The sequence below is a fragment of the Thalassophryne amazonica genome, chromosome 6, assembly GCF_902500255.1.
Source record: "Thalassophryne amazonica chromosome 6, fThaAma1.1, whole genome shotgun sequence".
Classification (NCBI taxonomy): domain Eukaryota; kingdom Metazoa; phylum Chordata; class Actinopteri; order Batrachoidiformes; family Batrachoididae; genus Thalassophryne; species Thalassophryne amazonica.
In genome coordinates this window covers 102,095,532-102,209,133 of record NC_047108.1, presented here as the reverse complement: position 1 = coordinate 102,209,133, position 113,602 = coordinate 102,095,532, and the positions used below count along the sequence as shown (strand labels likewise).

General features: G+C 41.4%; 3 protein-coding genes across 5 annotated transcripts; all 3 read right to left on the bottom strand.

The window, feature by feature from the left end:
* Positions 1 to 16,479: 16,479 nt before the first annotated feature.
* On the bottom strand, positions 16,480 to 22,220 carry fam110a (family with sequence similarity 110 member A). 2 transcript variants are annotated; one of them, XM_034172995.1, is made up of 2 exons: positions 22,148 to 22,220; positions 16,480 to 18,196 (listed from the first exon to the last, which is right to left on the bottom strand). In XM_034172995.1, the coding sequence occupies exon 2, from the start codon at positions 18,039 to 18,041 to the stop codon at positions 16,794 to 16,796; it is 1,248 nt and encodes a 415-aa protein (XP_034028886.1). In that variant the 5' UTR covers positions 18,042 to 18,196; positions 22,148 to 22,220; the 3' UTR covers positions 16,480 to 16,793. The 2 variants fall into 2 exon arrangements, with proteins under 2 accessions (XP_034028886.1, XP_034028887.1); XM_034172996.1 differs by lacking the exon at positions 22,148 to 22,220 and adding an exon at positions 18,298 to 18,434.
* Positions 22,221 to 34,241: 12,021 nt separating this feature from the next.
* prickle3 (prickle homolog 3) lies at positions 34,242 to 87,504 on the bottom strand. Of its 2 annotated transcripts, none has more exons than XM_034172993.1 (11): positions 87,305 to 87,504; positions 66,443 to 66,525; positions 45,734 to 45,917; positions 45,428 to 45,541; positions 43,538 to 43,675; positions 43,062 to 43,265; positions 42,430 to 42,616; positions 37,385 to 37,723; positions 36,939 to 37,250; positions 34,881 to 35,267; positions 34,242 to 34,768 (listed from the first exon to the last, which is right to left on the bottom strand). In XM_034172993.1, exons 1-11 carry the CDS (start codon positions 87,344 to 87,346, stop codon positions 34,311 to 34,313), a joined length of 2,448 nt encoding a protein of 815 aa, XP_034028884.1. In that variant the 5' UTR covers positions 87,347 to 87,504; the 3' UTR covers positions 34,242 to 34,310. The 2 variants fall into 2 exon arrangements, with proteins under 2 accessions (XP_034028884.1, XP_034028885.1); XM_034172994.1 differs by having other exon boundaries at positions 34,881 to 35,249.
* Positions 87,505 to 91,104: 3,600 nt separating this feature from the next.
* On the bottom strand, positions 91,105 to 110,271 carry plp2 (proteolipid protein 2). Its single transcript, XM_034172992.1, has 5 exons — positions 110,089 to 110,271; positions 94,011 to 94,166; positions 93,790 to 93,888; positions 92,767 to 92,863; positions 91,105 to 91,466 (listed from the first exon to the last, which is right to left on the bottom strand). The coding sequence occupies exons 1-5, from the start codon at positions 110,182 to 110,184 to the stop codon at positions 91,453 to 91,455; spliced, it is 462 nt and encodes a 153-aa protein (XP_034028883.1). The 5' UTR covers positions 110,185 to 110,271; the 3' UTR covers positions 91,105 to 91,452.
* Positions 110,272 to 113,602: the final 3,331 nt, after the last annotated feature.

Below are 113,602 nucleotides of genomic sequence, written 5' to 3'. Positions count from 1 at the left end.
AAAAAGAGAAAGAAACAGTGCATCATGGGAACCCCCCAGCAGTCTACGTCTATAGCAGCATAACTAAGGGATGGTTCAGGGTCACCGGATCCAGCCCTAACTATAAGCTTTAGCAAAAAGGAAAGTTTTAAGCCTAATCTTAAAAGTAGAGAGGGTGTCTGTCTCCCTGATCTGAATTGGGAGCTGGTTCCACAGGAGAGGAGCCTGAAAGCTGAAGGCTCTGCCTCCCATTCTACTCTTACAAACCCTAGGAACTACAAGTAAGCCTGCAGTCTGAGAGCGAAGCGCTCTATTGGGGTGATATGGTACTACAAGGTCCCTAAGATAAGATTGGACCTGATTATTCAAAACCTTATAAGTAAGAAGAAGAATTTTAAATTCCCATGTGAATTTCTTGGCCCACCCTTAGCCCAGCTTCTAAGAGTGGGCGTTGGTGTTTAACCGTTTGGGGCAGTCTCTCTGCTGATGCTCGTTTGAGCCGCAGATAAAGCACTCTCCATGGACCAGTCTCCTTTGTTTGTTAGTGGCTCTGACTTTAGCCCTGCTCGTGTCCATAGCATCGTCAGCAGGGGGAGCTGTCACCAAACGGAGCGCTGAGGCAGTGGAGCATGGGGAGGGCGGTACCTTTTCGGATCCGGAAGGGAGAGGGACGGCGCGTACCCGACCGCGTCCTTCGTCTCGCTTCCGACGGTGTTCCTCTAACCGATTGTCCAATCATATGACCAGATCAATAAGCCCATCTAAATCCCGTGGCTCATCCTTAGCCACCAGATGCTCCTTCAGGACTGACGACAGTCCGTTTACGAAGGCGGCGCAGAGTGCAGCAGTATTCCAGCCGGACCTCGCAGCCGCGATGCGGAAGTCGACCGCATACTCAGCTGCACTCCGATGCCCCTGTCTCATTGACAGCAGCGCTGTTGAAGCAGTCTCGCCTCTGTTTGGGTGATCAAATACTGTTCTGAACTCCCTCACAAACCCAGTATAAGAGGTAAGGAGCCGTGAATTCTGCTCCCAGAGCGCCGTAGCCCAGGCGCGTGCCTCACCTCGAAGCAAATTAATCACACAAGCCACCCTACTGGCATCGGATGCGTACATCACGGGACACTGTGAAAAGACGAGCGAACACTGCATTAAAAAGTCCGCGCACGTCTCCACACAACCCCCGTACAGCTCTGGGGGACTTATGTATGCTTCATGGGATGGTGGAGGGGGGGGTCGTTGAATGAGCAGTGGAATGTCTATATTCGGCACCGGGTCAGCAGGAGGAGGAGCTGCAGCAGCGCCCTGAGCGCGTGCTTCCACCTGCGCGGTGAGAGCCTCCATCCAGCGATTGAGGATGATGTTCTGCTCGGTCATTAGATCCAACCGAGCAGTAAAGGCGGTGAGGATTTGCTGCAACTCACCTAACACGCCTCCTGCAGACGCCTGTGCACCCTGCTCTTCCATTGGCTGTCCAACAGATGGTTGACGCCCCTCGGGATCTATGACGATGGCCGAGATATCCTGTTGGGAAAGTGTAGTGACACGGACAGGGGGACGTAAATGAGCAGACAATAGATGAGCCAAAAATACAACACTTTACTGTTGTGAAATGTGCACAATGAGAATACAGACAAACGCAGAATTTGGATCACAATCAAAATATACAAGGTGATGTGTGGGTAGGCTCGAGGATAGGAGACATCCTTCTCGAGTAGAACCGGATCCCACACAAATTCCACTGCCACCGAACCCGAAGGATAGTGGAGCCGCCAAGTCCCGAGTCCCCAGGTGGTCACCATCTCCGTCTGTCGGATCTGGTACTGCTGGCAGGAAGCAGAAGAAGAGATGTGATGAGTGTGTGACAATACACTCAGTAAACAGTCAGCAAGTCGTCTTTCCAACTGGGAAACAACACCTCCACCTTTAACACAGAACACAGTAGTGCAGAGCCTAAGAGCTACTTATCATTTTGGCGTGAGGGTGAAGAGCGTCACTCCAACATGGACCACAAAACGCAGCACCCAGCTGACAGCAGCTACAGCAACTCCTGCAAACACTCAGAAAAGAGATCACGTGCGTAACGGCACAGTCAAACGGCTGAGAGTTTACCTTAGAGGTAGACGATATCTCAGCGACGAGGTGGAGATGTCGTCCGGCTTTTGTGTGTGTGGTTGATGACCTGGTGATTGGTGACAGCTGTCATAGTTGATGAGCGACAGCTGTCACCCTGGCTGTTCTTGTGAGGTGGCAGCGCCCTCTCGTGCCTGAAGCCAGCACTTCAGGCAGGGCGCCCTTTGGTAGTGGGCCAGCAGTACCTCCTCTTCAGCGGCCCACACAACAGATAACACAGAAAAATTGTGAGCCTTACACCCCACTGCGACTTATATATGAGTTTATTGTTTTCAGAAAATTATTATTATTTCTTTTCGACAGGTGCGAGTTAAACTCGGTGCGACCTCTACTTCGGAAAGTACTGTATGCGTTTATTCACAGTTAGTTTTGCACTTAACATTTAATAGTGTTTTTTGCAGGTGTCTTGTCTAAATTGACCACAATGCCTTAGAATATAACAATAAATGTGGTTTTGTTGCAGTTACTAGAAGCATATATTAATTTAATAACTGCTGCGTTTCTCAGGGTCGCCACAGTTGACCCAATACAGAACCGCAATGGGATTTGGTACAGGTTTTACACCAAATGCCTGTCTTCATCCAGGTACATAATAAGATCAAATTTATTTATCCCACAACGGGAAAAATCACATGTTGCAGCAGCATGAAGTCCTACAGTTGTAAAGAAAAAAGAAAAATATTTACATTAAAGAAAGGTGACTAAAGTATATAACGTGCATAAAGTATATTGCCATGGTGGCTGGTAAATGCAAAAATGCCAGTGTGAAACAAGATTACGTAAAAAATACAGTATATGTGAGTATATATGGATAAAGTAAGATAAAATAAAGTTATTGCACAGATATAAAAATTAATGTTAAGCATTTTAGAAAGGCTTTATAAAGGCCTTATTACCTGTTAACTAACATGTAATACAAGAACATCATAAATTCAATTCAAAGCCAGTAGGTGTGAGTATCACTTGAAGCCACAGCTTAACGACTCTTTTCTCCACTTACCTCCTGATGTTGATCCTCATGTGGCAGGTTTCCATCATCAGTCTGCTTGAAAATCAGATTCTTTATTGTCTGTGTGCAGCTTGTAAAAATTTTACAAATACTCATTGTTTTAACTCTGATGAATTAACGGCTCTTTTGGGTTGTTTTTGCTGTTTCGGTTGACCCCTGTGCTTGAAAACAAGGTATCCACCTGTGCACAGCCAGTACCGCTTCTCAGGCAGTGGAATCTGGTCAAACAACTCTTGTCATTAAACATGGGTGCTGTATTTCACCCCACCTCCTCATATTTCGAAATAAATAAGCAACAACGCTATTTACTGCATGTACAATTTCCTAACAATTAAAACTGAGTAGCGTGTTGCCAGTGGGGATCCACGGGCTCTAGATTGGGTAGTGTTTATAAAATACAGTGGTTTGCAAAAGTATTAAGCCCCTTGGTATTTCACACATTTGAATTTGTTTATGGCATTTCAAATACAAAAAGTAAATCAGGCTTCTCAATACAAAAATTTCTGAAATGTTCATGTATCCATCCCCTGACTTGTCTACAGAAAACTAGCAATAAAACTGATTATTTACAGGTATTATACCAAAGGGACCTATTGCTTATGCAACCCATCATTTTGGCTTTTATATTTTTAATTCATTTATATCACATTATAGAGATTTGCTTTGAGTTTGAGGAAGATAATTTTAGAATTTTTTTCATTTTCATTTTTTTTTTACTGTTACTGTTCCTACAATTCTAATACTGCTGCTACTTTTTCAGTGTAACTGCTGTGAATTTTAATTCATTTATTTGCGTCTGTGTGAGCCTTATGAGTGGTTAGCTTATCCATTATTGGTTAGCTCGTGTTTGCTTGGCTATACTCTTGAATTTTTTAGTGTACAAAGTACACTACCTACTTTACACCCTCCGTAAATCCTGCGTGATGTTGGAAGATAGGGTGGCTCTCTTAGAGAGCCGTGTACGTAAGTTAGAGCAGCTTCTTAGCTCAGTGGAGTTAGATATTACGGGCACTCCAGATGAGGTTAGTGTTGGGCCGGCTAGCGAGCCCATTAGCATCAGCTGAGAAATGCCAGCTGTGGAGGATGGCTTTCGGACTGTGGCTAGGCGGAGGAAGCCCCGTAGGGCTTGGTGCCTGGTTGTGGTACCCCGAGCACACTCGCCACTGCAAAATGTGAATCGGTTCTCCTCCTTGTAATTGCCTGATGTGAATTCTCTGAGCCCACGAGTGACTTCCACTCCTGTCTCCAGGCTGAAACACCGGACTTTAGTGATAGGGGATTCTGTCACCCGCAAAGTCAGGTTACAGACGCCGGCTGACATGAAATGTATTCCTGCTGGTTCAGAGCTCCGGACATTGCATCCCATCTTAGGGTGCTGACCCTGCAGAACGGAAGACAGACTAAGGAACATGACATGAGATATAGTCACATAGTTATTCACTATGTTCACCAATTGGTGAACATATTAGCACCAATGATATCAGAATGAAGCACTCAGAGGTCACAGAAATGGACATAGAGGGGACTTGTGACATTGCCAGAAAGATGTGTTAGCATCAGTTAATAGTCTCTGGTCCCCTCCCCTCCCTGGGTACTGATGAGGCATTCAACAGGCTGACATCATTAAATAGATGGCTGGTGCAATTTTGTAGACAGCAAGGCTTTAGCTTTATTGATAACTGGCCTTCGTTCTGGTGCCGCCGTGGCTTGCTGATGCCGGACAGCCTCCACACTACTGGGGAAGGTGCCGCCATCTTGTCTGCAAACATAGATAGAGCTCTACAGAGCTCTATTAGGAATTTACAGCAGGCCATGGAGCAGGTGATTAGAGACCCTGCAAGGCTTATGACAAATGTGAGTGTGGAATCCATTAGCTTAGCGTAGAAATTAGTGCAGAAAATCCACTATGGTGATAGTGCAGTTTATCTGCCAGGGAGGGAAATTCAACAAGTTGAGACTATGGCCTGCTTCTGTAGATGTGTCCATAAAAAAAATCACAGAGGGATATGCTTTGCAAACTTAATCCCCATTACTACATTGGATGATGTTGAAATTGAGGATGGCCCAATGGTTGTTCCAGCAAAAGCAAAGATTTCATGTCTACTGGCTACAGCACGCCTGGAATGTAACGTAAACCTACTTCTAGGCATCTTATACGTATATACTACACTGGAACCACCCCGAAACCCAGACAGATTAACTGTCAACCCCACTGAGGTCCTTAGTCTGGGTTTCATTAACATAAGATCACTATCCTCAAAATCATTGTTGATTAATGATCTAATTATTGATCATCACTTAAATATGATTGGGTTATGTGAAACCTAGCTTAAACCTACAGCTGTCATCCCCTTAAATGAGGCCTGCCCACCAGCATATATATTTAGTCACGTGCCTTGTAATGCGAAGCAAGGCGGGGGTGTTGCTCTTATTTATGGGTGATTCTTAGACTACGGGCACTTATGTCCTTTGATCATGTTGGGAGGGTGTCGTCGCACGGACCCACAACAGGGGGCGCAAATGAACGGACAATGAATAAGCCAAAAAGGTAACAATTTAATGTTGCGATAATACACAACGAAACGTACTGTAATCTACACAGTCAATTTAACACCAGGTGACGTGTGGGCAGGCTCGAAGATAGAAGACCCCCGACGAGAGAGAAGCTGCGTCCCACACGGCTTCCACCACCAACGGTCTGAAGAACACCGGAGCCGCCAAGTCCCGAGTCCCCAGGTGGCCTCTGTCTTCAGCTGTCGACCCTGGTACTGCTGGCAGAAAGCAGAAATATGATGAGTGAGTGTGAGTCCGCACACTCAGTAAATCCACAGTTAACGAGGGAGGAAGCGCCTCCACCTCCAAGCACACACTCGTGCAGCTCCTGTTTGAGCACTTATCTGGGTGGGAGGTGTTGCGAAGCCGTCGCTGAACACCTCAAACGCCACCTCCACAGACGAGTCTCACCGACAGGAAAACGGCTGCAAAGAAGAGTTTAGACAGATACACAGTCTTAAGTTCACAGAGAAATTACCTTGGTAATGGTAGTCGATTTCTCGGCGGGGAGGTGGAGTTGCAGTCCGGCTTTTATGGTGGTGATGATGAACGAGTGACAGCTGGTGCAGAGGATGAGTGACAGCTGTCACTTCTTCTGGGTCTGGCGCCCTCTAGTGCTTGGAGCCCGCACTCCAAGCAGGGCGCCCTCTGGTGGTGGTGGGCCAGCAGTACCTCCTCTTCAGCGGCCCACACAACAGATCATATTGTATGAAAAACAGAAAAAAGGGGAAATTTCACACTTTTATAGTTATCTTTACAATGAAAGTGTGTTAAGAAATTTGTTCTAGTAGTCTATGATGACTTTCACCTTTTTTCAGCATCATTATATGCAAATATTGCCGTTTTGTGCTTGTCCCACACCCAAACTTTTGATCTTCAATGATAAAAATGAATGGTAAAGAAATGTTTTTTCTAATGTTTTAAAATATCTCTGAATAAAATATCAGTAAAATAATCAAAACATAATTGGGGTATTCAATGTCATACAGCTGTTGTGATTTTTTTAAACAAAATGTAGTTGTCCCACACTATTGCCGTAATTTCCACCAATATATAAAATACGATAGGGTTATCGCAACCCACTGTTATCGCAACACAACACTGTAATGTCCCTTTAAACAGTTTGTATGAAAGATTGTTTGGGTAGTTTCTATGGAGATAAACAGTGACATCAGATTGCATGTATATAGTGCCAAATCACAACAAACAGTTGCCCCAAGGCGCTTTATATTGTAAGGCAATGGTGTGGTGGAAATTACATTTACAAGGCCAATAGTGCCCATAGTTAAAGAATCACCCTTATAAATCTAGGTTTAGCTTATTAGCAGTTGGGGATCACAAATATAACTTGTTTGAGCATCTGACTCGCCGCTCTGCTCAGGATATTACGCATTGCCAAGGTCAGAAGAATAAAAATCAGCCGTATTACTTTGTCACTGTATATAGGCCTCCTGGCCCATATTCTGAATTCTTAGATGAATTTGGTGCAATCATCTCTAACTTGTCAACTAGTGCAGATAACATTCTGATTATTGGTGACTTTGACGTTCATATAAATAAGCCTTCTGATCCCTCTGCAAATCATTTATGGAAATTGTGGATGCATTAGGAGAGGGGTGGCCAAGTTCGGTCCTCGAGAGCCACCTTCCTGACACTCTTAGTTGTCTCCCTGCTCCAACACACCTGAATCCAATGAAAGACTTGTTAGCAGACTTTTAATGAGCCTTTCATTGGATTCAGGTGTGTTGGAGCAGGCAACTAAGACTGTCAGGAAGTTGGCTCTTGAGGACCGAACTTGGCCACCCCTGCATTAGGATTTCGGCAATGCATTCGGGACTCGACGCACATTAGTGGAAATACCCTGGATTTGGTTCTCGCACGTGGTATTGCTGTCATGAATATTGACATCATGCCTCTTACATCAGTGGTCTCTGATCACTCACATTACGTTTACAATTTCGCTGCCATGTTTAGTGGAACAATAAAACCTTATATATCACTATGGCGATGCATCAACTCCTCAACTAAGACTGAATTTGAAGCTAAACTGCCTGATGTCGTAGCCTCACATTTGGCAAATACCCAATCAGTAGACAGTCTTGTGGATAATTTAAACTCAGTGCTCAAAACTACACTCGACATGATTGTGCCACCTGTGTTAAAACCGTGCTACCCCAAAACACACTCACCTTGGTTCAACGATTACCTGCGTGACCTCAAGCATAAGGCAAGAGGTCTAGAACGGAAATGGCGTCGTTCAAAATTAGAAGTTTTCCACTGTTATTTCTACCTGGTTCTTTTTATGTAAAATTCTGTCCCTTACCAAAAACCAAACCATTGTATTCCTCATTTTGAGTTTATTCAAGGTCACGTTAGAAACCAGGCCCGGGACCCCCACAGACAGTGTCCATCTTGTGACAGGCCCCTAAAATGAGTCATACAACACTTTTTATACCTTGTGGGTGTTAACATGGGTGTGGTTTAGTCTCATATTTCTAATGTTACTGGCTCTCACCAACAGGGGAGCTCTCCCTGTATCTGAAACTTGGACAGATGACAGAGTAAAACTGGTAGGCTCGTGTGTCATACATCACACTGACAAAGTGAGGAACCTTGGGGTAATTTTTGATCCTACATTGTCCTTTGACCTGCACATTAGAAATATTACGAAGACTGCTTTTTTCCACCTGCAAAATATAGCGAAGATTCGTCCCATCCTGTCTATGGCTGATGCTGAGACCCTGATCCATGCGTTTATCTCTTCTAGATTGGACTACTGCAATGTTCTATTTTCTGTTTTACCGCAGTCTAGCATTAGGGGTCTCCATTTGGTAGCAAATGCTGCAGCCAGACTTTTGACATGAAGCAGAAAGTTCGACCACATTACACCCATTTTGGCATCCCTTCAATGGCTTCCTGTCCCAGTGAGATCAGATTTTAAGGTTCTGCTACTAGTCTATAAAATTGTTCACGGACTGCCACCTTCCTACCTAGCTGACCTAATTAAACCTTACGTACCGGCCCGGGCTTTGCCTTCTCAGGGTGCAGGACTACTTTGTGTCCCTAGGGTGAATAAGAAGTCTGCGGGTCACAGAGCTTTCTCTTATCACGCCCCTGTTCTGTGGAATGATCTCCCTGCTTCAATAAAACAGTCAGATTCTGTGGAGACTTTCAAGTCCAGACTTAAGGCGCACTTATTTTCCCTTTCGCATGGCTAGCATACTGGCATAGTATAGTTCTACGCTGTTTACTCTTTTAATTAATTTTATTAGGAAACTGAGTGGGCCGCAGCCTCAACTTCACCTAAATACTGTGTCTTTTAGTGAAGCTTAGGACTAGTGGCCGGCGATCAGCTTGGTATTTCTTGTTTTTTTCTTGTTGTTTAATGCTGACAAATTATACAGTATTTCTTGTCTTTCTGATGCCCGATTCTGTTTTTTCTCTCTGTTTAAGGTGCAGCTCCATCCAGAGATGGGAGTTGTATTTGTGCTGGAAACTCTCCTGTCCACCAACAGCATTTTCTGTATATTTGTTTTTATTTTATTTTATTTTTTAGCACTGTTGTTGTGCGTTACCTGTGCTGCTCCACAGCCTGTCTAGTGGATTTTTATTTTATTTTAGCACTGTTGTCGTGCGTTACCTGTGCTGCTCCACAGCCTGTCTAGTGTCGGATTCCCTGTTTGGGAATCCGCTAGCTTAGCGTAGCTACTAGCTCTTAGCCGTTTTAGCATGGCGGCTTCTCCTGTCTCTCCCGTACTTTTCTGCTCTGGGTGTGAAATGTTTAGTTATTCCTCGGCCTCTTTTAGCAGTAACGGTACATGTAATAAGTGCAGCTTATTCGTAGCTTTGGAGGCCAGGCTGGGCGAATTGGAGGCTCGGCTCCGCACCGTGGAAAATTCTACAGCTAGCCAGGCCCCTGTAGTCGGTGCGGACCAAGGTAGCTTAGCCGCCGTTAGTTCCCCCCTGGCAGACCCCGTGCAGTCGGGAAGGCAGGCTGACTGGGTGACTGTGAGGAGGAAGCGTGGCCCTAAACAGAAGCCCCGTGTACACCGTCAGCCCGTTCACATCTCTAACCGTTTTTCCCCACTCGACGATACACTCGCCGAGGATCAAACTCTGGTTATTGGCGACTCTGTTTTGAGAAATGTGAAGTTAGCGACACCAGCAACCATTGTCAGTTGTCTTCCGGGGGCCAGAGCAGGCGACATCGAAGGACATTTGAAATTGCTGGCTAAGGCTAAGCGTAAATTTGGTAAGATTGTAATTCACGTCGGCAGTAATGACACTCGGTTACGCCAATCGGAGGTCACTAAAATTAACATTGAATCGGTGTGTAACTTTGCAAAAACAATGTCGGACTCTGTTGTTTTCTCTGGGCCCCTCCCCAATCAGACCGGGAGTGACATGTTTAGCCGCATGTTCTCCTTGAATTGCTGGCTGTCTGAGTGGTGTCCAAAAAATGAGGTGGGCTTCATTGATAATTGGCAAAGCTTCTGGGGAAAACCTGGTCTTGTTAGGAGAGACGGCATCCATCCCACTTTAGAGGGAGCAGCTCTCATTTCTAGAAATCTGGCCAATTTTTGGGATCCTCCAAACTGTGACTGTCTAGCGTTGGGACCAGGAGGCAGAGCTGTGGTCTTATACACCTCTCTGCAGCTTCTCTCCCCCTGCCATCCCCCTATTACCCCATCCCCGTAGAGACGGTGCCTGCTCCCAGACCACCAATAACTAGCAAAAATCTATTTAAGCATAAAAATTCAAAAAGAAAAATAATATAGCACCTTCAATTGCACCACAGACTAAAACAGTTAAATGTGGTCTATTAAACATTAGGTCTCTTTCTTCTAAGTCCCTGTTGGTAAATGATATAATAATTGATCAACGTATTGATTTATTCTGCCTAACAGAAACTTGGTTACAGCAGGATGAATATGTTAGTTTAAATGAGTCAACACCCCCGAGTCACACTAACTGTCAGAATGCTCGTAGCACGGGCCGGGGCGGAGGATTAGCAGCAATCTTCCATTCCAGCTTATTAATTAATCAAAAACCTAGACAGAGCTTTAATTCATTTGAAAGCTTGTCTCTTAGTCTTGTCCATCCAAATTGGAAGTCCCAAAAACCAGTTTTATTTGTTATTATCTATCGTCCACCTGGTCGTTACTGTGAGTTTCTCTGTGAATTTTCAGACCTTTTGTCTGACTTAGTGCTTAGCTCAGATAAGATAATTATAGTGGGCGATTTTAACATCCACACAGATGCTGAAAATGACAGCCTCAACACTGCATTTAATCTATTATTAGACTCTATTGGCTTTGCTCAAAAAGTAAATGAGTCCACCCACCACTTTAATCATATTTTAGATCTTGTTCTGACTTATGGTATGGAAATAGAAGACTTAACAGTATTCCCTGAAAACTCCCTTTTGTCTGATCATTTTTTAATAACATTTACATTTACCCTGATGGACTACCCTGCAGTGGGGAATAAGTTTCATTACACTAGAAGTCTTTCAGAAAGCGCTGTAACTAGGTTTAAGGATATGATTCCTTCTTTATGTTCTCTAATGTCATATACCAACACAGAGCAGAGTAGCTACCTAAACTCTGTAAGGGAGTTAGAGTATCTTGTCAATAGTTTTACATCCTCATTGAAGACAACTTTGGATGCTGTAGCTCCTCTGAAAAAGAGAGCTTTAAATCAGAAGTGTCTGACTCCGTGGTATAACTCACAAACTCGTAGCTTAAAGCAGATAACCCGTAAGTTGGAGAGGAAATGGCGTCTCACTAATTTAGAAGATCTTCACTTAGCCTGGAAAAAGAGTTTGTTGCTCTATAAGAAAGCCCTTCGTGAAGCTAGGACATCTTTCTACTCATCACTAATTGAAGAAAATAAGAACAACCCCAGGTTTCTTTTCAGCACTGTAGCCAGGCTGACAAAGAGTCAGAGCTCTATTGAGCTGAGTATTCCATTAACTTTAACTAGTAATGACTTCATGACTTTCTTTGCTAACAAAATTTTGACTATTAGAGAAAAATTACTCATAACCATCCCAAAGATGTATCGTTATCTTTGGCTGCTTTCAGTGATGCCGGTATTTGGTTAGACTCTTTCTCTCCGATTGTTCTGTCTGAGTTATTTTCATTAGTTACTTCATCCAAACCATCAACATGCTTATTAGACCCCATTCCTGCCAGGCTGCTCAAGGAAGTCCTACCATTATTTAATGCTTCAATCTTAAATATGATCAATCTATCTTTGTTAGTTGGTTATGTACCACAGGCCTTTAAGGTGGCAGTAATTAAACCATTACTTAAAAAGCCATCACTTGACCCAGCTATCTTAGCTAATTATAGGCCAATCTCCAACCTTCCTTTTCTCTCAAAGATTCTTGAGAGGGTAGTTGTAAAACAGCTAACTGATCACCTGCAGAGGAATGGTCTATTTGAAGAGTTTCAGTCAGGTTTTAGAATTCATCATAGTACAGAAACAGCATTAGTGAAGGTTACAAATGATCTTCTTATGGCTTTGGACAGTGGACTTATCTCTGTGCTTGTTCTGTTGGACCTCAGTGCTGCTTTTGATACTGTTGACCATAAATTTTATTACAGAGATTAGAGCATGTCATAGGTATTAAAGGCATTGCGCTGCGGTGGTTTGAATCATATTTGTCTAATAGATTACAGTTTGTTCATGTAAATGGGGAATCTTCTTCACAGACTAAAGTTAATTATGGAGTTCCACAAGGTTCTGTGCTAGGACCAATTTTATTCACTTTATACATGCTTCCCTTGGGCAGTATTATTAGACGGTATTGCTTAAATTTTCATTGTTACGCAGATGATACCCAGCTTTATCTATCCATGAAGCCAGAGGATACGCACCAATTAGCTAAACTGCAGGATTGTCTTACAGACATAAAGACATGGATGACCTCTAATTTCCTGCTTTTAAACTCAGATAAAACTGAAGTTATTGTACTTGGCCCCACAAATCTTAGAAGCATGGTGTCTAACCAGATCGTTACTCTGGATGGCATTTCCCTGATCTCTAGTAATACTGTGAGAAATCTTGGAGTTATTTTTGATCAGGATATGTCATTCAAAGCGCATATTAAACAAATATGTAGGACTGCCTTTTTGCATTTACGCAATATCTCTAAAATCAGAAAGGTCTTGTCTCAGAGTGATGCTGAAAAACTAATTCATGCATTTGTTTCCTCTAGGCTGGACTATTGTAATTCATTATTATCAGGTTGTCCTAAAAGTTCCCTAAAAAGCCTTCAGTTGGTTCAGAATGCTGCAGCTAGAGTACTGACGGGGACTAGCAGGAGAGAGCATATCTCACCCGTGTTGGCCTCCCTTCATTGGCTTCCTGTTAATGCTAGAATAGAATTTAAAATTCTTCTTCTTACTTATAAGGTTTTGAATAATCAGGTCCCATCTTATCTTAGGGACCTCATAGTACCATATTACCCCATTAGAGCGCTTCGCTCTCAGACTGCGGGCTTACTTGTAGTTCCTAGGGTTTGTAAGAGTAGAATGGGAGGCAGAGCCTTCAGCTTTCAGGCTCCTCTCCTGTGGAACCAGCTCCCAATTCAGATCAGGGAGACAGATACCCTCTCTACTTTTAAGATTAGGCTTAAAACTTTCCTTTTCGCTAAGGCTTATAGTTAGGGCTGGATCGGGTGACCCTGGACCATCCCTTGGTTATGTTGCTTTAGACGTAGACTGTGTTTCATAATTATTGTATGGCCTTGCCTTGCAATGTGGAGCGCCTTGGGGCAACTGTTTGTTGTGATTTGGCGCTATACAAGAAAAAAGTTGATTGATTGAATTGTTCTGTAATTTATGTCTGTAGCATGGCCCAAGCAGAGGGTCACCCCTTTGAGTCTGGTCTGCTTGAGGTTTCTTCCTCAGAGGGAGTTTTTCCTTACCACTGTTGCTCTGGGGGTTAGTAAGATTAGACCTTACTTGTGTGAAGCGCCTTGAGACAACTCCGTTATATAAATGAAAATAAATTGAAATTAAATTGAAAATCAATTGAAATTGTATTAATCACACTGACACTGAGTTTATCCGTTGCAGGTCTGTTTTGCAGAACATATGATTAGCAAAGTCCAGTGAAAGATCAGACTATAGATTGAGCAGCATTTGTCTTTTTGTTCCCATTTGGTGAAACTCTGAGTTTGTTAAACCTGAAATGAGTGAAACTGAGTTTTCCGTTTCAGAAAGGGAGATTAATCAAACCAGAGTAACAGGTGTAACTTGAGCCCATTTCAGAATGGGAGATAAAATAAGCTCAGTTACTATAGTAACAACAGGTTTTATTCAATAATCCCAGAGGTTCTCTCAGTCCCCACCCTCTCACACCACTCTTTCCCTTCCTCATTTATTCATGCACATCAGCCTGTGAAGATGAGTGTGTTTTTGTATACTTTAACCCCCCAAACACACAGTCACTTTGTCGCTCATTTACAATTTCCTTTGAGGCCACTGTGAGAGAAAAAAACATTTTTTAAAAATACATTTAATATAATGTGAGGCAAGTCAGCACAGTGGCTTAGTGGTTAGCACTGTTGCCTCGCAGCAAGAAGGTCATGGGTTGATTCCCACCTGTGGCCTTTCTGTGTGGAGTTTCCGTGTTTTCCCCTCATTTTTGTGGGTTCTCTGACTTCCTCCCACATCCCAAAATGTGCAGGTTAGGTGGGTTGGAAACTTTAAACTGACTGTAGGTGTACATGTGAATGTTTGTCTATATGTGGCCCTGCAACAGACTGGCGTCCTGTCCAGGGTGTACTCCGCCTTGCACCCTTTGACTACTGGGATAAGCTCCAGCCCCTGTGACCCTTCATTGGAGTAAGCGTTTGAAGATGATTGAATGACTGAGTGGATGTGAGGCAACAGGAGTAAACAGAAGAAGTAGGTGCAGATGCTTCTGCAAGCTCTGGTTTGTCTAAACTGGCTACATTCACATTACCGGTTGAAATGACCAAAAGGTAATGTTTTGCCAGATTTTATTTTGTTCACATTCATTTATATTATATATTACCAACTAAACAGACCTGAATCAGATTTGTTTTCATGAATTTGAAATATCTGAGCTTTTCAATTTATTTTCATTTGTATAGCGCCAAGTCACAACAGAGTTGCCTCAAACTGCTTCACACAGGTAAGGTCTAACCTTACCAACCCCCAGAGCAACAGTGGTAAGGAAAAACTCCCTCTGAGGAAGAAAACTCAAGCAGACCAGACTCAAAGGGGTGACCCTCTGCTTGGGCCATGCTACAAAAAATAAATTACAGAACATTTCACGGACGAATATACAAGAAATGCAATTAGCGCACAGGACAGGAGGATCGCAAACACGAACACAACTCCCATCTCTGGATGGAGCTGCACCTTAAACAGAGAGAAAAAAACAGAATCAGGCATCAGAAAAGCAAGAAATACTGTATAATTTGCCAGCATTAAACAAGAAAAACAGAGAAATACTAAGGTGATCACCGGCCACTAGCCCTAAACTTTACTAAAAGACCCAGAATTTAGGTAAAGTTGAGGCCGCCGCTCGCTCCAATTCCTAATATAATGAATTAAAAGAGTAAAAAGCGTAAAACAAAACTGTACCAGTATGCTACCCTTATGAAAGGGAAAATAAGTGTGTCTTAAGTCTGGCCTTGAAAGTCTCCACAGAATCTGTTTTATTGATGCAGGGAGATCATTCCACAGAACAGGGGCACGATAAGAGAAAGCTCTGTGACCCGCAGACTTCTTATTCACCTTAGGGACACAAAGTAGTCCTGCACCCTGAGAACGTAAAGCCCGGGCCGGTACGTAAGGTTTAATTAGGTCAGCTTGGTAGGAGGGTGCCAGTCCATGAATAATTTTATAGGTTAGTAGCAGAACCTTAAAATCTGATCTCACTGGGACAGGAAGCCAGTGAAGGGATGCCAAAATGGGTGTAATGTGGTCGAACTTTCTGCTTCGTGTCAAAAGTCTGGCTGCAACATTTTGAACCAATTGGAGAGCCCTAATGCTAGACTGCGGTAAACCAGAAAATAGAACATTGCAGTAGTCCAATCTAGAATAGATAAATGGAGCAGGGTCTCAGCATCAGCCAAAGACAGGATGGGATGAATCTTCGCTATATTTTGCAGGTGGAAGAAAGCAGTCCTTGTAATATTTCTAATGTGGAGGCCAAAGGACAACGAAGGATCAAAAATTACTCCAAGGTTCCTCACTTTGTCAGTGTGATGTATGACACACGTGCCGAGGCTGAGTGTTAACTGGTCAAATTGATGCCGATGTCTCACTGGATCAAGAACCATCATTTCAGTCTTATCAGAGTTTAAAAGTAGGAAGTTTCTAGACATCCAACTTCTCACTGCTGCAAGGCAATCTTATAAGGATTTTATGTGAACAAGATTACCAGCAGTTATTGATTGGCATGTATAACTTTTTAGCTTTTCACAGTTGTGTGAACACATCACAGAATGCTGGTTTCCCACCTGCTTTCTGGGAAACTATACCTGGAATTTCGTGTACCTTTTTTTTCTTCCATCTCTCAAAGTATTTTTCACTCTACCATAAAGCTGCAACTTGTGACGCAACAGACCAAAGATGCTCCATCCACGGGTTCTCCAAGTACAGCCACTGACGTTCACCAGCATTGTGACGGGTGTGTTGGTGGCTTCCCTCAAGTCTCCTTGGATGATCACCCTGTTTTTGAGGGTGGTTTATGATGGGGTATTTCAACCTTGACGAAACAGTTTGTGATGTAGAGTACTGTAACACATACACACAAAAACAGCATGCTTGCATCACAGAGCCTTTAATACATGCTCAAACTAATCATACTCTGCAGGGCCAGACAGCAACAAGTCAAAGCACAGCCTCATTATGAGACAATGAGAATCTTTTAAAACTCAAAATAACACAAAAAGATTAGATGTACTAATGTCACTTTAAATTACATCCTAACTTCCACTTAAAAATGGAACTAGCAAACAGCAAGTGAAAAAATTCTGTTCATTATCACTGGAGTATATGTCCCAGGTAAACCGATTTCAGCACCGGATCCCATCAGCAGCAGTTTCAAAGTTCAACTATTTCAGGTTGTCCTATAGGTTCGTGGTTTTTCCGGGACTGTCCTTGGCCTGACGAATTCCATAGAGCCATTTGATCACTCTGGCATTCCTCTCAATGACAGAAACACCGTAGGGAACACGCTCTGTGACATTCCCGTTATCCTCATCATCTTCTTCATCTCCTCTATCTGAGGCTGCACACTCTGACCCCGGAGCGCTCACGCTGCGGAACCGGGCGAGCGACACAATGTCAGAACCAGGTCCTTTCAACTCCTGAAGGTCGGCAGGGTCCAAACCGCACAAGTTAAAGAAACGCTCAAGCTCTGTTCCGGCTCGGGAGTATCGGTCACTCATATCGGACTTGGACCGAGTCAGAGAGGGGCGTTTCCTGGCGCTTGAGGAAGACAGGCGGGTAATTGCTGGGGAAGGTGGGGGGAAATCAAGGAGGAGAGGAGGAGGGGAAGGAGAAACTGTGGCCTCAAGTGGAGCATCACATTTAGGTGGAGCAATAACAGGTCTCAGAGGAGAAGGTCCTGGTGTATTTCTGGGGTAAAATAATCGTAGGTGCGACGCTGTCTGGCGGAGTGGTAATTGGGACTGTAATGTTATGGGCTGCAGCGGCTGGCGGAGGTATTGTGGCAGTCTGCCCGGCATCCTCACCGGACGGGCCTGCGGCTTGACATCCACCCTGCGTACAGTCACTGCCGTCGGAGAAGAGGCGGTACTCTCCACTTTAGCCTGCACAGACGCTTTCAGCCTCACCTTAGCTGGACTGGACCAGTCAGGACGAGGCGGTGGACACGGCCTCTCCTTCTTCTGCTGGGCGGCAGGAGGTGCCGTGCAAGGAGACTGTTGTGCAGCAGCTGCAGCACCGTCAGGCTTATTGCTTCTCTCTGTGTTTACAGTAGCAACATCGCTGACACCGCTAATCAGGCTGCTGAGGTGCGCCAAATCCAACAGAACACCTTCCTGCTTTGGTTTTGTTGGGGTTGGTGCCTTTCTGGTGGGTTGCACTGCAGCATCAGGCTTTAGCAGAGGCTTCCGCAGTCCAGGAGGCCTGACCGGCTGCTGCTTGGACAGAGCGACCTGACTCTTTACATATTTGGCCTTGTCTGCTTCCAGCCTTTCCACCGCGCTCTGCTTTGGTCTTCCTGCTGATGTTGGGCAATGCCGGTAGAACTCTGGCCCCACTGGCCCCTTCTGCTTCAGGCGTGGTGGTGTAGCAGCTACAGCAGTTCTCAGTGGTTGTTTCACTGGCGGCTGAAGCGTCTCCATGGGCATTATGCTGTTCTTATTTTTGTGCACTTTTCTTTTCACCACTGGGAGTAAATAGTCTGAGGAACTGTCAGGTTGTTCGAGCTCAGTCCCAATCAGCTCAGTTCATATTTAAAGAGATGTAGCTTCCATGTCAGCCGAACCCTTGACATTCAGATTTCCTGTGAAAGAGAGACATCATTACTCCAAATATAAAGAAACAATGCAAAGAAAGACGCTAGATAAACAGGGGCATCGCAACAATTTTGAAAAGTACTGGCACCTGCCATTGCTGTCCCTCAGCCTCCATGAAAGTCAAATTCCTGGGCGGCAGAATTCCTGTGGTGTTACCTGACTGAGGTCTTGATCTGATACACTTTTCTGTAAATTTGGTGGCCTCCCCATTGTAGAGCAATGGCTCTAACAAGAAATTAAAAAAAAAAAATTAGCTTGTGACCTTGACCTCAGGGTCACCCATTTTTTAACTTGACCGAGGTCTTCAACTGATACACCTATCCTGGAAGTTTGGTGACCCTTAGGCCTTTCCATTCCAGAGCAATCATGCTAACAGTCTAATTGCTGATGCCATCCAACACCCGAAGGGGTGACAACAGTACCTCTTCAGCCTATTAAAGGTTGAGGTCTAAGAACAAACGCAAATGCCTAGAGCCCCAAGGTCAAAGGAGGCCCAAGAGAACAGATATTTCATAGTCAAAACATAACACTTACCAACTCATAGCACCCGCTTGGTGAACTTGTAGCACATGGTTCAATTTTCAAATTAATTTCATTTATATGGCACCAAATCACAAGGGAGTTGCCTCAAGGCGCGTCACACAAGTAAGGTCTAACCTACCAAACCCCAGAGTAACAGTGGTAAGGAAAAACTCCCTCTGAGGAAGAAACCTCAAGCAGACCAGACTCAAAGGGGTGACCCTCTGCTTGGGCCATGCTACAAACAAATTACAGAACAATTCACAAAACGAATGTACAGGAAATGCTGTTGATGCAGAGGACAGGAGGGTCTCCAGCACAAATACCACACCCATCTCTGGATGGAGCTGCACCTTAGAGAGAAAAAACAATCAGACATCAGAAAGACAAGAAATACTGTATAATTTGCCAGCATTAAACAACAAGAAAAACAGGAAATACTAAGGTGATCGCCGGCCCTAAGCTTCACTAAAAGACGCAGAATTTAGGTAAAGTTGAGGCCGCGGCATGTTCCGTTTACTAAAAAAAATTATTAAAAGAGTAAAAAGCATAAAACAAAACTATACCAATATGCTAGCCATACGAAAGGGAAGTAAGTGCGTCTTAAGTCTGGACTTGAAAGTCTCCACAGAATCTGACTGTTTAATTGACACAGGAGATCATTCCACAGAACAGGGGCACGATAAAAGATGGTGCCAGGAGTTAGCTGGCAGTTCTGGTAAATGTGAATAAACTGCTGTACCTGTCTGACCCTGGTGTGGGCATTCCATTTTTGCACAAACGTGGAATACATAGTGCTGTGTGGAAAAGGAGTTTGTGATTTGTGTGATCAACTGCCTGTTAATCAGCAAGCGTAAACAAAATGCCACGCTAAACAAGCATTAGCCTGCTATTATGCTAACTGACTTTAAAATAAATGACACAAACCAACACCAATCAAACAAAACCAAGAAGCTGTAAAACACTGAGTCTGCTTGCTGATTTGAAAAGTGCTATGACTTGACCAAGTTTTGCTACGAGCTAGTAGATGATATAAGTTGACCCGATACCTTCACAACTTCTTTCTTAAATTCTATGACCGGCCATGTCATGTCCAGAACTTTTCTTTTCTTATAAGCTTATAACCTTTTCTTATTTGTGTTATCAGTTATGCTTTATGTCAGGTTTTGCTGTTTTCATGTAGTTTGTTTTGCTTATGGCTTGTTTACCACCTTGTTTTCCTAGTTTAGTTTTGCTTAAGTATTTATGTTCCATTTTCAGTTCTCATGTTCATGTCCAGTTCTTGGTTATGTTTTTCTGCCCTCAGTTTTTATTTTAGCTTTGTTCATAGTTCTCAGTTTCCCCTCACGCCCTTCGAGTTAGTGCCCACTCCACAGCACTGCACCTGCTTTTATGTTTGTCTCACACTTTGATTCTGACAGCTCTGTTTTCTTTCACTCACACATCTTTGTATCCTACATCACTTCACTTTGTGCACTCGCTTCCTTCCTATCTTGCACTGTGTTTAATCTTTGTTCACTAGCCACGCCCCTTTGCAACAATTGAACACCTGCTTCACATGACCCTAATTTGTTTGTTCCTTACTTAAGCCATCACAGTCTCACAGCCAATTTGTTGTCGCTTTTTGCAGACATTCCAGCCTTTTGTTCTCAAGCCGTGTACCGATTATTGCTCTGTTCTCTTTGACCACACCTTTTGCCTCATCTTTGATTACTGTGTTTGCTCGTGCCTTGAATCCTGCTTGATCATGACTGCGTTTATGTCCGACCCCAATTGTACTTCTGCTCCACTGCTTGACCACCTTTATATAGTGACAAATCACAACAGCGTTGCCTCAAGGCACTTCACACAGGCAAGGTCTAACCTTACCAACCCCCAGAGCAACAGTGGTAAGGAAAAACTCCCTCTGAGGAAGAAACCTCAAGCAGACCAGACTCAAAGGGGTGACCCTCTTCTTGGGCCATGATACAAACATAAATTACAGAAACAATTCACAGAACAATTCACGGACAAATATACAAGAATTGCTGTTGGTGCACAGGACAGGAGGGTCGTCAACACAAATACCACCTGTGCACTGAACCTAAACCTGGAATAAAGACCATGTTTTTTCCTACTCCTACGCCAGGTCTGGGAGTCTGCTTTGTGGGTCCAGACGCTATGGTAGCTGGAGAGCTGTCTGCCCTGACAATGAGGCCCCACACAACTAGAGCTGTGAAACGCTTCGTCATTTCTGAGCAGCAACCTACAAAGCACCATTAGGCTACATTTTACACTCAGTTTATCCTTTAAAAATAAAACTTAAAAACAATTTATTTGAAGACTGAATTCTGTGCATTAACTGCACCAAGGGTGAATGATGGTGCAGTCTTGGGAGGATTATCAGCGCCCCCCCCTCCCCCAGGTCCCCTTTTGCCCGGGGCCCCCAGAGTCTCTTGAAACACCCCTGGACACAAGCCGACATCTGCTTGTCAGACACTTTAAGTACTCCAACAATACCAACTCAACTCAGATCTTCCATCCACAATCACTTCTCTTCAGACAGCAACCAATCACTGGCTTTAAACACTTTCCATCTTGCTACTTCATTGGCTGCCGTCCCAGACAGATTTCAACAATTACTTGCAGCCATCCATCTCCCAGCAGACAAACACACAATACAAGTGACACTTCATTTTCAGGCTCTATGAAAAGAGCGGCAGAGGTTTGCATGTCGTGGAGGTGCACGAGGACAGCTGTTGGCAAACTACTGCCTGGAAGCACACCAACAGCTGCTACGGCAACATTAAATAAAATAAAAAAAATAATGTAACAGTTGTTGCCAGGTTTGTGGTGGAAATCCTCCTTAAGTGAAACTTAAGAAAATGCAAGACATGCATCTCGATGTACACTACACAATAAAGTTCTGAAAGAATGACTGAAATTGCAAATTTCTCAAATGTATCTTTAAAACAGTCTGGACCAGGCGGTCACATTCTCTACATAGCAGCCATTCCAGCCTGAGCCGAGCCACACTCCTGCTGACAGATTCCAGTCAGCTTTTCTGCCCCATGACCGCTGATTCTCACCTGCCACAAAGTCTCCGGAATTCACAAAATGGTAACGCGCAACAACCGGCAACATACATCCTGAACAGACATGTATAATCCAAACCAAAGAGGAATATCAGGAGGTGGGTCAGACAAAAATACAGCCTCTAATTTGGAGTCACGGCGGCGTGAGATGATTTGGATTCATAGAGAAAAAACCCCACACACACAAAACAGGATGACCTCGCATGTACACATACACGACGAGGCCTACACACAGTGTGACCCTGACGAGCTGATATCTCCTGGTAGGAAGGTGTTAATTAAGCTTAATTAGCTCAAACAAAGTCACAAAGACAACATAGTGTAGAAATGGAAGCGAAAACTCACAAACAGGCCTGTTGTGCTGCAAAGGAGCTCCAATGTGAAACCACTCACCAGTTCCCAAGACAAACCTGTTTGACAACTCATGTGCTTCTCCTGATCCCACCCCCTGCTCCAAACGCTCCAATTACAGCCGTGCAAGGAAGCAGGCTGACTTATTGAACCACGTGACTCAAAGCTTTATCTGATAAGGACTTTGTGCTTCTTTGCAATAATAATTCATGCACCGCCTGTCCAAAGGTCTGCAGCAGAATGAGCAAATAAAAAGGAAAAACAGTCCAGACACATTTAATGTGAAAGAAAATGATCCCTTTCTTTATCCCCCACACCAAACTGTGGGGTGGGGGAATCAAACATAAATGACCATGAAGCCAAACAGGATTTTGATGAGAAACATGAAAAATGTAGACAGAATTTTGCAGCAATGGAGATTATACCAACAAGATTTAGGCTTCACTTTGTTACGTGGTGTAGAAACTGCAAAGCTCAGTTGTCTGCATTTCTGTCAGTCCATGTATTCATCCATCTGGACTGGTCAACAAGTATACAATATCTTGACAAAGAAAAGTGTATCAAGGTATAACTTGGTCATCTCTCTCAGATCTCAGACAAGTTTGACATTGGGCATGGCCGGTTTCTAAAACTTCATATATGTAATATCTTGACAAAGACCTTGTGTATCAAGATGAAACTTGGTACACAATGTCACCTCACTAAGGTCTTGGATACGTTCCATGATGGGTAGTGCTTATAGACTGTGTACATACTGGACAAACTCTCTATGATGTCACTCGCAGGGTTTCTTTAGATCTGGTTTGAAGCTCAAGTTGGTTGGTTTTAAATGTCACTGTCTTGACAGGGCCTGAATGTCAATTAATTTTAGAGTAAATTAATTTTTTCCCCTCAAAATTCTACTCACAACACCCCATAATGACAACATGAAAAAAGTTTTTTTTTTTTTGCAAATTTATTAAAAATAAAAAACTAAGAAATCATATGTACATAAGTATTTACACCCTTTGATCAATACTTTGTTGATGCACATTTGGCAGCAATTATAAGCTTGGTGCACCAATCTTCGGGCAGTTCTGTCCATTCCTCTTTGCAGCACCTCTCAAGCTCCATCAGGTTGGATGGGGAGTGTTGGTTCACTGCTATTTTCAGATCTCTCCAGAGATGTTCTACTGGATTCAGGTCTGGGCTCTGGCTGGACCACTCAAGGACGGAGTCCAGAGGTGTCCTGAAGCCACTCCTTTGATATCTTGGTTGTGTGCTTAGGGTCATTGTCCTGCTGAAAGATGAACAGACACCCCAGTCTGAGGCCCAGAGCACTCTGGAGCAGGCTTTCATCCAGGATGTGTCTGTGCATTGCCGCGTTCATTTTTCCCCTCAATCCTGACTCGTCCCCCAGTTCCTGCTGCTGAATGTAATTTGGTCACTTTTCAGAGGTCATACTCGTCAGTAAAGTCAAATTACAGTACATTTCAGGTCACCAGTCCAGCCAATAATACCTGTCAGCTGGCTGACAGAAGCAAGTTAGAGACAAAACCAAACCAGCTGATTTCAGTAGAACAGCATACAGCCTGAGCGTGTTTTCACCAAGCGGCCAGTCGCAGAAGTATGAATTCTTGCCTTCAGGTTGGCCACTTCACCAGAAGTACGCAGGGGCAATCTCGAGAATAAGAGCTAATAGTGCTAACCCGCTGTGGCGACCGCAAACAAACAGGAGAAGCTGAAATGACAACACACACACACAGTGCTAACATACACATTAAATACTAAAATTTCACTCCGTATAATTACTGGTGCACAGACCTCTTAGCTTGTCCGCTGGTAACTGCACAGCACGCCATATTATCTCCGAAATTTGTAATAAAATACTCAGAAAAGACAAACACCGCTAGCCGCCTCTGCAAGCAGGTGGCTGGACACAGTACAGCTCTTATTCAAAGTAACCACGTCCTTAATTATTCATAAATGTAACTAAAATTACATTATAGAAAATTCACCCCATTCATTTGTCAGGTGTTTGGCTGTAAACATGTTTATTTGTACTGGAAAGTAGTAAACTACCACAGTTTATCCCAATTAGTCTTTTCCGTGGCATAGTTTTGGCCATTTATTGTTCATCAATCAATAATCAATACAGCCAATTAAAATTGCACATTAGAACACACTAAAAAGGAGAGAGTGCAATTAAAAATAAGATACGTGTTGTCAGTCCTTTTACTAGCTAAAGTCTCTTTCCCAGATGGACGCGGTCTTGTTTATGGAAAATCTACCAAACAGCAGCTGAAACTTGACTTTCTGTGAGGAGACCTTCTGAGTCAAGTCCACCCATGTTTTCAGACAAAATGCTTGAAGTCATATAAGCTGCAGACAAACAATATGAGACTGAGATTTAGTGATCTCTGGACAAAAAATTGCATCTGAACCCGTCATACATTGAGCTGAATGAACACATGTCTGCACCGGGATTAAATACCCACTAGGACACTGACCTGTGGGGTTACCACGGGGTTCTAGATGCGGTCATTTGTACTGTAGACGAAGGACAGCTGAGTTTTGGGGAAAATCTGTTAACAGTTATACTACGTGTGTGCTTCTCCAGGTAACAGTTGCGTCAGGAAGGGCATCCGGCGTAAAAGCTGTGCCAAAATATCAATGCAGATCTGGTTGTATCCGCTGGGGCGACCCCAGACACAAAACGGGAGCAGCCAAATGGACAACCAAATCAAATCAATATCATTTATATAGCGCCAAATCACAACAAACAACAGCCCCAAGGCGCTTCATATTGTAAGGCAAAGCCATACAATAATCACAGAAAAACCCCAACTGTCAAAATGACCCCCTGTGAGCAAGCACTTGGCGACAGTGGGAAGGAAAAACTCCCTTTTAACAGGAAGAAACCTCCAGCAGAACCAGGCTCAGGGAGGGGCAGTCTTCTGCTGGGACTGGTTGGGGCTGAGGGAGAGAACCAGGAAAAAGACATGCTGTGGAGGGGAGCAGAGATCAATCACTAATGATTAAATGCAGAGTGGTGCATACAGAGCAAAAAGAGAAACAAACACTCAGTGCATCATGGGAACCCCCCAGCAGTCTAAGTCTATAGCAGCATAACTAAGGGATGGTTCAGGGTCACCTGATCCAGCCCTAACTATAAGCTTTAGCAAAAAGGAAAGTTTTAAGCCTAATCTTAAAAGTAGAGAGGGTGTCTGTCTCCCTGATCCGAATTGGGAGCTGGTTCCACAGGAGAGGAGCCTGAAAGCTGAAGGCTCTGCCTCCCATTCTACTCTTACAAACCCTAGGAACTACAAGTAAGCCTGCAGTCAGAGCGAAGCGCTCTATTGGGGTGATATGGTACTATGAGGTCCCTAAGATAAGATGGGACCTGATTATTCAAAACCTTATAAGTAAGAAGAAGAATTTTAAATTCTATTCTAGAATTAACAGGAAGCCAATGAAGAGAGGCCAATATGAGTGAGATATGCTCTCTCCTTCTAGTCCCTGTCAGTACTGTAGCTGCAGCATTTTGAATTAACTGAAGGCTTTTCAGGGAACTTTTAGGACAACCTGATAATAATGAATTACAATAGTCCAGCCTAGAGGAAATAAATGCATGAATTAGTTTTTCAGCATCACTCTGAGACAAGACCTTTCTAATTTTAGAGATATTGCGCAAATGCAAAAAAGCAGTCCTACATATTTGTTTAATATGCGCATTGAATGACATATCCTGATCAAAAATGACTCCAAGATTTATCACAGTATTACTAGATGTCAGGGTAATGCCATCCAGAGTAAGGATCTGGTTTAAAAGCAGGAAATTAGAGGTCATCCATGTCTTTATGTCTGTAAGACAATCCTGCAGTTTAGCTAATTGGTGTGTGTCCTCTGGCTTCATGGATAGATAAAGCTGAGTATCATCTGCGTAACAATGAAAATTTAAGCAATGCTGTCTAATAATACTGCCTAAGGGAAGCATGTATAAAGTGAATAAAATTGGTCCTAGCACAGAACCTTGTGGAACTCCATAATTATCCTTAGTCTGTGAAGAAGATTCCCCATTTACATGAACAAATTGTAATCTATTAGACAAATATGATTCAAACCACCGCAGCGCAGTGCCTTTAATACCTATGGCATGCTCTAATCTCTGTAATAAAATTTTATGGTCAACAGTATCAAAAGCAGCACTGAGGTCTAACAGAACAAGCACAGAGATGAGTCCACTGTCTGAGGCCATAAGAAGATCATTTGTAACCTTCACTAATGCTGTTTCTGTACTATGATGAATTCTAAACCCTGACTGAAACTCTTCAAATAGACCATTCCTCTGCAGATGATCAGTTAGCTGTTTTACAACTACCCTTTCAAGAATTTTTGAGAGAAAAGGAAGGTTGGAGATTGGCCTATAATTAGCTAAGATAGCTGGGTCAAGTGATGGCTTTTTAAGTAATGGTTTAATTACTGCCACCTTAAAAGCCTGTGGTACATAGACTAACTAATAAAGACAGATTTATCATATTTAAGATTGAAGCATTAATTAATGGTAGGGCTTCCTTAAGCAGCCTGGTAGGAATGGGGTCTAATAGACATGTTGATGGTTTGGATGAAGTAATTAATGAAAATAACTCAGACAGAACAATCTGAGAGAAAGAGTCTAACCAAATACCGGCATCACTGAAAGCAGCCAAAGAGAACGATATGTCTTTGGGATGGTTATGAGTAATTTTTTTCTCTAATAGTCAAAATTTTATTAGCAAAGAAAGTCATGAAGTCATTACTAGTTAAAGTTAAAGGAATACTCGGCTCAATAGAGCTCTGACTCTGTCAGCCTGGCTACAGTGCTGAAAAGAAACCTGGGGTTGTTCTTATTTTCTTCAATTAGTGATGAGTAGTAAGATGTCCTAGCTTTACGGAGGGCTTTTTTATAGAGCAACAGACTTTTTCCAGGCAAAGTGAAGATCTTCTAAATTAGTGAGACGCCATTTCCTCTCCAACTTACGGGTTATCTGCTTTAAGCTGCGAGTTTGTGAGTTATACCACGGAGTCAGGCACTTCTGATTTAAGGCTCTCTTTTTCAGAGGAGCTACAGCATCCAAAGTTGTCCTCAATGAGGATATAAAACTAGTGACGAGATAATCTATCTCACTCACAGAGTTTAGGTAGCTACTCTGCCCTGTGTTGGTATATGGCATTGGAGAACATAAAGAAGGAATCATATCCTTAAACCTAGTTACAGTGCTTTCTGAAAGACTTCTACTGTAATGAAACTTATTCCCCACTACTGGGTAGTCCTAGTAACCATTGACATAGAAAAATGCTTTTATGAAAGTCTTTATTAACGGTTTAATCTGTTTTTAGTTGTGTTCAAGTTTCTAAAATTAATCTTTGTCATCCATAAGCTCTTCTGAAGCTTCTTAACCAGTACATTATTCCATGTAAAGAAATTACAAATAACTGAAGTTGTACATTTGCACTGTAACCGTGTTCACATAAAATTTTTTTTATTTATTGGCCTGTGTGAGACACTATCGAGACACAATTCTGCTGTTTTGTCCGGAGTCTGAACATGTTAATTCTGGATTTAGGGTCACATGCAAACAAAAATGTCCAGATTTGAATCTGCTGTCTGGGATGTTAGAGGATGGACACACTGATGAATTCTGTCAGGTCTGCAGCAACCTCATGGGCTTTATTTTGAAATACAGACTCTTAGTGTGGAAGTGTGACATAAGGGTTGATTGCTGAAAATTACTGATTTCTCAAAACATATTGGTACAATCGCCTTGCTGTTTTCACGACTTGAATCCTCATTTAAAAAAAATGCATCATAAGTATACAAAAGGACAAAAATCAGTTCTTTCTGGATTTCAATTGATGCTCCGGATGTTTCTGTGTAGGCTCTCAGTTGTCCAGGTGGTTTCCATAGTAGAGAAGCTTGAATCTTCAACTGGACTGGGTTGCTTGACGCGAGGACGTTTCGCTTCAAATCGCAGAAGCTTCCTCAGCTAAATTTCTTGCTCTGGAAGTCTGACTTCTGTCTGACTCTTGTAGAAAAGAATAAAACAGAAGCCAACAAAAGCTGGAGTTTTAAACCTAACCAGACCCCTCCTACTGAGAGGCAGACTGCTATAAGCTAGTGACTAAACAATAGCTCTAATTAGCAACTATTGTGCTGTAGTTAGCACACCTAATGGCAGGACAGCTGTCCCTCTAATGATGGGATGGATGCCTTTCTGATGGCTCCCTTGATGACGTGAATGAGTCATTACCATGAACAAAAGACTGAAACTCCTTTGACCTGTAGTAGAGAAGCTTGAATCTTCGACTGGACTGGGTTGCTTGATGTGAGGACGTTACCTTTGACCTGAGTACCCCATTGTAAACAGGGGATAAAGTGTGTCTCAGACCCCCTCCCTGGTTAAGGCTGGGTTTCAAACGTTTCACAAAGAATGCCTCCTTGACCCCTCTCTCAAACTATTTCTTCTCTCTGGCTAATATTTTAACTTCCTTGTCCTCAAACGTGTAGTTAGTGTCTTTAAGGTGGAGGTGAACCGCAGACTGAGGTCCACTGGCGCCCTCTCTGCGGTGCTGGTATAGCCTTTTGTGTAAAGGTTGCTTCGTTTCACCTATGTAGTGTTCGTTACAGTTTTCCTGACATCTGATAGAATACACTACATTGCTCTGTTTGTAACTAGGGATCATGTCCTTAGGGTGAACTAATTTCTGTCTCAAGGTGTTAACCGGTTTAAAGTAAACTGGGATTTTGTGCTGTCTGAAGATCCTCTGTAGTTTTTCCCATACTCCTGCTAAATAAGGGAGAGACACTCTTCTTCTTGTCTCAGTCTCCTGTCTATCTGGTAATTCTGCACTTTGTCCAGGGACCATCGTGGGTACCCACATACTGTGAGGGCTTTCCGGACACGTTGTTGTTCTTTAGCCCTTCCCTCTGTTGTTGTGGGCACCTGTAGGGCTCTGTGTTGAAGCGTCCTGATCACCCCGAGCTTGTGTTCAAGGGGGTGGTTTGAGCCAAAGAGCAGATATTGGTCAGTGTGAGTTGGTTTTCTGTAAACCCGTCTGGAAATGCCTGTTCTCTCCAATCGTAACATCACAGTCCAGGAAGGCTGTGATGTTACGATTGGAGAGAAACAGGCATTTTAAACAAAATGTAGTTGTCCCACACTATTGCCGTAATTTCCACCACAACACTGTAATGTCCCTTTAAAGTTTGTATGAAAGATTGTTTGGGTAGTTTCTATGGAGATAAACAGTGACATCAGAGCACATGTATATAGCGCCAAATCACAACAAACAGTTGCCCCAAGGCGCTTTATATTGTAAGGCAATGGTGTGGTGGAAATTACATTTACAAGGCCAATAGTGCCCGTAGTTAAAGAATCACCCATATGGCATTATGAAATTCTTAAGCAACAGTGGCTTCTGTGGCCACTAGAGCCAACATTGAAAGAAACTGGCAAGCTCTTTTCAAGCTTGGTGTGGCTTGCTTGCTTGCCTCTACTGGTGGTTGGCTCTCGCTGCGGTATTGTATCACTTCCTGTTCCGGAGCACAGCGGTGTTTTGCTGCATCTGTTAGCTGTTTAATCTGCGCAGTTAGATTGCTCTAGTTACCTAGATAACGATTTGCTTCACAGTGTAATCTTCACATGCCTTAACTAAAGCACTCCCTCTGCTGAATCACCTCTAAATTATTTACACATTATTCACTTTGTGTGTTTTTAGGAATCCGCTAGCTTAGCACAGCTACTAGCTCTTAGCCAGTTTAGCATGGCGGCTTCTCCTGTCTCTCCCGCACTTTTCTGCTCTGGGTGTGAAATGTTTAGTTATTCCTCGGCCTCCTTTAGCAGTAATGGTACTTGTAATAAGTGTAGCTTATTCGTAGCTTTGGAGGCCAGGCTGGGCGAATTGGAGACTCGGCTCCGCACCGTGGAAATTCTACAGCTAGCCAGGCCCCTGTAGTCGGTGCGGACCAAGGTAGCTTAGCCGCCGTTAGTTTCCCTCTGGCAGATCCCGAGCAGCCGGGAAAGCAGGCCGACTGGGTGACTGTGAGGAGGAAGCGTAGCCCTAAACAGAAGCCCCGTGTACACCGCCAACCCGTTCACATTTCTAACCGTTTTTCCCCACTCGGCGACACACCCGAGGATCAAACTCTGGTTATTGGCGACTCTGTTTTGAGAAATGTGAAGTTAGCGACACCAGCAACCATAGTCAGTTGTCTTCCAGGGGCCAGAGCAGGCGACATTGAAGGAAATTTGAAACTGCTGGCTAAGGCTAAGCGTAAATTTGGTAAGATTGTAATTCACGTCGGCAGTAATGACACCCGGTTACGCCAATCGGAGGTCACTAAAATTAACATTGAATCGGTGTGTAACTTTGCAAAAACAATGTCGGACTCTGTAGTTTTCTCTGGGCCCCTCCCCAATCGGACCGGGAGTGACATGTTTAGCTGCATGTTCTCCTTGAATTGCTGGCTGTCTGAGTGGTGTCCAAAAAATGAGGTGGGCTTCATAGATAATTGGCAAAGCTTCTGGGGAAAACCTGGTCTTGTTAGGAGAGACGGCATCCATCCCACTTTGGATGGAGCAGCTCTCATTTCTAGAAATCTGGCCAATTTTCTTAAATCCTCCAAACCGTGACTATCCAGGGTTGGGACCAGGAAGCAGAGTTGTAGTCTTACACACCTCTCTGCAGCTTCTCTCATTACCCCATCCCCGTAGAGACGGTGCCTGCTCCCAGACTACCAATAACCAGCAAAAATCTATTTAAGCATAAAAATTCAAAAAGAAAAAATAATATAGCACCTTCAACTGCACCACAGACTAAAACAGTTAAATGTGGTCTATCAAACATTAGGTCTCTCTCTTCTAAGTCCCTGTTAGTAAATGATATAATAATTGATCAACATATTGATTTATTCTGCCTTACAGAAACCTGGTTACAGCAGGATGAATGTTAGTTTAAATGAGTCAACACCCCCGAGTCACACTAACTGCCAGAATGCTCGTAGCACGGGCCGAGGCAGAGGATTTGCAGCAATCTTCCATTCCAGCGTATTAATTAATCAAAAACCCAGACAGAGCTTTAATTCATTTGAAAGCTTGACTCTTAGTCTTGTCCATCCAAATTGGAAGTCCCAAAAAACAGTTTTATTTGTTGTTATCTATCGTCCTCCTGGTCGTTACTGTGAGTTTCTCTGAATTTTCAGACCTTTTGTCTGACTTAGTGCTTAGCTCAGATAAGATAATTATAGTGGGCGATTTTAACATCCACACAGATGCTGAGAATGACAGCCTCAACACTGCATTTAATCTATTATTAGACTCAATTGGCTTTGCTCAAAATGTAAATGTGTCCACCCACCACTTTAATCATATCTTAGATCTTGTTCTGATTTATGGTATGGAAATTGAAGACTTAACAGTATTCCCTGAAAACTCCCTTCTGTCTGATCATTTCTTAATAACATTTACATTTACTCTGATGGACTACCCAGCAGTGGGGAATAAGTTTCATTACACTAGAAGTCTTTCAGAAAGCGCTGTAACTAGGTTTAAGGATATGATTCCTTCTTTATGTTCTCTAATGCCATATACCAACACAGTGCAGAGTAGCTACCTAAACTCTGTAAGTGAGATAGAGTAACCGTTACTGACTGCCACAATTTTTTTTCCTGATTTCTTATAGTTTCTTAAAGCCAGAAAGTTGCCATTTGAAATGACTTTAGTTTTGTGTCATGTCTGTGATCTGCTTTTTTGTACAAAATTTAACAACTGAATGAACATCCTCCGAGGCCGGTGATTCCATAATTTTTGCCAGGGGTTGTATGTGCCGTTTTTCAGGTTTGAAATGACATTATATGTACCTGTATCTAAGAAGAAAAAAATCCACCTGCCCTCATCACTTTTTTCTGATGTCAAGGATGATAAACTAATGGGTTTTTTATGGGGCCTAACTTTCCATCTGAAGCAATTGGACTACAAACTCCCTGTAGCTCGGCAAACAACTTGTACTGATGCTTGTTTACACCTGTAACTGTAAAACGTCCTTGTTTTTAACTTTCTGACGCACATGCGCAAATGCACAGGATGTGGTACAAGATGGCCACCTAGCTGCAGGGACTATGTAGTCCAATTGCTTCAGACAGAAAGTTGCGTTTTTTGTCTAAACACAGCAACACAAAGCAACAAGGTGAATGGAACTTTTCTGTAAATATGTAATGAAGATTTGGCTGTGTGTGCACAGGATTAGAATTCAAATAAAGGCATGGCATTGTTCGAAGGAAACTGTAATGTCCTCGACAACACCAAGCAGGGCTACGAGAGCCAATGTTCAGTTATTACTTTGGTTGCTATTTCAAACACAACACTAGATGGCGTCAAAAAGTCTGTCATGCCACTTTAATGTCAATTCTCAATGAAAAGGCATTTAAGTAGCAGCTTTTGTGCTTCCAATTGTTATGAGGCTGTGCCATAATATTGGGTCATGATTTGGGCTCCATAGGTGAATTTAATTTAATACTACATCAATCAATCAATCAACTTTTTTCTTATATAGCGCCAAATCACAACAAACAGTTGCCCCAAGGCGCTCCACATTGCAAGGCAAGGCCATACAATAATTATGAAAAACCCCAACGGTCAAAACGACCCCCTATGAGCAAGCACTTGGCCACAGTGGGAAGGAAAAACTCCCTTTTAACAGGAAGAAACCTCCAGCAGAACCAGGCTCAGGGAGGGGCAGTCTTCTGCTGAGACTGGTTGGGGCTGAGGGAAAGAACCAGGAAAAAGAGATCGATCACTAATGATTAAATGCAGAGTGATGCATACGGAGCAAAAAGAGAAAGAAACAGTGCATCATGGGAACCCCCCCACAGTCTACGTCTAAAGCAACATAACCAAGGGATGGTCCAGGGTCACCCGATCCAGCCCTAACTATAAGCCTTAGCGAAAAGGAAAGTTTTAAGCCTAATCTTAAAAGTAGAGAGGGTATCTGTCTCCCTGATCTGAATTGGGAGCTGGTTCCACAGGAGAGGAGCCTGAAAGCTGAAGGCTCTGCCTCCCATTCTACTCTTACAAACCCTAGGAACTACAAGTAAGCCCGCAGTCTGAGAGCGAAGCGCTCTAATGGGGTAATATGGTACTACGAGGTCCCTAAGATAAGATGGGACCTGATTATTCAAAACCTTATAAGTAAGAAGAAGAATTTTAAATTCTATTCTAGCATTAACAGGAAGCCAATGAAGGGAGGCCAACACGGGTGAGATATGCTCTCTCCTGCTAGTCCCCGTCAGTACTCTAGCTGCAGCATTCTGAACCAACTGAAGGCTTTTTAGGGAACTTTTAGGACAACCTGATAATAATGAATTACAATAGTCCAGCCTAGAGGAAATAAATGCATGAATTAATTTTTCAGCATCACTCTGAGACAAGACCTTTCTGATTTTAGAGATATTGCGTAAATGCAAAAAGGCAGTCCTACATATTTGTTTAATATGCGCTTTGAATGACATATCCTGATCAAAAATAACTCCAAGATTTCTCACAGTATTACTAGAGATCAGGGAAATGCCATCCAGAGTAACGATCTGGTTAGACACCATGCTTCTAAGATTTGTGGGGCCAAGTACAATAACTTCAGTTTTATCTGAGTTTAAAAGCAGGAAATTAGAGGTCATCCATGTCTTTATGTCTGTAAGACAATCCTGCAGTTTAGCTAATTGGTGTGTATCCTCTGGCTTCATGGATAGATAAAGCTGGGTATCATCTGCGTAACAATGAAAATTTAAGCAATACCGTCTAATAATACTGCCCAAGGGAAGCATGTATAAAGTGAATAAAATTGGTCCTAGCACAGAACCTTGTGGAACTCCATAATTAACTTTAGTCTGTGAAGAAGATTCCCCATTTACATGAACAAACTGTAATCTATTAGACAAATATGATTCAAACCACCGCAGCGCAATGCCTTTAATACCTATGATCATCATAAACAGGAGGTCCAGCTACAATAAAGAGGAAAGTTCAATGAATGTTCTGGAGAGGTGAAACAGCTGCAGCTCCTCTGTTTGCACCACTTTCTGTGTAAAACCACATACAAATGAATATAGTGTGTTTTAGTGTTTTAGTGCCATTGGCTGTTAGTGTTAAGATATAGCACAGTTTTTATCTTTATCCTTTGCATCAAGACTGCTGGCCCGTCTCCGTCGAAAGCTGCCTCTCAAACCAGAGTTTCTTTGTGCTTCCTTCTCTCCTTCTTCCTCTCTGTCTTTCCTGGCATCAGACTGGTGCCTTTGGAGCTGTGGGGGAAGCGGAATGGGCTTGCCCAGGAAAAAGCCCTCCTCCTCCGAGTCCGAGGATGAAGAACACGTGGAACAGGAGTCTTCATGCTTGCCCTGTTGAAGGGTCAGCTTGAAGGCAGTGGCAGCACCTAGACTGTCCCTCTCTTTGTCCCCTCGCCAGTCCAGAGCGTCTAAACAAGGCCGGTCGCGTTGCGAGCGTCGGGATCGCCTCTCTGCACCAGGCTGGGGAGGAGAGCCAGAGGGGACACGACAACCTCGAGTCCAACTTCGCCGGAGATTACGTTGGTGGTAACAGGATCCATCTGATTTCACAAGAGGAAAATTGAGCAGACATGTGAAATGTAATTAAATAAAATCTACATGATTCCCAAATTTGAAATGGTTTAGAAGTTAACACTAAAGACATTTTATTACCCAGTAGATCGATCTGTGGAGGAACGCCTTTCTGTTGGTGTAACCTGCCTCTTAAACCTTGTTCCATCTCATCTCCATCGCACTGCTTTTCATCACCCACTTGAGGCTCCTCCTCATTCTCATCTTCTTCTTCTTCAACAGAATAGCTGCTGCTGATTGGTTCCCTGAAGCTGACTCTGGCTGCCCCACTGCGAGACAATGGAGGTGGCGAGTCACAGGGTCTGTTGTCTGGATCGGGAAGTACTGGAGACGGTGAATTCCGAGTTATGAAGTCACGTGACTTGGTGGGTGGAGGCGGTGGGAGATTGGATGGGTTGCTGGGCAGGAGGTGAGGTGATTCAGGTGGAATGAGGTGACTGACATGTGGAGCTGAATTTTTCTGAGACACTGTAGGGAATAATAAAAAAAATAAATAAATAAAAAAATCACAGACCATAGTTTAATTCAGCTAAGCCAATACTGATAGAAGTTACCACTGTTCTTTATATAACGGCTGAGTGGATCCTTGTCATTTGATTGGTGCTTTGTATATCACATGACATGGATTATTCATCCCATTGTTGCATTTAGAGTGCAATTTGGTTCCATTTAGAGTGCAATTTGGTTCCATACGTTTGGTACCATTGCACGCTTCTGCTGTGGCGATCCCGAACGGGAACAGCTGAAAGAAGAGCATGCTTCCACCACCACCAGCGCCGTCCTGCTAGTGTGAGCGTGCGCGCAGTGCACATACATGAGCTCACACTAGTGGGATGGTGCTTAGCTTTAAAACAAACATGGAGGGGTCTGTGTTGCTGATGGACGATGATTTGAAAGAGCTAAATGCCAGAGCTAGTTCTTCTAACACACACAAAATTCCACTCCGCTGTAAGCAGTCTGGAGGCATGAAGAGCTGTTCAGATGAAAAGCTGATGTAATTTTTCACTGGACTGAGGAACAACATGAAGTCCTCTTTTGTTGTTTGTTTGTTTGTTTTGGAAGTACAAAGTCAGTACACAGCATCACCAACTGCACGTCACAATTTGGACTCCTATTTAAAGTTCATGTTGAACTTTAGCAGCAGTGGAACGCCAAAATACAAGTCCCTTTTCTGTTGTTTATAAATTAAAATAATATTAAATGCCAAGGATCTATTTTAGCTGTTATATAAAACAAATAATAAATGTTAGGGGTGCCAGAAAAATCGAATCACGTCCGAATCGCGATTCTTATTTATTACAATTCTGAATCAATCCAAAATGTCCAAACATCTATTTTTAAAAAGCATTTTTTTTTTAACATTTTCTTGCTTACTCGCTGCGTGTACTGTTTGTCAGGCAACGGCTTCCGTACTACAGCGTCCCTGCTAGGGGAGGGTCCAGCGTGCTTCAAACATTCATGAGCTGCAGCTTAGCATGGTGGGCGAAGAGCTAATTCAGCCAGCACCGTCTTTGCTGAAGGCAAATGTTTGGGTGCATGTTGGATTTTATTATTTGCTGCGTAAGAAGGAGCTTGACATGACTTATGCAGTGTGCAAAATCTGCAAAATGAAAGTCAAGTACTTCGGAAACACTTCAAATCCACAAGCCCACGTGCTACACCATCACCCGGAGCTAAAAGGAGCGGAGCAGCGGTCTCTGCCGACTACTGACCAGCGCTTCACTAAACTGCAGGCCAACTCTGAACGAGCAAAGCAGATAAGTAAATTTACATCTAGAATCACTTGATTAACCTTGCAAAGCTGCATTTTCTTAAACATAAACATTTTTAAGTAATATAACTTTCTCAGAGCTCTTTGATTCGAAAAACGATTCTGAATCGAATCATCACCCCAAGAATCTGAATCGAATTGAATCATGAGTTGTTGTACGATTCACATCCCTAATAAATGTTTTTACATTTGTTCAATGGTAAAAATATTTCATGAGGTGAAAGCTGGAACATACCATTCAATGAGGCAAAGTAGAGTTGAATGGTATGTTCCAGCTTTCACCTCATGAAATAGTCATACCATTGAACTCAAACATTCATTATTTGTATAATGAAGCATGGTTTTAAATAAAAAGAAATTGTCTCTACCTTGCATCGCTTGATTTGTTGTTTTCACCCAGTTCCTGCAGTCTTTAGCAGTAGAGGTTCCTCTTGAAGTGAAGCTAGTTACAGAGTCTCCAATGTTTCCATTGAGGTGTCCCTGGAATCCGGGACCACTAACTGGAGGTGTGACACCACTGTCTGCTGGCATTAAACTATAATGTGGAATGTCACTGGGCCAGGAAGATCCAAAACCATTTGCTCGATGAATGTGCGGAAGTGGTGAGTAGGAACCTCTTGGATGGGGATGACCACTAGGTGTTACAACTCCATTTTGTTTTGGAATAGTGCAGTGGTCACCTGAGAGAAACAGTGAAAAAATGTTTTAGAATAAAGTTAAATAAAAGCATACAGTGTACAATTACAGAGTTATTTCTTCTCAGAGCACAAACATGAAATATATATATTCAAAATTGATATGGTACTATAATCACCTCTGTTTTCCACAGAACTATGAATGCAGTTTTTTGAAGGATTTATAAAAGGAGTGTTGCCCTCTAGTGGTCGCAGTGGAGAACCACACAGTGCCTGTTGCTGTTTCTCTCTGGTCCAACAATGTCTCTGTTGGGGTGGTCTACTCTGTAGCGCAGAGTCACAGGAGTCGGAGTTATCGGGGTCGTCACCCAGAGAACAGGATCTGGAGCAGAAGATAAGTCCCCCTCGAGGGAGGAAGGGACGTCCCAGCAACGGCAGCCGACACTGGGCGCAGCAGAAGCAAGACTCCACAGCATGCCAGTGCTGACCCTCGTATGTCATCTGGCCCTGGTCGATAGCTGGAAATTAACAAATATCTTGATTACACAAGTTATTCCTGTCAGCTGTAGAACAGAATGCAATCGGTGTGTGCATCAATTTGTCAATTTGTGACTTTGTTGCTATGGCAGGTCAGGTCTAAGAGTATGAGCTGGTGCTATCGATTGCTGTATCTGTATTCCACCTCCTGACAGTAGCTATTTAGCCTCTGTAGCCAGGTGACATAGGTGTTCTCTTGGCCTTTTCTAGTTGCTGGGGTCCTCAACAGACAGGCATTTGTGTGGAGGCTCATGAGACACACCACATAGTCATAATGTTTTAGCTCATGTTCCTTCAAAATACAAGTGGATATCCCTCATCTGAGTCTCCCTAAGTATTCGTAACTGTTTATTAACCGACTTAGTAGCAAAGACATCCAGCTGGTGTCTTCAGTCAGTGATTAATAAAGGTACCTCAACCATACAGTAAAACTGGAAGCAACAGGATCCTAAAGACTTAAGCCTTTCTTCTTTTACGAAGATATCAGTATGGCCAAATACCTCTGTCAAGGGACCTGTAAAGTCTTCCCAGTCATCTCTCAACCTCAAAGGCCAATGTTCAAAGACATGAATGGCACTGCCGAGATAAGTGAACTTCAACAAGTTTAACACTTTCACCACTGATTGCAGAGTTCAGGAATTCAATGAAAATCTCGCTATTTCCGTTGATTCGCAAGGAAAATTGCAGACTTTCCTTGCCAACAAAGGCACCAGATTGCTAGTTCCACAAACCTACAAAACACCCAGTCCACGAGAGCACATAACAGATTAGGACCCGGAACACATCCCTGATGGACGCCTAAACTCACTAGGAAGAGGTCAGAGACTCTGGTCCACACTGCACAGTACTGTAAAGATTAAAAAAAAGGGTTCTCAGCAGGGCCTTGGACCACTAAAAAGGAAAGAAAATGTTCATCACAACAATGAGTCAGCACTTCTGTCTCAGATCAGCCTTCTCCCAGCAAGAGAGACCTGGTGACCAGAGAGAAAGGAAAAGGGAGTGGGGGAAAAAGCAAATTTATTTTTAATAGCATACAGGCCTGTTGGTGTATTACTGGAGTCATGCACAGGAAGACAGTTTTGACCTATGGTTAAAATTTTAAACAAACTAATTCCAGACAAGTTATTGAGTTAGTTTTAAAGTAATGCACTAATTTTGAAGGTTTTAGCATTCAGACACACATGCCACAATGCATTATGCATTATGGTCCCACTGTGAAGAGGGTTTGCCGGGAGAGATCTCGCTATGAGGACATTTCAATGAAAACAAACCCCAGCTAAAAACTCCACAAAGCAAATATGAAAAAGTCTAAAAATGATCAATGGTACTAGCCGGATGTCTCCCAGGATAAAAAGGTCCCCAAATCACGCCTTGGCACCAGGGTGTGTGAGGAGAGCAATGGTGCAACTTCTCCCAGTGCTGCGGGGAATGATCTCTCCTGCGGCAGCACTCATCTGGATAATCCATCAGATCAGCACAGTTCCGATCCTGGACTCCAGCAGCAACAGCCTCAAAGGGCCAAAAGAAATTCACAAAACTACGCCACTGTAAATTGGACCATTGAGGAGAAGAAAAAGATATTTTACTGCTTCGCTTACTCAAGGCATGAGAAGTGGGGCAGGAGGAAAAAAGCAGAATTTGAGGAGCGGATAAAAGAAGCGGATTTACCAACGGAAAAGAAAGAAGCCACCACAACTGCAAAACTACAATCGATTGCCTCTCAATTCAAAAAATACTTGACAGCAGGGGAAATACAAAGAATAAAGGAAGAAGCCCAAAAAGAAGCGATAAAGGATCATCAGTCGCTGGACAACTTCAGTTTGAAAGGAGTCAGTGGAAGATGGAGGAATAGTGGGTACTGCTTTGGGCAACACAATATGCCAAAGTAAAATACACCAACCAGAGGAGAAGATTCGTTTCCTGACATCAGTGGTTGGCTGGTCGGTATCACCCACAAGTTACTGAAACTTGTGGTGGGTTTTACAAATAAATCTGTATGTGTAAATATGTCTTCTTTTTTTTTTCATTTGTAAAAAAAAAAAAAAAAAAAAAAAAAAAGTTTAGAAAAAAGCAATTTCAAAACTGAAAATTCTGCTTGTGATTCAGCACTTTTGGCGAATGTGTGGCAACTGCTGTCAAGACTGTATGTTCATACTGCCATGAACACTACCATCTATTGCCATCTACTGGATGGCAGTGTACATGGCAATGTGAACAGCCACACATTTGCTAATACTTCCATATACGTGATGTAAAATGTTCTACATTTGTATTCAACTTCACTTGTTCTACAAACTGAGCTAAGACAACATATTTTTTATTACAGCACTGAAAATGAAACCTCTAAACTGAGCAATCTTGGTTACTGCCCCTGACAAGCTAACTACCTAGCATGCCATAGCTTACAGGGAAAAGTTTAACGCCCAGGCGGACTATGGGTGTTCTAGTGGAAACCATTCAGAGTTTTTTTTTTTGCGGAAACCATTTTAAGCAAATTATGTCATTTAAGGGTCACTAAATGGTAAATGGACTGCATTTATATAGCGCTTTTCCATCTGCATCATACGCTCAAAGCGCTTTACAATTACCATATGCCTCACATTCACCCCAATGTCAGGGTGCTGCCATACACGGCGCTCACTACACACCGGGAGCAATAGGGGATTAAACACCTTGCCCAAGGGCCCTTAGTGATTTTCCAGTCAGGCAGGGATTTGAACCCAGGATCTTCTAGTCTCAAGCCCAACACCTTAACCACTAGACCATCACCTCCCCACCACTAGACCATCACCTCCCCTCACCATCACCTCACTAATTGGGTTAGGTAACCCAATTTTCCATGATGCATAAACCCCCATACTCCAAATGGCCAAATGGTTTCCACTGAGACCCCCATACTCAGCGCGGGCGTTAGTCACATCCTTGCTACAGTGGTAGCTATGGCTCGCATGCTATTCAGCTAACGTGATAATGCAGCTAAATTAAGAGCGCATTATCCTGCAATGGAAAAAAGCACAAGTAACATCACTTCTTCTGCAGTCAAGACGTAAAACAAGAGCCACCAGAGTCAAGAGACATGTCTGTACCTGATAATCACAAGCCATTAGCTAGAAAGCTAACACAGGTTGAGTTAAAGTACTGGATTCATGTTAGTTTCTCCAAAGACAGGGTGTGCTGTCATGAAACCTAAAAATATGGCCTAAATTTCTTACTGTCACATCTGGTGCCCCCCCTAAAAAAAAACAAAACTAACAAATGAGCTCTCAAGTTGTGATACGCTCAAGGTGTTATTTTCCACCAAATCTTGTCTTGCAGGTCATTTTGGTGGAATGTCATGTATTAGCATAAGAGTGTGACAACATATTGAGTTGTACCTCGAGTGCGTGAGACCTGACAGGACCATTTTAAAGCGTGAGTCTGACTCCGAATGAGTGACACTTTAGAGCTCTATGACAATCACATGACTGACATTCTCCTGATCGCTTATCCTGCTTCCGGCATAGGCGATGCACATTACGCCTGCGTTCGTCGGCCATTTTGTCACCTGATATGGTGGGAATTTCCACTGGTCACGCCTTGCAACGCCACGAATAGCCTGAAGTGGCTCGCCTACGCTGGAAGCAGGCTACGCTACGAACGTGAGACAACGTGACCAAAACAGAAAAACATGGCGGCCTCCTTGTTGGAGGATGGTGCTGTTGATGATTTGACTCCTGTAAAGCCAAAATTTACAAAAGGGATTTGTTTTCTATGTCAAAAACATGCAAAGGACCATGTGCTCAACAGGGGAAAGCCCCTGACTTCATAAGTTATGCGCCAATAAGAGCTCAGAGCTCTCAACCAATCACAGTAGGGGTACCTGGCTCTTTTGAGCCACTCCAGGCTACTGATAGCTTTGAAAATAGCTGCAATACAAGGTTGTGACAGTAGGGTGTGCAACAACCTCAAGATAAATAACCAACAGTTCCTGAACATTTTTCAAATGTTTCCAACTTTTTCCATCATGTGCAAATAGTGTCACTGGAGGAGACCGGTCACAACTTTAGCACAGTTCTGTTTGTTGCAGCAAGAATATATTTCTTTCATTCCTTTTCACTTTGTTAAGTATTTTTCTACCTTACACTTAATGTTGGCATCAACCTGAAATGACTTTCCTAACTTATTTTATGTACTTTTATGTACTGCCCCAACCAGTCCCAGCAGAGGACTGCCCCTCCCTGGGCCTGGTTCTGCTGGGGGTTTCTTCCTGTTAAGGGGGGGGTTTCCTTCCCGCTGTAGCCAAGTGCTTGCTCACAGGGGGTCGTTTTGACCGTTGGGGTTTTACATAATTATTGTATGGCCTTGCCTTACAATATAAAGCGCCTTGGGGCAACTGTTTGTTGTGATTTGGCGCTATATAAAAAAAATTGATTGATTGATTGATACTTTTGTGACATTATTCTGTGTTACTTTTTTAACATTTACTGTGGATTAAAAGATTAATCAGGTGGCCAACATGTTAGTTGTGTCCAGGGTTACTCCATGTGACGCCTAACGAAGGAAGACATCGGCTCCAGCTCCTCCACTGACCCCCAATACAATCAGCAGTGAACGTGCATGGATGGATTTCTAAGTTAGTCCTTATTTGATACACTACTACCTGAGAAATATATTAAAACCCTAATAAATGAGTTTCGTAATTCAGTACCGATATGTTCTCCGCAGGTGTCGCAGTATTCTGCATACAGGGACTCGTAGCAGGAGCAACAGTACGGCCGACTCTCTCTCATGATGTATCTCTGGCCGCCCAAAGCAGCCTCACACTCAAAACAACAGAAGTGCTTCATGTGCCAGTATCTTCCTTCTGCCTCTGTACATTCATCTGCTAGAATAATCTACAAACGAGACACAACAAAAAGAGAGAGACAGACGGGAAGGAAGTGAGGTCAGTCTGCACAGAAGATACGACTAGGCAGAAACAAATTTCAGTCATAAAACCTTCTGTTGCAGGCTTAGAACAAACACTTGTAGGTCAGACGTGTCACAGACATTAATCTTTTAATTCACACAGAGCAACATTCAAAACAACAGAACCAGCAGGCAAATCTTCAAACACGGTTCTGCTGTGCAGCAATGCAACAGACCACAGATCTCAGCTGAAAATGCTTCTTACTGCTAATTTGGATTGTGCATATTTGCCTTTTTGGGAAGAGCCAAATTAATCTTCCTCTGCAAAATGTTCCACATTTGTATCCTTCACTTGTTCTACAAATTGGGCTAAGACAACATATTTTTTATTACAGCAAAATTATGACATTCTGAGACTGCTTTAACAGTCACCTCATCACAGGCCTGGCAGCGGGGTTTGAGCCGCTCAGCGTGGTGCCGGCCGCAGTAGATCTGCCCGTCCTGGTAGAAGTAGATCAGATCAACCAGCAGCTCACTGCAGGAGGCGCACTGGAAACACTGAGGGTGCCAACAGCTGCCATGTCCTGCCCGGCTGGCGAAAACAGCAATGTCTCCGCCGCTGATCTGTCTGCTACACTGGAAAAACAAGAAGGGTGGGGTGCAGGGGAAGTTAGAGGGTACACCCTCCCAGTTTCATTCAGCACTGTCATCATTAAATCCCAGCATGCACCACTGCCCTCGAGCTGTGCCTGCACATACTTGCAGCCAGAGTCACTCCAGTCTGATTAAAAATAAAATAAAATCATCTGTGTAGTTGTACTTCAGACTATCTCACACATTATCAAGGAATATTTGATGATGTTTGAATTATCAGCTTCATGGTAAAATACATGCACATGGAGACGTACTTGGTGGCAGACAGCTCCCGTCATAGTTACTGGGAAAAGTCTGACAACGCCTCTCCCCAAGTTTTCCTTTTTTCTCTGCTGGCTGAATTGGCGCAACTCCTTCTTCTCCCCTTCTTCCAGAGAGTTACAGTAACGGGGCTGGAACACACACACACACACACACACACACACACACACACATCAGGCCTTAACATCAAGTATTCTGTGATATGTACCCTTTCCTGGATTCTGGCACTCTAAATGGCACTTTAAGATAGAAGTCAGTTTGTGTCATGCAATCCACTAAGAGTGTGTTTATTTTTATTTTTATTAAATAAACTTTTTTTTTTATACGGCTCCTTAAGACCACTTGGTACAGAACTGTAGGAGTAAAACGACATCACTCAGAGTAATGATTAAATGCTTAAGTTCTTAAAAATACACTCATAACTACAGCACCGTGCTCGTAGAGCGCAAATCTCCACCAACACCAGTTTCCAATTCCACCAGTTTTTATATTGAAAGAAAAATATCTGCTAAATCCACAATATGGATCAGATGCAGATCAAACAGTCTATTCATTGAAAGAGGCAGTTTGCACCTCACTGTCACAAATGAGAGTGATTGAGACACTTTTGATTGAGATATAATGCAAAATGTACACCAAATGAGATTTTCAATATTAAATTTAAATATCCACAATCCAGATCAGATCTGGATCAAACTTTGTCAGGCGATAGTGAGTGTCAGTCTGCACCTCTCTTTCAAATCTGAGAGTGATTGGGGCACGTTTGTTTAAGATATAATGTAAAATATACATTAAATGGGAATTCCAATATTAAATTTAAATGACCACAAAATCTGTCATCTGGATCACATCCAGATCGAACTTTGTCAGTCGATAAAGGATGCCATCCTACACAATGCTCTCAAATATGAAAGAAATTTAATCTTTTTTGACACAGTTATGAATTTTTGAACATGTATTCAATGTTAAAGGGATTTTTCCCATTTTCCAAGATTTTTCCTGACTTTGCCCTTTGAACTATGACCTTGCATACTGAATCACTTCTTGCCTTTCAGCATATGAATCTTCAGTAAAAATTTCATAATGATATATGAAAAAGTGTGGGCTTCAAAAGTGTGTTTGTTTGTTTGTTCACAAACAAACCAACAGACTAACAAACGGGTGATAACCTCCTCCAACTTCATTGGCAGAGGTAATAATGTGGTAAATGTGGAAGTACTGGTATGAATGTCTTTTATAAGAATGGTGGTATTGTTTTTAAATTATTAATTGTATATTTGTCTTTTAAGTTGTTGTGTATGTTCTTTTTTTGGACTTTGAGTCTGGCAAATAAAGATGATGATGACGATGATGATGATGAATAATCATCATTATTATGATTAAATAGTATTATTATGTGCAAAAAAGTGTCTGTAAAATGTCTTAAAAAGTAGACTAACTCTAAGGGGGTTGGATTCAGACCCCCTGTCCCTCTGCCTACACACCTGTACTGTCTCTGTGAGCAGGAGGAACACAAACACAAGAAAGAAAAACTACTTTATTTATGTCGAAAGCGCTACCTGAATGACTGCATCAAAGTGTCATTACATCATCCACCATAAACCAACTTGGTGCTATTTGATATTTTTATAGTCCACATTAGGGGTCTCACGGTGATTCTCCGGGACACCCCCTAACCCGCATATTTTCTGTTCACTTCCTGCTCTGCCAAAAGCCGATAATCTCATTCTGTGCAAGTTGTTGATCGGCTGAGCACACTTGAATAAGCTAATTAGCTTTTGGCAGAGGAGGAAGAGAACGGAAAAATGTGCAGGTTAGGGTGTCCCAGCAGAGCTTTGACCAAATTCTAATGCCTGCAAAGCCAACAGAAGCATGGTTGTTACCTCGCTGTCATGGGCTGGGAGCTGATGCAGCAGCTGTTTGATGCGGTATCTCTCCCCTGGACTGTTCACATAAGGCACTCGATCCTCAGGTAAGCAGCTAAAATACTGATAGACCTGCATTGACATAAAGGTGACGGAGCACAACAGTTCATTCAACCTCTGCCATCAAACATCCATTTAAATGATTTTTGTTTCCTAGTGTTTTTTACAAGCAACCCAAATCTCTGAGTGGATGCATGGACATGTCAAAGTGGACGTGTGCAGCATTAATTCATTAATGCCTTCAGCTGGCCTGTGCTCCGTTACCTGCTCAGGCTTCAGCCCCGGTGGGACCCAGGAGTACTCCTCAGAGGCACAGCCAGAGTCATCGTCAGAGATGGAGTGCCTCTGGAAGTCCGACACCAGCTTTGTCATCATCTTTTCGAGCTGACCCGGCACAGACCGCACGGCATGCTCCTCTCGTACACACTTACAGTGCACACAGATCTTTCTGCAGAGACAAAGAAAAGTTTGGTCTTCGCACCTGCTCAGAGTTTCCTGGGATACAACACAAGCCAAAACCTTTCAGATGTGCACACGAGTAAAGTGTTAGAATTTTAAACTGACTCGGTATGTGACACACGTATTTAACACATACAGTGCTGCAAAAAGACTACGCAATTTTAAAGTGCCTAAAACTGTTAAAGCAGGTAAATATTCCTAGGGTTTGGAAAATCCTACATGTCCTCTGCAAATAAAAACAATAAATGCTATCATCTTGTAAGTAATCAATGGGCAATAATACTTGATCATTCATGTGCAATATTACAAAATAGTTTAACATTTTAACCGGGGTTTTTTTCTTCTTCTTATAGTGTTGTTATTCCTGTACAGTTCTTGCCTTCTGTGTTTTTTGGTATTTATTTCTCTTACCTATTACTTAGCACACTTATGCACAAATGTTCTGTAACTATCCCTTTGCTGCTGTTACATCACACATTTCCCCGTCGTGGGACTAATTTAAGATTAACATCTTATCAAATCAAATCAATTTTATTTATATAGCGCCAAATCACAACAAACAGTTGCCCCAAGGCACTTTATATTGTAAGGCAAAGCCATACAATAATTACAGAAAAACCCCAACGGTCAAAACGACCCCCTGTGAGCAAGCACTTGGCGACAGTGGGAAGGAAAAACTCCCTTTTAACAGGAAGAAACCTCCAGCAAAACCAGATTCAGGGAGGGGCAGTCTTCTGCTGGGACTGGTTGGGGCTGAGGGAGAGAACCAGGAAAAAGACATGCTGTGGAGGGGAGCAGAGATCAATCACTAATGATTAAATGCAGAGTGATGCATACAGAGCAAAAAGAGAAAGAAACACTCAGTGCATCATGGGAACCCCCCAGCAGTCTAAGTCTATAGCAGCATAACTAAGGGATGGTTCAGTGTTACCTGATCCAACCCTAACTATAAGCTTTAGCAAAAAGGAAAGTTTTAAGCCTAATCTTAAAAGTAGAGAGGGTGTCTGTCTCCCTGATCCGAATTGGGAGCTGGTTCCAGAGGAGAGGAGCCTGAAAGCTGAAGGCTCTGCCTCCCATTCTACTCTTACAAACCCTAGGAACTACAAGTAAGCCTGCAGTCTGAGAGCGAAGCGCTCTATTGGGGTGATATGGTACTATGAGGTCCTTAAGATAAGATGGGACCTGATTATTCAAAACCTTATAAGTAAGAAGAAAAATTTTAAATTCTATTCTAGAATTAACAGGAAGCCAATGAAGAGAGGCCAATATGGGTGAGATATGCTCTCTCCTTCTAGTCCCTGTCAGTACTGTAGCTGCAGCATTTTGAATTAACTGAAGGCTTTTCAGGGAACTTTTAGGACAACCTGATAATAATGAATTACAATAGCGGAAATAAATGCATGAATTAGTTTTTCAGCATCACTCTGAGACAAGACCTTTCTAATTTTAGAGATATTGCGCAAATGCAAACAAGCAGTCCTACATATTTGTTTAATATGCGCATTGAATATACATATACATACATACATAACATATCCTGATCAAAAATGACTCCAAGATTTCTCACAGTATTACTAGAGGTCAGGGTAATGCCATCCAGAGTAAGGATCTGGTTAGACACCATGTTTCTAAGATTTGTGGGGCCAAGTACAATAACTTCAGTTTTATCTGAGTTTAAAAGCAGGAAATTAGAGGTCATCCATGTCTTTATGTCTGTAAGGCAATCCTGCAGTTTAGCTAATTGGTGTGTGTCCTCTGGCTTCATGGATAGATAAAGCTGGGTATCATCTGCGTAACAATGAAACTTTAGGCAATGCTGTCTAATAATACTGCCTAAGGGAAGCATCTATAAAGTGAATAAAATTGGTCCTAGCACAGAACCTTGTGGAACTCCATAATTAACCTTAGTCTGTGAAGAAGATTCCCCATTTAGATGAACAAATTGTAATCTATTAGATAAATATGATTCAAACCACCGCAGCGCAGTGCCTTTAATACCTATGGCATGCTCTAATCTCTGTAATAAAATTTTATGGTCAACAGTATCAAAAGCAGCACTGAGGTCTAACAGAACAAGCACAGAGATGAGTCCACTGAGGCCATAAAAAGATCATTTGTAACCTTCACTAATGCTGTTTCTGTACTATGATGAATTCTAAACCCTGACTGAAACTCTTCAAATAGACCATTCCTCTGCAGATGATCAGTTAGCTGTTTTACAACTACCCTTTCAAGAATTTTTGAGAGAAAAGGAAGGTTGGAGATTGGCCTATAATTAGCTAAGATAGCTGGGTCAAGTGATGGCTTTTTAAGTAATGGTTTAATTACTGCCACCTTAAAAGCCTGTGGTACATAGCCAACTAATAACGATAGACTGATCATATTTAAGATTGAAGCATTAATTAATAATAGGGCTTCCTTGAGCAGCCTGGTAGGAATGGGGTCTAATAGACATGTTGATGGTTTGGATGAAGTAACTAATGAAAATAACTCAGACAGAACAATCTGAGAGAAAGAGTCTAACCAAATACCGGCATCACTGAAAGCAGCCAAAAAGAACGATATGTCTTTGGGATGGTTATGAGTAATTTTTTCTCTAATAGTTAAAATTTTATTAGCAAAGAAAGTCATGAAGTCATTACTAGTTAAAGTTAAAGGAATACTCGGCTCAATAGAGCTCTGACTCTGTCAGCCTGGCTACAGTGCTGAAAAGAAACCTGGGGTTGTTCTTATTTTCTTCAATTAGTGATGAATAGTAAGATGTCCTAGCTTTACGGAGGGCTTCTTTATATTCCAGGCTAAGTGAAGATCTTCTAAATTAGTGAGACGCCATTTCCTCTCCAACTTACAGGTTATCTGCTTTAAGCTGCGAGTTTGTGAGTTATACCACGGAGTCAGGCACTTCTGATTTAAAGCTCTCTTTTTCAGAGGAGCTACAGCATCCAAAGTTGTCCTCAATGAGGATATAAAACTATTGATGAGATAATCTATCTCACTCACAGAGTTTATGTAGCTACTCTGCCTTGTGTTGGTATATGGCATTGGAGAACATAAAGAAGGAATCATATCCTTAAACCTAGTTACAGTTCTTTCTGAAAGAAATCAAATTAAAATGATGAAAATAAAGTGCCAAGAAGTAATTTTGCTTTGCTTATGTAAGTAAAACAAAGACTTGGCTGCACCATGCTGAATGCTGCCACCTGCTGGACTTCACTAAGCATGATGGAAATTAGGAGCAGGTATGGTTGAAGTTACATGTATTTTGAAAGAAATTCTATGTCAATTTACTTAATTTCCAAAGTCTTTGACCGCCAAGGCCAATGCAGTTTGACTAAGATTATAAACAAAAGAAACGTAAAATGTTTTTACTTTTTACCTTTAAAAAAACATGTCATTTGTTTTTGGTGGTCACCTGTTAATTTATATGAAAATCATTTTCTATTTAGTCATGTTTTAAAAATCATTTTATTAACTGTACTAATGTTGTACACAGGGCACTACAGCTAAATAAATAAATCAGGTTTTATCTACTGAACACATGTCTGTAATGTGATAATTCTTATTTCATTGAAGTACAAACCTCAAACAATTAATTAAAATAGGAATATTTCATAAATATCAAACAATATTCAGCTGAACCATTTGTTTAAAAAAAAAAGCTGCATTTCAGCAAAAATCGAGGATGATAAAATTGTTGTGCTGTACTGCATATAATGAAAAAGTACAAATATATTAGCAGGCTGATTATTACCAAGGTCAAATTATTAATTACTGAACACATCCTGCATTTAAAGCCCAAAAGAGCCCAATTCTTAATAAGTCAATATTTTAAATAAAGCACAAAAGTAGCAACTAATGATTATCTTCATTGTCAACAAATATCAAACACACAGTAATACAAAAGAAAATCATCAAAATAGTCATATTTTAGAAGTTGGAGCCAGTGAATATTTTGAATTTTCACAGTGAACAAAGTGTTTAATCATCACAGTCATGTATTTTCTGTCTGTCAGCTAACCGATTAGTCCAGTCAGCTAACCACCACACACACACACTTTGCATTGGAGATGATGTGTCACAGAGCAGCCCACGCATATTCTTGCGTTTGACTCAACAACCTGCAGCTGAACACAAATGTAATAAGTTAAATCAAACTCAAAAACTGTGCAGAAGCTCATTAAGACCTGTGAGTGTGTGTGTGTGTGTGTGTTATTCACACAGCTGGACTGAACTTAATCTGATCTCATTCATCAGGATCAGATGAGACTACTTAACCCACATTACACCATCATCTATTACTGATGACCAGATCAGATCAGGACCAGCTTGTCCCAACCATCAATCAAACCCAGAACACAATCAGGTCACTGACATAATCCTGGCTGCCAGTATCACACCAGTTAAGACGGGATGAATAATCGCCTTCAGTTGTATTACACCCCCCACCCCCATCTCTTCGTCATCTTCAATCTAACACTGGCAGTCGGGAAAAAGGGCAGGATGTTGGTGAGTGCTAATGTGACCATATGCAGCACCGTCTAGAGCGTGTGGAGATCCCCGTGTGCTGGTTGCATAACAGACTGACCAGCTGGTACTTGTGGCTCAAGTTCACGTCACAAAGCTGCTTTATTTCAGCAGCCCCCACCCCCACCATGCCCTCACAGACCAAACCTCAAACCCAGAAATAGCACCAAATCTCCTTTTTGAATGCGTATACATTATACGTATATATTTCTTCGTTTACATGTTAACAATCACTTATAATAACTAGCTAGCCTGCTGCTCGTGGAGATCCATGGGCTCTAGATTGGGTAGTGTTTATAAAACAGGTAGCTGACATTTTTCAAGGATGGTAATAAATGATGCAAAGTTTGTATCAACAACTTTCAACATCCATTGTTCACTGTCATAATATAATAGCCGTAGTTTCTCCAAAAATATTAGCCCTATCAATGTTCCATTTTGGGGACGTTCATCCTTGACACAAAATACATAAGCATACCAAACGGCAAATGTCAGCTCTCCCCAGTTTGTCCCTGTTCAAAGTTACACACACACACACACGCATTCATGTACACAGAGGCCACTTGACTTTAAACATATACAGTGAGGAAAATAAGTATTTGAACACCCTGTGATTTTGAAAGTTCTCCCACTTAGAAATCATGGAGGGGTCTGAAATTTTCATCTTAGCTGCATGTCCACTGTGCGAGACATAATTTAAAAAAATAATCTGGAAATCATAATGTATGATTTTTTTAATAATTTATTTGTATGTTACTGCTGCAAATAAGTATTTGAACACCAGTGAAAATCAATGTTAATATTTGGTACAGTAGCCTTTGTTTGCAATTACAGAGGTCAAATGTTTCCTGTACATTTTCACCAGGTTTGGTCCACTCCTCCGTACAGATCTTCTCCAAATCTTTCAGGTTTGGAGTTTCAGCTCCCTCCAAAGATTTTCTATTGAGTTCAGGTCTGGAGACTGGCCAGGCCACTCTAGGACCTTGAAATGCTTCTTACGAAGCCCCTCCTTAGTTGCCCTGGCTGTGTTTGGGGTCATTGTCATGCTGGAAGACCCAGCCATGACCCATCTTCAATGCTCTTACTGAGGGAAGGAGGTTGTTTGCCAAAATCACAGGATACATGACCCCATCCATCCTCCCTTCAATACGGTGCAGTCGTCCTGTCCCCTTTGCAGAAGAGCACCCCCAGAGTAGGATGTTTCCACCCCCATGCTTCACGGTTGGGATGGTTTTCTTGGGGTTGTTCTCATCCTCTAAACATGGTAAGTGGAGTTGATTCCAAAAAGCTCTATTCTGGTCTCATCTGACCACATGACCTTCTCCCATGCCTCCTCTGGATCATCCAGATGGTCACTGGTGAACTTCAAACAGGCCTGGACATGTGCGGGCTTGAGCAGGGGGACCTTGCTGCCCTGCAGGATTTTAAACCATGACAGCATCATGTGTTACTAATGTAATCTTTGTGAATGTGGTCCCAGCTCTCTTCAGGTCATTGACCAGGTCCTCCTGTGTAGTTCTGAGCTTTCTCAGAATCATCCTTACCCTACAAAGTGAGAACTTGCATGGAATCCTCCCTCCCAGACCGAGGGAGACTGACAGTCAACTTGTGTTTCTTCCAGTTTCTAATAAATAATCATAACAGTTGTTGTCTTCTACCAAGCTGCTTGTCTGTTGTCCTGCAGTCCATCCCAGCCTTGTGTAGGTCTACAGTTTTGTCCCTGGTGTCCTTAGACAGCTCTTTGGTCTTGGCTATGGTGGACAGGTTGGAGTGTGATTGATTGAGTGTGTGAACAGGTGTCTTTTATACAGGTAAAAAGTTCAAACAGGTGCAATTAATACAGGTAAAGAGTGCAGAATAAGAGGGCTTCTTAAAGAAGAATTAACAGGTCTGTGTGAGCCAGAATTCTTGCTGGATGGTACGTGTTCAAATACTTATCTGCAGCAGTAACATACAAATAAATTATTAAAAAAAAAAAAAAAAAAATCACATTGTGATTTCCGGATTTTTTTTTTTTTTTTTTTTTTTTAGATTATGTCTCTCACAGTGGACATTCACCTAAGATGAAAATTTCAGACCCCTCCATAATTTCTAAGTGGGAGAACACCCTGCAAAATTGCAGGGTGTTCAAATACTTACAGTATTGTTCAGAATAATAGTAGTGCTATGTGACTAAAAAGATTAATCCAGGTTTTGAGTATATTTCTTATTGTTACATGGGAAACAAGGTACCAGCAGATTCAGTAGATTCTCACAAATCCAACAAGACCAAGCATTCATGATATACACACTCTTAAGGCTAAAAAATTGGGCTATTAGTAAAAAAAAGTAGAAAAGGGGGTGTTCACAATAATAGTAGTGTGGCATACAGTCAGTGCGTTCATCAATTTTGTGGAACAAACAGGTGTGAATCAGGTGTCCCCTATTTAAGGATGAAGCCAGCACCTGTTGAACATGCTTTTCTCTTTGAAAGCCTGAGGAAAATGGGACGTTCAAGACATTGTTCAGAAGAACAGCGTAGTTTGATTAAAAAGATGATTGGAGAGGGGAAAACTTACACGCAGGTGCAAAAAATTATAGGCTGTTTATCTACAATGATCTCCAATGCTTTAAAATGGAAAAAAACAAAACAAAACAGAGATGCGTGGAAGAAAACGGAAAACAAAAATCAAAATGGATAGAAGAATAACCCGAATGGCAAAGGCTCACCCATTGATCAGCTCCAGGAGATCAAAGACAGTCTGGAGTTATCTGTAAGTGCTGTGACAGTTAGAAGACGCCTGTGTGAAGCTAATTTATTTGCAAGAATCCCCCGCAAAGTCCCTCTGTTAAATAAAAGACGTGCAGAAGAGGTTACAATTTGCCAAAGAACACATCAACTGGCTAAAGAGAAATGGAGGAATATTTTGTGGACTGATGAGAGTAAAATTGTTATTTTTGGGTCCAAGGGCTGCAGACAGTTTGTGAGACGACCCCCAAACTCTGAATTCAAGCCACAGTTCACAGTGAAGACAGTGAAGCATGGTGGTGCAAGCATCATGATATGGGCATGTTTCTCCTACTATGGTGTTGGGCCTATATATCGCATACCAGACATCGTGGATCAGTTTGGATATGTCAAAATACTTGAAGAGGTCATGTTGCCTTATGCTGAAGAGGACATGCCCTTGAAATGGGTGTTTCAACAAGACAATGACCCCAAGCACTAGTAAACGAGCAAAATCTTGATTCCAAACCAACAAAATTAATGCCTCGCAGATGTGAAGAAATCATGAAAACTGTGGTTATACAACTAAATACTAGTTTAGTGATTCACAGGATTGCTAAAAAAGCAGTTTGAACATAATAGTTTTGAGTTTGTAGCATCAACAGCAGATGCTACTATTATTGTGAACACCCCTTTCTACTTTTTTTTTTACTAATAGCCCAATTTCATAGCCTTAAGAGTGTGCATATCATGAATGCTTGGTCTTGTTGGATTTGTGAGGATCTACTGAACCATGTAACATTAAGAAATATACTCAAAACCTGGATTAATCTTTTTAGTCACATAGCACTACTATTATTCTGAACACTACTGTATCTTCCTCACTGTAAATGTGCATGTGTTTGTTTTCATTTTCTCGACAAAAGCTATTTTTGAGGAGATGACAGAATACACAGCACATTACTGGTCGCTCAGCAGGAAGAACTAATGTACATAATAGTAAGCACACAAAATTTACAGTTAGTGTGTAGGATTCATGTCATCTCGTTGTGATGTAATAGACTGCACATGCTATCAGCAATCGCGTCTTTGTTTGCCCTTCACATTTTCACTTATTTACCGATGAGGATTTATGCTCCCTTGTCTTCTCAATAAGACATATGTATGAGCCTCCATTTCACAATCATGAGGGTCTTCATGTTAGCCTGCACTAGCAACCAGCAGACAGTGTATAAGGGGGCCACCAATGATTCCTCTTGTTTCTTCTTCAGTCTTCCGTCCATGCTGGACTAGTGTCTCACCATGGCAGACCACTCAGGCTCATTCTAAGCTTATGAAAGCACATTGCTTTGTTGTTGCAGGTAAATTATACACTCATGCAAAGACAGGTAAGTGTGCTATGTTCAATTTCTAAATCCTACACACTGTAGCTTTAAGAAAACCATAATGGAACAATTCAGGCCACAGCTGTGTGTGTGGGTGGACCACTGTGCACGGGGCTTTGTAGGAGGAAATCACAGGAGAGATGGCATGATGGGACAGATAGCATGTGAACCATATCTCAACCGGTCTCACCTAATCAGTGCCCTCCCACCTACTGCCCTCCAATGATCAAAGAATCTCTAAGAGGAGTGGAAACACCAGCAAATGCCAAACTTCACACAAAGCCCACAGCCATTCTGAGATAACAAAATGCCAACTTGAATTAATGTGGGTATGAAATTAGAAATTATCTGTCTGACTGCATGCTGCTCTCCAGATACAGCTCAAGGAGACTGAGGGATGGTTTGTGATTTATGGTGCATGACCTAAAGTGCAAAGCGCAAGTGCATTTAGGGTGTGTCCAACTCTACATTGCGTAAATACACAGCATGTAATCTGAATGCAAAGTAAGTAAGACACAGTATGCCAAAGGGATTCCAGTTAATGTATGTTCCAGAGTACAAGCCACATCTATCAAAAAAAAAAGCATCATGGTATAAGAGCCATTTATTTTTTAAGTATGTTGCTACCACTTCATGTAACAAAAGGTCCTAGATAGGCCCTGAGGTAATGGTGCTTCCGTAGCATCAAGCAGATGAGAGTCTAAGACTCCCCCTGGATGGGACACTAGCTAGAGGCTGGTTACTTCCCCAACCAAGGCCAGTACCCATTTACAGCTGGGTGGACTGAGGCGACGCAGATTACGACAGGTAGCATGAGCAAGATTCGAACAGTCTACCTTTTGACAGGCCAGCTCCTTATCCACTCAGAAACCTGCTCTACACATTCTCATCTAACACTACTAAGTGTCCATTTCATTCATTAAACATATTTCATATTCACTTTTATAATAAATAACTGAACATACAGTTAAATATAAAGTTCGATTAAAAGGGTGAGGGGGATCCAAATTCACTGACATATTTGAACGTTTTTAAAAAGGTAACAGTTTCTTTCCCAAGTAAGTAATTACTTTTATAATGCTGTAACTCAGTTACTTTTTGGGATAACTATTAACTATAACTAATTACTTTTTTAAAGTAATGTGCCCAATGAACCCGACCACACTTCATTTTAACACTAACATGCTCATAGGCACACAGATGAGTGCATGTGTGCTTGCATGAAAACGATAGCTGCGTGGATTGGAAATTAACACTGTATGCTCATTTGTGCAGGGTGGCAGATAGGGCCCTTGGCATATAATCACAGAGCTAAACACACATTCTCACCTTCAAAAAGATTACGAATTACTCATTAAACTGCACATGTTTGGACTATGAGAAGAAGCCAAAGCACTCAAAGCAAATGTGCAAAGTCTGTAAAGATAATGCAGGAGCACTTGCTTGTTATGAGTTCTAACCACTGGAACAAGCTCACACTTTTTTATACTTCTCCTGAAAAAAAGTTTGTTTCATCATGAACTAATGATTAATTAAGTGGCAACACTTTACAATAAGGATACATTAAATTAGCCTTAAGCTAATTAAGCATTAACTAAGGTGTTTAGTTATCACTTATTAATGCATTAACTAAGTGATTTAAGAGTTAATTGTGTTCAGTATCTTTATAATTTATCAACTAATGAATAAATTAATACTTTGGTTAACAAGAACACTATTAATAAATGATTACTAAACACAATCTTTAATTCATGAGTAGTTTGTGTTTATTACTGTTTCCAGGACAAGCAAATCTTGAGTGTTTCATTTCAACTTTACCGTGGAGGTGTAGAAAGGCAAAATTACAACAAGAGTGCTCTGAGAGTACAATATCCCCCACTGGCAAATGTTGCTATGGTACAAGTGCTTGCTACATTGTGATAACATTTCAAGGTATGCGATAGTTGATTTCAGAATGCAGACACCAACTCATGAAACTGGGAGTGTCTAGGTTTGCTAATCAAAGGCCATAACTCTGCAAAAATGTGCCAATGTTGCACAATATTGCAATATGTGTATTACCAACCTATAACATGGAATTGTACAAAGTTTCCCAAAATCCTGACTAAAAATGTGAGAGGAGTTGATTTCAGAATGCAGGCATCCACTCATGAAACTGTCCGAGTCTAGAATTGTTAATCAAGGGCCGTAACTCTGGTAAAATGGCCCAACTCTAATATGCGTATTACCAACCTATAACAAGGACTTGTACCAAGTTTCATAAAATTCCTCCTAAAAATGTGAGAAGAGCTAATTGCAGAATCCAGACTCAAACTAACTGGTAAAATGGGCCCAACTCAAACGATATGATAATATGAGTATTACCAACCTATAACAAGGAGTTGTTGTTAACCCGCAAACAGGCCATCACAATGATGAACAATCTAACCTGCCAAAAAACTCACCAATTCATCTGCCTCATGTACAGTTTAACTTCAATCTGTTGTCTGTCTAACATACCCCTTTCTTTTTATTTTCTCTTATTGCACATTTTATTTTCTTGCACATTTCATTTGCACATTTTATTACTGTGAATTATTCAGTGTTTAGTGTATATATTTATACATGCGGTACAGAGAGAGTGCAGCTCAAACTGAAGTCAGATTCCCTGCATTCTGAGGATACTTGGCGAATAAAAGCTATTCTGATTCTGAAACGTGAATCAGCTGCAAATCGTGAATTACCCGTAAACCATGAATTGCAAAACGTGAATAGTGAAAAAAAATATCTCCTGAAACATGAATGCGAGTCTCGCAAAAAATGAATTTCTTCACAATCTGGTATATGTGCTTGGGTGAGGAGCCGATGGTGCGACGCTATCATCTGTGGGATTATGACTGCGCGCCTCTCACTTTGTGGTAACTTTTGTGACAACCGCCTGCTTAAAACCCAAAAGGTCAGAAGGATCGTGAGGCCCCGCTTTAACGGTCTGTATTCATACTGAGAATCAAGACCAGGCGGGCCTTTGCCCTTCTGCTCCACAGGAGGTTTGTGTCCCCCTGACACCTGAGTTACCGTCTGACAGGTGTACCGCCCCAGTCAAACTCCCCACATGCCACTGTCCCCGGAGCGGGTCACGCCCAGCAGGGCTGGGTGCTTGACACTCGAAGCGTGAGCCCACTCGGGGCTCACTTCCATGCCTTACCATAGTGACCCCCCCCCAAAAAAAATGTATGTGGCGATAGGCTGAATTTGTGATCCTGATTTCCTGAAGTTATTGATCTGTAAACTGAAATCCGTAAAGTAAACTGAGCAACCCAGCAACCCAGTCCAGTCGAAGATTCAAGCTTCTCTACTATGGAAACCACCTGGACAACTGAGAGCCTACACAGAAACGTCATTCACGGGCATCTCTCCCAGTCACTGGTTCAGATATGTCGATGACACATGGGTTAAAATCAAGCAACAGGAGGTCGAGGACTTTACAGAACACATCAATTCAGTGGATTCCAATATCAAGTTCACACGTGAGGATGCCAGAAACACCATTTAGCCTTTTTAGACTGTGATGTTACGATTGGAAAGAACAGGCAGCTCCAGATAGGGGTTTACAGAAAACCCACTCACACTGACCAATATCTGCTCTTTGGTTCAAACCACCCCCTTGAACACAAGCTCGGGGTGATCAGGACTCTTCAACACAGAGCCCTACAGGTGCCCACAACTGCAGAGGGAAGGGCTAAAGAACAACAACTTGTACGGAAAGCCCTCACAGTATGTGGGTACCCACGATGGTCCCTGGACAAAGTGCAGAAGTCCCAGAAAACAAAGAGACCAGATAGGCAGGAGACGAAGACAAGAAGAAGAGGAGTGTCTCTCCCTTATTTAGCAGGAGTAGGGGAAAAACTACAGAGGATCTTCAGACAGCACAAAATCCCAGTTTACTTTAAACTGGTTAACACCTTGAGACAGAAATAAGTTCACCCTAAGGACAGGATCCCTAGTTACAAACAGAGCAATGTAGTGTATTATATCAGATGTCAGGAAAACTGTAATGAACACTACATAGGTGAGACTAAGCAACCTTTAAACAAGAGGCTATAACAGCACCGCAGAGAGGTCGCCAGTGGACCTCAGTCTGCAGTTCATCTCCATCTGAAAGACACTAACCACACGTTTGAGGACAAGGAAGTTAAAATCTTAGCCAGAGAGAAGAAATGGTTTGAGAGAGGTGTCAAGGAAGCATTCTTTGTAAAACAGTTGAAACGCAGCCTTAACCGGGGGGCGGGTCTCAGACACGCTTTGTCCCCTGTTTACAATGGGGTACTCAGGTCAAAGCAGTTTCAGTCTTTTGTTCATGGTAATGAGTCATTCACGTCATCAGGAGAGTCGTCAAGGGAGCCATCAGGGGAGGCTTCCATCCCATCATTAGGAGAGTGATAACTAGAGCACAATAGGTGCTAATTAGAGCTATTGTTTAGTCACTAGCCTATAGCAGTCGGCCTCTCGGTAGGAGGGGTCTGGTTAGGTTAAAAAAAAAAAAAAAACTCCAGCTTTTGGTGGCTTCTGGTTTATTCTTCTCTACAAGAGTCAAGACAGAAGTCAGACTACCAGAGCAAGAATTTTAGCTGAGGAAGCTTCTGTGATTTGAAGCGAAACATCCTCACGTCAAGCAACCCAGTCCAGTCGAAGATTCAAGCTTCTCTACTAAACTGAAAGAAAATATATATATCATCTAATGATATTCACATTTTGCGACTTACGTTTTGCAAGACCTGCGTTCACGTTTTGTGAGCTATTTTATTCGCGGTTTGCAGCAAAATTATTAACGGTCCATGGATATTCACGGTTTGCGTACGAGGTCTGTTAGAAAAGTATCCGACCTTTTTATTTTTTTCCAAAACCTGATGGATTTGAATCATGTGTGCTTGCATGAGCCAACCTTGAACCTTCGTACGCATGCGTGATTTTTTTTTCACGCCTGTCAGTTGCGTCATTTGCTTGTAAGCAGCTTTTGTGTGAGGATGGGTGGAGTTGCTCATCGTTTTTTTCTTTGCAAGGAAATGGCGGAACAACTGGAGCAGCGCTTACAAGCAAATGACGCAACCGACAGGCGTGGAAAAAAAAAAATCACGCATGCGTACGAAGGTTCAAGGTTGGCTCATGCAAGCACACATGATTCAAATCCATCAGGTTTTTGAAAAAAATAAAAAGGTCGGATACTTTTCTAACAGACCTCGTAAATTTTCATTAATGGTTTGCAGATAATTCAGGATTTCTAGCAGATTCATGTTTTGGGGGTCAACAGTTGTACTAAGTTTCACAAAATTCCTCCTGAAAGTGAGAGAGGAGTTGATTTCAGAACGCTTACACCTTTTTGGGACAGACAGTCAGACAGACAGACGAAATCACCACAACATAATCCCTCTTCGGCCTTTGGTCAGCAGGGGATAAAAACTGTGTCACCAATAATTTCCTTCCCACTGTAGCCAAGTGCTTGCTCACAGGGGGTCGTTTTGACCGTTGGGGTTTTACATAATTATTGTATGGCCTTGCCTTACAATATAAAGCGCCTTGGGGCAACTGTTTGTTGTGATTTGGCGCTATATAAAAAAAATTGATTGATTGATTGAATAATAATAATAATAATAATAACCTTTATTTAACCAGATAAAAAGCCCTTTGAGATCAAATCTCTTTTACAAGGGTGACCTGGCTAAGAAAGGCAGCAGCACACGTTAGACAGGTTAAGATCATCAGGAGAACATTAATAACAAATAAAATACAAGCAATATACAGATAAAACAATTTAGTCTGGTCATTGTAACAGCATATAAGATAAAACAAATTAAAGATTCAGAAACATAGGCACTGTGCAAAAGAATTCCCTCGTTGGCGGTCTCTTAAAACAGACTGGTAGGCATTTAAAAAAAAAAAAAAAATCAACTCAGACAGTTTCAAATCAAATTTTTGAACTTTCCAATCAAAGGGAGCAGAGAAACTAAAAGCTTTCTTTCCCGTTTCAGTGCGAACACGAGGTACATGAAAGCATGTGTCATTCGAGCACAAAGCATAATGGCTTTCAGATCTCTGAAGTACTTTGGATAAATAAGATGGAACCAGGCAGAACTAATCAAATACTCATGCACCCAACTCTACCAATTATAAACAGCAGGAAACAAATGTGTTTTCAGGCTGACCTGGAAAGATCTCACAGAGGTGGATTTTGTAATATCTGCAGGCAAACAGTTCCATAAGATAAGAGATATGCAAAGGCTCTGCAGCCTGCAGACTTCTTTTTCACCCCAGGCACACAAAGCAAACCTGCATCCTGAGATCACAAAACACCATCTCACAATATGTTAATGAGTATCTTAAAAGCGTGCACAACCATTAAGAATTTTACGTCAACAACAAAACCTTAAAATCAAATCGCTGAAATCTTCAACATAAACATCCCAACATAAGGCTATATGCAAAAAAAACTAGACAAGTTCACACTATGTAAAATCTAAACACACCAACAGTAAAAGGCAGCAACTTCTTTACCTGTTGTTATCATGACACATTAATCCATGAAGGTTTGTTCACACTGTCACATCCAGTCTGGTTTTCCCAGTCTGGTTTTCCACACAAACTGTAGAGGTTTGCATCCCACCGGCGACTACACCTATTGGCTAGTTTACTTCGAGTCACAGCAAGACCTTCTATAAGACCTCCCACCCCCACGTGGTCACTGCTCTGTTTGTGCATCTCTTTCAGTGCGCGCCCCTCAGAGTCCCACCCTCCTCTGTGCTGAGGGTTTGAATAATGGTGGCTGAACACAATCACACATTACAAAACAAACAAACACTCAATGCTCATGTCATTTGTTTAAAATCAACTTTGAAAGACAAACAAGCAGCCAATGTTTCTTCAATTAAGACCAAAAATTTCCTCTCAGTGACTTTGATGATACTCTAAAACCTTAGAGACCAAGTGAACAACCACCAAGAAGTAACTCACCATCTTTGCTCTTATGATGAGAATACTGTAACGGATGCAGAGCAGATGGACGTTTGCATTTACTAATCACAGCAGAAAGTGAAGCAGATTTTGCGCTGATGAGCAACGCTGTGAGGTTTTGTTTTTTGCCTTATTATGTCACCAAGATGGGCATGCATGGCAACGAAGTTTGTGCTGGGATATATTACACAAACAGTGTGACTGTCGTGTTTCGTGCAGTCGTGACAGACCTCTTAAGTCATACTGACTCACGTGACTGTGACCAGTTACCAGCAGAGACGCTCTGCTTTTGTCTTGGCACCTGAACTTTCTCTTATTATGGTTTGTGTTTAACCACGACTCCTTATGACTTTTAAACATAAAGGTGATGATGGTCTACAGCAAAGGTCACAAACCCTGCTCCCATCAGCCAATCAAGAGCTAGGAAACACCAAACTTGTGGTTGCAGCAGGTAGACACAGAAAACATGCAGGGCAGGTGATCTTCAGGAGCAGGTCTAGAGGTTAGAGAGGCAGGCTGGAGGATACTCGGTCTGACTCCTAGTTAGACAGGAAAATCAAAGGACCCTTGGGCAAGGGCTTCAATTTCCACATGTGTGCAGTTGAGGGCCTTACACAGCAGCAACATGGCAGTGATGGGCACAGTTCAGCTAATCCAATAGCAGATAATTATCGAAGCTAATGTTTTTGCTATCCGATTAGCTTTTCAGATAAGTTTTAAAACCATCATCGGACCAATTATCTTCCGATAAATTTAGTTCCGATAACTTTCAGTCCGATAACATTTTTTTGCTGGTAAAGTTTAACAGTCAAAAACATTTGTAAACCCTAAAATCAAACATTTTAGTCCAACTGTTGTGTGTTTGTAGCAGACTGGCTGCTTGTCGCTTGCTGATGACATCATCATTAAGCGCAAAAGTGATCGACACAGGGAGCATTGTGGGTAGTGTAGTTCAGGTTCACTTTGGACATTACACTGACTTGTCCACTCGACACAAAAACAAAGACTAATTTTAACATTATTTTATTTCTTAGTGGCTGTAATTTAAAAGCCAAGACTCGGTGGGGGAGAGGAGCTCTCACAGCGCAGCTGTGTGTACAGAGGGAGGGACTTTTCTTCACGTGTAGACACGGTTTTGGATTTTAAAAAAGGATGCTTTTATGTGGATTATTTATTCAGATAAGTCCCACTGAAACTAACAGGTAAGAATTCATATTTACTATGTGTATTTTGTTCTGCCAATCAATGCATTAATGGATGTAATGGATGTTTTTTTAAGCCGCAGGGTTCAAAGCGTGTGAAAAAAGCAGCATCTTTTTGCTGGTAAATGACGGTGTATCTAATAACGAGATAAACTGGGACTTCTAATACTGTGATTTACTGCTTTTGAAAGATGATGACAGTGTTTGGGGTTGTATTTTTTATTTAATCCTTTTTTCGTGTGTTCTTTGTGTTTGTGATCCTTGAATTTACCCAGCAGCCCCTGCGGCGCTGAAAGTGAAACCGGTTTATCAGAAGCCCACAATGTAAACTGATGTGGCCGTGTCCCAATCAAGACTAAAAGTTATCGATTATCTGTTATCTGTAATAAAGATACATTTTTTAGCAGTTTATAGGTTTATCGTCATAAAAGATAAGTTTTCAGTTATCTGATTAATGGTTATCGAAGCTAAATTTTTGGTTAGCTGTGCCCACCACTGGTGTGAGGTAAATGAAAAGTGCTTTGCACATCACATGGAAAAGCGCTGTGGAAAAGCAGACCATTTAAACTTCAAACGCATGATCTGCACTACAGTTTTGGCAAATATAAAATATAACGCAATGCTAAAATAAAATGCTGTATGCGCATAAAAATAGGAAAGAATGTGACCTTTTGACCTCTTATAACAGGTCAAGGTTAGCCATCTTTTAATCTGTCCAAGGTCTGTGTCCCAAGAATGCTCCCTGTGAATCTGAAGACTCTGGCAGTAATAGGACTGGACTTATGCTGAGCACAGACAGACGGACAGACGGATGGACGGACACAAGCACTTCGCAATACCCAATGGCCATATTTTGACCTCTGATAGTAAAACAAGAATGATGGATGATCATATCTACCACACGTAGAATGATCCTCAAGAATCCTCAAAATACCCACCGTCACAATCAATGACTCAAACATGACACGAGGGTGTTTCAGATCTGCTTCTAAGAAACAGATGGGCCTCGTCTTACAGCTCTGCCACAAATTAGTGGGTAATTGCCGCATGGCCACCCAGACTTAACAGTGATGGTGACTTTGAACACTCCTGAAGCGCGGCGGGGACCTGTGGGTCATGAGTAACTCAATTCACTCGCTGCTGGGCAGCAGAAGCACCATCTGCCCCCCAACTTGGTTTGAGCTCAGTCCGAAATAAAAACTGGATGAAGATGGATCACTTCTGCCTCAACAAACAGCAGCAGCTGAGCCTGTAGTCGCCTGGTGGATCTTCTCCATCGAGGAAGGTGTGACTCAAAATACATAATTAAGGAAGATGCAAATGCACCAGACACTGAGGTCTTATTAAAAACTGACCCCATAAATCTTTGTCACTTTCTGCCAGCGGCATCACTCGGTCTCCTCCATCAGCTGCCAGACTTGATTAAATGACAGATTTCATCCTGTTGCACAAACACTCGCTGCAGCTCTGTCCTCCTGCAGCTGGTGCAATTAAAAAAGCCTTTTGATAATTCTCCATGGAAGTCGCTGAGTTCTTGTGCTCGTCCTGCAGAGTGTGGCCCGAGGTGGAAAACAGCACACGTGTTTTAGATTACATCCCAACTTCGAAGCTTTTGTCTCGCGCTGAATAGAGAGAACCGAACTGAATAAGCAAAGATAAAATTACACTCTTTTGGTTACACACATTCCTGTGCTTGTTGTTTTATTCTCTCATCGCTGAGCGGCTGCAGTGCCAGTCTCAGACTGTGAAGGCAATGCTCGTAAGCAAAAAGCACAACTTCATTCATTTCACTTTGTTAAACCTGGTGATCACCAGTCGTAGTTTTGAATACAAACATCTATATTGAAATCTAAAGAATCTAAACCCTTTGTTTTACTAAGTGTCACCTTTGCTACACTTGATAATTACTGTACTTTGAATTTAAAGGTAAATTGTGCACAATATGTTCATTAGGGTGCAATAGGGAGGGATGATGTGGCTGGGAGGGCAAACACGGCTCGAACTTAATCTTTCATGAAAAACAGGATATTAGAAGTGTTTTAACAAGCAGGCCAGGCCTGGAAGGATTCGCTGGTGCTGCGTGTCACAGCACCCACCACATTATCACCGTCTTGGACTGTGAACAGCACCACTGGTCCATCCACGCCTCTCAAAGTAATCCATCTGCTATAACCAGGTGAAACATGAGGGTCCCCTTGGCCTCCTCCAGACTGTGTGGAGGAACTGCGCCTACTTGGGGCATCAAAAAAGTCCAATTTTAGATGCGTCAGTGATGGAGGCAAACTAGAGCCAATGGCAAAGTAGATACACCCCCCCCCCCCCCCCCCCCCCCACACACACACCAAATTGGCTGGATGAGAAAGCCACAAACAGTCCTAAGTTGAGATAAATGTAAAAACAGTCTGACATGGTGACTTGGTGCGAACTCACCTGAGTGAGTTGGTCTCATCTAATTAGTGGTACCAGCTGAGTGATTGGTCATGCCCAGTAGGGTATCAGCTTTGGTCTTTTGTTTATATTTGCTGTATGAAGTGCTCATGTCAGTCACACTCATACTAATCATGGACTGAAATGTTTACTGCAGTTCGTGTGTGTGTGTGTGTGTATGTAATGTTCCCAAAAATAAAAACTGGCCTCAAGCCAGTTATCCAAGATGGCGTCCAAGATGGCCACCAAAATGGGGTTTTTCACTAAAACAGCTTTAAACAATATATAAACAACTTAAATATCACAGAGATTCAATGGGAAGACCATTGCAGGTCAAAGCAAACTCATTTATGCCTAAACTAAATTCATTCATGGGTTTAAGATTCAAAATGGCGTCCAAAATGGCCACCAATAGACCCTTATCATTAAAATACCTAGTAGGAAGTTGTTTATACGTTGTTTAAAGGTGTTTTAGTGGAAAAAAAACCCTATTTTGGCAGCTATCTTGGACACCATATTGGATAACTGGCTTGAGGACAGTTTTTATTTTTGGGAACATCCTGACTATGTTTTGGAGTCATCTAAGGAACCTAAAGAAGTTGGTTTGGTTTAGTCCTGGGGGGGAGTGCAAAGGTAGTGGTCGTAGCTCCCCTAGTACCACATTTTGACTTTTCATCTCAATCTCATCGTGGTGGTGTACAGATTCAAAATAACAAAAATAAGGTCAAAAGATCCTGAAGCACTTTGGACAAAGAAAAAGACATTTTGAGTAAATAAGGGGAAAATGTATTTAAGTAAATCATTTGTATGCATTTGTCTGAAATTGTTTACCCTTCTGGAGGTCCAAGGGGGATTCAATCAGAAAGTCAAAGTTGACACTGATTCAATTAATCTAGATGCAGAATTATTTTCTTCCCTGTAGGGAGACCCTGAAATAATTTTAATGCAAAATTAGAGAAAAGGTTACTGGATAGATTTTTCTGCAATAAATTACAGTGCGGAAAAAATGCTTCTTTTTTGCCATTCATGGAGGGGTAGGGGGGAGGTCACAGTGATTCAATAAGAAAGTCCAACTTACCATGACCAGACAGTTCCCCAAAGACTGTTTGTACATTTCAGTAAAATTCTACGCACTGCGGGCAAATCTTGATGGCAGTTCTATGGATGATGGCCCAATGGAGTTAACAAATAAATGTGTGCCACTGTTCAAATATTTAAGGACCCGAGTTTAAGGAACATTTTTTGCAGACGTAATAAGTACTACTGTACTTAATAAGAGTCATACCTCCAGCCATGCACACGGAAGCCAGGGCATTTGTCTCCACAGCGCATACAGGGCTGCCCTTGGTCTGGATCTTCTTCCTCCTGCTGAAAAAAAAAATAAAATAAAAACATGCATTTCCCACAATGCACCAGAAGTTTCTTTTGGCACAGAGTAAACTGTGAACCCCACAGGGGTGAGCTTCAAGCAGAATAGGTTTCTAAACATTTTTTTTTTCCAAACTACCATGATGACTGAAAGTAAAGTCAATATTTGTGTATCACCACATTACCTTAAATGTATTTTCACCATTTTATGTGTGTCTGAACTGGGAGAAATAACTATTAACCCGGCTGCACTAGTGGCAACATGTAACCTTCAACCTGTCTTAAAGTCCACTTCAGAAAACATGCTGTGCTTTGTAGCAGTTCCACAATGTAGTGGCTCCGAGATCAAGATCATATCTGTACTGCTGTTCCCGAGGTTGTTTGTTTCTGACGTCTCCAGTTACCTCTAAGTGCAACCACACCTGCTCCTAATTTCCATCATCCATCCAGCATCCACCAACCATCCAGCAGGTGGCAGTGTTCATCAGGTGGTAGGCAGGGCTGCTGTATATTATGTAAGCAAAGCAAAATTGCTTTTTGTATTGATCTGGTGTATCAATATTCACCAAACTTTACTCATGTTTACCCTCATATTTTTTTTAGTTGCCATGCCAAACTGGAGGCGACGGACTCATTCACCCATCCATCACATTTGACAGCGTGCATGCATAATCTTTTCCAAAGGCCTGGAACAAATGAATGTCCAGTATCCTGTACAGGATTATGTTTTGTGACCCAATACTGTGGCTCATACAGACTCTGATGTTTGCAGAACGTTGCTGGAAACTTAGACATGGATGGAAGGAAGGAAATAAATATATGAATAAATAAATAAATAGTACCCCCCCACCCCTCCCCATAGACTGTATATACATTCCTCCAGATAGATAGATGGATAGATAAATAGATAAAGAAGCAAAACCCCCAGAAGTCCTGTTCAGAGTTTGACATCATTAGCCTCACGATTAAGTTAAACCTGTTCAGGGCCAGACTTAGTATTTAGAAGTTTGAAAAATGTTGCAGTATACATTTAATCTATGAAAGCTAATTAGAAAATGCATCACAGGAACCCCCGTCCCCTTCCAAATGTGCTGCACATTTAATAAGTAGCAACATCAACATTCTGTTCCTGCAGCCTAGTGTGCATGTTTTGCCTCTTTTTAGAGATCAGAGGAAGGAAGCAGAGACAGGATAAGAGCTGCACCCCTTCCCTCTCCGTGCAGTCACTCTGTCTCTACTTTTTTTTTTATGTTAACTATCTACTTTGTTTTTTATGTTAACTATCGCCTTCACTCTGCCTCATCTGCGATCATATTGCCGATTGTTGCTTTTGAATAACATTTTAGTTGCAGCTCTGTTTGGGAAGTATTTTTCATTGGTGGTGGTGAATGAGGATTTCAGGATACATTTACTAAACAAAGCCTAGGGCATCCGGACCACATACTTTGCTCTAAGCCACATGACCAAAAGCACATGAAATACTCGGCGCCTGCACATGCACAGGCAATGACAGAGTTTAACGAGCAAAGCAATAAACTGCAGGTACCTGTGCGTACCTGCTCAGTTACTGTAGGCATCAATCTTTATTTTAACAAACACACAGACCTCACATCAGCATTCACCACAAGCCCGAATCACCACATGGAATTTTTAGGAACATTTGCAAAACCACAATGCATTTCTTCTCTGGCGTGAACCCTTGGTTTTCTTTCCTTATCTGATCTTATGTATTCCATCGGTCAATTTAAAGCACTTTACGAGCACAATCATAAACCGCAGATGAATTGGAGGCAATATATTGCGCTTTCTTGCAAAAATGTCTACTTTCAACAATGTGTTGCAAAATATTCTTTTGTTACTATTTTTTATGTAAAAGATTACGGGGTACACATGCCAGAATATTTGCAGTGACAACTGTACATCCTTTTTATTACCAACACAAACTAGTTAGTCCAGAATATTTCTTCATGACACCAAGTACTAATTTGCATGCAGTTTTAAAAGCCACACAAGCTGCGCTCCAAACAACACACAGACCGATACTAAAATCTGAACTGCACCCCGCTGCCTGACTTTTGTAGTGGGAACAGACCGAGACTTGAAAAGTGACAAATGGAATAAATGGAGCCTTTTGGCGAGTTCCTCATTTGTCATACAACCTGAGATTTAACGTGTGGCACATGGGGAAAAAAATGCCTGTATGTTAAACACTCGTGTGGGGTTACATCCCCTTTGTAAGTATTGAATTTATTAAGATTTCACAAGCAGAATGTAAATAGCTGCAGGATAAACTCCTCCCATGGAAATTGGAGACTGTGTTCAATATTAAAGTGCAAAGAAACTAAATGATACTTTATACATTCATCTTCCATTGTTGTTCCCCTTCACTTAGCCACTCCCTGTCCCCTACAAATACAGCCTCATTAATAACCGCTGTGTACGCTGAAAACTAGGTGGGAAAGAAGCATGGGCAACTTTCCATCTAGACGATGCATAAAAACAACTGTGTTGGAAAAATATGTGCAGCTGAATTAAAATTATGGCTCAAGAGTACAAGATTTTGGAGGTCATAGTAATTGAAGACTTTCACAGTGAATTTTGGAAGTGATGCCAGATTTTCCAAAGACATTTCTCACATATGAAAACCTATATAGGTCCTGAGGCCTATTGGTTCTACTGCTTATCACCAAATTCTGCAGTGTGGATGAGACACCAGTCCAATGCAGGTTACTCCTCCAGCTAAGGCCAGTCAGCTGGGGGGAATGGGACAATGCAGATGAAGTGTCTCATCAAAGGACAAAGACAAGTAGTGGGGAATCAAACCCAGGTTTACATATTGGTAGCCCAGCTGAGTTTGACCATTTATGTTTAATACAGGATGTATGGGTAAAAAGGTAATAAAAAAAAAAATACAAATTAGGTATAGTTTTTGATCCTATCTTGCCCTTTCATCTGCACATTGGAGAGGGTACAAACATTGCTTGCTTTCTTTAATATCACAAGGATTTGACCTATGCTGTCAATGGAGGACAGCGATTCATGCATTTGTTTCTTCTAGAATTGACTTTTGCAATGTTCTGTTTTCTGACTTGCCTCATTTGAGCATCAAGGGTCTCCAGCTGGTTCAGAATGCTGCTGCTAAAGTCATAACTTGGGGAAGAACGTTTGATCACATTACTCCACTTCTGGTCTCCCTTCACTGGCTTCCTGTTCATGCGAAGTCTGAATTTAAGGATTTGTTATTGAGATGTAAAGTTCTTCATGGACTAGCATGCTCATATTTGCCTGATTTGCTTACACCATATGTACCTGGGCATGCCGTCTGTTCTCAGGATTTAGGACGCTTGTGTTCCGAAGAAGCAGTCAGCTGGTTGCAGGGCCTTTTCAGGGCTGTACAGTGCAAGCGTTTTGCTCGCATATTGCGCCTAAAATTTGATTGTGCGAGAAAAAAAATAAAACGGGCACACGTGTGCGAGAATGTATTTCAACCCTTTCATTCGCATTTTGCTCCTAAAATAAATATGTATACAGTGGTCCCTTGCTATAACGCGGTTCACCTCGCTGTTAAGTGGATTTTTTAGTCCAATTTTGCATTCTTTTTTTTTTTTTTTACAGTGTGTTCCGTGGCCTCATCAAGCAGCCGGTCGCGACACCGTGAAGGTTGAGCACGCGCATTGTGTTCTGCGTGTCTGTTTATAAGAATCTTCTTGCCCAGAAGAAAAAAGAGTGCCAACAACTACCCATAACTGTGTTTTTAACTCGGAAAAAGCCACCTGCAGTGAGGTTTGACTCAGTGGAAAAAGGCGCGGCGCCACGATGAAGAGGCGCGATCAGAGGAACTGTGAAATACTGGTCAGTCACTATTAATAATTTCTTTTGTGTCCAACCTCGTAGGTTGATCGTTAAAATTAAATTTGTTAGTTCTAAAAGCCATCACAGTCACTTGCCCAGTTCCGGATCACTGCTGTAGTTTTTGTGCCACCGTTTCTCGTAATCAGCAGGAATAAGCTAATACTTGGTACCAATGGAAAGATTGATGTTTTGTCTACAAACGACCACAATCCAGCCATCCTTGTGATCAGCAGAGGAATCAAAACATCCCGGCGTCTGCGGTGTGCACGCTTTTTCTGACTCACTCATTCCAGCAAGTTTTAAAGTAACGATCTCTAAAACGTAGCAAAGGTGAGTTAGCCATTCGGTGTTTTTGGTTCCAGAGTGGGAAAATACTTACTTACTTGGGTAGAAAATGTCAGTGTGTTATGTCTTGCTGTTTAATTGCTGCACGCATTTATCTCTGACACGAAAATTTGCCGGTTGTGGATCACTGAAGCAGCAGCTTCGTGTCTGTAGTTGTGAGTTATGTGGACTTTGGGGCTCATCTCAACATCACGAATGGGCATGAATGTGGAGGCTTTTACTTTTTAATTCGGGAGAAATCTCACCTCCACACTTCATTTTTTGCTCGTAAAAACGTATAACAGCGCTTTTCAAAACGAAGTAAATTCTCATTTAATAAGTATAATTTCTATCATTTTGTGTTCAAAACACATTCTCGGGCACAGTGTGTATCATTCTGCATTAGAAGGGCTCCAGCCAGATGCCAGGAATGACCCCAAAGTGACGCAAAAGTGATCCGTTTCTGGCAAATGTTTGCGCCACACATAATGTGGCTTCACACTTTAAGTAGAAGCGCTACTCCACCCAGACGTTTTCAGCTAAATAACATCCAAATACCCAATACAACAATACAGAATTAAAGGACATTCAGTTGCATTATGGCTCCGTATAGCGGGACTTTAAAAAAGGTGATCCGGAACTGGGCAACCGTCTGTAATTATTTATAGGAAAACGTTCTATTTTTATTTCTCAAACAAATGTTTGGGCCTGAAAACAGGTTTTGATCTTTGGTTTCATTCTATAATACTGGACTTATTTTTCTACTAAGGTTTGAACTTTGAGAGTGTTTACACAGGAGAGAAAAGTGAGAAAATGTGTGTAGTGAGGGGTTTTACAGCCTTGAAACATCTATAATAATTGTAAAAAAAATAACGCTGGCTACTTCACGGAATTCACCTATCACGGGCTATTTTTAGAATGTAACTCCTGCGACAAACGAGGGACCAATGTATCCCATAGAGAAAACCATTCCCACATCTGTACAAATCGACAAGAGTCTACAACTTAATATTTCCTTTTTTATCCTTCCCTTCAAGGGAAGGATAAAAAAGGAAATTAAAATAATACAAGAAATACAAAGCAAAAAGTAATGAAATGGACAAAAACAATGATGTAAATAACGATAGAAAATGAAGTAAAAAACAATTAAATAAATACAATAGAATAATATAAAATGTGCATGTGTGTGTGGAAAAGGTACTCTCTGTACAGTATGTGTCTTTGCATTAATAATAAAATTGTATCAAGAAATTTCACAGTGCTCCTAAATCTTTATCTGTGCGCCTAAATTTTTTCCTTTTAGGAGCACCTGTGCTCCTAGCGAAAAAGCTAAGCATACAGCCCTGCTTTTCTTATAAAGCACCTTTCTTAAGGGCCCTGTCTCACTGGAGAAAGGATTAATTGCGCATGAATTGAGTATTATGAATGCATCGCGCACATGTTGCACGTGCACGGCATCTGCATTGTGGTCATAAAAGAAGCGCACTCGCTCCTTTCGGCATCACTATTCACACCAACAATACAGGCTCTGGAGCATTTGCTGGACTTGGACAAGCTGATTGGAGTAAAGAAGCAGTGAACAGGGCGAGTGGTGACATCAGCAGATGACATCAGAGCACAGCTCGTCTGAACAATTATAACAAGAAGTTGAATCTGTTATAAACATAGGAATAAATACTGTAACAGCTGCAGACAAGAAGGAAAAAACACGCAACTGTTTTATCAAGCCTTGACAATGTAAACAAGTCAGACGGCTCAAAATGCTTTTTACAGCTTGTTAGCCGTTCGCGCGCACGAACTGCCCAGCTGCAGTTTCCTCTGTGATCAGGAGGTAATTAGAGCCATTTTCAACAGGCAATTTGCAGAATAAAATGATTAATCCGCCACAAAATAATTATTTTATATAGGCAGCATCCAGCGCAGAGCGCGTGACAGCCGGCAGAACAAAGAACGGCATCCAGCTGTGAACACGTAATAAAAACGCTTTATTCATGGCCAATCTGTATGCAGTCACTACAACTTATTTTAGTTTGTGATGTGGACATGATGGGCACGCAAAATATCCGTTTCACACACTGTCCCAGTCCGCTGCCAAGCCGCAAATCCCTGTCAGTTGCGGATATCAGCAGATGACGGCGAATATACAGTGCATAGATTGAGTATGTATTGTGTATGTATGGAGTATGTAAGGCGGATGTCATCCGCAGCCAAAATTTTGTGCGGCTCAAACATCCTGGAAACGGACAAACGTGCCTCTGCAGATAATTGCCGACGTGTGTGGGTGTCAGCCAACTCATACAAGCATGTTTCGCAGATATTGCGGATGTTAAGTGAATATGAGCTAATTTTGTGCGCAATCCATACGCAAATCCTCCTAAACGCCAGTGGGACAGGGCCCTAAAAAACAGTTTGCCAAACTGTGATAAGACAGTCTGCTTCTATGTTTACTCCAGATGGAAAACTTCTCTATTTTCTGTTTATTGGAATTGACACTAACTTTGTGGTATTGATTTGCACTTTTAACCCTTAATTTAATTGTTTGAACTTTCTTTTATTGTTTGTTAATCAATTCTACTTTCATAGCTGTCACTTGTATCATATCTTTTGTATTTTGTCTTGCTTTTTGTTCACATTGTTGTGGTTGCCAGATGAGATGATCACTCAAATGAGTTGGGTCTGCTCTTTTGGATCCGGCTCTTGTGAAGCGCCTTGAGGCAACCTGTGTTGTGATTTTGCGTTTTACAAATTAATTAAATTTGAGTGATGTCCTCCTGAGGGCTTGGCCAGCAGTTGTCCAGGTTCACATATAAAAGGATGAGCTCACATTTTGAACTGTTAGTGGAAACACCTGGATGCATTTACAGCTGTGGGATTGTTAACGGGGATACGAGGCTCTTCTGCAGCTGCACTTTTTCTAAGATGGTGATTTACAAAGAGAACACCGTCTTTTGATTGCACAGTGTGATAAAAGTACTTTTTTTAAAATGCGTATTAGTTATATGTTATGTGTAGACAAAAAAAAGCCAGAAATGGAGTTCTACAATATTTTATGAATACGTCTCCTTTTATTAGAACAGCAAGCGCACATCCTTTTCCAGCAGATGTCAACATTCCACCTTAATGTCAGTTTGAGCACTACCTTTAGTTTCTCTTGCACTTTTGTGCAAGAATGATAACATGGCAGCAGTCTGCTGGTGGTCTCTGAGAGACAGCGGTCTGACAACACAGAACCCTCTCTCAACTCAAACATTAGTAAGATAAAGGTGCAGTACGACGTCATTTTAGCAGTTTCAAACCAGAACTGTTACACAGCTTATAAGAACTGTTACAGTTCAATTTAACTTACACATGGTACGGTTTACTGTAAATATGAGTTTGGTATATTTAAATCCTGATTATCTGGTCGTATCCAGCCCCTATCTTGTTCAATTCACATGAGTGTGGAGAAAATGTCAGGCGCAAAAGCAGATAGAGATGTTTGGAATTCCTGAGGCAGCCATGGATTCCATTTGAAGAGGGTGCCCACCTCTGGAAAGAGTCTCTGAGGTCAGTTTTTGATGAGTAAAAACTGTTTTCTTCCCTAGAACAGTCTAATTTTATTTGTTTAGTGTAGAACAGAAGATCCTCTGTTCAAGGCCACTGGTGCCCCATTCCTCAAAGTACATCTGGAGCTGTGTGCATCCAATATAAATCAACATGCAGATTCATGAACAAGAACAGGAGTACTCTAGTGAAATTATAGGTTATGTATTTGTGTAAAGCCCTAATGTCACTTTCACAGATATGCACTGCAGAAGGTCCCAGTTTGACACCTCGCCCATACTTAGAGGGTCTGGGGGTGTCCATGATTAACCAGAATATTCTGTCCTTGTGCTGTAGTCTTGCTTTAATTGTGTTGGAATTTTCTAGATTTCTTTTTTCACTCGTAACCCTTGACATACTTTGGTCATCACTTGCCTTTCTGTGGAAACTGAAACTTTGTCATTCATGCCATAACATCACCTGGAGCTTTCTAGAAACACCAATGTTGCCTATGCCAGTTTGGCACAGTTTTAGAACATGGCCTTCTAGGATGCATATTCAAAGTGAGAACGGGGTTTAACTACCTTTTTTAGTCTGAATATCTCCAGAACTCTTGTATAAGGAGATGTTTCCAACATGATTAAGTGCTTTACATTAAGACGGATCATTTGGTCTAGACCACAGTATAAACAGCGATACGTCACAGCATAGATACACCAATACGACAAAACTCTACTTTCATCTCACCACACTGACACTTTACAAGGGTACTGGAGATCTAAGCAGGTCTCAGGTCTAACAGCATGCGCTGATGGGAGTCGGCGCATCAATCATATTACAGAATAGCCCTTATTAGAATTAATTTCTATTTCTTGTTTTTCTGACAAACACCTTCCACAATCATAAGCAACTTAATTATTCAATGAACTATTCTGAGTGTTCTTCCACAATGAGTTTCTGTGATAATTTTCAATAATTTAATTTTTAATGCATTTCCCCATGACTCTTCAGGTTTCATCCTGCTCACCAAAAGCATGCCGCTGTCTTGAAACATTTTCCAGCCAATTGTGTACATATTTCTACTGAGCTTTTACATCTGATGCACTGTCTGACAGGGACTCAAACCAAGGATCCTTTGGCCACGTCTGCCTATATAAATAACCTCAAGGCCACTAACGGAGAATTTACAGGGTTTTTAATTGTCATATTGGGGAGGTGATGGTCTAGTGGTTAAAGCGTTGGGTGTGAGATCAGGGCATCCTCGGTTCAAATCCCAGCCTGATGGGAAAATCACTAAGGGCCCTTGGCCAAGGTTCTTAATCCTGTAGTTGCTCCCTGTGTGTAGTGAGCACCTTGTATGGCAGCACCCTCACATCAGGGTGAATGTGTGGCATTATTTGTAAAGCACTTTGAGCATCTGATGCAGATGGAAAAGCGCTATATAAATGCAGTCCATTTACCATTCACCTGTTACTGTGTTCTCCCTGAAAACCGCTGTTCTTTTTTACATTTCCTTATCGGAATGACGGTGTTCTGTCAAAGGACAATGTACCTAAACTGAAGATTGCTTATTGTGCCGACATGAAGGTCCAGACAGGAGAGGTGGTAGTAAGCTGCTATCAGCACAATGTGTGGGTAAAGCAAATAAAACTTTCAGGTTCACAGTATTTCACATTCTCTCTCTCTCTCACACACACACACACACACACACACACACACACACACACACACACACACACACACACACACACACACACACACACACACACACGTATCTGATTTCCATATCAGCTCCTTTGTTTTCTCCAAGTGCATTTAATTTGAACCCGATTTGGTTTGCACGTTCTTGCTACCAGGTAACAGCTTAACCTGGTAATGCACAGAGCAAAAGGCTTCAGCCTTCACTGACCATCAAAGGCTACCTGCACAAGCTCAACAACAGATTACTGACAATAATCAAATCAAATCAATTTCATTTATATAGCGCCAAATCACAACAAACAGTTGCCCCAAGGCGCTTTATATTGTAAGGCAAAGCCATACAATAATTACGGAAAAACCCCAACGGTCAAAACGACCCCCTGTGAGCAAGCACTTGGCAACAGTGGGAAGGAAAAACTCCCTTTTAACAGGAAGAAACCTCCAGCAGAACCAGGCTCAGGGAGGGGCAGTCTTCTGCTGGGACTGGTTGGGGCTGAGGGAGAAAACCGGGAAAAAGACATGCTGTGGAGGGGAGCAGAGATCAATCACTAATGATTAAATGCAGAGTGGTGCATACAGAGCAAAAAGAGAAAGAAACACTCAATGCATTATGGGTGTACAGAGGGTGTCTGTCTCCCTGATCCGAATTGGGAGCTGGTTCCACAGGAGAGGAGCCTGAAAGCTGAAGGCTCTGCCTCCCATTCTACTCTTACAAACCCTAGGAACTACAAGTAAGCCTGCAGTCTGAGAGCGAAGCGCTCTATTGGGGTGATATGGTACTATGAGGTCCCTAAGATAAGAAGGGACCTGACTATTCAAAACCTTATAAGTAAGAAGAAGAATTTTAAATTCTATTCTAGAATTAACAGGAAGCCAATGAAGAGAGGCCAATATGGGTGAGATATGCTCTCTCCTTCTAGTCCCCGTCAGTACTCTAGCTGCAGAATTTTGAATTAACTGAAGGTTTTTCAGGGAACTTTTAGGACAACCTGATAATAATGAATTACAATAGTCCAGCCTAGAGGAAATAAATGCATGAATTAGTTTTTCAGCATCACTCTGAGACAAGACCTTTCTAATTTTAGAGATATTGAGTAAATGCAAAAAAGCAGTCTTACATATTTGTTTAATATGCGCTTTGAATGACATATCCTGATCAAAAATGACTCCAAGATTTCTCACAGTATTACTAGAGGTCAGGGTAATGCCATCCAGAGTAAGGATCTGGTTAGACACCATGTTTCTAAGATTTGTGGGGCCAAGTACAATAACTTCAGTTTTATCTGAGTTTAAAAGCAGGAAATTAGAGGTCATCCATGTCTTTATGTCTGTAAGACAATCCTGCAGTTTAGCTAATTGGTGTGTGTCCTCTGGCTTCATGGATAGATAAAGCTGGGTATCATCTGCGTAACAATGAAAATTTAAGCAATGCTGTCTAATAATACTGCCTAAGAGAAGCATGTATAAAGTGAATAAAATTGGTCCTAGCACAGAACCTTGTGGAACTCCATAATTAACCTTAGTCTGTGAAGAAGATTCCCCATTTACATGAACAAATTGTAATCTATTAGATAAATATGATTCAAACCACCGCAGCGCAGTGCCTTTAATACCTATGGCATGCTCTAATCTCTGTAATAAAATTTTATGGTCAACAGTATCAAAAGCAGCACTGAGGTCTAACAGAACAAGCACAGAGATGAGTCCACTGTCTGAGGCCATAAGAAGATCATTTGTAACCTTCACTAATGCTGTTTCTGTACTATGATGAATTCTAAAACCTGACTGAAACTCTTCAAATAGACCATTCCTCTGCAGATGATCAGTTAGCTGTTTAACAACTACCCTTTCAAGAATTTTTGAGAGAAAAGGAAGGTTGGAGATTGGCCTATAATTAGCTAAGATAGCTGGGTCAAGTGATGGCTTTTTAAGTAATGGTTTAATTACTGCCACCTTAAAAGCCTGTGGTACATAGCCAACTAATAAAGATAGATTGATCATATTTAAGATCGAAGCATTAAATAATGGTAGGGCTTCCTTGAGCAGCCTGGTAGGAATGGGGTCTAATAGACATGTTGATGGTTTGGATGAAGTAACTAATGAAAATAACTCAGAACAATCTGAGAGAAAGAGTCTAACCAAATACCGGCATCACTGAAAGCAGCCAAAGATAACGATACGTCTTTGGGATGGTTATGAGTAATTTTTTCTCTACTAGTTAAAATTTTATTAGCAAAGAAAGTCATGAAGTCATTACTAGTTAAAGTTAAAGGAATACTCGGCTCAATAGAGCTCTGACTCTTTGTCAGCCTGGCTACAGTGCTGAAAAGAAACCTGGGGTTGTTCTTATTTTCTTCAATTAGTGATGAGTAGTAAGATGTCCTAGCTTTACGGAGGGCTTTTTTATAGAGCAACAGACTCTTTTTCCAGGCTAAGTGAAGATCTTCTAAATTAGTGAGACGCCATTTCCTCTCCAACTTACAGGTTATCTGCTTTAAGCTGCGAGTTTGTGAGTTATATCACAGAGTCAGGCTTCTGATTTACAGCTCTCTTTTTCAGAGGAGCTACAGCATCCAAAGTTGTCTTCAATGAGGATGTAAAACTATTGACGAGATACTCTATCTCACTTACAGAGTTTAGGTAGCTACTCTGCACTGTGTTGGTATATGGCATTAGGGAACATAAAGAAGGAAACATATCCTTAAACCTAGTTACGGCGCTTTCTGAAAGACTTCTAGTGTAATGAAACTTATTCCCCACTGCTGGGTAGTCCATCAGAGTAAATGTAAATGTTATTAAGAAATGATCAGACAGAAGGGAGTTTTCAGGGAATACTGTTAAGTGTTCAATTTCCATACCATAAGTCAGAACAAGATCTAAGATATGATTAAAGTGGTGGGTGGACTCATTTACATTTTGAGCAAAGCCAATTGAGTCTAATAATAGATTAAATGCAGTGTTGAGGCTGTCATTCTCAGCATCTGTGTGGATGTTAAAATCGCCCACTATAATTATCTTATCTGAGCTAAGCACTAAGTCAGACAAAAGGTCTGAAAATTCACAGAGAAACTCACAGTAACGACCAGAAGGACGATAGATAACAAATAAAACTGTTTTGTGGGACTTCCAATTTGGATGGACAAGACTAAGAGTCAAGCTTTCAAATGAATTAAAGCTCTGTCTGGGTTTTTGATTAATTAATAAGCTGGAATGGAAGATTGCTGCTAATCCTCCGCCTCGGCCCGTGCTACGAGCGTTCTGGCAGTTAGTGTGACAATAACACTAGATAACAGGTAATTAAAAAATGTTGTTCATGTGCAAGTGGTATTTGGTACCAGAAATCCCAGAGTTAGCCTTTCCTAAAATACTCAAACAAATAAATAAGGGTAGCACAGTGACTTAGTGGTTAGCACTGTTTCCTCACAGCAACAAGGTCATGGGATCAAATCCCACCTGTGGCCATTCTGTGTGGAGTTTGCATGTTCTCCCCGTGTCTGCGTGAGTTGTCTCCGGGTGTTCCGGCTTCCTCCCACATCCAAAGAAATGCAGGTCAGGTGGACTGGAAACTTCAAATAGACCATAGGTGTGAATGTGTTTGTCTGTCTATACGGGGTCCTATGATAGACTGGCATCCTGTCCAGGCTGTACCCTACCTCACCCCTATGGCTGCTGGAATAGCCCCCCGTGACCCTTGATGAGAGCAAGAGGGTATAATAAATAAATGGGACTTCGGCGTGCAGGCTCATCATTCGTTAAGTCCTTTGAAAATCTGACACTTTACCTCATACCGCTGCCATGGCAACTGTGATCACATCGCTCAGGGAAATAGTGCATTTAAAATAAACTCTGCTGCATCCTTAAACTGCTTTACGTTCACCAGGGCCCGATTTCATAAAGCAGTCTACTCTTTTAGCCTACCAAGCTTACTTAGTCGACTAAAGGTAATCGCCCAACATTATCTGTCTAATCTCCGTTTCACATCGACTGCTATACTTATAGATTAACCTTTTTACATTAGTTGACAATTTTCACGGTCATAGCAGTCTCGCGAGTGCCGTTGCCAAGAAACGCCTCCAATGCGCGACAGTTTTTGTTTACTTCCAACCTGATACAAACATGGCCGAGTCCGCCACAGCAGTGGGGAAGCGCTCCCGACCTCAGCGTCCGTAAACATCTATGGATTATTCTGGTCTAGGAACACCCAAACCCACCACAAGTCTTTCCTGAAGTTTTGTCAACTAAAATAAGACTAGCCTCCTCTGTACCAGGATAACAACTTTAGTCAGGTAACGTGAAACTTTAACCGAGTAAGCGCTTTGTGCAACAACGAACGTCAAAAGATGAATTGATTGAGTTTAGTCGACTAAACCAGATTAGGCCACTTTATGAAACTGCGCCCTGGAATTAAATGGTGAACTCAACCTTTATTTACTGTCAAGTCTCAATTCAGTTTTGAACAAGGAGGTAGTGATGATGTGGGGAGGAATTACAGCTGAATGAAGATTAAAATATTTCTACATTCTCTCAGTGGTGAGCTTTGAAGTATGAACTAAAGTAAAATCAGTAGTTTTACTTCTCTCAACAAAGCAGTTTGAAAGCTTATACATTAACAAGCGAGGTCACCAGTCAGGGGCCTTTTTGGTTTTCTAGTGCACACAATGTAAATACAAGTCTGCACAGACAACAGCAAGACGCCACTCTGCGGCACTGCACGCCTTGTTTTGAAAAACCACGTTTCCTACTGGAAGGACACTTTAAAACAACAGTTTTAAGACCTGAACAGAAACAGTATCCACTCTCAGTACTTTGAGTGTTTATACAGTTCAGCTTGAATGTTAAAGGGTAACTCTTATACGTGTGTAAAAAGTACATGTAAATCCTACTCTTGAACCTGTTTTAAATGTTGCTGACATATCCTGAGAGAGGCAGAGAGCGATTCAGTGACATTAACAAAGCTCAAGGCAGACTGCAAATTCAAAGCAAGTGAAACCTCACTAACAAAGGTAAAGTCATGACTGATTTTTGACCCCAGTTTCCATCTCCCAGCTTCAAAATTGAGGAATTAAAAAAATCTAAAATTCCTATGAAATTGGGTACTGCAGTCTCGTTTGAGGGCGGGCGCTAAAGGGGTAAAATATGACACATATGATGTAATTTATCTACTTCCAGGGACCAACCACAGCATTTTCAATGTGTTTTTGGGCAAATTACATGCAAACAAAGTGAAAATGCAAAGAAAAAGTGACAATGCGGTGGGAAAGTAGACGTATTGCGGTTTGTTTATCGTGTCGAGGCGGTTGTGCAGGTGAAAGAACGGAGCTACCCTGGTTAGCTGTGTAGGCTAACAATTACCGACACGACATCTCCCATCTGCCTCGCCTTTTCTTCTTCACTGGGAACTGAAACAAATATACTTTTCCCGATTGCTTCAGTTACTGCAGCTGGAAACAAAACAGTACACCGTTTATCCATGTGAAGTTATGCTGTGTATATATTGCGCAACGGACCTGGCGTCCTCCTAAGTGGTCAAATCCCGCGATATCACACAGGGTTCAAATGAGACTACGATGCCCTATTGCAGTTCTTCCTATGACCTGCTATTCTGCATCAGATTACATACGTCACCATCAAGTCATCAATCTGCAAGTCCCAAGTCAAGTCTCAAGTCATAATGACCACCAATTGTTTGTAAGATGACTTGAGACTTGACTTGGGTCTTGCAGATTGATGACTTGAGAATGACTTGACAGTGACTTACTCCCACCTCTGCTTACAACTGTAACTTAATGCAGATTGTTGCAACTGTGTACAATTCCCTTGATGGGGTGGTGGATTTGGCTGGGCTACCAGGCAGGATCTCAGGGTTGGGAGGTAGGCTTGGTGACCTAGACTGCTCTTCCTCTGGCTGTGGTTGATTCTCAGTGTTGTTGGACTTCCCTTGGCATTGACAGTGTTGATGCTGTGAATCTCATGGAAGAACTGTTGAAAGGGGGAGATTCGTCACCCCTTTTATCCTGATTACTGCCTATTACTTCCAACTGGTCACAATCTAATCCAACTCTAGAAGTCCCGATAACTACAGGTTACTCCCAATCATGTACAGTGCATCTGGAAAGTATTCACAGTGCTTCACTTTTTCCGCATTTTGTTATGCTACAGCCTTATTCCAAAATGGAGTAAAATCATTTTCCATCAATGTTCTACTCACAACACCCCATAATGACAACATGAAAAAATTGTTTTTTTTTTAGAAATTTTGGCAAATTATATATATATATATAAAAATAAACAAGAAATCACATGGATATAAGTATTCATAGCCTTTCCTCAATACTTTCTTAATGCACATATGACAGCAATTACAGCCTTAAGCCTTGCTGAATATGGTGCCACAAGCTTATTGCACCTATCTTTAGGAAGTTTTGCCCATTCCTCTTTGCAGCACCTCTCAAGCTCCATCAGGTTGGATGGGAAGCGTCGCTGCACAGACATTTTCAGATCTCTCCAGAGATGTTCAATCAGATTCAGTTCTGGGCTCTGGCTGGAGCACTCAAGGACATTCAGAGTTGTTCTGAAGCCACTCCTTTGATATCTTGGCTGTGTGCTTAGGGTTATTGTCCTGCTGAAACATGAACCACTGCCCCAGTCTGAGGACAAGAGCGCTCTGGAGCAGGTAGTCATGCAGGATATCTCTGTACATTGCTGCATTCATCTTTCCCTCAATCCTGACTAGTCTCCCAGTTCCTGCCACTGAAAAACATCCCCACGGGATGATGCTGCCACCACCATGCTTCACTGTAGGGATGTGCCTGGTTTCCTCCAAACATGATGCCTGGCATTCACACCAAAGAGTTCAATCTTTGTCACATCAGACCAGAGAATTTTGTTTCTCATGGTCAGAGTGCTTCAGGTGCCTTTTGGCAAACTCCAGGTGGGCTGCCATGGCTTCCGTCTGACCACTCTACCATACAGGCCTGACTGGTGGATTGCTGCAAAAATGGTTCTCCTTCTGGAGGGTTCTCCTCTCTCCACAGAGGAATGCTGGAGCTCTGACAGAGTGACCATCGGGTTTTTGGTCACCTCCCTGACTAAGGCTCTTCTCCCCCGATCGCTCAGTTTAGAGGGGTAGCCAGCTCTAGGAAGAATCCTGGTGAATCCAAACTTCTTCCATTTACAGATGATGGAGGTCACTGTGCTCAATGGGACCTTCAATACAGCAGAAATGTTTCTGTACTCAGTTCCGCCAGACTGTACGACTGGCGGAACCCTCTGTCAGCGAGGTCTTCAACTCCCATGTCAGCGAGGTCTTCAACTCCCACCTCCGGGAGAGCTTCTCCCAGATCCCGGGGGAGGTTGGAGACATGGAGTCCGAGTGGACCATGTTCTCCACCTCCATTGTCGATGCGGCCGCTCGTAGCTGTGGTCGCAAGGTGTCTGGTGCCTGTCACGGTGGCAATCCCCGAACCCGGTGGTGGACACCGGAAGTAAGGGATGCCGTCAAGCTGAAGAAGGAGTCCTACATATCTTTGTTGGTAGGTGGGACCCTGGAGGCAGCTGACAGGTACCGGCAGGCCAAGCGTGTCGCAGCCCGTGCGGTCGCAGAGGCAAAAACCAGGGTCTGGGAGGAGTTCGGGGAGGCCATGGAGGAGGACTATCGGTCAGCCTCGAAGAGATTCTGGCAAACCATCCGATGCCTCAGGAGGCGGAAGCAGCTCTCCACCAGCACTGTTTACGGTGCGGGTGGGGAGCTGTTGACCCTGACTGGGGATGTTGTCGGGCGGTGGAAGGAATACTTCGAGGATCTCCTCAATCCCATCATCACGTCTTCCGAAGAGGAAGCAGAGACTGGGGACTCAGAGGTGGACTCATCCATTACCCAGGCCCAAGTCACCAAGGTGGTTAGAAAGCTCCTTGGTGGCAAGGCTCCTGGGGTGGATGAAGTCTGTCCTGAGTACCTTAAGTCTCTGGATGTTGTGGGACTGTCTTGGCTGACACGCCACTGCAACATCGCGTGGCGATCGGGGACAGTGCCTCTGGATTGGCAGACCGGGGTGGTGGTCCCTCTGTTTAAGAAGGGGGACCGGAGGGTGTGTTCCAACTATAGGGGGATCACACTCCTCAGCCTCCCCGGTAAGGTCTATTCCAGAGTACTGGAGAGGAGAATTCGACCGATGGTCGAACCTCGGATTCAGAAGGAGCAGTGTGGTTTTCGTCCTGGTCGCGGCACACTGGACCAGTTCTACACGCTCCATCGGGTGCTCGAGGGTTCATAGGAGTTCACCCAACCAGTCCACATGTGTTTTGTGGATCTGGAGAAGGCGTTTGAGTGTGTCCCTCAGGGCACCCTGTGGGGGGTGCTCCTGGAGTACGGGGTCCGGGGTCCTTTGCTAAGGGCTATCCGGTCCCTGTACGACCGCAGCAGGAGCTTGGTTCGCATTGCCGGTAGTAAGTCAAACCTGTTTCTAGTGCACGTTGGCCTCCGCCAGGGCTGCCCTTTGTCACCGGTTCTGTTCATTATTTTTATGGACAGAATTTCTAGGCGCAACCAGGGTGTAGAGGGGGTCTGGTTTGGGAACCACAGAATCTCGTCTCTGCTGTTTGTGGACGATGTGGTTCTGTTGGCTTTGTCAAATCAGGACCTTCAGCGTGCACTGGAACGGTTTGCAGCCGAGTGTGAAGCGTCCGGGATGAAAATCAGCACCTCGGAATCCGAGGCCATGGTTCTCGACCGGAAAAAGGTGCTTTGCCCTCTTCGGGTCTGTGGAGTGTCCTTGCCTCAAGTGGAGGAGTTTAAGTATCTCGGGGTCTTGTTCACGAGTGAGGGACGGATGGAGCGTGAGATCGATAGACGGATCGGTGCAGCATCTGCAGTGATGCGGTCGCTGTATCGGACCATCGTGGTGAAGAGACAGCTGAGTAGGGCAAAACTCTCGATTTACCGATCGATCTACGTTCCAATCCTCACCTATGGTCATGAGATTTGGATCATGATCGAAAGAACGAGATCGCGAGTCCAAGCGGCCGAGATGAGTTTCCTCCGCAGGGTGGCTGGGCGCTCCCTTAGAGATAGGGTGAGGAGCTCGGTCACTCGGGAGGAGCTCAGAGTCGAGCCGCTGCTCCTCCACATCGAAAGGAGTCAGTTGAGGTGGCTCGGGCATCTTTTCCGGATGCCCCTTGGACGCCTCACTGGAGAGGTGTTCCGGGCACGTCCCATTGGGAGGATGCCCCGGGGAAGACCCAGGACACGCTGGAGGGACTACATCTCTCGGCTGGCTTGGGAACGCCTTGGGGTTCCCCCGGAGGAGCTGGGGGAGGTGTGTGTGGATCGGGAGGTCTGGGCGGCTTTGCTTGAGCTGCTGCCCCCGCGACCCGACTCCGGATGAAGTGGAAGAAAATGGATGGATTTTTCTGTACCCTTCTCCAGATTTGTAAGTTGAGACAATCCTGTCTTAAAGGTCTACAGACAATTCCTTTGACTTCATGCTTGGTTTGTGCTCTGACATGCACTGTCAACTGTGGAATCTTATATGCAGACAGGTGTGTGACTTTCCAGATCAGGTCCAATCAACTGAATTTACCCCAGGTGGACTCTAGTTAAGCTGTAGAAACATCTGAAAGACAGTCAGTGGAAGCAAGATGCACCTAAACTCAATTTTGAGCTTCATGGCAAAGGCTGTGAATACTTATGTACGTGTCATTTCTTAGTTCTTACTCTTATTTAATAAATATGCAAAAATCCCACAAAAGATATTTTCACTGTCATTTTGGGGTATTGTGTGTAGAATTTTGAGGGAAAAAAAATGAATTTCATCCATTTTGGAATAAGGCTGTAACATAAAATGTGGAAAAAGTGAACCACTGAGAATACTTTCTGAAGGCACTACATAGTTTCTAATCTGATCACTTTCTTTTTCAGCCTGATTCAAAAATTGGTACAATCCCAATTACTGCATATTGTATCCAACTGTCCACTTTCACAAGATTATTTCCAATCTGCACAAACTAAATCAGATTATTCACTCTTGGATCACAATGTTTCCCGTCTTCAGTTTAAAAAAAAAAAAACATGTTTAAAACATTCCAGATTGCTCACAATGTTGTACAACGTTGCTTTTACCACTTTCTCGCTTACTACACCTGATTTTAGGCCCCAATTGAGTTTTTGGGGGGGGGGGGTTGTTGTTGTACCCCCCAAAATTGTAGACAATTGGGTTTCAAAAAACAGTGAGAGGCAAGCTTAAGTTGCTTAAGCCCAGAACCCTACCCAACACCCAGTCCATGAAAGTACTAAACAGAGGAGGATCGAGAACACAACCCTGAAGAACACCAGAATTCACTGAAAAGACATCACAGACTCCGCTCTGTATAGCAATGGATAGCTAGATCAATACAGACTCTACTTTCAATCAAGGTCTACATCAAAATCTTAATTCTTACTTGCCAGCTGTACAACTTGCACACCTGGGCAGACAGCAGTAATACGACTGGCTAAGAGATCGCATGACCAGACTCCTCTGCCTGCATATACCCAAATTTTGCAAGAAATAATTTGGTACACCCAAATTCTCAAAATCATCAAATCATCGTTTCCAATGCAATTTTCTTTAGCCTAAGCAAAAATCTTTTGTAGTCTAATTTTGACTTGATGTCCAATCCCTAAAGAAGTTGTATTTCTTGTATCAGCAAATCCTCCTTATGAAGTACTTTGAGGCTAAAACACTTTCATTTTGACTTGGAAAAATAAACTAAATGACAAATCAGTGAACATGACAGTTAGCATTCGTGTTTTTGTGTATCATTCGAATAATCAATCATCTAATCCAGCTATAAAACAGCTGCAGATCCAGATGTGTGACAGCTGTTCAGTCTGGAAAACAAGCTTCAGCTTGGCTACATAGACTGTACGTATTTTGGGTAAAACCCCAGCTGGAAACGTAAGAGTATCCGCTATTGTTATTGTGAAAGCATGTTCAGGTTACAGCTACCTGTTCTACTCAGGTGAGAAGCTATGACGTAGTCTGGCCCCTCCTAACTAACCTGAGGCGCTTGAAATGACTCAAGAAACAAAGAATGTAAGACATTAAAGTAAGACTACCGACAGAAAAAGATATAAAATCAAGCTTTAGAACATTATGAATTAAATAAATAATTCAGTACCAGGTGAATGTGGGATATGAAACCGGTTCCGCCTCAAGTGCTGTTTTGACTTATAAGTTCATTACAAGACTGATCACAAATGCCCAAAAGGAGAAAAAAAGAAAAAAAAAACTTGAAAACGACACCAGAATATGTTCCGTTTGTGATTACAGGATACAAGAGGTCTTCTAAAGCGGAAACCCAAGTTGTGAAAGAAAATGTATGGGATAAAACGTAGACTTACCGAGCGGTTCGACCGCCTCTTTTTAGAGCCGCGGAGGAACATGGTGTCGGTTAAATGTTCAGATAGCAGAAAGACTTCCAGGTGGTCCAAGTTTGGACAACTCTGAGATCTTTAAAGCCCCACAGCCTGTGAGAGACGACGTGATGCCCCCTCAGACTCTTCCGAGCACAAACCTGTGATCCCGAACGCCTCATTCCGCCTTCACCCACTTTGGCAGCGGTCAAGCTAACCGAAATAAGATGCAGCATCCGGTTACATCTTTCATAATAAAAACCGACTGCGGTAATTAACATTTCCTCTTCAGTTCTCAAGTCGAAAATTGCTCCATCAGTCCAGCTTGCTTTTTAGACTGGCTAATAAACAATTATGTTGTCCGTAAAGGCAAAATACACAACTAAGTTGATTTTTGGTTGTCAGCCCATCTTATTTTCACCAAAGGTTAACTTCTCAAATAAGTAAACAGTCAAGACCTTGCTGCACATTTGAACAACTCTTGTCACCATCTAGCTGGAAATGTTAGTTTTTCAGGAGCTTCTGGTACATTTCCTACTTGAAACCCAAAATTCGGTAAAAGTAGCATTTTTAGCCCCCTAGTACTAATGTATAAAAATCGAATTTTTTACATTTTATGGTTCTTGAGTTTTTTAAAATACTAAAGTTTGCCGGAAGGACATACAGAAGGACGGAATTTCTGCTGACAAGCTACTTACAGTTGTAAATAATAACAAAAGTGAGTATTTAATCTGCTACAGACTTCTGAAAAAATGTTACATACCATCATTCCCATTTTACACCATTTGTGCTGTCTGTCCGTAGAAACATGAACACAATATCCAGTTTTAATGTGATTTTGGCCAAACTTGGTGGAATGACTGACTGTACAAGGACAAATTGATTTGATTTTGAGTAAAAACTGGGCTCAATGTTTTTAAATGGGGGAATATTTCAAATAGCTATTCTGAGAAAGGGGTCAAAGATACACCGGTGGTTACTATTAAGCATAAATAAAGTCATTTTTATTGGGCACACCACCATTAATCTTGGCTGATCTTAACAGGTCAAATTCAAACATTTTTTGCACTCGTGGTTAGTAACTGGCAGGTTAATATGCACATTAAATCAACATCAAATATCATCATGCATATTTTCCCCTCTGCAGCTGTCAATTGTTCTTCACAAGCACTTCATTCACTACATTAAGCGTGCACAGATGAGATTCTCATGAAAGATAAACTGATGTCAATTTCAGAGACAGTATTTAAGCATTCCTAAGAGTCAAAATAACAGCCTCACATGTATGTTTTGAGGCTGTGGGCCCACGCATTGGCACAGCCGACTGTCCAAAAGTTGAGCCTAAAATTCACCTGCATTGGCGGAACACTCAAGGCAAGCAAAAACAGAAGTCAATCCGTACTTACAAATTCTTCCCATGCTTCTTTGTGCCAGATCAGGTTTTATCTTTGCTGTGTCTGGGCTGATTTGTTACATCTGGAAAGTCACACTAAGGGAAGGGGTCCAGACTCTTCAAAGTGCACACTTTTAGCCAGAGGAATGTTCTGAGATGTTTTGAATTTTTGGATAGTGCAGGGCGATTAATGGTGAATTATTGCAGCCCTGCACAAGCAGCAGCACCATGGGGTGGGGGGGGGGGGGGGGGGGGGGGGGCATTGTGACATTTCCCCAAAATGTAATTTGTAGGAACATGCCAAGAATCCAGTAGTAGTTACTGCAGTTCCCATTAACAGCCATCAATTCCCATAAAGGCAATGCAAATCATAATGTGCAGAAAGAAGCCCGGTGCATAACAGAAATTGTGATATTACAAGTGCATGCAAAGATGTTCCCAATAAATAATTACATGACGAGTACTGTGTAATAAAATTTTCTCATCAGCACAAGAAGACCGCCATGATGCCAGATACCAAATCATGATCATTTTAACACTTAAAAAAAAAAAAAAAAAAAAAAAAAAAAAAATCCTCCTTACTGATTTAGTAAAGCAGTGATGTACTCTGCCTCCATCTAGTGGGCATCCAACATAATACAATCACTTCATTCATTTTACAGGCAAGAATACAAGTGTAAGTGGATGTTTTTCACCATCATGAACAAGATGAGACACAAGCAGTTTTTGTTTGAAGTAACAATGGCTTTTATTTCCCAAAGCAAGGTTGCTTCAAAACTTTAACTCTTATAAACAGTGTTAGAAAAATAAGGCAATGTTTTACACAAATGACCACTACAGGGTAGAACAAATTACACAAATATGAAATTGGTGATACGCATGTAAAATGGACACTTACTATCCAAAAGGATTTCCCTAATCTGCCTCACTACAATAAAGCAAAAAAAAAAAATTATAATATATATATATATATTAGCAAGAACTTGTCAACTCAACACTTAAAAAGTGCAGACTGAAAATATTTTGCACTTTAAAAATGTGTTAGAGATGCGAGAAAAACAAAACGTATCACCTGAGCATGAGCCAGAACAGACGGGTAAAATATGTAAGTTAAGTAAATTCTTTTGGCTTCTCCCTTTTTCACTTGAAAAAGCAGCTGATCCGATATGCACCTGCTGCAACTCAAATATAACAAGTGGAACAGTGATCTTTTATTTGGTGGAGAACAGACCTCAAAGACTCACACAATGAAAAAGAAAAAAAAATGCAGTCTTGCAAAGTTTCTCTAATTTCTTGCAACAACATCCAATATCCACTTATGTGAGGCACAATCACCTAAGTAAGATTTCAGGATGCTATAAGAACTTGTTTTTAGGTAACACCTGTTTAAGATTTTGTTAAGTAAAAGTCTTGTGAACATTATGACTCGTATCTGATTCACAATAAGTTTCTTTTAAGCTCCTCTGTTGATTGTACATGATGTAACACTTTCTTAATACTACTAAAATTAATGTGAAAATCAGTTTCCTCACCTAGTTTTAAGAGCTTATTTCAAGATGTTTTTAGTTGTTTTTCTCTTTTAAAGATAAGTTTTCATGTTTAAAAAATAGCCAATGAACAAGTGAAAACTCACAAGATTTCTTGCAGTAAGGTACTGAAATTACTTGAGAATACTCATTTTGGTCTTTATTTTACGAGTATTAAGTGTTCCATCTTTTACAAATACCAGCAGCTGAAACATTTTCTGGTGAGTCATTTTAAAAAAAAAGCTTGTTTATTCTCAGATATGACTCAAACCAACATGTTTCCAGGACTTTCCCTTATTATTTAAAAACAAAGTTTTTATACTGAAATGTGACTTGCTCAGTGACTAGGTCTTGTATTAAGTGTAGATTAGATATCTTGACTACAAATGAGACAAACATACTTGTTTAGATTTTGCAGTTTGTGCTTGCAGTGTAGCGATGTTAGCTCTTAAAATAACAGGAAACAAAAGAAAAATGATCAGTGATGTTGAGTCACTTCAAATGTTTAACGACAAAATTGCGTCACATCACTGAAGAACCGTTAGCTGAATCAGACTTTAAGGCACGAATTAACAAAGTGGGAAAACAAGAGAGCAATGCTGGAACACCAGAGAGAAGGAAATATTTCACCAGTGAAGAAAATGAAATGTCATTGTATTTAAAAAATAAAATAAAACTGAAATTAATTAACTCAACAGCATAAATATGTTAATCCCTAAAGCACCATTACTTCTTAGTCCAAATTCAGACAGTGAACCTGACAGCAGACGTACGACAGCAGTCCAACAAAAACTAATTAAGCTGCTTGATGATGTCACCTTACGTTTTATTTTGCTTTTTATTTACAGCTGTCCCTTTAAAAAAAAAAAAAAGTCTGACCAAACTCTGAGCAATCTGTGATATTTTGAAGTTGGAGTAAAGGTTTCTGAAAGGACTGAAGCATTACAGATCCCACTCACGTTCCAATTCACCTTCACTGCACTGACATTCTAATCTTTTACTTACACCAAACACTGACATGCTCTCTCTTTTTTTTTTTTTTTTTTTAAACAGTCCACCCTTGTTTCTGCTACACTTTTTTTTAAATACATATCTATGTAGTCTGTAAACACTTTTATCCAAAGCGGCTCACGATCACACTCTTCTGTTAACTCCTGCACAAACGTCGTTTCCACTGTCTGCTGTTTACTTAATAGGGATTACAGGTATGTTGGTGTTTAGACTCTGTCATCTGTCAAAAAACAAAACAGAGGAACAAACAAAATTAAATTATTCTGATGTTGAACATAGTTTTTAAAAAAAGGGGGTGTGCTTAGAGTCCCTTTATTCAGAGAGTGGCGACATGACAAGCTGAGGGAAAAAAAAAAAAAAAAAAAAAAAAAAAAAAAAAAACGGGCATGTGACTCATGGTGCCATCTTGGGGCCAAAATAGCATTTGTTGTAAATGTAAATCCAGCTATTTTATTCATTTATTCATGGAAAATGCTGAGTTGCTGTGCATTTATGCAGAAATAGACACAACAAGAGCTTCAAGATGTACAGATTACCTTCAGATCCGAACAGAAGAAGAATTTGGGAAAATAAAGTCATCCGTGTAGGATGGAAGCGACTTCATCGTCAAAGCTTTGAGAGGTAAATTTAGTGTTCAATCCCATGTACAGTAAAACTCACCTAAACAGTCATCGTATTAACCGGATATTTACAATCACCAGACAAAAAATTTGCAATGTTTTTGTATTGTTTTCCATGTAATAAACACAGTAAATAACAGATTTTGCATCACACTGGATAAAATGTCCCGTCAGATCGCAATGTATTTCCATTAAAAACCCAGATCAGTCTGGACGTGCGCAGTAACAGAGGTACAAAATTAAAGTTCAGCACTCCGACACTCGTGATTTGCGTAAAGTGGGGCCAGAGTCATTTCTGTGATTAAAAGCCCGTCCATTTATTTTTTTTTCACACCGTGCTCAGACTCGGACCCGCAGCCTGACATGCACCTGTTAAATGAGAGTGCAAAAGGCTGTGATTCAACACTTTTCTACTTTCACTCTTTCCCTCATATTTAAAAAGTTTTTGCAGTGTGCATGCCGATTACAAATGGAATGGTAAACTGCAAATTTACAACAGGTTGTCGTAAAAACAGGAAATTGTACCTAACCTTTGAATTGGAGGTGATGATTGTAGAAAGAAAAGCTTGTTGACGTCACATCCAGAATAAAGCATAATCCAGCGACGGAGAACTGTCACGCACGTTGTTGTCATGACACAGAGTTACAGAAGCATAAATCAGGCTTTAAATAAATTAAATAAATCATCATGTAAATTTGATAGCTTAGCTATTTTTATATTTATTTTGATAGTACCTGTACCTGGATGTGTTGCTGTATGTGGTTAACTGATGAAAAAAAAAATGTTGAACACACAAAAGGTTCATTCAGTAGTTCAGCACAGTTGGCCGCAAAACGGCACCATGTTCTCAGTTGTCGCTACTCTGTGACTGAAGGGACTCTAAGTGCGCTGGATCTCACCAGTAGAAGCTGCAGTGTGCTGTCTGGTGCTCTTAATCTGAAGGAAGATGGTGTAGGTGTCGTAGGCAAACAACAGAGCAGCAAGCAAACTAAACACCTACAAAAGACAAGCCAGGCTCAGAGGAGTAAAACTGTCACCACAAACAGCACGCATTCAACAAAGACAGACACATTCCTGTATAATTAAAACTAATCAATAAATCAAGAGATACACTGATAATAAAGCACCCATATACACAACCAGCTCAAATCTAGGCTCAAGTCTGTGATGAGCCTTCAGGCAAACTGGAGCTGAAATGTTAGGTCTTCTCTTTAAGAAGCGCTACACACAGTTTCTCCAATCACAGCCACAGAGTTAACATGGTGCCTTGGTGGCTTCCCTCACTAGTCTCCTTGTAGCATCACTAAGGTTTTGAGAACTGCCTCATCCAGACAGATTTAACATACAGCACCATACTGTTTGTATTTCTTCATGATGGATGTAAATAAAGACATACTCAGTGACTCAGAAATGTTCATGTGTCCATCCTGATTTGTGCAAAGAAAACTGTGATTATGATTTTAAAAAATAACCACTTGATAATTTGTACTCAAAATAATTTTTACATTTACAGAGGTCAACTCTGTGCAGCCTCTAAATAAAGAGGCACTGTGTGTATAACTAAATGGCTTGAATTCCTAAATGGGTAATGGGATATTTTTAATTAAACCCCTTGAAATGAAGTTACAGTCACTACAGTCACATGATTGTTTCATTTCAACTCCACTGTGGTGATTTGAACAAAAGTTCAAACACTGAGTCACTGCTCAAATACTTATGGACCTGCTAACTGTAACACAGCTAAAGAGGAAGGAAACAGAGAGATGACTTTAACTCAATGCAGAATCTTCTTCATATTTATAAAAGCAGTTATATGTACCATATGCATGCTTTGTTTGGGGTTTTTAACTGACAAAATAAACAATATTTTGTATTTCAGTGTTTTATTCAGCTGATAACTGAGTTGGCGTAGTGTGACTGACCGCGCCTGCGATACGTGCTCCATCATTGTGTCCTCCAATCACACCCGTTAGAAACACGATGACATAGAGAATGGCACCGATGCCAGCGCGGATCAAGTCCTACACACAAGAGGAAAAGAAAAAGCGCATGAAGGCATTTTTGATGGTGAAACATTATGCAACACGTGAAAGCATTTTGCAATTATGTGCACAAGAGTTGCAAGAATCGTAAAAGGACTTACAGTCCACACCCAGTTGATGATTTGGATCTGCTTGTCCATATCCATCATGAAGATGCCAAAGAAGATCATGGCAAAGATCATCTCGCAGATGGCCACAGCGGAGTAACCGCCGGTATAAGACGCAGCATAGCAGATGATGACAATGAAACTAATGAACTAAGAATGAATAAGGGAAAGACAAGGAATAAAAACAGGAGGAAAAGTTTGACATTAGAAACATTTTATGGTACATTACTGGTGCTACTCATCATGAATTTGGAGAATCCTCAAGAAGTATGTGATATCCCAGAATACACCTGTCAGCAGCACTTAAATTCCTCCCCCTTACTAAGCCTGTGCATCAACAGAAATTCATGGCTTTCAAGTAAGAATAAAATTAAACAGTCAAACAGTGAATGATGGGAATCAAACTCTGTCCTTAGGATACATTAAAAATAAATAAATGTCGAGAGGTCTAGCCAGTCTTTGACCAGAAAATGTTTGACAGCTTACTTGTAGCATTTCCTGGTACCTTTGGCTCTAATTTAAGATAGAATTTTAAATGGGAAAAAAGGTTTTGTTTATGTAATCCTACCACAGTGTTGCAAGGCTTGATCATTACAAAAAAAAAAATCCATCACAGAAATGAAAATAGATCACACAGAAAAAGACCACAACGCCACATGCAGACTCCATGAAAACATAAATATTGTTTTTGATCGTTTGATAGACAAGCTTTACTGAACATACATACAAATTGTACGTAAGGCAATAGGATCCATTAATTAAACAACTGCAAATTAGAAAGAACACTACGCTCATACGGCCGAGGGTATTTTAGCATAGCGTTATATTTTAACAATCAGACGGTTCAGTTCTTGCTCCTCAGATTCAGTTATGTGGAGTTGATGTTTGTTAGGAAGTCCAGAATATCCGGTCCTGAACTATCTCTCCACTCAGCAGCTTTGCCTTCAAAGTCTTCCTTTATTCTCTCCATCCACCTAAATTTCAGCCTAGCCTTCTCTCTCTGTGCTTCCTTTTCTCTGTGATTCATTTTGATGAAATAAATAACTATTTATTTTACCCAAATAAATGTCAGGTTTTCAAATGTGAAGATTTGTTGCACCTGAAATTCTCTGGACTGCAACCAGTCCAGAGAATTTCTATGCCTTTCACAACATTTTACACTGTTGTGAAAGGCATAGAAAATATGCAGACCATAGCTCAATGGTTTGAGTGGGTGGTCCTACATCTGAAGGGTCAAAGGAACAAATCCCTGTTACTTGTGTCTTCACACTAGTGTTCCTCCACTCAAAATGCTGTTAATTATTTAAGTCAGCTGATGAGGTCTGAGGACCTTTCTCGAACCAGTCAGGCAGACACGGGTCACATAACTTCCTTGCATGTGACAGTTAACAAGAGGTAAAAATCAAACATTACATTCTACATTTATTATTGACCACACATATGACTGAGAATTCTGTAGTATAATACCTCCACTGAACAGACAGTCTGCCACATGCTGCTTTTATCCCAGATCTACAGTTTGCTCCATCAACACATTTTTCCATAAGAGGGGATAAAAGTAAGAGAGCATTGCCCTCGGTGCATTCCTGTGAAGCGCTGCCAGTGTGGAGAAATCATAAGCATAGGCAGCCTACAGCTCAGAACCTCTTCTCAATACTGCCATTGTTACTGCTGTCAAAGTGTGTGGGCAAACACACTGACCCAATATTTCAATAAAGATATCCATTTACAGCAATTTGCTGAATTATTCCATAAAAAATACTAAAACTCACATTTATTGATAAACTCTGGTTATGAGAGCTAATCAGCGATCATTCAGTCAGTGGAAAAACAACCAGTATATTATACATAATCACAAATAATTAAATTCTGACAAGTTCTTTTTTCCATTCAAATTGAAGGATTTTTCTGTTTACTGTAAGCTACATATTTTAACTGTACTATACCAAAATAACTGTTTTCAAAAAAAGTTTCAAACGGATTTAAAGTGGACATCCTCTTATTTTTAGTTTCAACTTTATATGATTTTTAAGTAGATTTAGATAGTTGTACACCCAGCACAGGCTACTTCAAGAGGTTTAATTCTGATTTAAATGAAGCCAGCTCAAACGTAAAGGTGCCCTGACACGTGCACGACTTTGATCCACACATTTGCACGTTGTGATGATCCCACCCGCTGTGTTCCCAGATGGATGCCGTGCTTTGTTCCACTGGATGCCCGGCGTGTGCTGGACGCTGCGTATATAAAATAATTATTTCGTAGCGGATGACTCATTTTCTCTCTGAGTTGGCTGTTGAACATGCCCCTTATCGCTTCCAGAATCACAGAGGACCGTTCCAGCAGCAGCTTTCCTCTCTCTCTCACATGCACACGCTTAATGAGGTGGAAAACGCATTTGGAACAGTCTAAAAAGGTAATTATTTGTAATGTTAATATTGTAATGGCTTGGTAAAACAGGTTACATGTTCTTTCCTTCTTGTGAACAGCTGCAAAAGTACATTTAACATCTCATTATAATCGTTCAGACGAACTGCGCGGTGATGCGGTGTGCTGACGCAATCACTCGCACACAGTGTTTTTGAATTGTTTGTGTAATGTTCACTTGAAGTTCACTTAATGCGTGATGGAGATTTTGAACATTTCAAATTTTTCTTTGCGCATGTGCACAAAGCTGCGCACAGTTTACGAATTTGAGACGAGTTTCCTGCACAGCGGAGTGCGTGCTCAAAGTCATGCAAGTGTCACAGCACCTTAAACAAACAGCTGTTTTAAGTGGTTTGAAACATCCCAAAAACCAATGGTGGACACTGAAATTGAAACTGCCTACATCTGAGAAACAGGTTTCAGTCATTTAAAAATCAAATAAAATGTTTTCTGATTTAATTAGCTCTAATCTGGTTTTCAAATTCTATACCAGCCTTTCTCAAACACTGGTCCACCATGGACCACTGGTTGTCTGTGAGCGACACCTAGTGGTCTGTGAGTATATTGGTGAAATATCACATTTTAAATGAATATATTATTTTAACTGAAGTGATTCTCAAGCATTTAAAAACAACTCAAAAAGTCTAATGGTTACATATATTATTATTTTCATTATTAACGCAACTTGAAAGTAAATACAACATCCAGTGTTACTTGTCAGACAGCCGAACTTCGGGTCACTTTCACAAAATGAATAGTTTCACTTTGCAGCAACTGGTAATTGTGTTTTATTTCTACATGTGTGTATGCGAAAGCTACACAAAGTACTCTGATTTTGGAGCAGTGTGACCATGAAGGCTTGGAGAGAAGCAGCATCGGCTTACCTGCAGGATTGTCGATGGACAAATGAAAGAATCAAGAAACATAAATGAGACACTGGTAAATCAGATGTTTAATGTCCACCATGTCAAACATTTATAACTTAGAAATATCAAAGTATACAAAGGCCGAAGCAGTGTCGGACAGCAGGACGATATTCTTCATAGTTGTGGTGTGCCACTTCAAGAGAAGTAGAATAGCGGGATGAAGTTGGGTTGCATGGTATTATTTATTTACTTACCATAGTTTGTCCAGTCTAGTTTACAATTATTGGATATATTTTATGAACACTGCAACCAGACAGAAGTATGGCTGACTATAAATCTTTGCAAAATAAGCCAATAATAATTGTGCGCACCCTACGGCAGTTTGTAGATGACTATAAGTGACACGGAGAATTGGACTTAAACCAGTCATAAACTGGATTAAGCTATCCAAATTAGATGTATATTAACTGGTTGTAACCATTTACTATATAAAAAACAAAAAAAACAAAAACAAAAAAACAGGCAAACATCTTAGATTTTTGAGGATTTTGCATAAAACGTAACTTGAGACTTCAGCCTTGGTGATGAGAAATTCTGTGTGGTATTTATTTCTTGGCATACATTAATTTATCAAATAATCACAGAAGTACAATTTACCCATAATGAAAGTACTTGTTAGTTGCAGTCCAAGAAGTCACACCTGAATTCAATCAGCATAAATAAATCTGGAATCTGCGACATTTAGCTGCATCCCACAAAAAAAAAAAAAAAAAAAAAAGCACATAGTGCACATTGCAATGTTTTATTTTCAGACACAGACAAGTTGGCAGTGAGTATAAAATCACTACCATCTACATGATATGTGATGTAAGTGACTTGACGCCAGCCCTGCATTTGTCACTACTGCTTCACCTCCTCACAACTGTTACACAAATCTGCAGCAGCGTCACTAGTTCATCTGTTCTGGTGACTGGCACAGAGTACCTCTGTAGAGTAGCGGGTTGGTCAAGGCCAAGGACCTACACAAAAGAAGCTCTATTCTGGTCAGGGCCGGCTGCTCAGAGGGCAGCAGCGACTAAAAAGGCCATCACACAAACACCCACAACACAAGAGCGTCTCAGAACAAGAAAGGCTCTGAGATGTTGACACTTTTATGTTTACACGTCGCTGCTTTAAAGACACAGCTAGGATCTATTGCATCAGTATAACAAGCTGCTCATTTAAACTGGAGGGAAAGTGTTGTGAATGGGTTGACTAATTATAGTCAGTAGCAACATGAGCGCCAAGAGCCTGTCAGTGGTGTGGATACACCAAACAGCAACAGTTGCTAGGGAAATGACTAACATTTTAGGGCTTTTTTTTTTTTTTTTTAATTTTACAGCTGCACTGAAGCACATACTACGAGTTCACCGGTGGGGGAAAAAATGGAAAATTCTGTTTAATTTCACTACAGTTGCAATTTTCCCTCCCAGCTCAACTTTCATCCTCCACCCTACCATTAACAAAGCAAACAAGATAACTTGACCACAACTGATATGGCCATTTTATATTCTCAATATTAACTGTAAAGGTAAAAGATCAGCTCAGAGTGTGACTTAGCCTGAGGGTTTAACTGCTAGGCTACAGGACAAAGAAAGCTGCACTAAATAGGTGTGTAGCCGAGACTTGACGCACCAAGTTTTTTCCAGCAGCTTCAGACATGTTTAAAATGTACTATATACTACAGAAGTCTATTCAGGTCAATTCTGGTCATATATTCCTTATAGGTTTTTCGGTGCAAATTCTAGAATGTATGAAACATCAACCCTGGCTACAGTGGTTAAACATCCTATTTCCAACATACGTGTAATACCACTGACATCTGTCTTCCTGTGTTACACGCACCCTGACTCACTTCCGAAATCAACCATCAGTTACAGCTTCCTTCAAGTTGATCAGGCTCCAGCAGAGGTGTGTCTGTGTGTGTTAGTATATCCTATAAGCCCAAGGGTTTGGAAATGTGTACACATGCACCCTATAAATGCAGTGAGTGAACAAATGAATGAAAGCATCCATAACCTCCAAGGTGTTAACACAGCACCTCATAAACACACAGCTAATGCTACCATCGTGCAATTCAACAAATTAAAAAGACCATACGAGTACATCCCCCATCGCATACAGTGCACATTAATAAACCAGATCAATCAAAATAAGCAACTTTGTTTTGCCTATGTAATATCCCATAGACATGGCTGCCACCTGCTGGATGGTTAGTGGATACTGGATTGAACTGGATAATGGATTCATGACAGCTTACTAGCAGCTGTGCTCTTCGGTCAGTGAGACAGAGACAGCTTATGCACAGAAATGCACTAAATCAGAGAAATAATGAAGTATGAACTTAGCAATGACAGGAAAAGTAAACAAGGGGGATTGTTGAGCGAGGGACAAAGACAATGTGGCCCATGAAAGACAGAGAGAGAGAGAGTGTGAGAGTTAGCACAGAGAAATTTACTAAATCAAACTATTATTTTCTGATTATTTAACAGTGGCTACACTTTAGAAGTCAAATAGCATGGTCAGAAAGGATCTTGTAGCTGAAGAAGACTTTATCCTTATCGGTTTGTTCATCTCATCCAGTGCTACCCAATGTGGGGCCCTCAGGCTGTGTTTGGTTCACTTCCCAGTGTTTTGGCCCATCAGAGGGGGGGGGGAAAAACCAAATCCTTTGCAAATTAATAAATTGCTCTGAAGAAGCTCAAACAATAATGTTTATTATTTTGAGATCTTATTTCACATTAAGATGACTTTCTATAAAATATTAATTTAATTGTATATATGTAATTCACATTTTGATCCATGGCTTTCCATCATTTATGAACCCTCAAAGCAAAGACTTTGGGCCCTCCACTGTCAACATACAAGTGCTGTTGAAGTTATAGCTTGAAATTAGCTATCAGTTTATTTCATTTCTACAGCTTCGGTCTGGTAGCCACGAGGACACTGACACTGCTGCTCGTGTGACACAATATCCATTACTAACATAACACAGACTGCTGCTGCTGAGATAATGGAGCGCGCTTTGTTCCAGAAAGCATGTCTCACGTAAAGTCCAAAATTTCCATTACATAAAAAAAAAAAAAAAAAAAAGAATAATGAAAAACACACACACACACACACACACACACACACACACACAGAGCGAACATCATGAATCATGGACCACCAACATCAGCGGACCTGTTTACCCATTTTATAATGAGAGCAACAAACAGGGTAGACTACAAACTAGAAGTAGTAATCCTGTAGTATAATATTTGAACTCTTTGCAGGCTGTTTGTTAAAATCAAAGTAAAAGCCAGAGTTTTTTTTTTTGTTTGTTTTTTTTTAAATACTAACTATAAGCAAAAGACTTCTGGTCAAAACAGCTGACGCGTGAAGAAATCACACTCCTGTGAAATGTAAATAAAAGGCTTGTGTAAAACTGGTGATCACAGACAGCAAAAATAACAAGTCACCACAGACAGGATGCAATTGTTCTGTGCCAGGATGGTTAACACACTCATAACACAAATAATTCAATTTTTTTAATGATGATGAGGACATAACTACCTGATGTGCTGTAATTTTTCCCATTTCTACCCTTGAAAGTATATGTATTTTTGTTAAACAGCAGAAATAATGTGGGAACAAAGAGAAAAGTGATACCCATCACATTTTTTTTATTCCCATCTTAAAGCGAAATTAATTATTGATTAACTGGTATAATAAAATGTAACAAAATGGGGAAAAACTGTCCAGGTTATTATCCTACAGCACAAACTGATATCTTTAAACAGTTATTTCCTTTAAAGAAAAAGCCAAGAATTTTTTTATTTTTTATTTTGCAATGATACAGACAGAAATGGGGAAAATCCTGACATAAAGAAGACTGAATGAAAGCCAGCTTAGCATAGATGTCAATGAAAGACCTAATTTGAATTTTACAAATACTTTCACTAAATATCTATATAAATAAGTAAAGAACAATATAAAAAAACTAATGTTGCACACAGCTTTAAAATAAAGGCCAACCTGTTTATTTTGTTGGGTGACCAATCAATAATTACACAAAGACAACAAAAAGTACATAAAGTGCGTCCAGAAAGTATTCACTGTTCCCACATTTAATGGTACAGCCTTATTCCAAAATGGAGTGAATTCATTTTTTTTTCTCTCTCAAAATTCTACTCACAACACCCCATAATGGCAATATGAAAAAAATTTTGTTGGAAAATTTTGCTCTTTTTATTTAAAAAAAAAAAACGCCTTTGCTCAATACTTTGTTGATGCACCTTTGGCAGCAATTACAGCCTCAGGTCTTCATGAGTATGATGTCACAAGCTTGGTGCACCTATCTTTGGGCAGTTTTCCCCATTCCTCTTTGTAGAACCTCTCAAGCTCCATCAGGAGTGTCGGTGCACAGACATTTTCAGATCTCTCCAGAGATGTTCAATTGGATTCAGGTCTGAGCTCTGGCTGGGCCACTCAAGGACATTCACAGAGTTGTCCTGAAGCCACTCGTTTGATATCTTGGCTGTGTGCATAGGGTAATTGTCCTGCTGAAAGATGAACCATCACCCCAGTCTGAGGCCAACAGCGCTCTGGAGCAGGTTTTCAACCAGGATAAGATCAAATAAGATAACCCTTTATTATTCCCACAACGGGGAAATTTACAATGCTACAGCAGCAAGGGGATAGTCACAGAACAACTGTGCAAAGTATGCAGAAATAATGAAAAAGTAAATACCAAAAACACACAGAAGTCAAGTTCTGTGCAGAATAACAATATATACCATAGAATACACTATTTACAAGAAAAAAGATGCATCATGATATTGCACGAGTGTTCAAGTGGAGTGCACAAGTCATTATTGCACAAGAGTGTGTGTACATTGCTGCATTTAGCTTCCCCTCAATCCTAACTAGTCTCCCAGTTCCTGCCACTGAACAACATCCCCACAGCATGATGCTGCCTCCACCATGCTTCAGTGTAGAGATGGTGCCTGGTTTCCTCCAAACATGCCTGGCATTCACACCAAAGAGTTCAATCTTTGTCTCATTCAGTCCAGAGAATTTTGTTTCTCATGGTCTGAGAGTCCTTCAGGTGCCTTTTGGGAAACTCCAGGCGGGCTGCCATGTGCCTTTTACTAAGGAGTGACTTCTGTCTGGCCACTCTACCATACAGGCTTGACTGGTGGAGTGCTGCAGAGATGGTTATCCTTGTGGAAGGTTCTCATCTCTACACAGAGGAATGCTGGAGACAATGACAGAGTGACCATCGGGTTCTTGGTCACCTCCCTGACTAAGGCCCTTCTCCCCTGATTGATCAGTGTAGACAGGCGGCCAGCTCTAGGAAGAGCCCTGGTGGATCCAAACTTCTTCCATTTATGGATGATGGAGGTCACTGTGCTTATTGGGACCTTCAAAGCAGCAGAAATATTTCTGTACCCTTCCCCAGATTTGTGCCTTGAGACAATCCTGTCTCAGAGGTCTACAAAGAATTTCTTTGACCTCATGCTTGGTTTGTGCTCTGACAAACAAACCTACCATCCCTGGATGTCAAGACCAGGCACCTAAGTGGCTCTACACTACTCTACTCTTCTTTTTTTTTAGATATACCTTAGTATACACTAGAATTCTACCTTAGAATTGGAATGTATTATAGAAGACATACCTTACTGAATTTTCATGCACTGTCAGCTGTGGGACCTTATATGTAGACAGGTGTGTCTATTTCCAAATCATGTCCAATCAACTGAATTTACCCCAGGTGGACTCCAATTAAGTTGTAGAAACATCAAGGATGATCAGTGGAAACAGGATGCACCTGAGATCAAGTCTGACCATCATGGCAAAGGCTGAAAATTTATGTACATGTAATTACTTAGTTTTATTATTTTTAATAAATTTGCTAAATAAATGGACTGGATTTATATAGAGCTTTTCCATCTGCATCAGACGCTCAAAGTGCTTTACAATAATGCCTCACATTCACCCTGATGTCAGGGGTGTTCATTATTATTTCCTCAGTCATTCCCTGAAAACTTGAGGGACCCCAACTTGTGTGTGTTACACAAAAATGGACAAACACTACAACTTGTGCCATATTGTTTCTTTTTATTCACCTCTTTTTGCTCTGTATGCACCACTCTGCTTTTAATCATTGGTGATTGATCTCTGCTCTCTTCCACAGCATGTCTTTTTCCTGATTCTCTCCCCTCAGCCCAACCAGTCCCAGCAGAAGACTGCCCCTCCCTGAGCATGGTTCTGCTGGAGGTTCCTTCCTGTTAAAAGGGAGTTTTTCCTTCCCACTGTCGCCAAGTGCTTGCTCATAGGGGGTCGTTTTTAATTATTGTATGGCTTTTGCCCTACAATATAAAGCACCTTGGGGTAATTGTTGTGATTTGGCGCTATATAAATAAAATTGATTTGATTTTGATTTACTCAAATAAGAGACTCAACAAACTTTTAAAACTTTATCTACTTAATAACTTGTGTACCATCTGTCACCATTTGTTGATGTTTGCACCCCTTTCCACTCTTCCTGGACCTTCGCCTCTGTCTCTTTGAAATTCCTTGGGACAAATCTGGCACACACCCCACTGTGTTGTCCCCCTTCCTGGGCCTACCTCAACCCCTTTTTTTGTGAATGAATGTTTCCATCAGATGCATAAGCACCTAACTCCTCCTCCTCACTTATTGGGACAGCCCTTTCGTCTTCCCCTTTTCCGAGGTATTGCAGAACCGCTGTCATTTTCAACACTTTCTGCCTTGCATTTCATGTGCAAAAATCTTTTAAAAAAACAAAACAAAACTTTTTCACATTGTCATTATGGGGTATTGTGTGTAAAATTATGAGTGGAAAAAATGAATTTCATCCATTTTGCAATAAGGCTGTAACACAACAAAATGTGGAAACAGTGAAACACTGTCAATACTTTCCGGATGCACTGTAATAATCAACCCTGCTGTTGACAGGTATTGCAATTTGCTGCCATGTCATGTTTGTTTCAAAGGATACACAATAGGAATTATTGACATGACATAACACGGTGGTTTCAATAGTTAACTCTAATTAATAGGGGTGTAAAAATACACCAGCTCCACCATACAATATACCTATCATGATTTGATATGTGTTATGATACATTATTACATTATTATTCACTCTAATTATATCGTTACTTAAACAGAAATAAAGGTTCAACTTTAAACAAATGATTCTGAACCATGAATTGAAATTCTTTTAACTGCTTCCTATTTGCACATTTTTACAAATAATTTCTGGTATTATTCTTCAAGAGATAATCATTTTCTTTGATGGTAAGGTCAGGGAGCATGTGCAGGTGTTATATGTCACCACATCAACCAGAAGACAGAACTAGCCTGGGTCCTGGATGGCAATCACCCAGCTAGATGCCCATCCCCACTTCTTGAAAGTAAGCATGAGCGTCCCCTGGGCCTTCTCCAGTCATTCAGCTGGTCAACCCTCCTGTGTGCTGGATCATGCTCAGAGAAATATGGCCAAAATGTCACACCTGACATTCCCTCACAATGCAAGAGATACTCCTCCTCTTAATCTCCCTAAATTACAGTTGATTTAACACAGTTAATCCAGTGGGACAAGGATTTTCCAAAGAGACTTACGACCAAAGACAACTAGTCTTCACCTTCGGCCAGAAGATAGTAAACACGTCTCACAATCAGAGTAAAACAGGAAGCAACAGCACGCTAGCGACTTGGACCTTTGTTCTCCAACAAAAGCAATGGGATCACCAAACATCTCTGTCCAACAACCCAAGTGAGATAAGATTTTAAGGTTCTGCTACTAGTCGATAAAACTGTTCACAGACTGGCAACTCCCTACCAAGCTGACCTAATTAAACCTTACATACCGGCCCGGGTTTTATGTTCTCAGGGTGCAGGACTACTTTGTGTCCCTAGGGTGAATAAGAAGTCTGCAGGTCATAGAGCTTTCTTTTATCGTGCCCCTGTTCTGTGGAATGATCTCCCCGCGTCAACAAAACAGTCAGATTGTGTGGAGACTTTCAAGTCCAGACTTAAGACGCACTTATTTTCCCTTTTGTATGGCTAGCATACTAGCATAGTATAGTTCTGCACTTTTTACTCTTTTAAATCATTTTATTAGGAAACGGAGCATGCCACGGCCTCAACTTTACCTAAATTCAGGGTCTTTTAGTGAAGCTTAAGGCTAGCGGCCGGCAATCACCTGAGTATCCTGTTTTTCTTGTTGTTTAATGCTATCAAATTATACTGTATTTCTTGTCTTTCTGATTCCTGATTCTGTTTTTTCTTTCTGTTGAAGGTGCAGCTCCATCCAGAGATGGGTGTGGTAGTTGTGCTGAAGACCCTCCTGTCCTGTGCACCAACAGCATTTCTTGTATATTCATTGTCAATTGTTCTGTAATTTGTGTCTGTAGCATGGCCCAAGTAGAGGGTCACCCCTATGAGTCTAGTCTGCTTGAGGTTTCTTCCTCAGAGGGAGTTTTTCCTTACCACTGCTGCTCTGGGAGTTAGTAAGGTTAGACCTTACTTGTGTGAAGCACCTTGAGGCAACTCTGCTGTGATTTGGTGCTATATAAATGAAAATAAATTGAATTGAAATTGACCTCATCACTCCATGAGCTCTTTCCAGACATCTCTCCATCTCAAAGGCTGAGGACACAGACACACGAATGTCCCTATTAAGGTGAATGAATGTCTACAGAAGTTTGACACTCTCACTGTACACAGACACACTTGTGATGAGCCCACAAAGTCAATGAATCACTGGATCTTAAGTCTTGATCCAGGACAGCTGCAAACCCAGAAACTATGATGCTTTACTCAGCTTCTCAAGTGCTGCAACCAGGATAACCACGGTTTCTGCAAAGATCACAGCACTGTGAGAAATCGAGGTCAGCAAACTTTTCCTTGCCAACAAAGCCACTTAAGCCGCTGCTTTCCACAACCCTACGCCTAAACCATCATTATTTTCAGGGGAGTACAAAACCTATTATAGAAGGGGGGAATGGGTGTTGGTCAGTCAGAATGTACTTTTTAAAAATGTAAAAATTATGATTTCATCACTGATTCTCACTGAATGTATCCAACCTGTTTGTCCAATTTCTTATATTTTACACTTTTCAACTGAACAGATGTTTAACAGTATTACTAGCCATGCTAAAAATGCTATTCCATGGGGCAACATACTCAACTGACTAGATATTTTGAGGGTGTCACGTCACCACTATAATAATAACCTACCAACACATACTTACAGTTACCATAACAATATCCACGACCTTTGAAAAAAAAGGTTTCTCCACACACGCCATTTTATTTAATATGGCATCCAGAAAAGCTGACTCCACATTGAGAGTAAAAACATGCTGAGTTTGTTGAAGTTTGACAAAATTGAGAGACAATTTTTTATGGATCAGGCGGGCTGAGATTCAAGCCGACTCTGATTCAAACGAAACATGGCTCAGAGATGGAACCTACCAAGAAACTAATTTTCCCAAAAACACTTTCGACCGAAAACCAAACGGTGACTTTACCAGGGGTCATCAAAGTTCAAGGCAAAAATATGCAAAAACTGATATTTCATTTAATTCCCATCTTCCAAGTGGTGTAACATTCAGCTCCCCATGCTACAACCCTAATTCCAATGAAGTTGGGACGTTGTATAAAATGTAAATAAAAACAGAATACGACGTATAATGATTTACAAACCCTCTTCAACCTATAGTCAATTTAATACACCGCAAAGACAAAATATTTAATGTTCAAACTGATAAACTTTATTGTTCTTGTGCAAATATTTGTTCATTTTGACATGGATGCCTGCAACACGTTTCAAAAAAGCTGGGATGGGGCAACAAAAGACTGTGAAAGCTGTGAATGTTCAAAGAACACATAATTTGAGACAGGCGAGTATCATGACTGGGTATAAAAGGAGCATCCCCAAAAGGCTCAGCCGTTCACAAGCAAAGACGGGGCGAGGATCACCACTTTGTAAACAACTGCGTGAAAAAAATGGTCCAACAGTTTAAGAACAATGTTTCTCAATGTTCAACTGCAAGGAATTTAGGGATTCCATCATCTACAGTCCATAATATAATCAGAAGATTCAGAGAATCTGGAGAACTTTCTACACATAAGCGACAAGGCCAAAAACCAGTACTGAATGCCCATCACCTTTGATTCCTCAGGCGGCACTGCATTAAAATCCAAGATCATTGAGTAAAGGATCTTACCGCGTGGGCTCAGAAACACTTCAGAAAACCTTCAGAAAACTATTGTCAGTTAACACAGTTCGTTGCTACATCTACAAGTGCAAGTTAAAACTCTACCATGCAAAGCAAAAGCCATACATCAACAACATCCAGAAATGCCGCAGCCTTCTCTGGGCCTGAGCTCATTTGAAATGGACAGACGCAAAGTGGAAAAGTGTGCTGTGGTCTGATGAGTCCACATTTCAAATTGTTTTTGGGAATCATGGACGTCGTGTCCTCCGGACAAAAGAGGAAACAGACCATCCAGATTGTTACCAGCGCAAAGTTCAAAAGCCAGCATCTGTGATGGTATGGGGGTGTGTTAGCGCCCATGGCATGGGCAAATTACACATCTGTGATCTCACCATCAATGCTGAAAGGTACATCCAGGTTTTGGAGCAACACATGCTGCCATCCAAGCAACGTCTTTTTGAGGGACATCCCTGCTTATTTCAGCAAAACAATGTCAAGCAACATTCTGCACGTGTTACAACAGCGTGGCTTCGTAGCAAAAGAGTGTGGGTACTAGACTGGCCCACCTGCAGTCCAGACCTGTCACCCACTGAAAATGTGTGGTGCATTATGAAGCGCAAAATACGACAACAGAGACCCCAGACTGTTGAACAACTGAAGTTGTACATCAAGCAAGAATGGGAAAGAATTCCACCTACAAAGCTTCAACAATTAGTGTCCTCAGTTCCCAAATGCTTACTGAGTGTTGTCAGAAGGAAAGATGATGTAACACAGTGGTAAACATACCACTGTCCCAGCTTTTTTGAAATGTGTTGCAGGCATCCAGTTCAAAATGAGCAAATATTTGCACAGAAAGAATAAATGTTATCAGTTTTGACATTAAATATCTTGTCTTTGTGGTATATTCAACTGAATTTAGGTTAAAGAGGATTTGTAAATCATTGTATTCTGTTTTTATTTACATTTTACACAATGTCACGACTTCAGTGGAATTGGGGTTGTAGTTTAACTATCATATGACTTATGGAGGCAAACTCTTTCATCTTATATACATATTTGGTTGGGGGATCTATGGCGCTGAATATAGGGGGCACTCAAAAGTCTGGTCATTTTGCGAAATTGGCTGTATTTTACCTCTTAAACCCCAGAGTCCCCAAATTTGGGGACTTGCCCTGTTTTGGAACATTTGAACACTCAAAACTAACCGATGCTGACACCAACATACACTTATTATACATCAAAATGTCAAGCGAAGTCTCCTCGACAAAAGTATCCACTTCAGTCACATATCAACTAACCACAGCTGAAACGCCAAGCAAATAAAGACAAATTGGAATTAATTTTTTTGGAAAATAAACCTCATTTACTCCTACCAAGTATTATTTACTTTAAATTTTTTGGCATCCACAACAACCCCTACGTGCGTGCATGCGTGCGTGCCTCACGCTCTATGACTGCTGGGATAGGCTCCAGCCCCCCGCGACCCTTAATTGGAGTAAGCGGTTGACGATGAGTGTGTGTGAGTGTGTGCGAGTGTGTACATACGTATGCATGCATGCAGCAGTCACATGTGAATATTAACTCTTAACATTTGGCTCTTCGGGCCAAATGAGTGTAAGTGACAGGTGGAAGCCTTTAGCCTCTCTTCTTGATCTCCAACCCAAGACCACATGCTTGCCATTTCTTACTTGACTCCCTTACAATATTAAGACAGTACATCTGTGAAAATAAGGGTTTAGACAAAATAATAAAAAAAAGGCTTGACTAGATGATGTGTTGCTTTCCGTAGCCGGCGATCAATGTACGGCTACACAAAACAATGCTTACTGCTAACCCTATATATATATATATATATATATATATATATATATTATAATGGTTTTAACGGCTACGGTGCTCTCCGTAGCCGTTAAAACCATTATAAAATATATATTATAAAATAAAACCATTATAAAATTATTATAATGGTTAAATTAATAAAACCATTATAAAATAAACCATTATAAAATATATATTATAAAATAAAACCATTATAAAATTATTATAATGGTTAAATAAAACCATTATAAAATATACATTAATCCAATGGTTTTAACGGCTACGGTTAAAACCATTATAAAATATATATTATAAAATAAAACCATTATAATGGTTAAATTAATAAAACCATTATAAAATAAACCATTTTAAAATATACATTAATCCAATGGTTTTAACGGCTACGGAGAGCACCGCAGCCGTTAAAACCATTATAAAATATATATTATAAAATAAAACCATTATAAAATTATTATAATGGTTAAATTAATAAAACCATTTTAAAATATACATTAATCCAATGGTTTTAACGGCTACGGAGAGCACCGTAGCGAAAGTTCCTAAAAAAAAAAAAAAAAACAACTACATGATCCCACTCATGTACCTATAAAGTACTACGTGCCCACTTAAACCTTCGTAGCACGTTATAAGTATCTTTTAAGTGAAATGAATGAGCTGAGTGTACTTACTATTTCTGCTGCCAGAATGATTCCTTTTTGAGTCTTCACGTAACTTGTCAGTCTGTCCACACAGCTCGCACCGGGACTGCCCGCTGTATCAGCCATTATTTCAACGCCAACTTACAGACCACACGTTATTTTATAATGGTTTGTTTTTTTCTGGTCGACAAGATTCGACGAGCGACGTCTGGAAGGAAAAAAAAAAACTTTGTCTCGAAAGCAGTCTTCTCTGCTCTTCCCGCTCAGCTCGGTGACTGTCAAATGAAGCTGCTTCGTGCGTTGGAAAAACTTCGTCGAGAGGAAAACGCAAACTGTTTTCTCTGCGAGCTGCACAGTGAGTTTGCTGAGGAGGAGCTGACAGCGGGGCGTTGGCTTTAACTTTTCTCAAGGGAACCGCTGGCGCTGGAGCCACTGCTCATGTGACGTCAGAGACGAAACCTTATGAAACCCTGTGTCTAACTCACGACACTGTTTCAGTGTTGGTATCAAAGAGTATCGACTCTCTGTTCAGTCCAGGAAGAAGCACGTTGTTGTCACGTGCGCATATTATAAGCGTTTTTTGTTTTGTTTTTTTTGTAAAAACCACTCAATTTTGGGTGGCTTGCTAACTCTAGCTAAAAAATAAGGATTAAATAAATGTGAATGAGCAAATATCGCCCACATACATGTATTAAATTTGTATTATTATCAGAAATCTTCTTTGCAATACAATGAATTTTTTACCTACCACTAGATGCCAGTATTTCATCAATGTGCAGTCAGTCAAGGTCATACATTATGCAGTACATTTTACACTTAACGACAAATATTTAATTGACTCATTGACTGACTGCAGTAATCATATGTATGCGCTGCTATTTCTATCAAAAAATAATGACACAAACAGCAGTCACTGCGAAATTACCAACAAGGCTTCAAAAGAAACTTAATAGGCACGTGTACCTTAATTTCATTTTACATGTTAAAAGATGTCAACATGGCCCAAAATAAGATGCTCGCTGGTCCTCACCTCTGTCTATAAAAATCCAAAATTTCACAGCTGAATATGCAGTAGTTTTATGGTGTTATGGAAAATTTTACACACCCACGTGCTCACTGGCTGCAATTGACTGCATTCAATTTCAATGAAATTAAATTTATTTTAGCGCCAAATCACAACAAAGCTGCCTCAAGGTGTTTCACATGAGTAATAGTGGTGCAGCAAAGCTAAATTTCAAACTGTTAAAATTTGAAAAATTTGAAAAAATTAAAAATGACAAGCTGTTCATTATGTGATAAAAGCATGGAATTTGGCACACATATTCTAAATTAAGTAGAGAAGCTTGAATCTTCGACTGGACTGGGTTGCTTGATGCGAGGACGTTTCGCTTCAGATCGCAGAAGCTTCCTCAGCTAAAATTCTTGCTCTGGTGGTCTGACTTCTGTCTTGACTCTTGTAGAGAAGAATAATCAAGAAGTCACAAAAGCTGGAGTTTTAAACCTAACCAGACCCCTCCTACCGAGAGGCAGACTGCTATAGGCTAGTGACTAAACAATAGCTCTAATTAGCACCTATTGTGCTCGACAACCCCCGGCAAAAATTATGGAATCACCAGCCTCGGAGGATGTTCATTCAGTTGTTTAATTTTGTAGAAAAAAAGCAGATCACAGACATGACACAAAACTAAAGTCATTTCAAATGGCAACTTTCTGGCTTTAAGAAACACTATAAGAAATCAGGAAAAAAAATTGTGGCAGTCAGTAACGGTTACTTTTTTAGACCAAGCAGAGGGAAAAAAATATGGACTCACTCAATTCTGAGGAATAAATTATGGAATCATGAAAAACAAAAGAACGCTCCAACACATCACTAGTATTTTGTTGCACCACCTCTGGCTTTTATAACAGCTTGCAGTCTCTGAGGCATGGACTTAATGAGTGACAAACAGTACTCTTCATCAATCTGGCTCCAACTTTCTCTGATTGCTGTTGCCAGATCAGCTTTGCAGGTTGGAGCCTTGTCATGGACCATTTTCTTCAACTTCCACTAAAGATTTTCAATTGGATTAAGATCCAGACTATTTGCAGGCCATGACATTGACCCTATGTGTCTTTTTGCAAGGAATGTTTTCACAGTTTTTGCTCTATGGCAAGATGCATTATCATCTTGAAAAATGATTTCATCATCCCTAAACATCCTTTCAATTGATGGGATAAGAAAAGTGTCCAAAATATCAATGTAAACTTGTGCATTTATTGATGATGTAATGACAGCCATCTCCCCAGTGCCTTTACCTGACATGCAGCCCCATATCATCAATGACTGTGGAAATTTACATGTTCTCTTCAGGCAGTCATCTTTATAAATCTCATTGGAACGGCACCAAACAAAAGTTCCAGCATCATCACCTTGCCCAATGCAGATTCGAGATTCATCACTGAATATGACTTTCATCCAGTCATCCACAGTCCATGATTGCTTTTCCTTAGCCCATTGTAACCTTGATTTTTCTGTTTAGGTGTTAATGATGGCATTCATTTAGCTTTTCTGTATGTAAATCCCATTTCCTTTAGGCGGTTTCTTACAGTTCGGTCACAGACGTTGACTCCAGTTTCCTCCCATTCGTTCCTCATTTGTTTTGTTGTGCATTCTCGATTTTTGAGACATATTGCTTTAAGTTTTCTGGCTTGACGCTTTGATGCCTTCCTTGGTCTACCAGTATGTTTGCCTTTAACAACCTTCCCGTGTTGTTTGTATTTGGTCCAGAGTTCAGACACAGCTGACTGTGAACAACCAACATCTTTTGCAACATTGCATGATGATTTACCCTCTTTTAAGAGTTTGATAATCCTCTCCTTTATTTCAATTGACATCTCTCGTGTTGGAGCCGTGATTCATGTCAGTCCACTTGGTGCAACAGCTCTCCAAGGTGTGATCACTCCTTTTTAGATGCAGAATAACAAGCAGATCTGATTTGATGCAGGTGTTAGTTTTGGGGATGAAAATTTACAGGGTGATTCCATAATTTATTCCTCAGAATTGAGTGATTCCATATTTTTTTTCCCTCTGCTTGGTCTAAAAAAGTAACCGTTACTGACTGCCACAATTTTTTTTCCTGATTTCTTATAGTGTTTCTTAAAGCCAGAAAGTTGCCATTTGAAATGATTTTGGTTTTGTGTCATGTCTGTGATCTGCTTTTTTCTACAAAATTAAACAACTGAATGAACATCCTCCGAGGCCGGTGATTCCATAATTATTGCCAGGGGTTGTAGCTAGCAACCTCCTAATGACAGGGCAGCTGTCCCTCCTAATGATGGGACGGACCCTCTCCTAATGGCTCCCTTGACGACTCTGCTGATGACGTGAATGACTCATTACCATGAACAAAAGACTGAAACTGCTTTGACCTGAGTACCCCATTGTAAACATGGGATAAAGCGTGTCTCAGACCCCCTCCCCGGTTAAGGCTGGGTTTCATTACCCATTAACTAATGTTTATTTTCAGATATGGCACCATCCTGGAGCTGACCTCTAATGAGCTCG

Coding starts and splice junctions, on each gene's coding strand:
- fam110a (XM_034172995.1), bottom strand. CDS start 18,041: ATGCCCATGGAGACGCTTCAGCCGCCAGTGAAACAACCACTGAGAACT.
- prickle3 (XM_034172993.1), bottom strand. CDS start 87,346: ATGTTCCTCCGCGGCTCTAAAAAGAGGCGGTCGAACCGCTCG. Junction 45,542..45,733: donor CGGGGCTGAAGCCTGAGCAG/GTAACGGAGCAC, acceptor ATGTCAATGCAG/GTCTATCAGTATTTTAGCTG. Junction 37,251..37,384: donor TAGTTCTGTGGAAAACAGAG/GTGATTATAGTA, acceptor TGTTTCTCTCAG/GTGACCACTGCACTATTCCA.
- plp2 (XM_034172992.1), bottom strand. CDS start 110,184: ATGGCTGATACAGCGGGCAGTCCCGGTGCGAGCTGTGTGGACAGACTG. Junction 94,167..110,088: donor TCATTCTGGCAGCAGAAATA/GTAAGTACACTC, acceptor ATTCATTCTTAG/TTCATTAGTTTCATTGTCAT. Junction 92,864..93,789: donor GAGCACGTATCGCAGGCGCG/GTCAGTCACACT, acceptor TGTCTTTTGTAG/GTGTTTAGTTTGCTTGCTGC.